General features: G+C 42.0%; 3 protein-coding genes and 1 long non-coding RNA gene across 8 annotated transcripts; 3 read left to right on the plus strand and 1 right to left on the minus strand.

The window, feature by feature from the left end:
• Positions 1-28,668: 28,668 nt before the first annotated feature.
• Positions 28,669-90,065, minus strand: LOC144718870 (dual specificity mitogen-activated protein kinase kinase 6-like). Of its 4 annotated transcripts, none has more exons than XM_078594447.1 (12): positions 68,829-69,111; positions 59,942-60,008; positions 49,425-49,473; positions 44,246-44,359; positions 42,741-42,860; positions 41,276-41,392; positions 40,556-40,607; positions 38,357-38,484; positions 37,220-37,297; positions 35,707-35,846; positions 34,282-34,327; positions 28,669-31,298 (listed from the first exon to the last, which is right to left on the minus strand). In XM_078594447.1, the coding sequence occupies exons 1-12, from the start codon at positions 68,848-68,850 to the stop codon at positions 31,212-31,214; spliced, it is 1,020 nt and encodes a 339-aa protein (XP_078450573.1). In that variant the 5' UTR covers positions 68,851-69,111; the 3' UTR covers positions 28,669-31,211. The 4 variants fall into 4 exon arrangements, with proteins under 4 accessions (XP_078450573.1, XP_078450574.1, XP_078450572.1 ...); XM_078594448.1 differs by lacking the exon at positions 68,829-69,111 and adding an exon at positions 89,573-90,065 and having other exon boundaries at positions 30,450-31,298; XM_078594446.1 differs by lacking the exon at positions 68,829-69,111 and adding an exon at positions 89,573-89,942 and having other exon boundaries at positions 30,450-31,298; positions 44,159-44,359.
• Positions 90,066-97,489: 7,424 nt separating this feature from the next.
• Positions 97,490-100,093, plus strand: LOC144719209 (uncharacterized). Its single transcript, XR_013585561.1, has 3 exons — positions 97,490-97,634; positions 97,742-97,851; positions 99,840-100,093. It is a non-coding gene; the product is annotated as an uncharacterized LOC144719209 (long non-coding RNA).
• A 2,374-nt stretch (positions 100,094-102,467) lies between these two features.
• DDX47 (DEAD-box helicase 47) lies at positions 102,468-113,948 on the plus strand. The gene is made up of 12 exons (XM_078594449.1): positions 102,468-102,608; positions 103,545-103,638; positions 104,020-104,208; positions 104,418-104,489; positions 104,903-105,021; positions 105,788-105,859; positions 105,978-106,094; positions 107,891-108,037; positions 109,812-109,949; positions 110,589-110,659; positions 111,385-111,514; positions 112,463-113,948. The coding sequence occupies exons 1-12, from the start codon at positions 102,504-102,506 to the stop codon at positions 112,574-112,576; spliced, it is 1,368 nt and encodes a 455-aa protein (XP_078450575.1). The 5' UTR covers positions 102,468-102,503; the 3' UTR covers positions 112,577-113,948.
• Positions 113,949-124,475: 10,527 nt separating this feature from the next.
• LOC144718872 (G-protein coupled receptor family C group 5 member C-like) lies at positions 124,476-132,095 on the plus strand. 2 transcript variants are annotated; one of them, XM_078594451.1, is made up of 5 exons: positions 124,476-124,888; positions 128,440-129,444; positions 129,777-129,865; positions 130,720-130,773; positions 131,039-132,095. In XM_078594451.1, exons 2-5 carry the CDS (start codon positions 128,448-128,450, stop codon positions 131,057-131,059), a joined length of 1,161 nt encoding a protein of 386 aa, XP_078450577.1. In that variant the 5' UTR covers positions 124,476-124,888; positions 128,440-128,447; the 3' UTR covers positions 131,060-132,095. The 2 variants fall into 2 exon arrangements, with proteins under 2 accessions (XP_078450577.1, XP_078450576.1); XM_078594450.1 differs by having other exon boundaries at positions 124,775-124,888; positions 130,720-132,095.
• Positions 132,096-144,179: the final 12,084 nt, after the last annotated feature.

Below are 144,179 nucleotides of genomic sequence, written 5' to 3' on the forward strand. Positions count from 1 at the left end.
TTGCAGAAGCTGGAGAAGTTTTTTATCCATTAACCCTGCTTGTCTGAGTGTCTGTCAAACGCAGCATTACATAACATTATGACATCATCAATTTGATAGATTTTCTTTAAAACATTTGTAAAAATGATGGTTACCCTCTCAATGCTGTCGGGGTGTTATATATAAATCGTGAGTCTACTAATTGCACAAAAATTAGAGTTCGTCATCTTCTTAGGTTTTTTCGGTAAAGTCACGTAGAAAGTAAAATAAAATAAAAACAAAAATCACGACGTTTCGGAGGCAACACAAGTCTCCGTCATCAGGTGGGACCGTCACAGCCAGATTAGCTGTATCAAGTGAGGCAATGATTCAAGATGTAATCCCTTAAAAGCGAGTTGAGGGGGGAGGGAGAGGGAGGGGGGAGCTCATCAGACTATGGTAGCCAATGAAAGGAACGTATCGGGAGGGAGGGGGGGCGAGGCCAAAAGGGTGGCCGATGGACGTGGAAGCGCTTGTGCGCAAGCGGCCAATTACTGCACACGCCAACACAATGGAGCGATTGTGCGCAAGCGGCCAGCCACTGCACCCGCCAACACAATGGGCAGAGAGGAGGAGGGGAGGTCTAATACACATGATAGACAAAAGAACGAAAATGATGATGGGTACAAACTTAGGGGGAGCTCATCAGACTATGGTAGCCAATGAATGGAACGTATCGGGAGGGAGGGGGGGGGCGGGGGGGGGGCGAAGCCAAAAGGGTGGGCGACGGACGTGGAAGCGCTTGTGCGCAAGCGGCCAATTACTGCACACGCCAACACAATGGAGAGAGAGGGGGAGGGGGGGTCTGATACACATGATAGACAAAAGAACGAAAATGCCCATGTTTATACCAATGCTGGCTGAACAATGAAGAGAGTACTGTTAAAATAACTGGGGATGTTAACACTATCTGTCTACAGAAAAGCCACCCACACAGACTCCTACTTGAAACCGGATTCCCACCACCACCCATCTCAAAAGAACTCTCTCATCAAAATGCTATACCACAGAGCACATGGCATTTCTGACAAACACCACCTGACCGGTGAATTAAGACATGTACATCGGGCCCTCAGGATGAACGGATACTCTGACCGTACTATCCGCCAAGCTGTCTCTCCCACCACACAGAAACAGCCACATGAAACTCCGACCAAAACCATCACGTTACCATACATAGCTGGCGTGACCAAAAAGATCTCCAAAATTCTAAAGAAACATAAGATCCAAGTCCGATTCAGTACAGTGCATAAAATCCGTGATCTGATTCCATCTGTGAAGGATGTCGTTCCTGACTTACAGTATCCTGGAGTCTACAAATTGAGTTGCATTTGTGGTGATTGCTACATTGGAGAAACGAAACGTCATGTTTCTGATCGTGTCCGCGAGCACAAGTCAGATCTGAAACACGGCAGAACTGATTCTTCTGCCGTGGCCGATCATTGCTACAACTCGGTGGGCTCTCATGAAATTGTCTTTTCCGAGACCAAGGTTCTCTGCAAACCTCCCGGCTACCATCAAAGGTTTGTACACGAAGCCATACAAATATACAAACACAGACATAATTTCAACCGTGATGATGGGTACAAACTTAGTAATCATTGGAAATATGTTATCAACCACGCAAAAAAGACTTAATCACAAAATTTTTTGGACCATCTTATCTGACAGGCACTATTTTACTGTACTTTACCGAGTGTTAACATCCCCAGTTATTTTAACAGTACTCTCTTCATTGTTCAGCCAGCATTGGTATAAACATGGGCATTTTCGTTCTTTTGTCTATCATGTGTATCAGACCCCCCCTCCCCCTCTCTCTCCATTGTGTTGGCGTGTGCAGTAATTGGCCGCTTGCGCACAAGCGCTTCCACGTCCGTCGCCCACCCTTTTGGCTTCGCCCCCCCCCCGCCCCCCCCCTCCCTCCCGATACGTTCCATTCATTGGCTACCATAGTCTGATGAGCTCCCCCTAAGTTTGTACCCATCATCATTTTCGTTCTTTTGTCTATCATGTGTATTAGACCTCCCCTCCTCCTCTCTGCCCATTGTGTTGGCGGGTGCAGTGGCTGGCCGCTTGCGCACAATCGCTCCATTGTGTTGGCGTGTGCAGTAATTGGCCGCTTGCGCACAAGCGCTTCCACGTCCATCGGCCACCCTTTTGGCCTCGCCCCCCCTCCCTCCCGATACGTTCCTTTCATTGGCTACCATAGTCTGATGAGCTCCCCCCTCCCTCTCCCTCCCCCCTCAACTCGCTTTTAAGGGATTACATCTTGAATCATTGCCTCACTTGATACAGCTAATCTGGCTGTGACGGTCCCACCTGATGACGGAGACTTGTGTTGCCTCCGAAACGTCGTGATTTTTGTTTTTATTTTATTTTACTTTCTACGTGACTTTACCGAAAAAACCTAAGAAGATGATTCCTTGCAGTCACGAAAGCTTCAAATCTAGAATTAGAGTTCGTCACTTCATGTGAAGTACAACAAGTGGACATTGCATTCGCGACTGAGGATTACAGCTTGTAATGAATTCCTAAAGGAGAAATTGTTAAATTTAGATACCCCATTTCAGCACATGCAATATGATTATGGGGTGATGACATTATATCTGCTTAAATTCTTGGCATATTTTCATAGAAATGATACGCCAGTGGTGAATTTTAACCACGTGACATTTGACATTCCCTTCACATGCATTCCACATCGCTTGTACTTTCTTATGTTAACACATTTAAATGAGCAATTTGCATATAATATATATAATGAACGAATGAGTGATTAGTATACACACGAATATATGCGTGTATATTTAGCATAAACATTAACTTTTTAAATCAATTCATTTAGATTTTTTCCTGCCGAGTTAAATCTTTTGTGTGGGCGATTTATAATGCGAAGGCATTGAAACTAACTCTAGCAGATGTTACTGAACGATTAAAAGCAGGGGTGGTTTCTTCATTAGGGCGATTGGGCGACGCACCACCAATGTCATTCAACCACAGAGTCACGCTAGCCGTCACTGTGCCTCTGGATATAGTCCAATCAGCGTCATGTCACGTTCTGTGGAGTACCGCCTCTTTTTGGGCGATTTCACTCCGGCTGAGAATCGCCCCGAGTGGCCCCATAGACTTACATTCAAAGATGTTTTTTTTCGAACGGGGGGCGCTGCAATGCATTCTCTATGGCTTCCGGGAGGGCTCGCACTAACGTGCTTACGTCATCATACGTGAGCACGTTTCATCCAACAATATAATTTGTCGCCACCTAGTGGAATCATTAATAAAATAAACTTTAGTGGATTGTATTAATAGTGAGTATAGAAACAAACAAGATGTATTGTAAGAGTCACTTTATTTTTCATTAATATTAAAGAAGTGAAGTTGCCTTTACATGCTTAAGCTGTTAATTTATCCATTGCATGGGTGGACCTTATCCTTATCAATCATCCAGACATTTGCCCCCCCTGAGAGATTTTGCAGGAGCCGCCACTGATTAAAAGTAAAAATGTGATCACTTACAGCCCCTTTGTCAGTCATCCACTGCAGGATAAAAGTCTCCCCACACCGCGTCGTCCATGGGGGTTGTCCGACCATACTTCACAATGCTGGTCGGCACGGGTTGGTAAAGGGGTGACCCAGGGCCAGTGAAGATACCACCTTACTCCTGATGTTAGCCGTGGCCAATAATGGACCTCAAGTGGCCAAGCTCATAGCGCAGTGCGACAACCAATGCACCACCACTCCCTCCACCTCTATATTTTAATCCATTAAGCTTGTTGCACATAGGGAAGTTTGTATACCTGGCCTTTACTTTATCGGGCTCTATAGTTATCGTTAAAAAGACTTACTCTATAAATGAACACATGAAGACACGTACACTTGGAAGAACTTTTTCACAAGACTCGTTAAATAAACTGCCTGCATAATGATGAACTGGCTTGAAAAACACCCTTCATTCCTTTTCTGGCTGTGTTAAATTACTTGTTATGTTGCTCAGGAAATAGCTCTCCTTTCCATTGTCTGAGAGTCACACCTGAACAAATAGAGACATTTCCACTCTTGTTAAAAGGTACTAAAAGGCAGCCTAACATCTGGCGGCGTTCATACAAAGGTCAGACATCACATGTGCAGTCCAACTTAACCGCGGTGCCCTAAAGCCTTTTGATGCCATTTGTCTGCGTGTTGGGCAACGTTGATTGGCTCTTATTGAATAACTCACTTGACATAGATAAAACGAGCCGAAGATCATTTATATAACTCTCAGGCATTCATCATATAAGAAAAACCACATGCGAAATTCATCAATTTGTGGAATAAATGCGCGCGTGTTTTAACCAACAGGCAGTTCAAGGAACTCGTATGTAAAAAAATATATAGTCATGTGCTTATAACGAATACAATTTGTCATCCTTCGTGTAAGTATTTTTGATCAAACGAGTATGCAGTGATGATGGCTAGCCGAAGAGACAAACAAACCAACTCATTAGCCCTATTCTCTCTTCACCTCTCCTTTCCCCAGTCCCTTGCCATTGTGAAGTGGTGCCGCTATAGGACTCATGCAGCACCACACGTATGTCGCGGTGGAAATTATCTCCTGGTGTCTGATGCTGACCTCGGTCACCTGTGCCCATCTCCAGCCTCATATCTATTTCTGCCCTCTGTGCGAACAATGCCACAGCCAGTGCTAATGTGTTTTCTAGCAGCCACATTTTTTTTTACGAAGGGATGTTGTACTTTAGTGCTGACCTGGTATTGCTTGTGCACCCACTTAATATTCGGAGATTATTTAACTTTCTGTCTTATTTTGGGAACACACTTCAAATCTAGAATGTAATTAGAAGTAAAGGACAAAGATTATGGAGGTCATAATGTACTCTCTCAACAATCGTATTCACCCCGATGTACTATCCAGATGAGGTCCTCGTAAATATAATATTTGTTTGCATAACTAAATAAAATAAAGTGATTGAAGGCCTACTCTCGTGTCGTGTTGGAGTGGTTTTGATAACACTTCACCATACTGGTGAGCGTGGGTTGGTGAAAGCGAGGTCCAAAATTGGTTCAAAGATCACTGGTCCCTGATGTTAGCCAAGGCCGGTAATTGAGCTCATGTTGTAGGGTTCGTAGCGTAATGCAGCGACACTGTGCCACCAATTCAGCCATCTTGACAGACAATAGTTCAACTAATAAATTCACGACAGTACCATTTGTACGGTACTATTTAATAAAACGAATCATGACTCTATGCGGTACTGCACATGCAGACACAAACTCGTGGTAGAAAAGTGCAATAGACACACATGCGCACGTACAATAATGTCCAGGCATTGTGTACATTTTTTGTACAAGTTTCTTAATATTTCCACGTGTAAATAAAAAAAAAGCTGCTCAACTATTTAACATTGTTGGATGTACATCCAAACAGGAGAGTGCATGGGGGATGTAGAACGTGGCAGCCAAGCGTGTAATTGAAGAGGCAGTCGAAGTGCTTCCCATACACATGTGGTGGACTCGGCGAATGAAGCGATCTCGAACTGACAGCAAATGACGAGTACGAGAAAATAGCCAGAGGCTGCGGTTTGCCAGAGGGGTTACGCTGGGTTGTGATCAAGGTAACAAGGTCAGCAAAAGGTGTCCATGGGGAGGGAATCCCATGGAGTGACTGCAATCCTGGCTGCAAGATTTCAAACACGGTGGATACGCTCCCACTTAAAGTGTCACCGTTATTCATTCGGGACCGAGCGCAATGTGCTCTCGTATTTTTGACTCGGAAGACCACGTGTGCCGTTGAGTTCGGTAACAGTCGTAGGTTTGGAGTCGGGAAAGACGTAAAAATACGAGAGAACGTTTCGGGCGCAGTTGTGAAGTGACTTTGCGAATGTTTTGCGCAATGAGTTGGATAGGTCGTGGCACAGCTGGACTTGTAAGCACACTGAGACTCATACGTCAAACAAACATAACATTGACAGCTAGGGGCGTCATGTAAAATAACACCACACCTTGTAGGCAAACGGCTTTGGAAAGAGTGAACCGTTGCTACATTTTAAATAGCTTTCGATGTCTTTTAGTAACTCTTCGGAAACAAACACTGTAAATTTTTGAAGTTGGAGAAAATTGAGCTGCTGCTGATGTCTTTGCTTCCGTGGACTCCTCCTAAGGTGGAGACTCATCCGGATGGATGTGAGCACTGACATATGAGGCCGTGGGCTGCCTGCAGTTGTTCGTGTGAAAATTTGGTTAATTTCGTTTCATTTCTGCATGCGTCCCTGGCCATCGTCCCATGAAAATACAGAATGACATCGCTTGCAAAATGTGGTGCACAAAGTACACGAGACACTCTATCATGCTGGATCTTGTTCCAGGAGATTAGCTCTTGGGAGAGATGCCTGGTCTGCAGAGCCATCCATTTTAGCACCTGGACCCGTTCCTTGGAGGTGTTGGGGTTGGGCGGGATCCATCGTATTTGTCTCGTTTCGCAGATGCTCCAAAGTGCTGATCCCTGTCTTTTTTTGCAGCTGCTTTACACATTGTTACAGTGGCCAACACATTTAGAAATGAGGGCCATTGTAAAGGAGACGGTGGGTGCTAATATAAAGGCAATGCATTGGCGTGCCATAGCAGGTGCAGTGACGCATTGTGCTGCCATTGGACTGCATCCACAAGTGAACGCATCCATAAGTAGGGGCCACCTGTGAGTTTCGTCTCGAGGCTTTTAAAGTTGAACTGGTTTTAATTTGCCATGTTTACAAATAGGAGTTTTTAGAGTCCACAAAGTTGCTGGGCTGAGAGGTTTCAAGAAAATAGCAGGACAGCGAGTGGGTTCATAAACCCAGGAACACGTCCGTCTAGAGTTTTGTGATCCTCTCCTGTACGTGTGTCATTTGAGTGCTCCCTCAAAAGAGTCAGGTGATTCAGTGATGTTTTCCTGGGTAATTGAAATATATACATAATGTTTTACTTTTAATATCACAGTTGCTGACTGCAGGCTCAAAGGCCTTAATTTACAAGCAGCCACCAACAAACAGCACTTCAATTTGTAATAGTTAAGAGTTAAAATTACTTTGGTAATGAGACAATGGGAAATCCAAAGTGGAGGTGTGAGAGGGAAGAGGCAACATTTTAATTGTTTTAACTTGCTGTGTGGTGCTTGAACACACAGTATGGGTTAGGTGAAATGGTCAGTTTGGTAGACCGAGTGGAGGAATCAATGAGTGAACTTCACAGGAACAGTAGCCGTGGAAGTAGCAACAACAAACAGTGACGAGGTTGTGACTGACTGCCAGTGAGTGAGTGATTGAAGCCAATCGGTGAGTGCTGGACCATCAATCAACCTGACGGGTTTATGTTGAGTTCAATCACACACAGATGGAACCAAGAGTCTCTTCAACGTGTTTCCTATAAAATATAAAGTTAATGGTGCCGCCCTGCAATGGCCTGCTCACTCCACTGCTGGCACAAAGGTCTCAAAAGGGTTTTTTGGTCTACTCTTCCACGCTGACTAAACCTCTTGCCCCACCACACGCAACATCATTACTGACGAGCTACTCTGCTGGGTGGACAGACGTGCGATGGAGGACATTTAAGAAACCTGCACATTGTTTCAACTGCCGCGCCAGGAGAAGGAATCGAACCGATGACCTCTGGATTGCCAGTCCATTCTCCTAACCATTACAGCTCGAACACATGCCCTGCTGGACCACGTGCACCTCCGGTGAGCACGGTTAGCTGCGTACGGTGTGAAAGACGTTATACATACATGCCATGCTTTTTAAAGTAATAATTAAGACTTTGGTGCAGAAAATAAAGCCAAGCTGTTTTGATGCCTCCTAATCCAAATAATAATGTAAGCCGTGCAATTCCTCTTCGTTCCAATTCTGTCAGCGGAGTTACCTGTGCCACTGTGTACCCAGTTCATACATTTGTGCCGGCTCCCAAATGACAACCACCGACTTCTGTGTCAGGATTGATGACCACCCTCGTCCCCTTGAGCTGGCTGGGAGCTTGCAGGAGTAGAACGGTCTGCTTTGTTCACATATTGCATGAAAACACAGACACTGCGCATATGTACAATGCTCCTGGTGTCTTATTTGTCCAAAAGGTTTTCATCTGGAAATAGTTGTGAGTTCAGTGGGTGTTTCTTTGGCCAATATTGTTATTTCCACCCCCCCCCCCCCTTCTCAGTTTGTGGAGGTGAGTTGCTTTTAATGAAATGAGACCAAATGGCACTTGCTGATAATAGTTTGTGCCATTTCCATAATTACCAAATCACTTGGAGCGGAGTCTTTACTAATTGCAAGATGGTCTTTAATACTATTGATGGTTCATTGGATCCAGTAAGTCTATTATTCAATATCAACCAAACACCAAACATCACATTCCAAGGCTAACTTTGCCTCGATAAAAAAAATATATAACAACACTTAATTTTATTCTTGGTTCTTTCGGTAAAGTCACGTAGAAGGGAAATAATAAAATAATATAATATTAAACAATAATATAATTTTACCAAAAGAACCAAGAATATGAATCCCTGTAGTCACGAAAGCTTTAAATCAAAATTTAACGCTTAATTATCTAAATATTAACCTTCATTCTTTCCTGAAGAAGGCCAGTCAGCCGAAACATCGCGATCTTCCTATAAGTGACGATAAAAAAATGGTGTTAATTGTAATGAACATGTTATCTGGGGATGTATTCACTCACTGAAGCAGCAGCTTGAGGAGTTGACACTATTAAAGACGTGTGGCTGTGACTAAATTAACCTGTTTTTTTATACTGTAACTGGTATTATTAATAGATGTACTTTGTCAGTTTCATTGCAATTGTGTTTACGTGTCGGGTCCAAAAACTACATCGATGTATTTATTTTTGATATGTGTATTCATGTCAGATATGTTGAGTGATGTGTTACGTTATTCTTTTAATGATGACCACTGCTGGAATAAAATATGTTGCGATGAAACTCTTTGAGAAAAATGTACTTCGTCATGCAGAATATTCGTTCAGTCGACCTCAACAAACACACCACCAGTGATTGCATATCACCACTATATGCCAATACGTCTCAAGCCACGATAACGAACAAATACATTGTAAAACTTTCCTTCGTAAGAACAAAAAGTAATGCGTGAAGATGAGGTTACATGTCAAGCAAAATAAAAATGTGAACAGGACATACTGTGAATGAGGGTGACAAAAATTGAAACAACCCCAGTGATAGGATGGCAGCGGAGAGAAGGAAAAAGCTTGGGGAGGGGGGGAGGCGACAGGGGGTTCGACTCAAGTGGAAGTAAAACTGGGACACGCGTCTGAGTGAAATTGATTTTATAACTGCACATGACTATGACGTAGTGTTAGCCGCATGGAATGGATTTCATCCAGCAGTGGATAAAGGATGTCGATGATGATGATGGCAACTGCTGGTGACTTTCAAAATGCCGTTGGTAATATTGCATGGAGTGCAGTCCGAGTCGGCGATGCTGCTTAACAGCTGCGCAATCGCCCCGTGAGAAAAAAAATCTCTATTTTCCGCTGACAGAACGTCTGCGTCATTGGCTTTGGCTTCAGAGTGTCCACTCAGTGTGATCGTTGCGGTACATTGTCTTCCTCTGGCACTGCATTTGCTTTACGCATCAGTGACTGCCCGCCGATACAGCAGGCGAATGTATGCTTATTTATATGCCAGTGTTTCCAGGAGACGTGGCCTCTTCCTCCTCTCGTCACAACGTCGCTGTAAGCTATATACTGGCGTGAGTTTTCGTAGTGAAACTTTAAGTACTTTTGACTTGTGTATGCTCCCATTAGGGTCATTTAATTGTTAAAAGAGTGGAATATACTTTTTGGGTCTTTGGGTAAAGTCACGTAGATAGGAATTTTTTTTTTTAAATCACGACGTTTCGATCGCAGCACAAGCAATCGTTTTCAGGTGAAAAAAATACAGCAGGCAAATTGCTGAGGCAGGAGAAATATATATTTTTTTAAATCATTTTTCTATCTACGTGACTTTACCGAAAGACCCAAAGAGTATTAATTCCTGCAGTCACGAAAGCTTTAAATCAAGAGTGGAATATATTATTTGTCGTCCCAGGTTTGGTTTGATTTAATGTGTCAACGAACAGTTTAAGTCTCGAGTCTCTAGGTTGCAATTAATTATTGGTGCAATATGTAATACACCAACTATGTGTACATGAGCATATAGTTTTATTAAACAATCTTTTACTTTTACATTTTATGGATATTACATCGAGCTGTTATTGTTTTAGTGATAAGGTTTTGACTTCACAGTACATTTTGTGATGTATCACTTGTATTACGTACATTTAGCTGTTTTTTATATTAAATTTTCATTAATAACAATTATTGTGGTGCTATTATTGCTATCAATGAGCTGGGAGTTTGATTTTTGTGTAAGAATTCGTTCATCCGAGGCCACTCGAGATAATCACAGCCAATGACATGATGTCACCATACCTTGCCAACACTTCCTTCAGCTAAATCCCTCGGCTCTTCTATCACCAATAGCACACCTCCCTGAGCTACTGAGCCAATTTTGATGACTAATAGCTCGTGAAAAAATCTTGTGCTGATTAAAAATATGCATCCATTTTTTAAACTTTTCATCTGCACTTGCTTGTTTCAATTTAAAATGAATGATTGGCAAGTAGAGTTGTTTTCCATAAGGCATTTTAAGGTTCTACAGTCATGTTATAAATATAGGAATGTACATGACACACCTTGGCTAAATGCTCTAGTAGACATACTTTGTGTTGGTGTTTTCAGTCAACTTGACACTATTATTATAGAAGCAGGATTTTAATAATAATTTCCATCCCTTTGTAAATCCGGTTTGATGCAGGCCTCCCGATGCCATGTTGGTCATGGGGGTTGATTTATGACAATTGGTGTGGATCAGGGAAGAAGAAGAGGATTAGGATCTGTTCGGAGATTAGTTACCACTGATTACCACTAGCCGTGGCTCCACCTCAGATGAAGTTGACTTTTCCATATTTTATTTACCAAATTTGGAGGTGAAAATGTATGGTGCCAAGATCGCTTTTAAATATTCTTCTTCTTCCACGCATTGGTCCCAGTCGTGTGGGGTCCACTGTCCTTACTAACCTTCTCCATGATGCCCTCTCCTGCACCGTCTCTCTTTAGGGTTTTACGGCCGGTTGCCACCAGACGCCAATAACCCTCTTCCCCTTCATCATGGCTTGGGACAGGCAGAAACTAATTTCTGGTAGTGTTTGCTCTTAAATATTAATCATTCTTACTAGAAAATTAATTAACTATTTTCTGCAGTGCTTTCGAGGCCTGCAGACTTCAGCATTGACATTTAGCTCTTGAACATATCATTATCATCACGATCCATGGGCAGATAGCCCATCGGTGTCCGCTGCACATATTACCATACACAATAAAAAATAACTGATCTTTTGTTCTTTTTCAGATATGCATGTATTTATATATCTAATTGATATGGCTCTTACAACATTTAAGTGGTAAAAAAAGCTTTTTTAAATGGAGATTCAGGGCTGTGAAATGTTAAACAGGAGAACTCGCCCACCACCATTCTTACTCATCAATCATTATCTGTGGCAGCTGTAAGGTCTACAAACTCCTATTATCCTCTTCTTAGTGTCATCCAGAGATTAAAGGAGTAACTTTGGATAACGTGGCTGATGAAAAGATCTCGAATTTCCACCCCCCACATCACCGTGGATAAGATAAATTTTTCTGTACAACAATTCAAAAACTATTCCACGTTACCATCACAGTCCTGTGAAAACTATTTAATTTTGAACCGGAATAAACACATTTCATGGAAGATATGGTAAACAGTGCGAACGTTTCGAAAAGGACATGACAAGAGAGTTGTAGTTGTGATCAAGAAGAGGAGGTTGCAGTGGGTGGACGTGTGGAATGGATTGGGGCACGTTTTAGGTGGCACTCGAAGATTGGCGACCAAGTAGAATGTCTAAAGCCACTGAGTAGCATACTAAACTATAAACTATTTTGATTGCAAACTCCAAATAATACAGGTTTCACGGTCGGCGATTGAACCCATGACCTTCTGTTACCAGATGAGGTAGATACGGTAAGAAGCGACATTGGGTGTCAACTTTTCATGACTTCACAATCTTAGCAGAAAGAAGGCAGAAATGGATGGTAACGTGAGGTGGCATGCATGACATTGGTCATGATGACCTCCCGACCATGAGCACTACAATTATGCAATTGAGTGACAGGAAAGCAGATGTACTTAGGACTTGCAGTTGTCTGCTTTGTGTCACTTTGTGGTGCCTTTTTAATTTATATATTTTAAATACTTTACAGCAGTGGTTCTTAACCTTTACCGCAGCCTGCATCCCTTTGGTTCTCAGTCTTGTTTTTTTTTATAAAGTTAATACGTACATAGTTTGTGAAGCAAAGTAGTTGTACTTACGTGCCCGTGCTTAATTTGTGTTTCGATGATTTACCTTCTAAAAATCTGGGATGTCTCACACGCCTAGAAAAGGCATCTCACCCCAGGTTAAGAACCACGGCTCTACAGTATCGAAACCGAATACTGTACATTTAGTGCAATTTTTACAGAGGTTTTTATAACAATGTTTGATGTTCAAATGCATATAATTTGTGTCTACAGAGCGAGTTGTTTTTTCTTACACAAGGCTCAAAGCCCATCTATTCCAATTTGTGAATTTATGTCTTTCGGTAACTTCAGTGGAAATATCATAAATGCAAACCACATTTTTCTCCGATATCTCACTTCCAGTTTAAAAAAAAAATTCCATAGACTTGGACATCCTTTACATGGCTCATTAGCACAAGATGTGAGAGCGGTGAATATGGGTGACTTTGCCAGGCTGGAGCATCTGGGCCATGTTGCGAATGAGGGCAATGCTTTTATTTACCGTGACATGGCTTGGTTTTCCGTAAAATCACTTTTGGTATTATTCATACAGATTTCCATTACGTAAAAGGGAGACATATCTACGCTTTATTTGCACACCCTTTTATATACCCCATGTCCTGCCATCTTTGGAATCACAATGACTTTTTGGCACCTTCTAGGTTCAAACTTGTACAATTATAAGAAAACCTTCATCGTCGACGGTCTGTGTCTGCCTCCTTTTATTGCAAACCCCATTAGGACTAAATTCCGAGAACGTTTAAGTAGTATTCAATTCACCACCAGTGCCAAAAAATAACAAAGTCTCCACGTCTGCCATTGCTCTTATTTTGTGTAAATGCAGATGTGCAACAACAGCACGTCTTCCTTCTTGTAACTCTTCCTTTGAACATTCATCAGAATATGCTTCCTAAACTAAGTGCTGTTTGTATTCGCCTTTTTGTTGATTGCTTATGTTAACATTTGGATAACATTTGAACCTTTATTATTCCAATATTGTACGTTTAAAAATGTTACTTAAAATGCATTAGAGTACTGTATTACCAATCATTTACTCAGGAAGGCCTCACTAAGTCAGGAGAGTAATACATTTCATATTTGGTTGGCTTCATGTAGCAGGTAACCAGAGTACCCTAGATTTTATCTCCCTCGCCTGGTATGCAGGAGGTTGTGGGTTCGATCCCAACCCTGACTCCTGGTATATTTAAAGTTTGCATGTACTCCTCATGGTCTTGTGGATATTTCTCCGGGTCCTCCAGATTTTCTCTCCAAATTTCGAAAAACATGCGTTTAGAGTATTTGGCTGCTATGAATGTCCACGTGCATTCCACTTCGTTGAGCTATGATTACGGCCTGGTCGCTTCTGAAGAAGAGCTATCAAGCTCAGTGGGCCTTACCTGGTAAAAAAATAGTTTAGTTTAAAAACCCATACACAAAAGGGTGAGAAATAAAGCACTGCTTTTTCCTGGTCACCTAAGCCCCTACACTATACGTTCACTTTTATAGTTAAAGGGATGTTTTATTGTTATATTTTAGAAGTTATTCATGTTGACAAATGTGCCCAAAATGCACAATTATGGAGTACCGAATACAGCTATCTACAGTTCTGGTATCGACATGGTAGGTGTAGATTCGATGTTTCAATAACAACAGCGCTGGGTATTTTAACACATTGCATTACTCATGCTGCCAAAGGGGACTTTCAGTATTAGGTCTGCAAATAAACAAGTTAACCAAATTATTAGCAAGCTGAGCCCCACTGTTTTACAATGTTTAAGACAGTACAGTTCACAATACTCTTGGAATTGGAAAAGGTTATTTTGTTACGCTAACTTAATATGTTAACATAATTTAGAATATAAAAAATAGCTTTGTATAATTTCCTTGTGAAGCTGTATATTCATTGTCATTGGACTCGTTATGTTGTGTACATAAGAATATTTGATGTTTTGACACTAGATATAATTAATATATACAAACCGATCCAAACTTTCACTTTAAATATGTATTATTATTATTATTCAGTAAGCATTTAAAATAAAATAAAAAGAAAGCATTTTAACTATTTAACGGATATACCTAGTCACAATGAAAAAAATCTGGAATTGTGACCAGTGCCAAGTTTTTAATCCTAAGTCTGGCATTGTTTTTTTATAATTAATCTTCCACTTTGTTTTCTAATACGAAATGATTTTCACACTATCAAAATGCACGGATATCAATTAAATAAGAGCCTGAACTCTTGGTACTTTTATTTTAGTATATTCTGAAGAGCAAAAAAAGGCGAAAAGCACAGACAGCCGTGAGGGATCCTCAGGTTTGCTTGGAGAATCCACCGCCCAATTGTGCTCATGGAAATATAAAAATACACTCACAAATAGATGCACACATTTAGGTGCCTGCTTTCATTCGAGCATATGAGAATGTTAATTTCACTGGTATACAGCATTATGTAAAACACATCGAAATGCTAAATGGAAAGTTGTATTTATTTATTTCCCATAAACTTTATAGATCCCAAAATGCATCATTCTAAGTGGTTTGGTAAGTTTCTGCGTGGGTGGTGTTTTTGAAAACATATTTATCTATTGCATTAAAACATGTGGAATTTGCCCTTATAGACAAGACAAAAATCCACTCATATAACCTTAACATACTTTTTGGGCAAGTGCTATTAACTAGCACGCAATTTAGGCCACCACGGTACACGAGGAGGTGGATGGCCAGCACCACGCCCGACCGCCTTTTCCTCTGTAGTGCCGATGTTTAAACACCACACCAGGTAGTAATTTGAGGCCGAGTCGACCTAGGCGAGGCCCATGACCGGTTGAGATCATCGTCACTGGTGTCGGTGGTGAGCAGTAATCGAACCCGTAATCGAACCGAGTAATCGAACCGTAATCGAACCGAGTTCATAGCGCAGCACGCTAACCGCTACACTACCACTCCCCTACATGGACAAGCACACACACACAGACATAATATCTCCTGGGTATATCAATAACAAAGCATACAGACTCCCTTGAAAGCCAGCAGAGACAAACCAATGACAACATCTCATAGAGAAGGTGAGCTTGAAAGCTAAATCCATAATCTTTTGTATAAAACACTTATAAAAACAGTGATATCGTGTGGACAAAAATATTCTGGTGTTAAACATCTGTTGAAAGTGACAGACGTTTCATATGAAATGTTTCATAGGTTGCTCTTACCACGTAAAATAACTATCATTGGAATGTTCTTACAGTAAATAAAGATTATCAAAGTTTGAATTGTCGTTTTTATTGATGAAGATTTTTAGCAAATGTAATTAATTTAATGAAATAAAAAAAGCCATGTTGGATTGTGCAGAATAGGGGGTTTTTTCAGTTCTTTTTTTTTATGCCAATTACCAAATAAGACATTTGCACATAGAGTAGACAAATTCTCTGCACAAAGCATCCCGTTGGTGCTTATTAATTTATACTCATTCTTCACAATGTTCCGTCTCATATATTTAATGACGTGCACACTGAGGCACATGGAAGCAATTTAATGGGACTCGATGAATTATCGTATGGTACTCATCATCATCATCAGCCGTTGTCTATCCACTGCTGCAGTAAGGTCTACACATGCTGTCATAGCTCTGTTTCCACAGTGGTTGTCCTCTCAGACATGTTCTCTGCTTTGGCTGCCTTTCTATCACCAATGTCATCTGTTATGGTCTCATCCCTTCCAGTAATGTGTCCTGCCCACTCTCCTTCACAGTCAATATGGTGTCTCCAATTTGCATGTGTTCCCTAATCCATGTACTTCTCTTTTCGTGTCTAGCTGTAATTTTAAACACACCCCCTTTTCATGCTTCTTTGTGCACTAAATCAACTTTTGTTCCATCTAATTTTTCTGAACCCATTTCTCAGATCCATACATCATAGCTGGAAATTACCACCTATTAAAATGCATCATCTTTATCTCTATTTTACACCGTTTGATTATTATCTCAAGACAGCCCGAATATATAATAGCCCTTGCTTTATTTCATTATAATGCCGAGCAAATATCTTGACCATTATGCCTTCCTCAAATTTCACGAAGGCATACCGGCTTGATATACAGCATGGGTATACACTGTATACACATATACACACACACGACTCTTTTAATGCTGCCTACAGGCACAGAGCACATTTTAGCTGCTCTCCAGGTCACTGCTCTTTCCAGTTAGATGCACACTTATCTGCCGGTCTCGTCACCTGCCTTGGAGCCTCTTATACCCTGATAGTGTGCTGTGGGCACTGCGTCAAAAAGCACACCATCTGTTTCCTTCCAGGCGCATAAGAGCCAACATTGAACAAGATAACGTCTGTTGCCATGGCAAAAATTAATCAGCCCACAATAAACTGGTAATTTTCCATGAAAAATTGAGTGGTTGTGTTTTGTGCCATTGAGAAGATACATTTTCAGAGTGATGTGATTTGTATTCTCATATGCGATTAACATTTTACAGTGGTATGGTGTCATCAATGAATGTGGAGCTGAGACATGACAACCACTGTCCCAGTGTGTCACTCCCATTGTGTCAAATATCACTTTCCTAGCAACGCCAGATGCGAATCATCTGTGTCAATACCAAGGACCTCCTCTACGTAAAATTAGCTGTATATAGGTAGCTAGAAATGAGATTGTCAATAACGATCAAAGACCAGTCTCCCATGTTAATAACTGACCATGTTAAAATATATATTACAAATGGTCATTAATAACCCTTTGCCATTCCACTACTAGATGAAGGCATCCCCATACCATGTCACAGTCATGGTGGTTGTTTGACCATACTTCACCACACTGACCAATGCAGTTCGATGAAGGGGGTGAGGGTTGTCAAGATTTCACTCGCCACTGGTTGTCCATCATCCCTCCATGGTTGATAAGTGGGTACCACTTTGTGGGGAATTAAACAGTGGTTGTCCTCTGTATAGAATTGCCTCTGCCATAAGAATGTGGAATATCTACCACTGGGTCAGAGCGCTAAATCGGATATGAGCACGACATCAATGCTCATGAGCAGGAAAGCACTTCGACTTTTTATGAGTGACAATTAAGATAGTTCAAAGCAATTGCTATTTATGGGCGGATGTGTTCACTAAAACTCAACATGGATTTTATGCTGCTAAGTTCAAAAGTATTTCTGTCAATTGAAAAATAATTGTCTCCTACACCTGGGGAAATCATCTGTCCTAATTGTAATTCATTTCCAGCTGAGAATCTATCATTTGCATTGTGAAGACTGCATATGCCATTTGGAAAAGTGAAATTATGAGGTCGTTCACAAGCACCTTTTACGGTTTGGATAAGTGTTGCCTTGTGTCCGAAAAGCTCCATGTGGTTTAAGAGTGTTTCTTGAGTGCATCAGGATGAGACATTAATGAGACATTGGGAGGCGCATCGTACATAAACCCTGGACCCATAATGTAGCCCATATCGGTTTTAGTTGGGCTTATGATTGGGACTTGTAAGTGAAAAATCTATTAATGATCCCCTTATGGAGAAGTGGTACAGAGCCCATTAGGTGTTTTATCAACGATGAAAGCCAGTGGACGAATGCAGTGACAGAATGATAATGAAGAGTGACCATGTGACATTATTGGTTCACCAAAAAATAAAATGCTGTCGAGTGATAAGGGGAGGATGCACGTAATGCCATTGAACAGCATCAGAAAAAGTTACACAAGCTCTCATCGCTGGCCCACTTTCATAGCTTTTGTAACACCATCTTTCAGCCCTCATAGCGCAGCAAATTACAATGGCATTCTTTGAGAACTCAATACGATACGTAGGTCATGTTATAATTATCAGTGGCTTGGAAAATACTATCTCTGTGGACAGTTTCCTACATTGATTGGCCTTAATGAAGTGCTGTATTGATGGATAGGGAATGGAAAACATTGTATATTTCAAACCATTTGCAAGCATATTTATTCTAAAGTAATATTGGAAATGTAATACTTTGAGGACCTTTAAAATATCTATATGACAGAAAAGCACAAAATATGATTTCATTTACTCTCCCTGACACAGTAAATCCATGCTGCAATTAAAGGGAAAAGCCAAGTTCAGAAAATGTTCTGCGGTTGTATTCAAATGAAGTATTCAGGCTGAAAGTATCGTCCTACTTTATTTTGCATCGTTACAAAGTAAAAAAGCCGATCCTGTTTTTGCGGTCCTTATTCCCACGGTGCATAGAAATGCTATTGTAGGTGAAGCACTGCTCAAACGATTCCGTTTGAATTTACAGCATAGTCGAATTGCTAATGAACAGTGGTAACACTTGTGCCTCACAGTGGGAGATTGTATGTTCTTCTCCTCTTCCTCCTCCTCCGGTTCCCTCCCATAGCTAAAACAAACCCCTTACAATGTAATTGGCGTTTAACTAAAAATCATCCCAATGCTAAAAAATAATACCTGCAAATTACTCAACATCGGGCCCCCTACTATGAAGACTTGGCAGGACCCTCGTGAAATAGTCTTGAGATTCGGTGAGGCTTTTATGGGTAAACGAGCGTAAATAAAGAAAATAATTAGTTCATCGTTTCTGCACAGTACAGATCTGGCTGTATGCTAAACAACGTTCGTGTTCCTACATGTTCCATGGTGATGCCCCACCAAGGTACCACAGACATATGGCCCTGTATTTGCATTTTGTTAATTGAGCATAATTGTTTAATATTTTTGCATTAAACCATTTAAATTGTCAACAAAATATATCTAATAATTCACTCACACTGTTGTTTGTAACACACATGATTATCATGTTTTTCTGCATCTTCTCCTTTCGTGTGGCTTGTGTAGATTCAGGGCAACAAGGACAATTTCACATTCAGGTGGTCAACCAAGACGACCACGTCAGGAGCAGCGGAGTGTATAGCTGTGATGTCTCCTTCATATTTATATATCGGGAATTGCTTTTTTACATGTTGTTTAGTCTGTTCTGAATGACCACAGTCGCACATTGGAGTTTTTAATTTTACATTTGTGCATTAGGTATCCTCATCTGCCATGGTTTGTGCAGCTACAGTTTACGATAGTCCGTGAGCTTCGTGGATAATCAAAAGCGGGGAACTTCTGCATACATTTTCTGCATCAATATTGGGTGATATCCATGTATACAATTTACACAAAAATTATATACACGTTTTAATTATGAGTTATCCTGTCAGTAAGGATTATCACGTTTTTGTCCCCTTCCCACCGCCTCCAATATATGTGTAGTGGGTTCCACGGAGACACACACTTGACTTTGGAGGCAACACGTGTATTGCTGCACTCTGACAGGGTAACTGCATAAACGTACGGGATAACAACATAGGTGGTGACTACCACGTTGTAACTAAGACCACAACGGTGTAACTACACTACAACGAGGTAACTACATAACCGGGTCAGTCAGTAGCGTACTGTCTGACCCACGAGACGAGCGTAACGATCGAAGAGACGGAACACGGCAAGTTGATTCCAGACAACAGCCCGGATCGGCTCTCGGGACCTCCCTTATATGCGCCTGAGCGTGGCCTGGCTACGCCCCCTTCTGGATCCAACCAGAAGGTTCTAGGCTGCATGTCACGTGTCCTGCTCGCCCCCCTCGGGCCCCCCTCGCTACCCTGTCCTGGTCACGTGCCCTCTCGGGTTCACCCAGAGTATCATGTCCTGGCGTGCCCTCTCTCTGCCCGTTACCGGAACCATGCCCCCTAGGGGCCCCTTCCATGGCATATACACCCTAGATATCACCCAAGGTTTAAGTGAATCAGTCACAAAATCGAACTTTTATAATTAGATATGTTTTCTTACACCGATGATTCGATGTGCGTATCATGAGCATAAGAATATATTTTGATCAATGAATCGATGCATCGTCACATACCTACTGTGATACAATTATTCATCATGACATACATTAGTACATGAAAGATATACCACTTTAATTTTTTTAATCTATTTACTGTTAAAGTAAAAACCAAATTACAATGAATGGATTTTGTTGAAGTGCTTCAGTCATTTAAATACTTTTGCAATCATTTGATGTAAATTTGTACAAATAAATCTGTTGAACATAAGAAACCGTTTGAGAGTATTTGCCATATGCCAAAAGTCACCATGGGGCTGATGAGCACCATCTGCCGGCCTTCTTGTAAGCTTTGTCTGCTGGATGAAAGCTGGGGGAAAGGGAACTCTTCCACTTTGCATCCAAAGCGTTCAAATATACAGACCCTGACATCTGCATATTTGGAGTTTGCATGTCCTCCCCGTGGTCGTGTGGATGTTTTCCCTGGGTTCTCTGGTTTTACCCTCCACATTGAGAAACTTGCAGTGAGATGATTTAGATTATTTAGCTGCTATACATTTCCACATGATAAGCCACTTTGCTGATCTATCATTTGTAGCCAGGTCATTTTTGAAAAATAAGTCAATGCCTCAGTGGGCTTTTCCTGGTAGGATGGGGAATGGTTTCGTTTTATTTGTATGTTTTTGGGTGATTTGTTTACCTTTTATTGTACTTTGCACTACTATCGTGTGTTTTGTATCGATTGTTGCTGTAAGTATCTTACCCACCCCTACTGGACATCTGTGAAAAAGAGCTTTATAGCTCATCGGATTTCTCCAGTTTCAATTAGCCACTGGGTTTTCCATTATCTCTAATAATTTAAGGAGAAAAGACCAGCGAGGTGGTTAATGAGCGCTGGAAGGGAGCTGGTCTGCAAATGATTTTCAATCTCCCCATGGGTGGCAAATCAAATTGTCGGGTAGAGAGGAGGTTGAATAACGATTCTTTTTTGTTCTTTTCAGTTCATGGAAAGCCGGTATGGAACAAAGTGTTTCGCCAAAAATATCATTCTACTCCTTTGATATATTTTTTAACACCTCTTTGGTTGCTATAATAGGTCATCTAGGCTCATATCAAAGGGAAGATTGATGATCTTTGGATCAGGTCAAGGGACAAAACGTCTAAAATTAGAACAAAGAAACAATTATGCAATGTTTGGAAATGTTATTTAAACATTTCTAATTGCAGCTTGCTTCTATCATTAGGTTTTTTGTAAATTCACTATTATTGTCGTGCAATATGCGCGTGTGCGTTCATCTTTGCATACGTGGACAATGTCAAGGGTCGAGAGTCTGCCTTCACTTGCAAAGAATAGAAAGGCTTCGCTTCGTTCACATACATTCGGTATTTTCATTCACGTGTTCAACCTTAGTTTGTTTGTAAGGTTTTGCGCAGGTTCGTGATTAAATTGATGGTATTGCCTGGCCGCGTGAGTCACGGAGGGAGGCGACGGTGCGTGGAGTCTCTCCGGCGTGCGCCATGCACCTGTGGCGGCGCTTTGGCGCCCCGACCGGGGACAGCGCCGCACGGCTTAAAGATTTTCTAGATGTGGAAACCTAAATGCTCGGACAGCTCCAGCTCGAGCATTAGTGGAAACATTTTGCTTTGGAAGAATTACGATGGTCTGTGGGTGCTGAGCTCGAGACATGTACAAGCAGATTAGTGAGAAATATTCAAACAGATGTTAACTTTGCCAGCGCTGAACAAACACCGTTTTTGGGTTCCGCACCTGTTCATCTGCTGACGCTAATGATCTGCAGTTAACTTCACGTAGAAAACAGCTCATTTCAAATCACAATTATGGATCGCGCTGGTAATTTCCCCCATAAATAAGTGAGACTGTACATTCCATTTTGATCAACTTCCTTTAGATATTCTAACATTTTACCTTTTAAATAATTTACGTTTTCTAGACCCCTTGCCTTTATCCACCCAGGAGTGCTGGCGTTAGTCGATGATAGATCACAGACTCTGAGATGAATCATATACATTGCTTTTGACAATGACATGGTATAAAAGCTGAAAAGTGCATAAAGAAACATGAAGAGATACATCCTGTGAATTCCATTGCGAGTCAGAAACATAAATACGTGGATCAGAGAACAACACAAATTGGAGACATCATATTCACTGTTTCAGTGGGCTTTGGCAGGATGCGTCGCAAGCAGAGATGATTGATGTATGTACGTCGAATTTTTTGCACCGCCACGTAGACAACCTTGCTAATCGGAGGTGCGGGATAGCACCTCTGATGATAGCAGAGAGACAAGGCGAGCGATGGAATAAAAGCCAAATGAGGGAACGCACCAGAGTGGACGACCATGGTGAAGATGGAGCAATGATGGCAGCGTGGGGAGGCCGATCATCCACCAATGGATCAAACATGGCCGATGATGATGATGATACCAATGCCATATTACATTTAAACTCTGCATTGCTGAATAGTGCTTGGATATTTAGTATATTGTTGAAAGCAATCATCAAAATTGAGTTTCAAGGTCAATTGTATTCCCTCACATAGGTGTTGAAATGTCACATCAATACATGACAAGTTATGCAACTTGGCCTATCCAACCATTTCAAATCAATATTACACTGGTGGCATTTTTTACATTTAGAAATTTGAGTGAAATTGCGGCCACATTTTGTATTATTATTATTCAGTGTGGCTTTCTGGAATAAAAATAACATTTTGTTCTAACATGCCAACAACAACATGTATTAAACAGTAAAAAAATCCAAAGGTATATAGGTCACCTTCAAAATACACTACATCGTTCTTCAAACACTAATTTGCATGCCAGTGGCCCATTCGTTGGCTCACCACACAATGAACTCAGTAACCGAGTTCAAGTCCCAGTCACGGCTAACATCAGCGGCGAGAGATATTTTAACGAATCCTGGGTCACTAACATTATGGTCAGTGGATATTGGTATGGTTAAACGAACCCAATATATATTAAAGGTATAGAGAGGTATTCATCCAGCAGTGGATTGAAAATTGGCTGTAAATTATTATTACTGTTAGTAAGGCATAGATAAAATGTAGTTCTTTCATGGCACCAATATTCTTTTAATTGAATGTGATAGCTGTACAATAGTTCCTTTTTCATATGGTATTTCTAATGAGTCAATTATGCGGAATATAATGGGCTGATTTCTTTGTAAGACAATATGAGACACTACATTGAGAAGAATAAACAGGTGAAAGCTGTCCATTCACTGAGGAAAGGTGAAGTAGAGTAGTCTTCTTCAAGCAAACAAGTGTTCTCTCTGCCATGGAGCAAATCACAGGGTTGGCTCGGCGTTTTGGAATCGTTGATTAAAACACATTCCTGCGGAGCGAGCTGGTAGGAACGTTGGGTTGCTCGGTCAATGGCCAGGGTCAACGGCGGCGTGGTGTATTCCGCGAATATGCCCCGACTGTGAGGGCGGGCAGAAGCCGGCGTGAGTAGGTTAAACGTTGAGTTTTTTAAGGGCACCACTGGGCGACCAGCCCCTCCCCACCCAGCCCCACCCAGCCCCTCCCCACCCTCCCCTCCTCACCCAGCCCCTCCCCACACTCCCCACCCAGCCCCTCCCCACCCTCCCCTCTCCACCCAGCCCCACCCCTCCCATTTTTGGATGCACGACGGACGGACGGATATAATAATCCCCTGTGGGCTGGTGTAACCAGGAGGTTTCTACCAGTATGAAGAGCATCGGTTGTCACTCGTAAAGTGATTTGAAGAATTTTCGGATTTTAGGTCACAATTAAACAATTAATAATTTGCCTTTTTTTAACTTAACTTTCATATCGTTTATTTGTTTTTCACATTTCGTTTGTTCTCTCCATGAGCTTAAATGCAACATTTCATTTTCATCTGGTCTAATTTTCAGAAATCGTAAATAATTGTTTTTCATATACAGTTATGTGCATATATGGTGAGCATAAGCATTGATTTTAATCGATAAATTGATGCATCATTACAGACCTGTAATGTATTACAGTTTATGGGGCTCTACCAGGAACCTATAATGGGGCTTGCAGCCATATAAAAAGACAGATCCTCCGTATAGCCTTTCACAGGTTATTGGTGTAAGTGCTGTAAGCAAGCACCTATTTAGGCTGATACTAGAAAACGAGGGGTGATGTGGCCAGCACTGCACTATGCCGAGTCAACTTTGTCTTCCCCGTGCTGATGTTCAGATAGCACACCAGGTACTCATGTGAGGCTGAGTTCACCTAGGGGAGTCCCAGAACCAGTTCAGATAGTTGCCACTGATGATAGCCGTGGCCGGGAATATAACTCAGATTGTAGTACAGTCTGCTAACAACAATGCCACTGTCTACCAAAAAACACATAGAATGGTATTTAATCTCTCCATTCGCTGATCCATATATGTGTACCACAACACGAGGCTCCCTCGAGCAGCAGGTTTTTCAGGTGGGTAACGGACGCCTGTCGGTGGCATACACAAAATAAACATTTGGTGTCCTCCAACAACGGTGTAATCTCCAGCATCATTTTCATAATATGCATGTTGACTCCTAAAAATATAATTTCCACAGAATGCAAGGACGTTGCCTTCACATTACTTATCAGTCATACACTACACTGCTGTCCAAATGTCTTTCTCCTAAGTGGTCAGGGTGTGAGAAATTCATTTCCTATTGAAACTATGGGTTTAATGTAAGCCACATTTGCTGTCACGCGTGCTGTGTATATGCGATCCCATGCTTCCCAGTATCCCAGAGTAGGAGAGAAACGTACAGCCTTTAGGTCGACCGCATATAGACAGCTGTCATTATCTGTTAAGGCTAATTGAGCCGAGAAATATTACAATTCATACTTGGACTTGTGTACATCCCCCGTTTGCACTCCCGGCACGGCAGTTGAAATGATGGACGAGTTAATTGAACCCCCCCCCCCCCACTCTACCAAGAGTATAAATGGGTACCCCATAGTTAGTTGATCGTCAGGTCCTGAGTGGTGGGGCAAAATGTGGGTAAAACCACGTTTTCCATGATGTCTGGCCACCGAGGAAGAGTAGGCAAAACACAACTGCTTAAGAGGCACTCGAGAGATTTCTCTAGTGGAGGCCCTTCTGCCAGCAATGGTGTGAGCACGCAATTGCAGGGCTGCACCTTCAAAAAATGTTATGTTTTCATTGTAATACAAATTGTATTCTATTTGACTTCCAAAGTTTTGTGGGATATTCACAACCTGTTCTGTTTCCTGGCCACATGATGCACATCTGAATGCGAATTATTAAAGCAAAAACAAATTTGGGTTATGTCATCAGAATCATGAGATGAATTTATTTTTTATTTGGATCACTGCAGCTTCTAGTTCATCACCCTGTTGGCAGTGAACAACCCCAGAAGACAATGTCGCAAATCTCCTCCTGAAATCACTCAGGGACACATTTGGCCACACTAGGGTCACATTTGAATGCCCTGTAAAGATTGTTCATCACTCTTGATTTGAAGCTTTCGTGACTGCAGGAATCCATACTCTTCGGTTCTTTCGGTAAAGTCACGTAGGTATAAAATAAAATAAAGCAAATCACGACGTTTCGATCGCAACACAAGCAATCTTCATCAGGTGGTCTAACAGATGTGTAGAAACCCTCCCCGTAGAGGTGGTTCAATCGACGTGACTTTATCGAAAGAACCAAAGAGTATTGTTCATCACATCACTGAAAGTGAAGTGTCCTAGAGATGGAATTACGTGAACGAACAAATGAATTGTGTTTTTTTTTGTGTGCTATCAGTGACCAGACTGAGACCGCCAACTCTCCACACACGAGAACCTGGTTTAATCATGGGTGGCTACCCGGATTTGAACTCGGTTATTCAGAGAAGTGACAGTTCAGTGCTCTGACCCCTGAACCATCTGGCCACTTCAATACAATTTTAATAATGGTGTCGTGGGCCTTTCACCCGCCCAGCCTACTCAACGTCACCTGAGCTTTCTCTGTCCTCACCGTGAGGCCTGCACCATTTGTCACCCGTATTTAAAATCAGTTTTGTACGTTGCATAACACCCCAGTGCAAGAAGGTTTATCCATTACTGTCGTCTTGTTTATTTTTAAAAAATATTTTTTTTTATGTTCCACTCGGTGACGTTGGCAGAAAACACGGGTTGGATGAAACCCACGTTGCCGTGAAAATGTCTAATGTAAACACGGTCAGATCGAGGGGACATTGCGCACACACGGTCACGTGACGCCACCTGGCAGGCCCAACGTGTCACGCCGCCACATCCCAGGTCCCAACAACCACAAGCACGGACAGCAGTTTGAGTAGATGCAGCTGCCCAGTGAATAGCAGCTTGGAACTACGGAATATATATTAGCAAGAAGATTAATTCCCAGCACTTGCATCCTTAAAATTTCTACGAATGTCAAAACGGTATCTGGCATTACAAGGCAAACTCCTATAGCAAACAATTTTGCACCATCGATACCCACCCAGTGTAGTTTGGCGTTATGGCACGTTTGACAAATTGATCATAACAGTTAGTGTGTGCGTCCAGGCCATAACATTTACACCACAGTATAAGAGCTTCCACAAGAGTATGATGGAAAAAACCTGGGGCCGTTATTTCCAAAGCAGGAATATCAGATAAAGCTCTCGGTCACGGTATGGACATATGTGTGCTAACCAATCTACCATGTTAACCTGTATTATGTCAAAACTTTTATATTGATATTGCTCAACAAATTTGGGCCAGTAATGTAGACTGATACAAACAAAAATACCAAGATATCCTGTGAGCCGACAAAAAGTTTGTGTACACCAATTTAGGTCTATATGGTACATGAGGGTGTAGTGTGACCAGCACCATGCCTCGCCAGTGCTAACGTTTTACATACCAAGTACTCATTTAAGCCCAATTCAACAAAGTTGCGGCTCAGGGCAAGTTCTGATATTACTCAGCACTAATATTCGTGGCCAGGAATTGAACACAGGTCACCAGGTTTGTAGTAGCGCATTAACCAATGCGCCACCACTTTTTCAAACAAGAACACAGAATCTAGGATATATTAAAAATAGTCCATCATCATCAACACTGCCCTATAACAAAAACATGGAGAATGACTGCTTCCTCTGAGGTGAGATTATTTTCGTCTATGCATGAACATATCAGCCAAGTTGACGTAAAATACAAGTGTGGTTAGATTGAGGCCAATAGTTACATAACAGGTTATGTGCCAGAGGCAAGACCTACGTCTCAAAACAGACAAGCTAATGACATTTTGAAATTGCTCAGACGTCTTTATTTTTGCTGTAAGGTCATCATCGTCACCACTCTCACCACAACAATTATTATATCCCATTAATTTCCACGTTTGCCGTAATGCTGCATTAAAAATATCTCAGCAAGATGCATACTTTGGGGACATCACAGCAGAACTTATTGTGAAGGTCATTATATCCGTTTTCTTCAGCATTATTAGTTGAAAATAAATGCATTGCTAGTATAATAATCATAATAATCACCACTGCTAACAATGCAAATAATTGTGCACATATTTGTATACTGCATATAGAACTCTCTTCATATAGAATATAATTGTTTTCATGTTGCTGAAATGTATTTTGCTGACAATGTACATTTTCTTCTGCAGTATATTTTGCAATGAGCCCATTTCATTACTTATTTTAACCTTATGACCGCAAAATACATGTATTTCTGTATGCAGCACCAAAGGTAACCAGAAGATTTCACCGTTTTCCTCATAAAATAAACACTCTTAATTTTTAGAGCTTTCGTGACTGCAGGAATTATTCTTTGGTTCTTTCGGTTAAGTCACGTCTAAAGATAAAATAATGAATTAAAATAATAGCGACGTTTCGATTGCAACACAAGCAATCATCATCAGGCATAAGAGAAATAGCAACAAAAATCTAACTAGAAAACTATAGACAGACATACAAGCAGACAGACATCACAAGGACACACAGAGAGAGGACACATATCGGCACAGAGAGAGAGGTCGTTTCTGTGACGGTCCCTTAAATATAGGGAGGGGGGGCGGGGACGGAGAGAGGGAGGGGGCAGAGAAAATTAGCATATCAATGAGTGGACGGCAACGTGTTGCTGCTGCGCAAGTAAGATGACGACGTGGCACGGCACGCAAGCTTGAAAATTAGGAGAAAGACACACTAAAATTAAATAACCTCGCAAAATATCGAAATGTGATGTAATGCAACACAGAGAGTCGGTCAACACACAATTAACGCATAGCCAGGTTGATTACGTATTTCAAAGATTGCTAAGTTAGAATTTAAGTGTGAAAATTCCAAAGAGAGGACACAGGCAGAGAGAAATTGTATCTTTAGACGTGACTTAACCGAAAGAACCAAAAAATAAACACTTTACACGAAAGATAAGTATACATCTTTGGAAAGAAATTTTATTCAAAGAAAAACTGCACGAAAAAAACAACAAAAACAAGGCCCTATAGTGTGCTGAAATCCTCTAAAACATGCACACGTAAGTAAAAGGTATGTTGTGGTTTATTGTTAACGCCCTTATATATATATGTTTACATACAATGTAGGCTTCAGATCTTAAGCAATGGTATGCATTTCCCCACATATGTCAGCTCAATAAAGCCTGGTACACCGTTCAAGTATTAAAATATCATATATCCAAGAAAAGCAACTGCATAGCTTTCACTACCATACATGGCTAAAATACAGTAAATTATAAAAATATTGACAATCAGACATGACGGTCAATTTTTCTAATTAAAGATATTTTCCTATACAGTAGAATAACAATACAACAGTGATATCATTGCAAGTTAAACAGCATTTCCATACATTTCCATTGTGTGGCATCTCAAAAAAACTCACGCAAACCCTTCTTAAACAGATTATCTGGATAAAACACGAACTTTCCGTATGAGATTCGTTTAATGTTTGTTTTAAATACAAAGTGTCGTAAAGCAAACACAGCATTTTATAAGCCTCACCACGCTGAATTTCACGCATATTTCACTTGTGGTCATGAGCTTCTTTTACATCATCACCGCTCAAAAAACCTGAACATGCATCTTTGGAAGAAAAGAAAAATCTCCAAATAGTGTTTTTATTTTCAAGACAATTTTTGTATTGAATGATTGTAATTATAATATGTACTCCATAACATGCTCGTCGTCACTGCTGCTACTCACTGTCGCCTTGATCTCTGAGGTGGATGTTGCTCTTGTGCCTCAGTAGTGAACTAGCGACACAAATTAGTTATGGGGTTTTTTTTGGCAGCCATTCACCGATTGTGAGAGATGAAAGCTCATATTAATAATGATGACAGATGCACAAGATTTTGCAGACAAGTCAACAACTCAGAGGTGCGGAGCCAAGTTCAGGGCTGCTCGAAAGCCTGACCAAACAGATAGGCCTTTAGTTCCACATCGAGGGGGCGATAGCAGAGAACCGACTTGAGGCTGTAACAGTTTGAGACCGTGGTGTCCAAATCTGATTTTGAGTGACACTGCGTAGGGTTCTACATTGAGCTTCAGTGCAAGGAGAAAATAGTGAGGCGAGGTATTGTGGGGGACCGGTGGTGAAGGCGCGATGACAAAGGCAGGCGATTTTAGAATTTGTCCTGGCTTGCGAAAGGGAGGCAATGAAGAGTACGGAGGGTGGTGGCTGCAGTGTTGGGCATGGAAGTGAATAGGCGAAGCTGATCTCAGTTGCCTATGCTTCTTCAGCACGAAGAACCCCAGTGTTGAGTGCTCATTTCAAGCCAAGAGAAACTCACCAAGACCTTAGCAGTTACAGTTTAAAAAAAAATATTTTGAGTGTAAAAAAGAAACGGCCTGTGGGAGATTAGGAACCCAGATCACTGGAAGTGGCACGTACCCTAATCACCACACCACTGCTTTCTGCAATGTCACTATTAGCTCATGCTGTGTCTATGATGTTTTAAATGTATATCTTTCCATTAAAGAATTCTGCTATCTTTAAACGACTTACAACTGAAGTCATATGAGGTACAGCTGTTAAACCTTTCCCAGGCCTACATAATTTCATCTCTATTTCAATCCGATACGTACATACACTTAGCAAGCTTTTTACATATTGGCTAAATAGATAGAGGGCACTTTGTGTTCCATTATAAAGAAATGTATTTGCAGATAAATGATTTAGGAAACGGCCAATTATATCATTATGGCAATTTTATTAACTTTCACCACAATAACCATTAAAGCATATCATATTTGGCAAAGCTCTAATACTTCTCACGTTTCCATTTTGTTTTCATAAAGATCGCACGTGTAGATTGACAGGCAAAGCCGGAACATTCACAGCTGAGCAATAACACCACAGGGTGTCTGCCACCAAAAATAGAGAACTTTGCATTATTGCCTCTGAAACAATCAAAATAGTGTGTCGACTCTGCACCATGGGACAGCAAAATGGCATTCATTGCTCTGCTTGTTGTAAATATTATTTACACAAACACATTGGGATAACATTAACTTATTTCGTTGATTACTTTTCCTGAAATTAAGGCCAGTGTTGAGATTGTACTAGTGAAAAATTGTTGAATCTTCATATTCAAAAACTTACTTTAAATAAAAATTGGGAAGGGAGAATATTATAATTAAGATGAATAAGTAATTTAAATAAAATGGGGGTGAGGGAGAATATTAAAATAACAAAAAATGTACGGCAAAAGCATGTGTGATATTCTCCACCGATTGAACCAACGCCATGCACACGTTACGCGCAGGAATGGCAACCAGGATTAATAACGCGTTGGTATCTCTGTGTGACCTATGTATATTTACTGCTGCAAATGTAGCAGCACCAGCATGCATTTGATCCTTCTGGGGCTGTCTACAATGTACCATGAAATGTCTGCTATATGCTTTAGTTCTGTCGCTTTACTTTGAGGATTTGCACCCCCAATTCACGAATACTCAGTTTGACTTGTCGCCTAGAATCAGTTTCACAAACGTAGCAACATCTGTATCCTTGGCGTTATGTATTCCAAAAAAAGTGTTGTCCTGCAAAAGAAAAAAATCAAAAGGACAGTTACCAATATGCTGCATATTTTCATACGTTATAACTGATGTCCATACAAACATATTGCTGGGTGGATCAGTGGAAATGGTTTGGTGCATTGCAGGATGATCCCCGCAATTGGTGAGTGGTGACATCTGCCTCTCTCTCTCTTCACAAACCCACACTGACGTTGCTGGGTTGTATAGCCAAATAGTCCTCATGGCCAAAACGATGTGGGGGATACCTTCATCCAGCAGTAGATTGCAAACCCCATTTCTATCACATCAACAATTTTGGCCATGATGACATCTCGATCTTGATTCTAACACAAGAGGAACTTGAACCATTTAGAAAATGTAATGATGGATAATGGCACGTCATTGCCTTACAGTTGTCTTCATGGAAAGCTGTGCATTAATTAATGCGTTTTCACACATCCCACACGTCCCTTTTAACGTATGTTACCTATGATTTTTTTTAAAGCACATGCATATATTCATAAGTCTAAACTCATTTATTTGCCTTATTCAACTGCCAACTTTCCAAAGCCAAATGTCCTCTGTAACCGTTGCCCTTTCCCATCTTAGCATTTGGCTTGAGCAAAAGCTGAGGATGTGAGTATTTGGTAGTAATAGGCCACCCAAAGCACAAATAGACTCACGTGCACACAACCAGAACCACCATTTTTGGGTGTTTAAAGCAGCAGTGGAGTCGTACCTTTTGTCCGTGGGAATAAGCACTATGACATTTTCTCACTCATTCGTATACTTGCCCAGTTCTAATTTTGGATGAATCTCAAGCTGTCACCACTCACTGTGTACATCTCGTAGCGTATTTGTTTACTTGCTCTTCATTCACACACAACTTTTTCGAAAGGGATAAAAAATAATCTGCATTTATTTACTTCTTATTTGGTTTAGTGATTGTAATCGCTTCTCATGACAGAGTTTGGAAGCCACTTCAGCCTGTGCATGTGTTTTTGTGGTGAATGATCCTACACTCATACCCATGAAAAGTGGCTAAAATATCAGAATTCATCCCAACACTCAGCTTCGAGCAGCAAATTACAGGTGTGTGTCGCTGTGCCCAATAAGAACATTAACCTTTGTGCCCCTTCAAGCTAGCTAACATCATCCATATCCCTTGCATTGCTCTGCCTTGCAGAGAAGTTACGTTAACCATCATCACACACGGCTGCTCCAAAACCCCTGAAATACTGATGGTGCTTATTTCATGTTGAGATGACCTGGAACAAGAGCTCAGTGGCTACAAAAGCCAATTATAAGACCGTGATAACAGACTAAAGCTTAGGGTGTCGGGTTGCTATCTCTGAGCTACAAAAAAACAAGGATATATCTTTGGCAGAATAATATCTCACTATAGGAAGAGGGGATAACCACATGTAAATGTGTTGCCTTGAGTGGTGTATTATTAATAGGCAACTGACAAAAACGGGGACTTTTAATGTTACAGGAAGATGTAAAGATTTCCCAGAACAGCAGCTATCTCAAAAAAGAGGACAATCCGGTGAAAAACAGGAGAGGTGGCAACCCTCATTGGCAACCCCAAAAGGGTGGGCGAGAGACTTGGAAACCCCTTTCCAGCATAACCATATTGCAACACACGAATGTCTTGTTCTGTGCCTGTGCATTGACGCCCCCTTCTGTGCAATAATATAATGCACTACTAGCTCCCCCCACCCCCGTGGCTATTTTCTGTTATGCTGCAGAGTCAATACATGTCGTAGGTTTGATTTGGAGGTTAAGCTGTATACGCGACTGTCCACCCGATTTTTGGCCCCCATCGCCTAATTAAAGCCCATTCGTGCCGGTGCCCTTGCTGTCGTAGAAATGTCTCACTTTGAATTAAATGAAAGAATGGTGTGTCCCCGCAATTTGTTCTTGGTGTGAAACACACACATTGTTTAAGTCTCTTATTTGTTTAGATTGAAAATAGGCTGACGTAACATTTAGTATAATATAGGTTGCTATTATTTTACTGGGTTGGAGATGGTCAATGTTGCAAGGGAGACTGGGTAAAATATGTCCCATGTAAAGCTTGTGATGCCACCAAATTTCTACAGTTCAGAGCTATAACTGTTACCCATTCTTGACTTAAAGCTTTCGTGACTGCAGGAATTCATATTCTTAGGGTCTTTCGATTGAGTCACGTAGATAATTTCAAAGACAATAACAAAAACTATCAACGTTTCGATCGCAACACAAGCTGTCGTCCTCAGGAAAAGGGGGTTAGTTTACTAAAGGCAAACTGTTTATAAAGGTTTAAAATGGGCGTAGCCCAAATGTTAGCAGCATGGGCGGGGCAGCTAATGTTAATGTAAGTGATGGGCAGCGGCCACGAAGGTGGTGGGTTTCCACCAATTAAAGAGCTGCCAGGTAAAAATTTGCATGTTAATGTAAGATCGGTGAGCGGCCTCCACGGCGAGCGCGCTAAGGTGGCTATGTTAATGTGAGAGATTAGCATGTTAATGTCAGATCGCAGAGCCAATGCACGTCGAGGTGGGCGTGCAAAGGTGGCTGTGTTAGTCTGAGAAATTTAACCTGTTGATGTAAAATCGGAGAGCCGAAAATAACAACTAACATCGGAAGGTGGCAGGATGGGAACATCACAGCCAGTTATGACTTAAACTGGTTGATAACGTCCTTCCAATGATTGCTAAGTTTGTACCCATCTTCTCGGTTGAAATTGTGTGTGAGTAATACAAAATAAAATGCATTATTTTTATTTATAAAGCAACTACGTACAATTATATCTCAATACGCTGTAAACAAAAAGTGGGAGAAAAGGGAGGTACACGTTTTTTTTTAAATACACAGCTGGTCATCAGCAAAAGAATGTCTTAAGGCTGGACATGAACAGAGGCAGAGAGTCAACAATGCAGTTGCCATTATTAGAATCACACGAAATATGGTTGTTGTTGTTGCTGTTTATTTAAATGGTTGTAACGAAATGCATCCTTCTTACCATTAGCTCGGCGTATGTTGGTCTCTCATTGGGATTCTTTTTTAGGCTGTAGAAAAAGAAACCATATTAATTGAAATGTCATGCAGCTGCAGTTATGTAACATAAATTCTCAATTCTAGTTGAGGATACATTTAATAATCTTTTCTGACCAATGTCAGACAAACTTGCTACGTCTTTTATAAGCAGAGGAAAGAGGCACGAAAGGAATACAATTTCACTTGATTGATTTGTTTATAATAACTAAATCATCGGCATGGGGAAAGCCTTCATCCAGTTTTAATGGCTGTAAATTACTCTAGTATTATTTAAATAATCGTAATTTGATTACATTCTGGTTAAAACACCATGATAACACATTGAACAGGCTCTGTAGAAGGAACATAATGGAACCTGATTTTACCTGTTGACATACTGATAAATAGTTTCATTATTCACAGGTGAAATTGAATTACAAGATACCTTTGGTCAATTTGTATAGACAATTAACATTCTCGTAAAATGTTTAACTTCTTTCACACTGTATGTAGCTGACCATGCTAATCGGAGGTGAAATAGATGTGACTTTTAAGTAGACAATTCATTATACTGGCTTCTGACATTCCTGTCCATTTAGAAATGTTAAAGTGTTGCTATTCTCACCTACCATTTTTTTGTATTATTATTACTGTTACAAGGTTAAAATGGCATTCATAGACCAGTAAAAATAGTCATATGAGAGCCACTTTGCCACTACAATATTTTCTACATATAATTTAATGGTCAAATGCGGGTTTATAGTACAAGTGTGAAAAGGCCACTTTTGAAACTTTTGTAAATTTTTAGAAAAACGAATGGCTACGTGTTGCTCAATTGAGAGGAAATAATTGTCACAATTCCAGCAGAAGTGACGAAAGAGATGGCACGAATGTTAAAGTGACCGGTAAGCAAACCAGAAAAAATCCACTCTTGTACTTAAACTTGTTTTCCTAGTTAATGGGCCTTTAAACTTTTACATTGTTGCAACTAACGCATATTTATTATCGAGTAATTATTTTGGGAGGAATCTCAATGCCCTGAAAGCCAACATATCATGGGCATTGTACATATGTCAACATTCTTGTTACATGATCCCTTCCCCCCCCCCACCTTTTGCTTATGTAATTTCCTTCCTGCTTCTTGTTTTGACCAATTCCCACAAATAAATTAAAGCCCATGACTTGTGCTTGAAGTTTATAGCCATATCGGTTTGAAAGTGAACGCATGATTGTTTAAGCGGAGGGAGCAATACTCCCAAGGGTACCTAGCTTTGAAAAAATAATCATTTTAAACATTTGTCCGGTTTGTCAGTCACAATGATGAAATACACAGTCCATGCATCCCTTAACTGCCCGTGGTAGGCACTATTTGCATGTGCCCCTCTGTCTACGAGTCCAGGGAGCCTCCTACCAGAGTGTGCTGAAGTCCACAAATTCCGGAGAGAAGTTCTCCGGCGGAAGCTGTGGTGAGGGCTCTTCCACGACCTGCTTGAGCTGCTGGAAGGGCGTCCCCCACGACTCGTACGGGAACTTGAGGATGGCGAGTTCAATCTGCAAATGGACGGCATTCCGCAATCGTCACTCGAACTGCAGACGAGATGCTACACCCCACCAGCCAAGTCGAAGACAGATTCCCAGAATAAGCCTTAACAGACATATGAAGGCCGCCACGGTACACAAGGTGGTGGGTGGCCAGCACCACGCCCCGAATGCCTTCTTCTTCTTCCCAGTGGCAATGTTTACCCACCACACCAAGTACTCGTTTGAGGCTGAGTCGACCTAGGGGAGGCCCAGGACCAGTTTAAATATTCGTCACTGATGTTAGCCGTGAGCGGGAATCAAACTCTGATTACTGGGTTCGTAGTGCAGTGCACTAACCGCTACACTACCGCTCCCCACAACACACATCACACACACACATATACGCCGTGCGCCAAGCAATATCACCTTACTCATGTAAATATGAATTATTTTCCTTATTAAAAACCACTTAGATTTACAACATCACAAGATATATATTTATTTAAATGCTATTTCATTATAAAATGTAACGCGATCAAGTCGCTGGCTGTTACATGGAGCTCTTGTCAAATGCTAAATAAAAGGGTTCTAATCTTACGATGCCCGAAGCCAAGAGAAAAGTGAAAGTGGAAATTATATTTCCACGTTTTAATTATAATTAGAGTCACTGTAGAATATAGTTGAGAATGCTATTAATAACTATAATCACAATTTAGGTATAATGAGGTCAGTTTCTTAAAGTTTATCAATCCACTGCTGGATGCAGGGGGTTCCTCTGCCATGTCAGTCATTGGTATTGTTTGACCATACTTCACCAAAATGGTCAGTGCAGAATGATACAGGTATTACTAGCCATGGTTGAGAATCAAATTCGGATTAACATATTAATGACCACCGTGCTACAACTCTACCTTAATCAGTTTAGGTCAGTGGTTCTTAACCTGGGGTGCACGCGTCCCCTGGAGATGCGAGATGCCCTTTCTGGGAGTGCTAGACATGGCCAGATTATATTTAGAAGGCAAATAATCGAAACACAAATTAAGCACGGGCACGTAGGTACAACTACTTTGTTTCATCAAACCTATGTATTTTTCTTCTTTGGTTCTTTTCGGTTAAGTCACGTCTAAAAATAAAATAATAAATTAAGATTCTATGTATTTTTGTTTTAAATGTTTACGATTGAGAACCAAAGAAGTTCAAGGCTGCAGTAAAGGTTAAGAACCACCACTGGTTTAAGTGCACATTAAATTTGCTAAACTTACACAAGAAGCAATATGTGGCAAATAAAGCAGAGCAATGTAATGGTAAATTTCAGCAACAGTGTTTTGTGCGGATAGCAGCGTTTAGAAGGCAATGTGCTACAGCAGCATTGCAGCAGTGTGTGCCTATCACAAGACCCTTACCATGGTAATGCCCAAACTCCAAATGTCGGACTTGACATTGTAACCCTTCTGATTGATCTCCGGGTTTATTCTCTCTGGCTGTAAAAGTGAAAGAGGGTGGGCGCACATGGGATAGGGTTTAGTCATTTCTTTTCTCACGGTTCCTGAACTCCCATGACCAAGTCAACTAATTCAAGTTTTTAATAAGAAATAGGCAAACAGTAAATGACAAAGTGTCATAAGGTAGGGGTGCAGCTCTGCAAATGCTTACTCATGCCACTGCTGGCAAAAGGACCTCCTCTAGAGAGAGCTCTGGAGGGCCCCTATAAAGGGCATTTGGCCTACTCTTCTACATTGGCCAAACATTTTAAACGTGATAGTACAGTACATACTTTATTCCACCACAGACAGCTTGCTGATTGACAAACTATTGTGTAGCGCTTGGAGATTGAGCCATGACATCTGGATTTCAAATTCAGCTTGCAAACCTTGGCACCATGGCAACATTCCAGTGTCATAATGGGGAGGTAAAAATGCTAAATTATCATGTTAGATTGTTAAAACTTGTGCCTGTACAAAACTGAGCCTCATTGCGAAAAATATTGAGAATCTACACATTAATCTATTTTATACTATTGGTAAACAGTTGTAGGCTTTGACAATGACAGACTCTACCCAGCTTTAGCATCACATTCCATGGGAGGTGATTGTCGTATTCACTGATGACAGAGATTATATATATGTAGGTGTTCAATGTAAAGCATTTTGCAAAGTTAGGCTAACCACGTTCTATATACATATGGGCTGTAATATGTAAGGGCCTAAATTATAATTTATCCCTTCTGGAGTATAAACATAATTGACATAAGTCAGTCATTATTATCAATGCACACTAGATATATCAACTATATATTTACAGCCATTTTTAGACAATCCACTGCTGAATGAGGGCCTCTCCACACCATGTAGGTCATGGGGATTTATTTGACAATACATGACCATACTGGTCAGTGCGTGTTCATTAAGGCAGAGAGCACTGATGTGTGAGCATAGAATTACAGGACACCAATGGGATTTGCTGTACTGCAATCTGCTGCCTTCAGAGGAGCCACGCCATAAGTCATGGGCCATAATATTCAAATGAATCGGAACACCTACGGCCATATATGGTTTGCAGCCTGCATCCAGGGTTTTGGCTACAGAGTCGACCAAATATCCACTGATGCCAAAATCGCACATCTTGACGTGTCCTTGTGTGTTGATCAGAACATTGGATGGCTTGACATCTGTATGGAAGCGAGCAGAGAAAAGGAAAAACAATGAAAATTGTAGCTTTCCTTCAAAATAAAAAAACATGAACATTGTTATACCATTTTAAGTTTTATGGGAGTATAACACTTGCACGGAAATAATACACATTTTATATATGTTTAAAGAATAGCTGGAATAAATATCTGACTGTATATATTTTTATATTTTTATGTTATTATATATACATTATTTTTTTCTAAGGGTGTGGATTTAAAAAAATAAATTAATGGATAAATAAAACCACATGTTCTGTTGGGTATGTCAAAATATTATTTTTCATGTTAAAAATTCCAATCTTGCAGATAAAAAGTTGTAGTTAAAATTTGACAAGATATTAATCTGTCTGCTTGTTTCTGCCATAAATGACATACCGTATTGTGGAATTACCATAATCATGAAAATGAGAACTCTCACAATCAAAACAATGCTTTTCAACTTTTCGTGCGGTACATATTAACCTTCAGGCTTGGATGGGCGATAACCACGAATAAAAATGTGTTTTTTAGACTACTGGGCTAAACTGTCAGCAGAGGGCCGGGCAGCAATCCATTGTCCTGTGCTGGCTGCTTTCAGCAACCGGCACTGACCAGCGTTAATGAAATATGAAATAACCCTGACGACACGCACGGCGCAGTGAAACCCTCATTCGGCAGTTGATTGCACGAAGAGCTGTATGTGTACTTTATAGTTTAATGGTCATTTCCACTGTGTTGTTGGCTGCGAGTGAAAAAGTAAATAATGAAAACTGATTCGTACTGTTCCCCCGCTCCAATGACATTGCACCCACACAAGCCTCTTGAGTATCCAGGTGCCATTAAAACGTTACACCTGCCAGATATTATCATGGACATGTGCCATTTGAGGTGAGTGGTGGCACAGTGGTAAGGACACACCACCTACGAACCCGATGACGTGAGTTCGATTGCCGTCGATTGTCAACATCCAGTGTCAAGTGATATCCGATTCAGTTGTCTCACCAACCCATAATGACCAGAATGATGAAGTATGGCCGAATAACCCGCATGATCGACACGGTGTAGGAAGGCCTTCAATGCCTTGAGAAATTGTAAAATATTTCGGCATTAGTATACGTGTACATTTTTATTATTAGAAAATTATCACAAGTTGTGAGGTTTCAAAATTGACCAATTACTTGTCATGCACCGGAGGGAAAACGAGTGATAATTTGATTCAATTTATAGCATCAATTCCCATGGGTATGGAATAAAATTATCCCTACAACTTCCTCTTTTTTCTGTATTACCTTACACATTCATCCTGCATACTGCACGTACTTTCAACTGTGAAATAATTAGCACGTTTTAAAATTACTTTGGCAACGTTTTCAGTTACTATTTTTTATAATGATAAAATACAATAGTGATCATTTACAAGTCTAAAGTAGCTTAAATCCCCCCCCCCCACCCTCTGTCCACCGAGCAGTATCAGAATCTGTATTTATACTGGAGGAGGAATCCGATGAGCAATAAAGCTCTTTTTCACAGATTTCCAGTAGGAGCGGGTTAAGAACGTTACAACAACAATACAAAAACACGAAAGCAGTGCAAAGTATAAGAAAGGTAAACAAATCACTTAAAATATGCAAATGAAACTAAATGATTTGTTTTATCTTACCAGTTAAAGCCCATTGAGGTATTAACTTCTTTATCAGAAGTGACTTGGCCACAATTGATAGTATAAATGGGTACACCACCGTTTTTGTCTACAAGATTTTATCGACAAGATTGTACACCAACTTAGCAGGTTGCATGGAGTGGGGTCAAGTTTGGTTACTCCCATTTCTTCCATGACGACTGTCTAATGCTAATGTGGAAGAGTAGGCCAAATACCACCTAAAGGGGATCTCTAGAGCTCCCTCTAATCAAGGCCCTTCAGCCAGCAGTGGCATATACAAGGCATTGCAGGGCTGCACCTCTGCAGGGACCTAAACCAACGTTTGGAAACGTTTAATACCTCCCGATGGACTTTGGATTGAGCTAAAAGGAGAGCGATACAGTGTGTTATGGTGCACGTCTGTATCCTTACCCCTGTGAATCACAGATAGTTTACTGTGCAAATGTTCCAAAGCTTTCACAATCTGAAAAAAGGTCGCTGATGTTAGTTTTTAGACATCAATACGATCAAATCTGTGCAACGAAATTAATATATCCACTTTCCACGTGTTGTGGTCATGTTCAGTTATATTTTAAAGAGTGCTTGAAAAAAACATCAAATAACGCTTGGTTACAAATCACAATCTCCTCAGGAGAGGGCGCACCAGTCTCTGTTAACCTTTTTAGTGTGGCCGACGACAATACAAGGTGATCCGTTTATAGACACCCCACTGATGTCGAATGGGCCCCCCTTATTTCTCAACAGGCGAATTAAGTTGTGAAAGCTATGTTGGACAAAGTGTATCACGAGAGTGTTATAAGATACAATACGCCTATTGAGATTGTGTGGGGTACATGTAGTGGCTTTGAATTGAAATGTTGTTTTTGCTGCAATGTCGACCTGCTATTTTAGAGGGGTCTCTATATATGGATCACAATAACGCAGAATTGCCAAATAATGCTTAATTTTGGTAGAGTAACAAAGAAACAGTGTAATTTTGTAGAAATGCAATAAACATCATTACGTCTGCAATAATAAACATAGACCTTTACGTAAAAAAAATACCGACACAGTAGTTCAGACTTTCGAAAAACTATATCGTAAGGGCACTTGGCTCCGCTACGATATGGAGAGATCCCGGGATGTGCTTACAGCGACGGAAATCTTTCCGAGGATGTCCTCAGGGATGTTGAGGCCCTTCTCGATGACCTTCTTGTAGAACTTGTCCAGTGACGTGTCCATCAGTTCCATGCATATCCACACATCGCCCTGGCAAGGGCGGGCAACAAAACACAACGATCTCGTCAAATTTCGAAAATAAACGCCGTACTCGGCGTTCGTCCGCATCTAGAGGTATAATCATTAATGTTATCACTTAAAAACAGGCAAAATTCCCACATTTCATTTTGTGCAGCTGATGCCTACTTGCATCTTTTATGATGGAACGTAAAGTTTTACAGTCGTGGAGATGAAAAAACAGTGATAAGCGATATTGTATTTTTACAGTTTTTTTTTATTGTGAGACAAAGTGGTGTTAAAATATTCAGGTTTGCAGTGTGAACAACATGTTTTCTTCTCAGCATCCAGAACAAAGCTTTCGTGTGACAAGGTAGAGTGGTGGGAAAAATATCACTGGAAGCTTTTGAATGACTGCCTAATGGATGCCGTATGCAAAAACTATAAACAGATGTTAAACTTGAATGAAACGATATGGCCATTTAATTGAGGAATCGATTTGTAATTACAATGGGGAGGCAGACCCAGGTTCTAGGCAGATAACTATTCACCCTCAATGTGCTTCCATCAATCGCCATCATTCGAGTTCGCATCACGATTGTACTCAATAAACTTTTTCAATCTCATTTTTACTATCTGGTTCATATTCATTCTCACTATTTCTATCTCTTTGGTACAGTTTTGTTCGTCCCATTACCATAAATGCATCGTACCACGATCACACAACTTGAATAACATTTCCATAAATCATAATAGATGCATAGATGCATAATTTGATGCAATGTCCCCAAGCATGAAATGTGATTGCTGAATCGGTACATTGTTACACGCCGATCAGATACCAATGGTTCATATTTGAAATGAACAAGAGACTGTGCAAATTATCTTCTTAAACACTTTTGGATTTTCTTTGGGGAAAAACATAGATTATTAAATTAAGGCCTACCCACTCATGGCAGACGTGTTATTAAGATCCGGAGCAAACTATCAGCAAGCAGATACAACTGTGACGAATGTACACGCACAGCCAGTGTTTATCAATCCGCTATTGAATGAAGGAATCCACAAACCTTGCAGACCATGAGGGATAGTTGACCGTATTTCACCATGCTGGTCAGTGCAGGTTGAAGGTGGGGTTGGAGGGATGCAGAACAATGGATTTTGCTGCACTGCCCTCTACTGAGCACAACAGCTATACCACCTGTTGTTTGTTTTGCGCATGGTTGTCACCCATCCAAGCACTATCCAGGCTGAACTCTGCTTATCTTTCGACATCTGAGGAGAACGGGTGCATCCCGGGTGACTTGGTCAGAGGCTCTTGGCTAATACACCAACATAAGATGCAAAGCAGCTCAGCGTTTCTAAGGGCTTTGCAGCTCACCTCGCGGAAGAGGGCTCCGTAAAAGGTGACCGTGTAAGGACAGTCGACAGTGCGCATCGAGATGTCCAGGTCCATCAGAAGCCTCTTCTGCTCCTGGCTGTTTACTGTAGCTCGGATCCGCTAAAAAAAATATTTGGACAATTGCACTCAATTACATGAAACACATCTGACTTCATCTGCACAGGAAGTGATGAACGTGAAACTAGTACATATTGTAACACTCGTCATATATCACTCTGTTGTGTTTTCAGGTCGTGCCGTGCGTTATTCGGCATGATGTCCGATGTTTCTTCAAGGACTGAAACTTCAGGAAATTCAGAATCTTCAGAAATTCAGTTCCTAAAGAAGCTCTCGGCACGTGGAGTGAAATGACAACCATGCCGAAAAACACGCGGCTCACCTCGAATAGTAATCAGAGAGTTATACAGCGACAACAATAACACGTGCCATTCACCACTAAGTAGCGGTGACGTCACCATGACGCCTGTGCCAGGCCACGTGCACTTTGAGGCCACGTGAAGTGTCGAAGGCTCGCTGACAGGTCACAGGGCAGACCCAGGTGCCATGGGTTGACTGGCTGAGATGGCTGGCAGATGCACCAGCTGTGCCCCCTACTGTGCCAAGTGAGTTATACAGCACAACCTCAAACACCTATGCAATAGTAACAGTCGAGGACATGATGCATCTTTCACACTGGATATGCCTATGGGAATATGCAACAAGATAAGCATATTCTGCAGCATCAGTAAGCATGTGTTGCCACATTCAACATTCCGCATATATAATTTCATACAAATGAATGCCGTTTTCATATTTTGGCCAAAGTAGAAGCCATCCGATTCGGACCATGATACTCAAGAAGTGTGAACACATGGACATTGACGAGGAAAATAGAACTCAAGCAGAAAAGTGTGCAGAGAAACATGGAGAAGTACATGGTTGGAATTACACTGAGAAAGAAAGGCAACGCGTGCAAGTTAGAGATAACATATTGGCCATTACAAAAGAAGTAAGTGGGCTCGGCACGATATGTCACTGGAAGGGATGATGGCCGGGTGCCAAGACTACGAGTGGTACCCAATGGAAGGAACACCGCCAAAAGTTCGACCATTGTGGAGGTGGAGCAACTAAATCAGCTCGTGTGCAGGCACTCGATGGATTGCATCATCACGTCACCGTGAGAGATGGAGAGACAGGCTTGAGGAGTCCTTAATCCAGCAGTGGATAATAATGTAATTTTAGAAAGCGTCATTCATGCAATTGCATCCCACAACACTGCACATTAATTAGCCAGTCCCTTACGCAGACAATAGAAAAACAATACCCACTACTTAGCAAATAAAAAAAACAATAAGATGAATGCAGAAATATCGAGAGCAAAAGAATCATGTATGATGATGATTATTGTGAAGGCTTACACACTGGCTTATAACTGTGAATGAAGCCACAGCAGAAGATGCACTCCAAATAACAGTCAACGGAGAGACGAGCAATGGTGGCCTCACCTTGACGGCCATGATGGTGCCACTGGGCGTGTGCCGCACCCTCTCGACCACGCCATACGCGCCGCGGCCCAGCTCGCATATCGATTCCAGGTCATCAGCTTTCACCTCAAAGTTCTACGGGGTTCAAAATAGCAAAGGAGAGCAGAGGACATGTACAGCTGCATGAACGTAAGTTGAACTTCTATTGCACCATACGTAGCCAACCGTGCTAATCAGAGGTGTGCAGTTGGTGCTAAGCATCAGCACTAATGAGGCACACAGCCATGCATCGATTCATCGATTTTAAATCAACTCTGACACGATACATGCATCGTATTGTGCACGTGTTAATTAATTAGTTACAAAAACTGAACGGATATATGAAGAAAACAGGAAGAAATTTAAAAAAATGGTAAGGTGGTGAGAAGCAACTGATTCTAGAATGGAATTATGACCCTGAATCGTGACAAATATAATTACTAGGATCATTACATCCCTAACACCTACAACTCAAATGGTTGCAGTAAAGATGCCTGCCAACAATCGGTAAGTCACGAGTTCAAATCCTTATCAACGGTTGAGTCGGCCTATAATAAATTATCTTGTCTTTTGAATTGACCTGTTAACGTGGTATTTCCACTGTTGGTTCAGAACCACCAGCAGAGACGTTTTATGCATTGGAGAACTTTGACTTTGTACGCGTTCCATCACAACACACACAACACAAATGGACAACGCTGGCAGACATTGGACCTCTATGCTGGTAGTGGGCAGTCTCAGTAAAGCATAGTCTAAACAGGAACACGGGCACCGTGGAACAGAGACGTGGGTGGGTTCGTTGATAAAGGAAGACTTCCAGCCAGTAAACATATGAATAAACTCAAATGCAAGCGGTAATATCTTATAGCCAGAATAATTTTTTGTCCAAATGCTGCTCTTAATCAAATGGTGTCGTGATCATTCAATGGCCTGTACAAAAAAATATAAGTTACTTTTATCTCAAGGGTACGCTCTTTGACGATAAAGATTCAAATGTTTGAAGTTCATTCAGTGTGTCCACCCTTGGATCTATGAATATTGTGATTTAAACACTTTAAAACATCCTCTTCAAGCAAGCCGCTGATCACAACGAGGCAAGCCGCTGATCACATCGAAGGAAGCCGCTGACATCTAAGAAGAGCTTTAAATAGCCAGAACACCACCATAAAAGATAAAACTTCACTATTTTCATCCACACGATAAGCGTCGATAATAAATCGCTCGTCGCGCACGCAGGGAGAGACGGGAGGCGCCACGTTCTCTTTGGCAGGTCGCCGTGAAATGTCACGTGACAGGTGCACGAATTCTCACCGACGTCTAACGGTGATATTTTAATCGGCGACGTTTTGTCTATGCCCCGGTGTAGTTTATCTGGGTGATCTTGTACTACCGCCGAATTCCCTCACTTGTAGCACTCGCGTTTATAGCTAAGCACGTACGTGTTTTATTTGGACAAGCAGAGAAGCGTGGCAGCATGTTATTTCAAGACTCTGTGCAATTGCAGACACCGGTGAACTTATTATGCCCGCTGGGTTTAAATACACAAATTATCCTGATCAGGACCGTTGCACACAGAGTTGGCATCTTTTTAAGCGACCACAGGGACAACGCTCTATGGAAGTTATGTTTCACTTTCACAGCGAACATGTTAGCGTGAGGATAATGGATCGTGTTAGCAATAAGCAATGACAATACAACTGGTTTCAGGTCATCGTTCCAATGCGTGAAAGTATTTTTTGGCACTGTGCATTAGCCGTGCTCAATAATTGACGTTCTAGTGTCAGCAATGAGCTATCCCTTTCGATTGGTGCAACATTTAGATTTGGCTTCATTGCAATGTGTGAACGTTAACATTTATTTTTTTTAATTTTGGTAATACCTGTAAAAATAAAAAGGTTATCCTTGTGCATTCACCGGTGTAAGGGAGTGGAGCAGTGGTACTATGATTATTGCCCTATGAACAACAAGGTGACTCCTGTTGGATTACCGACCGCGGCTGTTAACATCAGTTGGCGAGATATACCTGAACTGGTCCTGCCCTCCCCCCCACCTTCACAAACCCGCACTGATCAGCATGGTGAAGTATGGTTAGGCAACCCCCAAGACCTACACGTACGCTTTGTGAAGGCCTTCATCTATCAGTAAATTGACAAAGCGTGGTAAATCATTATACATCAGTATACCAATTACCTGCATAGGATAATGCAGGTCCCCGTTGCATATTATTTAAGAACATCTGTTGTGCGATGCTGTCCTTGTGGTCACATGGCAAATAAACAGCACACAAAGGCTTGTGCTGAACAGCCCGGGTGCATCGTTCACATCTATACACACGTGCTATGCATGTGCACGCATGTGTACATACACGCATACCTGCTTGAACATGTCTTAACGATTCTAGTTGTAACTGCAAAAGTGCACGCACAATGAGGAAGGCATTGTCTCCTGGGTGTGTGCCATATCCTTGTTTTAAGTTTGCTCTCAACTGTACACAATGGTGAAAATTCATGACCTGCAATGTAAAATATTTTCTACAACGAGTGGAGGATTTCTTTTTAGTAATGGGTGATTTATGATGCAGTAATATCACACGTTGTCAGTCCACTCCCGGATGAAGGCCTCCCCCTTAGCTGTGTCAGTTGTGGGGATTTGACCATACTTCACCATGCTGGTCAGTGCGGGTTGGTGAAAGGGGAAGGTGGTGGGCGGAGGGGGGTTGCAAGTCCGGTTCAAATATCACTCGCCACTGACTGGGAATTGAACTCAGGTTGTCATGTCATCACACATTGTGTTAACCTCTGTGCCACCATTCCTACCAATGTATGACACACTGTAGTAGGTAACCTATCATTTGCCAGCAGTTGGAACCAGAGATTATCCTTCATCCACGTGGTTGAATGTTTGCATAATGGTCGCAATTACAATATACCACTCTTGCACTATGTGTAACAAAGCAGAAACGTGTATTAATTTTTTGATTATACAGGGACACTTTTGGTGTTGGTGCATTTATAATTGTGAAGCTAATCACTTCAAACATGTACACATAAAACATATATAATGTGCACGGTACATAAGGATTCCTCAACATTACCCAATACTCAAACTGTGCATTTACCAGAAAAATAAGTTGAGATAATTTACAGGAAAGCCACGAATTTAATCTGGAAGGCTTGACATTTGCAAAGAGTTACTCAGAGGCATTGGATAAAGCTGAGTAATGGTGCATGTGTTGTGACTTGTGGAAAACATGGTTTATATTTAGTTCTCCGCCACCACTGGCTTGCCACACAGGCCTCACTCCCCCAAATCCCACCCTCTTCCTTAACTCCCACCAATCAAGCTGCAAGTACAGCCCTTAAAACAAATGTTAGCTTTGCAAGATATCCAGGCAGTTTTTCTAAGTTTGGCTTGCAATGGTACTTGCCAGGAAACACCCATGCTTGCAGAGCCGATAACACTGCACACATGGGCACTGGGCTGGTCGATTTCACACTTTCTCTTTTTAAATACCTGAGGGTTAAAATAAATGACTGAAAAAATAAACTCGAGCTCAATTACAACCTGGTCCATGTGCCGTTCCACCAGACCTCTAACCTGAACATTGTTTATGCTGAGTGTGTGTGCCGCCCCGAAATCACCAGTGCCAATGATGAACGTTGAAAGGTTGGAATTTTTGCGTGAAAACAAAAATGGGGACTACGGCTGAAATGACCGTTTAGAAAATGAGCCGGAGAAGGCAGGAGTCGGGTGAGGAGGGAAAAGGGGAGGCTGGGAGTCGGGTGACAGAGGGTGGTGGTCTAGAGAGCTTGGTAAGGTGGGGTTGGTTGGTGCTGCAATTACAGCCGGTGTTCGGTACATAGAGGCGAGTAGTGTTTGTGTTGCGTACAAGTTACGAGTGCGTGCATGCATTGCACGCAAGTGCTGAAATAGGATACATAATCCGTGGCTTTAAAACTGGTGTAAAAACAGAGACCTGTAACCACTGCCTATTACATGCATGCACCTGGTAATAGACTTGGGGATTTTTTTGTTTGCAGAATTATTTTATGTTTTCATGCCCCAGAAAGGCATATGAGACAAATTAAAATATATTGCCTTTCATACTATGAGTACCATACATTAAGTACAAAATATAAACAAACCGAATTTGTTGCATTTTTTCGAAATGACAATCTCCCAATTTTCGTAGTGAATGCATACGGCTAATAATCCTGCAGTAATGTAATACACACCCAACATATATTATCACACGACCATCGGTGGTGTATAGCTCACCATCGGCTAAAGTTACCAACAATAACACTTCATGTTCACAACTATCATATTGCCATTGCGTGGTGAAAAAGAAAACAAACAAAAGTGCTTAGACAAATATAAATTATAAAGTGGTGGAAGCGGGAATGTAAACCGTTGACTTGGACAATTTGGACTTAAATTAAGGGCCGTTGCAAAACATTACAAAAACATTCACGCACATGCCCCACCTGCAAATTTGCACGCCACAACACAAAACACAAAACAGCAGTCCACTGGTGCTCTCCAGCCATGCGAAAACGCACAATCAATGCGTTAACAGCTGTGCCATCCAAAAAAAAACACTCCACGTACAAATGTTTAAGCTCGGATTGGAAACGCAGGTTTCCTGGACGGGGAAGTTGGGGTTGAATGGAATCCAACATTTTTTGCAATAACATTGCTATGCCTACTGGCTCTGCTATCACTGCTGAGACAGGGGGGGGCAGCGGTGGGGGAGGGAGGACATGGTGCAAAACACTTTCATGAGGCTCAGTGAAATCACTGCACAGGATGTTATTGATACTTCAAGAAAAATAACTGCCCAGGTATTTATAGGTACCGCTGTGTATGATTGTGTGAATGTGAATATCGTAGGACGTTTGATTTCTTGCAATGCCAGCAATAACACGCGTAACATATACACATGTTTTACTGCTTTCTAGTTTGCACATAAAAAGCCAATGTCCTTTCATTAAATTACAAAAATGTGCCTATATTGATAAAAGGGCATATTGTTTGACGGTGGTAGTAGCATGCAATATCCAGGGTTTGGCTGTTTTTGTAGATGTGACGGTAATAAATATTGGGTGGAAACTAAAGCTGTGTTGTATGTAGGGCGCTGTCGGCAAGGGTTGGTGCGTACCTTGTCATCAATAGTTATACACGCCTTTGAGTCAAGATCTCTGGGTGGCCTGAAAAACAGAGATAAGAACGTGTGACCTTTAGCATAAATGCAAAATGCGGTCACAGTAAACATATGTACATGTGTTAGCTTCTAAGTTGCATTTTATTATATTAAAACAGAGTACATTGAAATAACTAAATAATATTAACTATCAATATTATTGCAATTATTACAAAAAAATGGTGCAAGCTACATGATGCAAATTACTTATATACTGTGCATTGAAATGCTTATGACAATATTAAAAGAGTTACCCCAAAATAGTTTATTTATTAATTTAAAGTATTGTTTGCATGAGCCAATATTCCTCACTTAAATGAAACAAAGTTGACCAGGATTACTAAAACATTTCGCATTACCTGCCATTAAGACAGAGTACTGTTAAACTGAATTTGCAATGATTATGCAACCCAGTCTGTTCCCCTATAACGCGTGTAACGTGAATTGGATATAACGCGATGAATGTATTAGGGAACACCTTTTTTTATATCGCAGATGCAAATTTGGATATAACACGATCGAGTGAACAAAACGATGTCGCGCGAGTAGGAATAAGCGGTTGTACAACTGCCTCGGCATACAATCACACAAGGTGGGATGCTACTGGATTCTTCCAGATGCTACCCACGCGCCTCAGTCTTTGTTCAGCCTGCATATACATCTCATGTGTTATCGCGAAGTCTGCTTTACCCTGGATGTATATTATTTATTATAACGCGGTTTTTCCATAACGCGGTGTTCTTCAGGAACGCAACTACTGCATTATAGAACAGACTGTACGTCTTTTTTTAAAAACTTATATAAATAATATACTATTAATATATTTTAAAAATGGTAGTGTTGAATGACACAGCACTGCCCACGTTGTTATTTTTTTCTTTCGAAGAATTAAGTAAATTTACATGACTGCCCTTGCCTTAGCTGGTTTTCCAGCTCTGCATTGTCAATACTGTGGATGTTGAGGGCTCTTTCCTTTAGCCTTGGATATGTTATCTGAAGCTGAGCCTTGGGTAAAAAATACAAAAAAACTACTTTGTTTCCCCACTTTAGGATATAACCACTGACCACAGTTGCCTTGTTAAAACATGTATATGGTTTAAAATGATCACATTTCAGTGCTGAACGCTAGGTTTCTCGCCTTGAAACTGCTGATCAGTTCCAAACGTTTATTGGCAAATAAAAACATAACAAGTACAACTCTAAGCACAATGTGGCTTGGCCGTTGCACGTTATATGCCTGGCGTGTGTATGATATTAATGAGTTAATCCACACGATGCTTGCGAACCTCTGAAACATATGCCGTGAAGCACTTTGCAATATCAAGCACCATTATTCTGTAAAAACGTCTTGCTGTTGAATTGCATCAGGCCCCATTGCATTCAGGCTGCGGCTGTCATTCTCGCTCTGTCCGTTGCTATGCAGGCAGTAGAAGCACATCAGATAACATTTGCTCGTTTGCACAATTGAAAGCATTATTAAGACCTTAAGTTAACACATTTCACTACGATAATTGTAAAACCCATTAGCATTACTGAGTCACTTTCCAATTGCAGTAACGGTTGTTAGCAACATCTATTCCGACTAAGTTGCTCATAAATTAACCAGTAAGCCATTCTATAATGTAATTCAATGTAATTATGACGATGCTGTGTTTCAACACAAGCACTCACTCAAAATCTCTACAAATTTTTATTTTGGAAATTTCTGCCTCGAGTGTTGCCGGGTTGCAATGTTTTGACCAGAGAATCTTGCCTTGAGCACAAACTTGCGTCAATAGCGTGACCTGGGAGTCTATTTATTTTCCCACTTGCAAAGTCACCCGGAAGGAATGTCCCCCAAACTCATTCATGAACACAATCCCCGACACGCAGCTCAGCACAGAAACCCCTGCTCCCACCCACGTGCGCAAATTATAAGCGTCTTCAGATTGCAAACTCCGTAACAACAACCCTGCACATGCAAATCTTCCTAAAAATGTGTTATCCATGGGTCGCGATATAAAAAAAAATGTATTTATGCATTATTACTTTATTGCCGAGAAAAGTATCATTAGTTTCCCAAAAACAATGGACAGGGGGTTAATACTCGTCTCTTGCTTACAGTTCTCAGCCAGTTGTGAAAATCCATCATTGGTTGCAGTGGCATCACTTCATAATGCAACCACTGTAATTTCCATAAAGTGGTACTTGGTTTTTCAACCCATGTGGGATGAAGGATTTTACGTGAAAAAATTAATGGTTGAGGTTGTTTTATGTTCGGAAGGGGACATTTTCTAAAAAGGAAAAATAATGTACAGGACCAGCCAATGCTGAAGGCCTCCAATTGCCATATCAGCCGTGGTGGTTGTTTGACCACTCTTCATCATTCTGGTAAATTCATGTTGGCAAAAGGGTGGGGGAATGTGGTGAAGAAATGGTTCATATCGGACTCGCCACTGATGTCAGCCGTAGCTGTAAATGAAATCCAGGCCACTGGGTTTGCAGTGCAGTGTGCTAACCACTGCACCATCACTCCACTCGTTTTTTTTTACCATCCACCAACGACCTTAAAGTCCACATTATACCAATAATATTGTATAACACCTGTATCATAATCTTCCAGCCGGGTTGGATTTCTTGTTGAGTAAATAGACCATTTTACTTACCACAAATATCACACTATCAAGACAAAAAAGTAATATTTTCATGACTATCATGCACATTACACTGCACATGAAAAGTATTCAAATTGCACATGAGAGTCAAGACACCAAAACACAATTACAATACCTACTCTTACAAATAACACATACGTCTTTAGCAACTACTTGACATGCACTGTTGAACTTTGACAATGTTCTGCCCAGAGGCGTAGCTAGGATATTTTGCGCCCGGGGACGAACTATAAAATTGGCGCCCCCCCCCCCCCTTTAATCACATTTTCCTATTACATCGAATAAGGAATAACAATTTAAATTGTAATGAAACATTGTATTTAAAGAAGCAAATTTATATAAATTATATTACATGGCTCACTCAGTCACTGTCGTAGACAGGTTGACAGTCTACAAAAGATTCATTTTTCTTGATTTCACTGTCGCAAACTGGTCAATCACGTAATCAAAATCTGTTTTTTCCAATGTTTATCTTTCAACGCTAAGAAGAGCAAGATCGCTGAGACGATCTTGTCCCATTGAAGCACGCAAATACGACAAAATAAGTTTCAATTTGCTGAACGACCGCTCACAGCTTGCAATTGAAACTGTTATTGTTAAGTTTAACACGTAGGCTTTCGCGACCAATATTATTCATAATCAACGTTTTTTTGGGTTTAGATCGCGTTATTTATAAATGTGTCGTAACCCTCCACCACCAGACACGGCCAATCAGTAAAAAAGTGTCACGTTGACAAAAGACAAATTAGTTCACTGCTTTAGCCCACCGGTGTGTTGAAGCGCGAAACCACAACATTTACAATTTGAGTACGACGTTTCGCTGGTAATTGCATCCAGCATCATCGGGAGACACAGCAGAGCCTCACCATTCTGGCGAATTGCCCGATGATGCTGGATGCAATTACCAGCGAAACGTCGTACTCAAATTGTAAATGTTGTGGTTTCGCGCTTCAACACACCGGTGGGCTAAAGCAGTGAACTAATTTGTCTTTTGTCAACGTGACACTTTTTTACTGATTGGCCGTGTCGGGTGGTGGAGGGTTACGACACATTTATAAATAACGCGATCTAAACCCAAAAAACGTTGATTATGTTATTGTTAATAAAAATTTGCAGTGAAATTCGCAAATTCGGAAATATGTCGTCTCCATAAAACACAATAAAACTAAGAAGATCCAAAGGAGTTTCTGGTAGAACTTCATTCCGGTTACTGAGCAGCATTTTGCAATCACCAATTTCTGTGAAAAGTTCGTGGCCATTGATGTCGGTGTCATGGAAATTTCCAAAATCTGTGCAATTTCGACGAATTGCATCGACATCTGTGTCGGATAGAAGAGTTTTGACGTCCAGCAAAAATCCAAATTTTGTGTTCAGGTTTTTTAGTCGTAAAAACCATGTTGACATCTCCTGTTGAAGTCGATAAAATATGCTCTTCATAACGCGCACAATTTTTTCTTCTGCTGAAAGTCCTGCATTTATTGCCAGTTCTCCTGGCATCTTCCGACGTCGCCTAATTCTTCTGTCCACATCGATCCCCCAGGCTGTGCATCTTGTTTTTGAGTTTTCTACAGCAACTTGGCTCAAATCATCACGAAGCTTGACAAATTCATGCTCCAAAGATGTAAGATCAGTTGCTGCTTCCTTGAAATTCATAGTAGGATCCTGTAAGCGCTTCTGAACACGATAAATTTTTCCAAGAATGACATTCCAGAAATGTAATAAAACTATGAAGTTAAAATTTAATACGCATGCCTGTAACTGTTCTGCATCACTTCTGGTTTCAGGCGTCATAGTTATATCATCCGATAATTTGTCTAGCAGCCCTACTAGTTCATCCAGTCCTTCATAGATAGCTTTAACAGCTTCTGATCGTGCACTCCAGCGTGTTTCAGGCCGTCGTAGTTTCTGCCACCAAAAAACAGGCCAGTGACTAAGGCTGAAAGACTGCGCCTGTCTGTTGTTTGGGACGTTCTTCCATGTAAGTTCTTAATAGGCACGCGTACCAAAATGTAATTACATGACATGTAGGCTGTGTGTGGCGGGATATATAAACTTTTAGGTTGAGGTGTAGATTTGTGCAGTAGTTTCAGGCTGCCGCGCCCGCCGCAATAAGTTATAATGTAACGTTGTAAGCCTCATTTTGGCGCCCCTTTACCTTGGCGTCCGGGGACATATGTACCCCACTGCCCCCCCCCCTAGCTACGCCTCTGGTTCTGCCTCATTGTGATGCTTCCTCTATAGCCACAGTGCTACCTAAACATGAATGATTCCTGCCCGCCTTTAACCTTTAATAAACCCCAGCAAAGTTGCCAATGCATATATAGTGCCGCATTATTCATAATTAACAGCGCATAGTGCATACTGTTGTCATGGCAAATGCAAGTGCCCCAAGCCCTCTCTCATAAATTGAACAATTTTCTTGTTGCACCTCATACGCAGGTGCGTCATATGCTCTGTGCATACAAATAATGCAGGTACATTGGCAGTGCAGTGTATAATGCAGGTACAGTACATAGGCTAATCACATCTTCCCGCTGAGTAAGCAGCTACACCAGCATAAATGATTGTGCAGAAAAATAAATCCATAAACAATCCCCTGTAAACGCTGCACATTTGAACTACGGCTACAGCTATTCCCAAATGCAAACACCCAAACAGAACTTGTCCCGACGAGTTACAGCAGCCGACGAGTAGCTCGTGGCACAGCCCCACTCAGCGTCAATGTGAGGCTTTTGTGCACCGGTATCCTGGGCAAACGCACCGCCACCTGCTCTGAGTCATATATCACCCTCTTACTTAAAAGGGGCTGCTCTTAACATTAGTGCTGTTAATGAGCTTGCGGCAAATAAACACGGCTCGGCATGACTGCGCCGGCAACTTGGGCTGGGCCACATCAAGCAGGGCCCCCCCGGTGCCGTCCCAGGGGGCTGTCGGGAACCCCTCGAGGGGCGCACGGTGTGGCCCAAACGCATTGTCGACACGCAGAGCATTCCGCAAGCGCAGCAGTGTGAACTGGTGCATTTCGGTACTCTTCGGTGAACGGCGCTCAGTCGCAGTGTTATCTCATCACACCGAGCCACGGCGTGGCCACACCGCGGCCGCTCAGTCTATTCATTTGTTATCTGCGAAGGAGACAGTACGGCGGCAGCGGCTGTGGGTGACAAGTGGCGGCGACGGCTTGCGGGAGGTCATTGTCCGTGCTAGAAAAGAATGCTTTATTCTGTTTTGTTTTAAATTCGCAAAACTTGGATTATTTTTCTGGAGGAGTGTAAGATTGCCTCAATTATTTTTTTTATTTTAACGTAACCACTCTGACAACTTTTTGAGGTCAAAAGCGTATGTACGTAAATATGACAACAATTTTATAACATGCACCAGTGTGACAGACTTGATACCATTGCACATGGAATTTGCAGGCATGCATGCATAACAAAAACGTAAACCACAAAACAGTGCAAACGATCGTATTTCTCAATTTGCAGAGCCAACAATCATTCTTGCAGACATGCAGTACTACTGCTGCACGAGATTTTGATAAAAATAGATCATTTGCACGCCTTTACTGATCCACTGCCAGATGAAGGCCTTCCCACGCCACGTTGGTCATGGGAGTAGTTCTTGATTATTATTCACCGTACGAGTTTACTGGTTGGTGGGTGAAGGGGCAGGAGAGGGGGTAGAGCGGAGCAGGACCGGTTCTGATATCACTCGCCCGTGGCCGAGAATCAAACTCGGGATGCAAGGATCATAGCGCAGCACACTGCTCCACCTTGCCATAAAAGATGCATCGCATTGAATGTGTGGCTGGGCTTAACGCCAAGGCGGTAGGAAACGAGGCAACAACAGCATTGGCTTCTTTGCTGGTACATTGAGGTTACAGTTGCACGATGAGACACCACAAAAGTCTTCAGTAGTCAATTTGTTAGGAGACTAACAGAGAGTGCAGCCACTCGTGGAGATAGCCGATGGGTTTTGATCAGGGGATGTCAAACTCAATCGGACAGCAGGCCGGTTTGGATTCAAATGCACCTCACGCGGGCCACACAGTTGGACCTATAAAAAAGTAAAGCATAATAAGACGGTATTAATTTACCGGTAGCTACATTCACTTCAACAACCCACGTAATGTCAAAATAATTTAATAAATGAAATTATATGTATAGCCACTCACTGTTGCCGCTGTTATCTTCCTGATGCCCGACACCTTTGTTTGGACCACTTCATATAAGTTCGGAACAAGTGACTGGGCTGTTGCTACCTTTATTTGCTGTGCACAGATCAAGCATGTTGGCTTTCCATTAACCTCCACAAAGAAATACGAATTCCTCCACTTTTCTTGGACAATTCTACATACCATCTCGACGTTCCCTTTCTTTAATAACACAATTAGGCTATACGACTCATATTACACTTAAAAATATATATTTTCCCATGCATTCGAATTTTGAATTTGAACCATAAGTTGACACGGGAGGATTTGCTGCTGGAGTGATCATGATAGTCGTGTATCGGTCGGGGGTTGCGTGTATAGAATGAGCGCGAGGAACTTCCTCGGATTTCTCGGGTCACACAGAGGTGGTGGTGGTGGGGGGGCAGTGGACTTACGCGGATGTCTATCGCCCAGATAAAGTGGCCGTGGGGAGGACGCGTCTCTGTGTGCGCACATTGCAGTGGGTGAACCGGGTGGGGGCGGCGGCGAGAGAGGAAGGGGTGGGGGTGGATGCCCAGCGAGGGCATCGAGAAGCGAGAAGGGGAGGGGGGTTAGAATGCACGGAAAAATATGTTTTTTTTGCAGCAGGGCCCACCAAATCCCCCGTTTCAATTTCCGGTTTTTAATTCAGGTTGAATTTAGGCAGAATTTATAATTTTAAAAATATATTGCTGTGTATATAACTAAATCGTACAAAAAAATGCAACACGTGGCGGACCGGAGGAAGGGGCTTTAGGGTTGCCGAATGTTGACACCCCTGATGTTGATCATTGCCCTTCCACGATTTAGTAAAAATTACAATTGGGGAAAAAGGCCTACGCATTGTATATACAAAGTTTTTGCATTTATTGTGTCAGCTGTACCTGGCATACAAAACGAGTAGAACCTGTTTCTGGTCACAGCGAGTGCATCTTTGGAGCCCCTTGAACTATACCTAATCTGGGAAATAACGCAGGAGGGTTTGCGTACAAACAGCACTTCCGCTTGCCAGTTATTTTGTGAGAACTGAAAGGAAGGGAACGTAACTGTTTTTCACGTTTCTGTTGCCAGCAATGTGAAACAAAAGCTCCTAATTTTGCTGGGTCATCTTCATTACTTCCTGCCAGTAATGTATATTTAGTGTACATTCGTTCCCGCTTCATGTTGGTGTATATAGGCAGGTTTGCTTATGAGGCAAGTCTCATGTGTGTCAAAATGCTAAATTATGACTCATTTTACAGTTACCAGGACCGGTTTCGGCAAGCTGACCTGCTCCACCAGTTCTCATGCGAACACCGCGTCGTAGATGCATCCATTTCATGAGATGTCTCACTCGCTGATTGACACGAAATTTGGTCAACATCATTCTCATCAGCCATGGTCAACCTACTGCTGAATGAAGGTCTCCCACAAGCCTGCACAGTAATAATCCACCTAGCACCCACACATTAACTAATATTATCACTCCATCTCCTTTTGTATTCGTCCACCCATGTGTTCCATTCCTTGGCCGCAACGCTCTTATTACTGTACTGTATTCTTGACCATCGTGCATTATCCCTTCTAGCATATGGATGAGGACACCATGGTGAATCAACGCGAATAATATCAAGGGTACCGAGGTAAACATACCACGATGGCATTAACCTGCGGATTTTCTCGAATCCGTGTGGTCCTCCTTCCATCTACTTATTTGTGGACTTTTCAGTATTTGTTCAATATTATCGTTAAATACCAAGCTTATAAGGTAGCAGGTAATACACAACGATTAACACTTTCATCTTCAGACACATTGGTACAGTGTCACTTGTAATTATCAATTTCATGTTTTTGTAGCATTGCAAAAACAGATTAGCTCATCAAACTCCAAAATGACACCATGGGATCTGGAAAGCCAGTCTGCATGTCTCCATCCTCTTTGTTAACCATAAATAAAGATTTGTTTAACACGTAGGCTTTCGCGACCAATATCATCCATAATAAAGGTTATTAGGTTAGATCACGTAAATATATGTACTAGTGACGAATTGGCATGTTCTGTTTACGTGACAACCCTTACTAGTTGGCTGTGTCGGGTGGTGGTGGGTTTTAACGACACATTTATATATTTACGAGATCTTGACAGTGTTTCCCAACATGGCAAGATACTTCTGCACATATAACTTTTGTATGAATGTATTTCGAACTTCTTTCGCACCGTACGTAGCAAACCATTCTCATCAGAGGTGAGACGGATAGCATCATATGGAAGTAATTTGCTCTGAAATTACATTGAGGGTCTACCCCACCAACACGAGCTATAAGCCATTTGTATTTAACCAGAGGCATTTTGTCTTTGTATATATGCTTTGCTGTCTTTTATATTAACAGAGATTTGATCAATACACCACGAATTTCAAATGGCATTTCAGTAAAGTGGAATCATACCATACCACCCATAAACATTTATCACTGTCTTCCAGAATGCACATTCAACTTAAATAGATTGGATATTAGCCAAAGTCGTGCACTAGAAAGTTGCATTTATAACTTTTCTGGCACGTGGTTATAGTGGAAACGTGGGCCGATTCTTTTTAACAAAACAATAAATCTGTTTTGTAAGTAAATGCATACATGGTGAATGACATGCCCGTTATTTTTCAGTTAAATATAATTACACAGACATTTATTGGGCCTCTCAGGATTAAGAAAACTTAATCACTGTCATCACTCATAATTATATTACAGTTTTCTCAACCTTTGGCTAAGACAATTGTTTTAAATTAACAAATTCATCCCGAATTCACACCATCCTGTCAGTTCTTAGAGACTAAGCAGAAATGTACGTGTGTGTGTGTGGTTTGTCGTTATATTTAACTATTGCTGTCCTGTCATCTCCTGGCCACCTTGTAGTTCAAACCAATAATAATTGGTAATCTCAAAAAGAGTGTTACCCCTTCGTATACATGCGTTGTCCCCAGGTACTCCTGAAGAATATTTAGACTTATTGCACCTTTCATAGGTAAAGGGCATTATATTATTAGTTTATCTTGACAAAGTGCTCAGAAAATGCACAAAAACTACGACGGCAATGTTTACAAAAGTGAATTGTGTGAACACTGGTGTTACAAAAAACGTTAAAACCTCAATTTCTAGCCAGTTGTCCCATTCCCACGAAGTAATATTGCTAAAATGTATAAGATGTCAGCATTATTTAAAGGCATGCAACAATTCCCCTCGCACGACACCCTTACTTAATGCATCACTCATCGTTACAGGCCTAACTGTGAACAATGCTGTGTATGACAAAATTAGATTGGGCAGGATACATCACTTGAAGGGATGAGGACTGATAGACAAGGCTGGTGACAGATTTTTGGCCAAAAGAGGGAATGCGCCCGAAAGGATGGCCACTGCGGAGATGGAGCAGTGATATCAGCTCATGAACAGGAGCGAGATGGATTGTGACATTGCGGTATTGTGGGATGGCAATGACTTGGAGAAGTAGTGAATATATCATCACTGATGAACATGATAATGATATAAAACCAGTATATTATTTGCTCCCTGATGTAGAACTGTACATTAACGCCTTCCTCTAGCCATGTGTTCATCTGTCTCCCTAGTCCTCGCTGTGATGTACTCATACTCACGTTGGACTCGGAGGAGTTTGCTTGAAAACGTCCTCCGAAATCTTTAATCCGGGTTTTTTCCCCCGGCCTGTAGATAAAAAAAGGCAACACCCATCATTGCTGAACGGTAGTGAATTTAACAAGTGTTTAAGTGCCTCCAAGAAAAATATGTACAAGTGGGTTACAGTTTCTGCTGACGTACATAAAAAGTTATCATGACGGTCACATGGCCAAAATAATGAAAATTTGTCCTTGTTGTTCTTCTCAGAATATGTAACATTTTTTATGGCTGCTGCTGTGCCGTATGGCTCTTCTCGTGGGTGTTTTGAGATGTACTGTGCACGGTTCAACATGCCGTCCATTGTCTCGCTCCAAGGGCTCAGAGCTTCATCAGAAACTGGTATATTTCTCATAAAATGAAACTTTAACGGAATTACTCACTTCCTCAATAAGCACCCAGCACATAGAGTGAAACGTCAGACGGCATGTCGCACCGCACAAGGTACATCCCGAAAACACATCGGACGGCTATGCGTTAATTCGTTTCGTATTTTTAAGTAAAATTTACAAATTAATTTGATTCACCAAATGTTCCTCATGAAGTTGCATCAGACTTTCCAAAAGGATGAAGTATTTCTGCTCATGAGTCATGTTTGTGAATGAGCAGGATCTTTTTATATTGTAAGTTAAATATTTATGTGTGTTAGACCAGTTCTGTATGGGTTTTTTTTTTCAGTGTATAGATTTACACTTTGCAGTGTAAGACCCCCAGCAAGTGGATGCACCTGCCCTGCCTGGCCAGTCAAGTCTCACTTGCAGATTGCATGCAAATTAGTAACAAATGCGAACATTATTACGACTACAAGGAAAATTCAGGCTGAGAAATGTCAGTTCCACTCTGCACAATCCTATTATTCGCCTCGTATGGTTCATTTACTGGTAATTGTAACCCAAAAAAGCCACTCGCACATCCGATTAGCACGGTTAGCTACATACGATGCGAAAGAAATTCAACATACATACATATGTATCTGCTGAACACATTAAGCCTCTAACGTTGAGTACATCCCTTAAAATATCTATTCATTTTCTCAACATATCTTTACTGTATACATAAACCATATACTTCACATTACTTGTCAGTCTGAAAAACTATTTGCACAGTCACGAGGAAGATTACACGATAAAGTTGGGAATTAAATGTACGTGTACAAAATAAGGAGTTTAATTTCCAAATGGTCATCAATTAGATCCTGAGCTTTCATTCACACGCCACATCTTCCAAGTCTATAAACCGCCAACTGCGTAACACTACCCACATGCGGCATTTTCTGGCTCCACCGGCTGCTGACACCGACATCCATGCCTTCATTACCTATCGCCTGGACTACTGCAACTCGCCATTTCTACAATCTCCCAAACGCCCCGATGTTAAGGTTACAGTTGATTCAGAATGCCGCTGCAAATGCCTCTCGCCCGTACATGAAAACGTGATCACATCACTCTAATCCTGCTCCAGTCCCTTGATTAGCTTCCTGTTAAGTCTCGGATTCACTTTAAGATTGCAAGCAATTGTCTTTACGATTCTTCATAGACTTGCTGCTTCCTACCCCACCTCTCTCATCTCACTTTTACTCTCCGGAAGGCTGTCTGCTCCAGCAATAAAGGCCTACTTATAAAGCCCACAATCAATCTTCATTCCATAGGAAATCACTCCTTGGCTTATGGAATTCTCTTCCTGTTGAAATTTGGACAGTTGAGACTGCCCTTGTTCAAGGCAAGACTTAAGCTCGATTGGTTTTCATGTGCATATACATTTTCATCTGAAGAGCCTCAAAGATGTAGTTGCATTTCGATGATGTATAAATATAAATGCTGTTTTGTAAAAATTTAATTACATACCGAATTTGTGCTTCTTTTTTAACTGCATTTTCTACACTTTATTTAGCAATTATGTAAATCGATTAAGTTAATTAAATATAATTTTGTCGATGTATTTCATTTCATTTGCTACATGTCTGTACAAAATATAAAAAATATATAAAAATATGTAAATTGAAAGTTCCATTCTTGTGCTTATTCTGTTATTAAAGGTTCATTTCAGATACAGCAGTTGTTTTTCATATAACATTTCCAGGACACATCCCAACCTATGCTGAACTACATTAACATTTCCTTTGCCATCATGCAATCATGCTTTTCTGTATGGAATTGATGATCCTGTGTATTAACATCACTGGAACGTCTGTACCCTCTGAAGAGGGTCAGCCTATAGTTAAATTTTAGCCAGGTGAGAACTCAAGAGATATAAGGGTGGTCTCATTTGCAAGGGTGACCTGGAGCATGATTCTGCCATTAGGGGGCGATGACTGCTGTGCACAGTATAATTAATCCACCAACTGGAGAAAAAAGTGGACTTTACTTACAATTCTGCCAGTTTTATAACTTTACGTAGATAATATTAATAAGAGCAAACAATTATACCCACTGGAATTTAATTGAAGCGTACACACACAGTTATCATTCACAGGCTCGTTAAATAAAACACATGGCTCACTTTTATATCCTTGTTTGTCTGGCACGCGTTGCACGTATTCTACTTTTGTAGTTACACTGCGACTTCTGTTTCGCTTTCCGCCTTATGGATTCTTTCGCCTAAAAAAAGACTAAGTTACAAAAAACGAAAACTTCCCAACCTCTTCTGCCACTGGAACACAGTGCGGAATCCCACAAGTCAAAACTGTGCTGTGTGAATGGCACGTATGGGACAGCTGCATGCCATCACGAATGAGTTGCCGAATGAGTAATGGTTATACATAAGTACATTATCCTTTCAAATGTGCTATCCCTTGGCAATTATAAACGACGCTCAGCTATTCACCCCGCGGTTCAAGATCGGAGACTATTAGTAGCTGGCTCACATTATTAATTTCCAATCGCAGCTACGTAAAAAGGCTGTGCTGGAACAGAGATGTCTTTTCATAATAACTCAAGTGTTATTACTGTTAATAGCAGCTTCTCGACCAGCTTCAAACAAGCACTCCATCCGTTTAAGTTGGCAACAGCAAAATGAATGATAATACGTCAAACGTGTTCTTTCTGACACAAAGGACCATCCAAACTCACACAAACACATATAGCGCTGTTTGGTGTGCAGGGCTGATCGATACACTTTGTAACTGTGGTATTGTGGGTACAAATTACACAACCTTTGCGCTAACGTTCTGCTGGTGTTGAAAGCCAATATCCACATTTCCAAGTTAAAAGCCCTTCTATTTCCTTTTAATACCGGCTGCACTCCTTTTTTTCTCTCTGACCAGACCATTCGAAATCCATTAGGTTAATGTACAAAAAACAAACATTGCAACATCATCTCTGGCTCCCAGTGCGTTCCCAACCAAATTACACATCTCGCTTCAACGAAGGGCTCGGGTGGCCAGAAGAGTGAAAAGCGCCCTTGATTGGCTCAATGAACTTCGGCATCTATAGCCGAGAGAGAGAGAGACGGGGGGTGGGGTGGGGTGGGAGAATGCGACCCGGAGGGTCACAGCCACATCCTGTCCCAGACAGGAGACGCTGCAGACGCCAGTCCCGACTGTGAGGCACGGGACAGGTCTGATGGTTGGTGGCAGGCAGCTTTGTGTACACACCCACTGCTGCTGCCGCCGCCGGCCGGCTGACTCCCACGCACCACAGTCAGTGTGTGTGTGCGTGCAGTGTGTGTGCACAGTGTGTGTGTAGTGTGTGTGCATGCAGTGTGTGTGCGTGCAGTGTGTGTGCACAGTGTGTGTGTAGTGTGTGTGCATGCAGTGTGCGTGTCCACAATGTGTGTAGTGTGTGTGTGCATGCAGTGTGTGTATGTGTGCATGCAGTGTGTGTGTGTGCATGCAGTGTGTGTATGTGTGTGCATGCAGTGTGTGTGTGCATGCAGTGTGTGTAGTGTGTGTGTGCATGCAGTGTGTGTAGTGTGTGTGCATGCAGTGTGTGTAGTGTGTGTGTGTATGCAGTGTGCGTGTGCACAGTGTGTGTAGTGTGTGTGTGCATGCAGTGTGTGTGTGTGTGCATGCAGTGTGTGTGTGCATGTAGTGTGTGTGTGCATGCAGTGTGCAGTGTGTTTGCAGTGTGTGTGCGCATGCAGTGTGTGTGTGTGTGCATGCAGTGTGTGAACACAGTGTGTGTGTGTGCATGCAGTGTGTGTAGTGTGTGTGTGCATGCAGTGTGTGTGTGCATGCAGTGTGCGTGTGCACAGTGTGTGTAATGTGTGTGTGCATGCAGTGCGTGCATGCAGTATGCAGTGTGTTTGCAGTGTGTGTGCGCATGCAGTGTGTGTGTGCATGCAGTGTGTGTGAACACAGTGTGTGTATGTGCATGCAGTGTGTGTGCATGCAGTGTGTGTGTGAACACAGTGTGTGTGTGCATGCAGTGTGTGTGTGTGTGTGCATGCAGTGTGTGTGTGTGTGTGCATGCACTGTGTGTGAACACGGTGTGTGTATGTGTGTGCAAGCAGTGTGTGTGCATGCACTATGTGTGAACACAGTGTGTGTGAACACAGTGTGTATATGTGTGTGCATGCAGTGTGTGTGAACACAGTGTGTATGCAAGGAGTGTGTGTGAACACAGTGTGTGCGTGCACTGTGTGTGAATGTGTGTGCAAGCAGTGTGTGCATGCACTGTGTGTGAACAGTGTGTGTGCATGCACTGTGTGTGAACACAGTGTGTGTGTGTGTGCATGCACTGTGTGAACAGTGTGTGTGTGCGCATGCAGTGTGTGTGCATGCACTGTGTGAATACAGTGTGTGTGTGTGCATGCACTGTGTGAACAGTGTGTGTGCATGCACTGTGTGTGAACACAGTGTGTGTGTGTGCATGCACTGTGTGTGAACAGTGTGTGTGTGCGCATGCAGTGTGTGTGCATGCACTGCGTGAACACAGTGTGTGTGTGTGCATGCAGTGTGTGTGAACACAGTGTGTGTGTGCATGCAGTGTGTGTGTGAACACAGTGTGTGTGTGTGTGTGCATGCAGTGTGTGTGAACACAGTGTGTGTGTGTGTGTTCATGCAGTGTGTGTGAACACGGTGTGTGTGCATGCAGTGTGTGTGAACACAGTGTGTGTGTGTGAGAACACAGTGTGTGTGTGCATGCAGTGTGTGTGTGCATGCAGTGTGTGTGAACACGGTGTGTGTGAACACAGTGTGTGTGCATGCAGTGTGTGTGAACACGGTGTGTGTGAACACAGTGTGTGTGTGTGCATGCAGTGCGTGTGAGTGCACAGTGTGTGTGAACACAGTGTGTGTGCATGCAGTGTGTGTGAACGCAGTGTGTGTGTGCATGCAGTGTGTGTGTGAACACAGTGTGTGTGTGTGTGTTCATGCAGTGTGTGTGAACACGGTGTGTGTGCATGCAGTGTGTGTGAACACAGTGTGTGTGTGTGTGTGTGAGAACACAGTGTGTGTGTGCATGCAGTGTGTGTGTGCATGCAGTGTGTGTGAACACAGTGTGTGTGTGCATGCAGTGTGTGTGTGCATGCAGTGTGTGTGAACGCAGTGTGTGTGCATGCAGTGTGTGTGTGTGTGCATGCAGTGTGTGTGAACACAGTGTGTGTGTGCATGCAGTGTGTGTGAACACGGTGTGTGTGAACACAGTGTGTGTGTGTGCATGCAGTGTGTGTGAATGTGTGTGCATGCAGTGTGTGGGGAGCGGTAGTGGAGCGCTGCGTTACGAAACCCGTCAACCCGAGTTTCGATTCCCGCTTACGGACAAAACACCAGTGAAGATTATCTGAACAGGTCCTGGGCCTCCCCTAGGTCGACTCAGCCTCAAATGAGTACTGTAAACATCGCCACTGTGGGGGAACAAAGAGCGGGCGTGGTGCTGCTGGCCATCCATCGCCACGTGTGCCGTGCCGTCCTTCATAGGTGCTCACAAACAGCGCTTGCCCTCAAAGCCTGTGAAGGTTATAAGGGGCACTTTTGTCCTCGCTCATAGCATTTGCTCCTACAGCCTGTTAAGGCTATACAGGGGGTCCGTGTCCTCGTTGTCAGTGTGTGTGTGAAGTCTATGTACGGTATGTATATGTAGTGTGTGTGTGTGCACGTGAGTTCGGTCAAGAACAGCCTTTACCCCAACAGTACGCACACCAACATGCAAGCTCATGCATACGAACAATGAGCCTGTATGCATGCACTTGTATGTGTGTGCACATTCACACATTTGCTTTACACATCTATGTATCTAAATGGCCAACCCTACTCGAGGATTCCTCCCTTACCCACGCCCCCTCTAGGAACAGGCGCTGCACGAAGCAGCGTAGAGGCTCCAATGCAGCCTCTTCCTCACTTTACTGATCTTTCCTGCTCCCATTACTGTATTCCCATTCCATTTCCATCCTTTTCCTCTTATTCCCCATCCTTTCCCTTCACTTTTACCTTCCCCGTTCCCACTGATTTTCTTCCTTGGCTATACTTCCCTTCCCCGTGGTGTGCCACGGATAAAACAAACAAGTTGCAAGTGTGTATTCATGTAAACACACACACACGGAAACACGTGGAAATGCACTCGTTGGCACGCACGTGCAAAACAAAGGCCCTGGTTTAGCCGTGTTGGAGCTATTGGAACAAGTGCTGTGAGCATCAACGTGCGTCTCTCACATTGAAACACACGCACACGCCACATGAAAACGCACACAGTCGTAGCGTGCATTGCTTGCACAAACACAACAATCCCAAACACTAGACATGCATTCCCACAACTGCTGAGGAACGTGTTAGCAAGCACCTATTTTATGTATGTACACACAAAGTCTATTGTAATTCCTATCCACGTGCCTTCCTGGCTACACACACACAAATATGTGCATGCACATTCTTCACTCATGCCTACATATCACAAACAGGCTTTCTGGAAAACGAGCAGCCTAAATACACATTTCAATGTAACTCTCTGTGCAATAGCCTTTGCAACAATGATTGGAACTGTATCGCCACAATCCAGCAAGTTTGTACTCGAAAGATAATTATCTTAGCACACATTGACATTGCACCAACAGAACATGTTAATCATCCCAGCACTAAGAGCCTTTCATGATGCTCTGCTAATGATGCAAATTAAAACACTGTATAGCCATTTTTAGTAATTATGCAGTCACATTAAGAAAAAAATTCGTGTGCGTCTGCATTTTAGCTGCTTCGGTACATTGCATTTGAAGGCATTTAGATGTAACATATTCGTAAATGGCAGCTTAAAAATGCTCTGTAATGCTGTATGTATGCTGTAAGAGATCAGGACAATTTAAAACAACATTAGCGCTGTACGGCATGCAGTTGGTGGCCTTTCAATTGCACAATATGCATATTACAAGTTTACTAACTTCAGGTTAAACTCTGTTCACGCAAGCAAAAACTGTTTAGAATAATGTACTTGGGGGGAAAATGCCACCAAAAGTGCATGCCTTGAGAAACTACACGAATTATAATGAAGGTGACACCGTCGTCATCAGCTGCAGCAGTATCATCAGCCACGATCAAGCCACTGCTTGGAGAATACCTCGCCAAGCCGTTACATAAGATATTAACGATGCATATCATCCCCGATGCTATGCCAATAATTGAGCTTCGCTTATTGGATATGAGACTTTCAGAAGTTTCCTTGCGTATAAAACTCTCACACACCCAAGACTCAAAACTTACCAGTGACAGCAAAACCCACCGAACAAAAAAACCTATTGTTCCCATTTTGGAAACACCCGTTTATTTATTTTTGTATCGCAAGTTTTGCAATTTTAATAGCACGATTCAACCAAAGCGGCCACGTACGTTGGATCCGATCAAAATGTTTGTTGTTGTTTCAAAATAACGCCTTCCACCTGGATTCCATTCCAAAAAAGGAAGACGCGTTGAACACAAAAAAAACTTCGGAGAAACTGAAAATTCAGCTGGCTAACAACCTGCAACGTGATCAATACGGCTCATCTCCGTCTCTCCTGTGGCTTGCACCCCAAATGCCACCACCACCACCACTCCACTCCACAGAATTCACCGCTTGGCACTGCCCCATCTCTTTGTGCACGCAGTTTCCTCTGCTGCCCAACTGGACGCCCTTAGGGCCCCCCTTAGCACGTCGGCGCATGCAACGCTCATGTGTGCATTCCCAACATTATTGTACCTTCGGCTCCCCACCACCCTGCACACACGCACCCCTTTCTCCTCCGCTGTCTGTCGCCGTCCCCTGGTGCATTTTCTTTCTCTCTCTTCATAAGCTGTGCAAACACGGAACTTTTTTTTTTGCAAAGCCTCACTTTTTTCCTCTTCTTAGCCTCTCTCTTCTCTTACCACCGAATAATCTCCCCCCTCCTCCTCCCTCTCCCCATGTGACTCCTCTGTGGTTGCGTAACAAAGCTCAAGTTTATACCCTTTAGGAAAATCAGACAAATGCAATTATTACATCTTTTGCCTCTTGTGCGCAATGCATCAAAGGCTCGCAAACTTGTTGTAGTGGTTTTTTTTGTTGTGGAGGGAGGGAATGGGAATTTGTTCGAGATAGCTGTTGTCTGCAAGGCCGACCCGTGCCAGAAATAGTGCTGCGTGGATTTGCATCAGCTGTGCGCAAGCTGCCCGCTACCACCACCACCGCCACTGCTGCTGCATCCCCACGAGCGATTATTCCACCTCTCACCATCACGCAGCAGCACAGCGCTCTCCTTGCAAGGGCAGCAGCCGTGCAACTCAATGGCCTCAAGCTGTGCAGCATCAGCAGCAGCAGCGACAACACAACAGCGCATCAATGCACGCAAGTGCATCAACTCCGGGCTTCGCAGCCCCAAGTCCTCTGAAAGGGAACAACACCAACAACCATCATTCGCGTAACCGAAGCAGCAACAAAGAAGCCAGTGCCTCCACCGACCCTTTCTTACCTTTGCCCTTGCCCTTGTCCATGCTTAGCAATTTTCAGAATTGCATTTAGCAGAAACGGGAAATGACGTCTCTGCTGCTGCTTGCTGCTGCTGCACCCGCAATCGGCCGACAGCTGTAACTCGAGCAGGGCATTCAGACAGAGATGCAGTCTGTCCGTCCTTCTCTCTCTCTATCCCCTCCCTCTCTCTCTCCCTCCCCGATTTACACGCCCTAACCGGCTGCCAGAGCGCACCGGCTTTTGCACAGACCAAAGTGATTCATCAGCAGGGCCGATCCCCAACTGCCCCCCTCCACCACCTCCTCCTCTACCCCCAAGTCAGAGCCCAGCCCACTTTTATTCATGCGACCTTTCATACCCTGTTACGCTGCGCCCTCTCCATTTGCATGCAAAAGGGGCCCCGTGGCTTAGAGATTATGCAAGCGGCTTGCAAGGGTGGGGCTTTAAAGAAGCCAGTGGTAGTGGTGGTAGTGGTGGTGGAAGGGGTTTGTGGTTGATGGTGGTGGTGATGGGTGGGAGCAAAAGCGTTGGGAGCTCAGGGGGAGGGGAGGAATTGCAGGACTCAGCTTTGCGAAATGTATGAAGTAACTTTTTTTTTTAAAGGGGAGGCTTGCAATGCAATGCGATTTTCAGCCAGCGTCATGCTGTGTTAAACAAGGCGGAGAAGCCGAAAAAAATACACAACACCACTGAAAGTTAGCTAATGTAATGTACTGTAATACTATTTGCATCTGTCAAGATAAAATGTGTTGGTTTGTTCTTATATTACTGCACAGCCACTGTCAGACTCGTAATGTGGAAATTCAGTTTCCTAACATAAATAGTAAGGGAGGGCGTTTTGCAGTGGCTAAATTAATAGTGTAAAACATCTCGTTTAATATGGCTCGTGGTGGGGGACAATGCATTCTAGACGACAGCTCGTTGGTTTTACACGCAGCTGGCTATTGAAACGATGATCATATGACAACAAGGCTTGGCACCTCGCATGGTTTAATGCATCATACAGTATTGCCAACCTTGCTTCGTGCGAAGCATTCTGCAGATACCCAAGGCAGCAAGCACAGTGCGGTGCGCACAGGGCTCGCTTGAACACACCACACACACATCATCAGTGTTTCCTTTCAAAATGCCGCGACGACGTTGCAGTTTCACAAGAGGTGCATCCACTTCCTTGTTAACGTTTTGCAAGCTGTAACGTTTCGTCACACGGCGACTGTGACGCGGCAGATGTTGCCCGTGCGAACGTCAGCAACAACCACACTTTCAACAGTCGAACGAGATGGGACGCATTCGTTTTGTTGACACGTTCCTCCAGCATCACAATGTTAAGTAGCGCCCAGGCCCCAAATGCCATTGGCATCTTTCTCATGCAAAATACTTTTTTTTAATTGACTTTTGGGCACAATTAATTGCACATGCAAAAAAAATCGTGGTTGGTGTTTGGCCAGTGTGGTGTACAGGAATAATTGCCCTCTTGAGTAATGTTTGCAGCAATGAGACAATGCAATGTGCTGAATGGTTTTTTGTTTTAGTCTGCAGTGCATTTATTGAAGCTGCCACAATGACCCCCGATTGGTAACGTTACAGTGCACGACTAAACGTTGCGTTAATGTCACGCTAACACCCCTCGCACCAGCAGTTACGTGCAGAGTGCCAATTTTCATTGCAAATACTGCACGTAGTGTTTAACTGAAAACTATAACAGTTATTGAGAAGCAGTTGGGTATCTTTTTATCAGATTGACTCAGTTCCAAGGCTTGGGGGCGTGATTTTGAGATACTAAAGCAAGCGAAACCAACCAAACCTTTAAGCGTGCACACACATACACATTTAACTATATTTTTTTATATTTTAATAGTTGAAGCCCACTGAGCTATATCGCTGTTTTTTTCAGAAGCGGCCTGGCCATAGCTGATAGCTCAACGAAATGGCTTATCACGTGGTAATGTATAGCAGGCACACATTATAAACTCTAAATGTGGGCCTTACCTGGTAAAATAAAAGAAGTTAATAGGTAGGTAATACAGTATCTGTAACAAATCTGCAGTCGCTAACAGTTGGTGAGTTGGCAAATACCTTGAAACTGTGTTCAGTCGGAGTACTCAAATTAACAGTGGTTGGCCAATACGTGGATTCCAAAATATATTTTGTGGATCTCAGGACAAATGAGAACAAACACTGATGGCAAATACAAATCCCCGACTATGAATTGATACATTTAAAAAACTTCTACCAATAGATGGCGTTAGCACTGTCTACTGAATAGTATATTCCAGAGTTAACTCCAGTTAATTGTTGGTCAGAGCAGTGCTTGGCATATTGGCAACCGCTCGATTAATATTTTAAAGTATTTTTTTTTTTATATCTAAAGTACTCTAGTTCACGTTTTATTTGCTTAATTGCTCACATGTGTAAAACATGTTTTTATTATTAACTTGAGGCCCCTGCGTATTTTTACTACTTATAGTCATGCCAGATTGTGAGCTAATGGCATTGGCATCTAAGTCAGCTTGTGGCAAGCTTCGGAGGCTTCAACGCACAGTCATTCGTGGCCTGCCTCTCCTCAAATATCCTTTGCACATGTCTAATGTGATCTACCGACCAACCGATACAGTTGTAATTTTAGAACCTGAGTTTAAGTTTTAAGCATTCGAGCTCTTAATCAGCAGTGCCAATGTGTTCTGCGCACACAGAGTGCCAGAGTCGTGTCCAGGGCACACGAGTGACTGGTATTATTTGCAAGCAGATTGGGCCTGTGTTTTGTAAGAATTTGCTATGCCTTTCCAGCAATGACAAATGATGTGGTGCTGAAGAAATAAAACAAAATAAAAACGTTAAAGCATTGCTGTAAATATGGCTTTGTTAAAAAGTTGAATACTGTAATCCAGTATTGTACTGTACTGCATAATAAACTGGTCGCAATATATGCACTTTGCAGGAAAACTACAAAGTACACGATGTGGGTTTTGTCGATTCTATTGATTGTATATCACAGATAAAACAAACATGACATTGTTTTGTGATGTTTTGTAGGTACTATATACAAGTGTTATATTTGTAAACGGTGTATTTCACAATTCGGTATGAATATATATGGTTTGCCAATACAACATTCTAAAATTAATAGGAAATAACTGCTGTCGCCTGATGAAGCAAGTTGTAATTACTGGCGAAACGTCGTACTCAGATTGTAAATGTTGTGGCTTGGCTCTCCAACACAATTTGGCATGTTCTGTTTACGTGACTTTACCGAAAGAACCAAGAAGATTAACCCTTAATAGTTTTGGCTGTGTCGGGTGGCGGCGCGCTTTAACGACATGTATGTACGCGATCTAACCCAAAAAAAACTCTATCAATGATGTGCTTTTGAATCATCTTGTTAATACGTGTATGTCTAACCTTGGCAGCACGATCGATCAGAAAAGCAATGGGCATTTAAGTTTGCCGTTAACACATTAAGGATAGCCCTATGACCAGGAGTTTATGACCATTCACATTAATGTTCATAATCAACGATTTTTGGGTTTAGATCGCGTTATTTATAAATGTGTCGTAACCCTCCACCACCCGACACGGCCAATCAGTAAAAAAAGTGTCACGTTGACAAAAGACAAATAGTTCACTGCTTTAGCCCACCGGTGTGTTGAAGCGTGAAACCACAACATTTACAATTTGAGTACGACGTTTCGCTGGTAATTGCATCCAGCATCATCGGGCAATTCGCCAGAACATTAATGTGTTAAATATTGTAAATGGGTTTTTAAATTGTTCACAGTTAATTGTACCCTGCGCCAAACTAACCCCAACACGTGACTGGCTCTACGCAAGTCCGGATATGACTGCAGGTGGAGTGTGGGTCATGTGGAATGCACAAATTCCATTTTATTTCCGAAGACAAGGAGTACAATAACACAACCCCTGTGCGTTCATGGTATGAACTGCGGTACTTACTGATAAGATCTTCAAGGGCATGTGATTTTTCCCTCCCCCCATATATTCATACCCAGAGTTACACAGAGTTTGATGATTGAAACCTCCCATTATTACAGGAAATGAACTTTCTACCTAAGTGGTGCAGAGTTAAAATGTAAAATGGTTCACCACATGGGGGGTGGTGGATTAGGGCGCCACAGTGGCGAGATGTTAACTACCTCATCTGGTATGGAGGACGTCGTGGTGTTCAATCCCAATCCTGACTCCTGTATATTTGTAAATTGCATGTTGTCCCCATGATCGGTTGGATTTATCTCCAAGTCCTTTGACTTTTCCCTCCACATTTAGAAACATGCGTTTCGAGTATTTGGCTGCATACAATTTTTACATTATAAGCCACTTCTTTGAGCTTTCATTTTTGGCTAGGTCGCTTCTGAAAAAGAGCTATATAGCTCAGTGGGCCATACCTGAGAAAATAGAAAAAATGTGACCAGAGAAGAGTCCTCACTACAGGGCAGCAATATGTTCCATGCGGCATTAACCACCATAAAGGCACTACAAGGCGGTTACTCTCATATTGTCCATCCATCTTCACCAGCTATGATCAATTCACTTCTGGATAAATGCATCCCCAATCTACCACCATCTTTCACGAGCTTGCAATATTATAATCCATCTAGCACTTTCACACGATCTGCTTTGATTACTCCCATCTCGTCGGTGCACATCCTCGCAGATGCGTTCTGTCCCCTGGACACCACTCCGTCATTATTCCTGACGATCTTCTTTCGTCCCTTCTAGCGACGTGTCCTTCCCAAGACCATTTCTTTTTCTTCACAGCTTTACTTACATCGACAATCTGTATATATTCTCTCATCCACATGTTCTTCTTTTTGTCTCTCAATGTAATTCAAAGAAAGCATTTATCCATGTTTCTTTATGCACTTGTTTTTGTTCACATTGTGTTAATGGATATTAATATCATCCAATACATGGTTCTTATTTCCCAGTGTGGTTTCCAAACCTGTTTGACAAGATAACAACAGGGCTATCTTATCATTACACTTTAGCTGGAAACTGACAATTCAATTTTTTAAATGTCTACTGCCAAACAATATAATTATGCCCTAGAGTTCTCTTAGTGGCTTTCCTAAGCAGAATTTGAGTTGCCATCATGTTGGTTGTTTCATATGAAATATAGATGAACATAATACTCGTATAAAAAGTCAGTGAGAAAATAATTGTTGGAGCTTTATTAAATATCATATTTTGCAATCTTTTGTCAGTCCACTGTTGGATGTAGGCATACACACACACACACCGTGTCTATCATGGGTGCTAATATATACTTGTACAATGCTTTCACTCATTAAAACATTTGTTTCTGTGAGGTGCATGCTTGGAACAACATGGAGAGACAGAAAGAAAAACGCAAATAGCTATCAGAAAACAAACACAAATGAAATACGTGATTTTGACTCGAGAAAATTGACAAGGCTTGAGCAATACACATTGCTAAATAGGATTATGGCGGTCCATGGTTGAAACTGGTGGCAGCATAGCAGCTAAAGCAGGGAACACGGCCAAGTAGATGTCCACGGTGGAGAATAAATGATGAGATCAGCGAATGCGCCAGCGACAAATGGATTGTTTTTTCACAATACCGTGAGGGTTGCCGACAACTTTTGGAGGTTTTCACCTGAGAGTGGATATATCATAGCTGTTGATAATTATTCTGATTACTTTCTCTGAATCTCGTCATATGCATTATGCTGCAATATGCCTCTCCTTACCTATCCGTACAGGTTATTCTTCAAAACAATTGTTTCAATTGTCATTAAAATAAATGCTGCCAAACTGCTCCCTTTAAATAACAATCGGCCGTGTAGTGTTTATAGCTTTGTGTTTCAACTTGCCAAGCTTTTCTAATTCATACCACAGACACGATTTATCTTTACAATGATGTTGCAGCTCTACAATAATTTTTATCTCTGCTCGGACACTCAGGAAGCCATGGCCTGTAAAATAAAAACTTCCACCTGCTAATTAATTCGCCAAAAGTACTAGTTTAAAGAGATATGGTTGTATATATTTAATAAACATTTATAAAGTAGATTTAACAAGTATTTCCACTATTGCTTAATGTGACTAAACATCTGTGGATTGGAAAACATAAAATAAAGCCACTTTTTACGTTTAAATCGAATAGAAATAATAAACATGCAGTTTGCTACTGTATAAAGCGCCAGGCACAACAGTTTACAATTACAGTACTGTATTCAAAGCATGCAAAAGTATAACACTAGTGCCAATTAATCCCTTGTTTAATGTTCACCTCTACAAGCACATTTGTAATACATTTGTGATTTGTTCATGATATAAAGACGAAGCTTGAGCAACATTAATGGCTATCCTTTGGAAAGTCTGGTGACCATCATGGAAATGTGGAATTTCCATCACAAGCTTAGGGCTACCAAATTAAATGAGTCACCAAAGGGCTCGTTTGAGCAGAAAGATATTTTGCCTGAAAAACAATGATATTCGATAACTTGTTCTTAAAACTTTGACATCCACTGTCTTAAACATTATACGAGCAACATTTATATAGTCACTCATCAGTCATGATCTATCCACCGCTGAATGAAGGCCTGTCCAAGCAGTTGCTATCCCTCACGGTCACACAATGCAACATGAACCATTCTCATCACTCCATCTCCTTGGTGGAAATCCTATTGGAAATGTACTCTCCTTTGCCTGGCACTCCTTCGCTAGTCTTGACCACCAGACATCATCCCTTCTGGTGATGTGTCCTGCCCGTGCCTACTCTTCTTTCACTTAGAGTTAATAACCTGAGTTTGATCCTACTGGGCCATAGCAGATCAACAATGCAGCAATTCGAACACGAGTGAGCCTGCTAACAACGCCCGCAGCTCTCTCAGCCTATCCCATCCGGACGTTCGCCAACACACGATGCCATGCTTAAGCTTCCAAACTGAATCCCACGAGGCTTGCACGTAACAAAACAGGTCACATCACTACATTTTTACACCCCAGTACATGTCTCCAAACGAGATATTGTGTTTAAATTGAATGACACACGGTTACCAATACAGGAAACTATTTATAGTTCGAGTCTTGCAAAATAGACACGGACATTCAACTTAAACTGGGAGAACCCGATAAGCTATGGAGCTTCTTTCTCACAGGTGTCCAGCCCAAGCTGGAGTCAGCAACGGCGTCAAGTTGCAAAAATAATGGATGTGAATTGCAAAAGATAACTTCATTCAACCTGATAATTGTTTTTTTACCCTTCTATCTGGCAAACAAAACTGACACCTTTTTACAAGGAGTCATGTTTGCATAGACCACAATACCTGCAGTCATAATGCAAACAAAAAACACAACTCTGATAATGTAAGCACTGTCCTTGAAGTTGATTGGTCCACACCCGAGACAGCTTTCCTTAGAGCCTAGTCTCACATGGGTTGGACCAGATGACGCCAAAAGGCGCACAACCCAAAGACAATGCACCATCAACCTGTGTGCCTTTACGGGCTGGTGTCACAACAACTTAAATGACGATTGGCTGATAAATCTAGGCACTATTACAGTACAGTAATCTGTTTGTATTTTTTAAATATATTATTCTGCTCGTATTGGTCTGTAGTGTGCACCCTGATGTTGACTAAATCTTGTCTAGGATGAGTTTTGAACTTTTTCTATCAGGAAGGAGTGTGGGTTATACCAGGAAAGAGTATATTGTATTCTGTATCAGAAAGTAGTGTGTTTCCTCTTTATTCGTAATCAGGCAACAGCGTATGTGCGGTTTATCAGGATATTCATTCACCTGGATGAGGCCAACCTATTCACCTATACGGTGACTTGTTAAAGCTGTTCACATGTTCATATGTGCTCATGTAATAGCTTTCTCCAAGGGAACAAAATAAGATAAATAAAACGTATTTTTTTATTTTTACATGCCAAACGGTACAACAGTGTGCTTTCATCACAAAATAACATTTATGCCAATCACACATGGCTGCGCATAGTGCAGGTATCAGTCAGGAATCTTAGATTTGCATGGAACACACGTTATTTGTGCCCAGGTGCTGACTTGCCTTTGCACAAAGGCGCTCTGCCCCCAGGCTACATTCTGAGGGTTCAAATAGCCGAGAAAGATATCTTACTTACAATCTTACATGAATGATGCCCCCAGGCTTTATGCTGGTCAGTTGTGCACAGACACCTCTCTTCACAAGCCCTTTTGAATCATACGTTCCCAATGATTGTAAAGTGGTTTGAGTTATGTATGCATTTAAATGCTTTATAAGAAGAAATACAACAACAATAATCTACAGCCCTTTGGAAATCCCCTACTCGATGTAAGCCTTGCCATGCCGTGAGTCGTGGGGATTGAGCATACTTCACCACACTGTCCAGTGCCATGTTAACCCAGGTCGCCTTTGCAAAAGAAACAATCGTATCATGTGTCTCGATGGACCCATATTTCACCTGCTGGTTCAATAAAGGACATTACTAGGTTGGTGAAGAGGAAACCCACAACCGGTTAATATAACAAATACAAATCAAATGTTAATATTGTACCTCTGATGTCACTACATTATAACAAAGGGGATTTTTATTTTACTGAATCATGACAAAACCTGCTGTGTTGTTATGATATATGTGCCTTCATATTAATGTAGGCTCTTTCTCATGAAATCAACTCAGGTAGTGAGCGCTGTACAATAATTAGCACTGTGCTAAACACTGAACTACCTCTCAATTACAAAATATATATGCGCACATTTTTTGTACTGTTTTTGCATATGTAGAACTTAAATATAAAGATCAAAATAATTTAACAAAAATTCCAGTTTAGCAACGAAATAAGTAAATTATAAATGGCGTACTTTCCATTTAGAAAAAAATCACTTTAAAATATTTACTCTAGTAATGCATTGATTTATTGAGCACAGTTGAGTGTGTTAAAATCTATTTATACCGTAATTATATTAAGATTTTTTTTAAATATACGGCACATAAAGTCATGTAAGAAAAAAAATCGCCATTGAATTCCTGAACAAATGTAGAAATAAATTACAGGAGGTAAATGAAAGTGCGGGATATGGCCAATGTTGATTAAAATAAATCATGCAAGCACTGAATTCCGTTAAGATAAATGTACAGTAATGCAGTACCTCGATATACAAAGTATCCGCGAAACCTATTATCCGTGATTTTTTTTACCCCAAAGATATGAAGATAAATGTTGCAGAAAACAGGATCCGTGACATGCGTTCCCGTATCACCACGGATAAAGGTTCTGTAATAGTGCATTATTATGGCTGAATGTAAATGTTACACATATGCTGTGCCTTTAGGATTTTAAAAAAATGTTTTTCCTTTTTGCTTGTAGTGGTTATAAACTATACTGCGTATATGATGATATTGTAATGTTAATTATTTCATTGGATATAGTTATTTTTGGTAAAAATTTCATTTTGCCATACTTGCTTTATCTGCAACTTCTTTGATCCTCTTGTGAATGATATCGCAAACAAGATGATAACATTTGTATTCATGCCATGAGATATACATTCACCAGTCTGTTACTGTTACCTATTAGAAAGCAAATCTTTACAATATTGTACCTCTGATAACACTACATTGTAACAAATGGGGGTTGAAACGTTACTGCCTCATGATAAGACTTGCTGTTATAATACTGTATGTCACATATTAATGCAGGCTCTTTCTCCCTACAAAACTTAATAAGCACTGGCAGTCATGATAAAACATAATCGACAGCTTCAAGGCAAAGATAATACAGATGAGTGTCAATTATATGAAGATGTTACATATGACTCATCTGTTTTATAACATCACCAGACTGTTGGTAAAGTGTTGAGAACTCATGAAACAGCAAGGGATGTAAATTTGTTTTACACTCACATAACGTAAAGACACTACAGTCACTTATTCATTAACTTCCCTTTGCAAACTGGCAAGGCTCAATACATTTTCAATGGATGCATTTTTTGCTGGGTTCAATTAATAATGTCCAGTACTTATGCCGCCTATGAAGGTATAATGAGGATGCAGCATTTCTCGTTGCCGTGATAACATTGAGAACTTTGTTGCCCGACAGCACATCATTTCCGGTAGTTGCGTTCGAGAAATTATTTTAAATGTAATTCATTGTGCGGACCACTCTCTTGCACGGTGTCTTTGTTGTACAATGGACAGATTCACATCCTTGGAACTACATCGAGAGACAGAAAATGGGGAACGCATAGATCAGAGAGCAGTGGTTCTCAACCTTTTTTGGCTACTGTACCACTTGGTTGAATTTTGTTTCAACCGAGTAACCCCTTGCCTGGCCCAACGTGGTATGAATAATGAATATTGATATTTTTAAAAATTGTCCATTTTTTGAGGCATCCTAACGAGCTGGTGACTGCGAGCGATTAAAAACAAATTCAACAAACGCTCTACATGCATAACGTAATGTGTTCGTGCTCGCTGGTTACTCTTGGAAACCAGATTGTTTACAATCAATTAATTTAGAAAGGTCTATTAAATCGTTCTAGGTTGCCATATGGATTCAAATTTCATCGTTGGTATTTTATATTAGCAGATGCATACATTATAATTCACCAAAATAATTGAACCTATCTACGTGACTTTACCAAAAGACCCAAATAATATAACTTCACACATTTATAAATCACCTCACGTACCCCCTGGGACATTGCCAGGGGTCTGCGTTGAGAACCACTGGATTTTAGAATAAATGCAGGTATCAAGACATCACTGTAACTGTGAGTAAAAGTAAGTTGCCTTGGGTAGGATATGTCAGTGGAACGAATGATGGCCAGTGATCGATAATAATAATAATGGAATGGCGTTCAAGGGATGGAACACCATAAGAGGACGTCTTCTGAGGAGATGTAGGTGCTAGGAAGATTCTCACAGCGTGGCATCGTAGAAGATGTGACAGATTTGGGATGTGTTTGTCCAGTAGTGGTGGTGAGAAGGGTTTAGTGGTAGCGAGATGTTAACTCCCTCGCCTGGTATGCAGGATGTCGTAGGTTCGATCCTGAAAATGACTCCTATATATTTGGAGTTTGCATGTTCACCCGTGGTCATATGGATTTTTATCCGGGTGCTCAGGTTTTTCTCTCAATGTATAGAACCATGCGTTTATTGTATTTGGCTGTCATAAATGTCCACATGATAAACCACTTAATTGAGCTATAATTTGTGGCCAGGCTGCTTCTGAAAAAAGCTTAGTGGGCCTTACCTCCTAAAATAAAAAAACAGTAAAGTTTTAGCAGTGGATTAATTATGCATGATAATGCATAGATACTACATTTATATGAAAAAAACACCCCTAATTAATGAGTTAATGAAGCGAGGTACATGTTGTGTATTTAAATACACTGTCATGTATTTTTCTTAATGTCTATAATTGTATGTCTATAATTGTATGTTAAACTTATTTCTTATCGTACGTAGCCAACCGTGCTAATTCTAGTTGAAACATATCAGGTTTGTTCGGCATTATTTCGTATAAGCGTGTTTTCTAACATTTCACTGTAAGCCTATTACAGAACAGTATTCGAGCAGTTTGAATATGACAATTTACAAAAAAATCCACTAAGATGAAAACAATTACAGTACTTTCTCAATTAACTACTATACTGCTATATTCAACAAAAACGTTGCATAATTAAACAACACATATTTGTTTGCAGCTGTTGCCAATTTTAGGTCACTTTTGGAAAATAATTACGTCTGTCTGCACTATGCTCGAATGTGTTGGGCAAAACACAACCCTTTTGTTCGAGCCCTGAAAGTCACTGCACGTGCATTGGCTGCCCCAGTACAGAGCAATAAAAATGGATTGTTGGCCTCCAAAAATATGGTTCATTCAGTCATCATCAGCCTTCATTAATCCACTGCTGGATGAAGGCCTCCGCAATCCGTAACACCTGCACGCGAGCTGTTTTCAGTGCTCCCATCTCTTCGGTCGACGACCTCTTGGACGTGTTCTCTTCCTTGGTTGCCACGCTGGCATTATGCTTGACCATTTGCCATCAATCCCTTCAAGTGACCTGCTTGAATGATGTAAACAACTTGTGTGTTGTAAGTTATCTTATCCATGAGTCCCTCTTTCCGTCTCAATGTGATTGCGATCGTGCATCTCTCTATACTTCTTGTGCATGTTTCCGTTTTTGTTCCATTTTTATTATTGGAATTTACATGTTTTAAAGCAAAAGCGTCCATCAGCAATCAACCCCATATGATGGATCACGTGGGTTTGATTGATATATAACTTACTGTGTTGTTAATTTACAGCTCTGTCAACCCACTGCTGAATGATGGCCTCTCCTCGTGTGTTGCATGCAGTCTCAGTATTTTCGTTGTTCTACATTGTGTATGGCACATGCATACACTCCAGTTATTGTAAGGTAAATAAAAGTAATGTCAGCACATCTTTACACGTGAAATGCATTTGGCATTTGCGTAACTCTAAACAAAGAAGGGTAATCTAATTCAATGCATTCACCATTTAATTCTAGAACCATTAAAAACGAATGTACACTTGTTGATGTACAAGTCACTTTAATTTAGACAAAATCTCACGTACATATGAGGTTAGATATAATAACGTGACGCACCTCCCGATTTGCAGTCTGTAGTTAATGCCATGCATCTATAAAAGCCACCACAGCCATATTGCCTCAATCCTACTTCCTACAAAGATGACACAAGTTGTAAAGTTCCCAAAAATAATCATGCCATTGTGTATGAAAAAGTATGTACGTGTACCTGGTAAAAATAAAAACATTATTACACGCTTTCTTTTAACTCACTCTGTTGTTGTCGTTGTCGTATCCTCAAATCTTGATCCTCAATTTTAATCCACTTCCCAATGTGGTATCGACTGCAAACTTGGTATACTTATGTCATACTGATGACAATATTATATTCTATCATAAAAAATAAAAATCATATATATTTTTTAACATTCTTTTTATATGTTATGTTTCGGCTTGGGTCTAATTGTCCAAGGTCAACTGACGTTGGCTGTAAATGACCACGGTCCCTTACGTTATGGCAAGCTTTGGGCCACTTCCTGGAGTCGTGGAGTTCTTGCATTACTAGTACGGTACATTTCATAAAAGCGTGTTTTTTTTAAAGTTTTTTTTTTATTACTTATTGTATGAACGGTGTCACCAGCCACTGGACTCTCCTGGTATTACCAACTTCAGCAATATTCCCGGAATTTTTTTGCATTACGTCCTACTTCTCCGTTAAGTCCACAAGTCTATCTTGCTTATTATTGGGGTCTTTATTCAATACCATATTGTTTTCCAACAGGAAATAACAGCCTATTTGAAACGTAAACAAAAACACATGGTTTCAGTGTTTCGCAAGATATGCAGAACATCTACACAGAACAGTATTTGGACTGGACCACCAGCTTAAACCACCCACTCTCGGCAGAAGTTGTTTTTAATTAACGTGGTTTGGTCAGTTTATGCTCAATTAACTGCCGTGATACATTGTCAAGATTGTTTTATACTGTGCTGCAATGTAGTTTAACAGATGCATAATAACATGTCTCATACAGAGTGCCATGGTGGAAAGATCTGAACTACCTCGCCAAGTTTCCATGTTTCTCTCCCCATAATCGCGTGGATTGTTCTCCGGGTGCTCAGGGTTTACCCTCCGCGTGAAGAACTATGCGTTTATATTATTTGCCTGCCATAAATGTCTACGTGATAAGCCACTTCATTGAACTATTATTTGTTGCCAGATTGCTTCTGAAAAATAGCTTTATAGCTCGGTGGGCCTGACCTGGTAAAATAAAAAAATAGTTTAGTGTCTTCAGTGGTAAAGAAAAAACTATTCGATGATTGTTTTGGTCTGGTAGCATGGTAAAAACGTAACAGGTAAAGGTTGCATTATTACAATTGCTTGTCTGCCTGCTCACGCCACTGCTGACAGAAGGGCCTATGGGTAGTATTTGGCATACTCTTCTACACTGACCAGATGTGTTGTAAGAGTCCTGAAAGTATGGTATGGTAACTAATGAATCTGATTATGAGTAGGGGTAGATGGAAAGACTCCCTGTTCCCTCTTCCGGCATCTCATTTTCTCCTGTGACCTATGCTGCCTCTTCAATCAGATGTAATTTCCATGTACACAGTCTACAAATTATTGCAGAAATTTCCATGCAACAATATGGCATGATATATACAGTATATTATTTATTTCATATAGCATATAACAATATTAATACATGCAAAAAGTACTACCTGCCATGACATGTATCAAAATCGTGGCCATTAACAAGAAAATGGAACAGTTCACTATAATTATAACCGTAGCAAGTGTGGTATAAGTCCCACAATAGATTAAATTGCTGGTGAGTGGTTTATGCGTAGAAACAGTGACACCTCAATAATGAACCAAATTAGAACAACAAAATACAAAGAAGCATGCATGAGAGAAGCTTGCTTTAAAATATGTTGAGAAAGAATGAGGAACCCATGGATTCGAGAACATGCACAAGTAAATACATCATTTAAACCATTAAGAAAAGTACGGTAAGCAGGCCTGGGCAGGACACGTCATTGGAAGGGATGAATGTTGATAGTCAATTATACCGGTAATAATAACAGAGTTGCAGCCTAGGATATAATGCATTCAATTGGGACGTCCGCCAGGTAGATGGAGCCGTGAAATTAGCTCGTGTGCAAATAATACTAGGTAGAGTATAACATAGTGGGATCGTGAGAGATAGTGGTGGCTTGAGGCATTCGTCCAGCAGTGACAATGAGGATGCTAGTGATGGTGTAGATGATCGATTCTCACTGGATCCTACGGAAGTTTCTTTGAAATGTTTCAGGACTGAGAAAAACTTGTAAATGTCCCCGACCACCAAAACCTTCACCGGAATAAGCATTCAGTAACCACAGCTATTAATGAATAACGAGCACATCTTGCACAGTACAGTACTGTTATGCATTGTTATGCATTCATACCCGCGCACACACACACACTGTTTATGCAATTTTGGACGAAAGAATTCAAATAAAATGTGCTAATGATGTTTTATTTTTTTCAATATTTAGAGCAAAAGTATTCAAAACATTGCTTACATTTCCAAAAAGTTTACTATTTCCTTTCTACCTTTTACAAGAAAAACGCATTTTCTTACGTTTCGCGCTCACGTGTTTCAAACTCGGTAGGTTCGTGCAAGTTATTGTACAATCTGAGCAAATTGTTGCCATTCTTTTTAAAAGCACTTTACTTTGGGATGCAAATCAAAGAAAACTGCACAAATGCTAAATATTCACGTAACTTTTTGACGCCACAAGGCTGCTTTCGCAAAACCATATATCACGAATGCATGGCTTCTGCATGAATCAGCAACGGAATGTTTGGAACTGGCATCTAGCAACACATTGTCATTTAAGTAACTGGCTTTGATTATTCACATTCCACTTTCAGTTTCATTAGCATTCCCACACAAGCGTCCCATGGCTACCGAGTAGGCTACACGATGGCCAGTAGTTATGACTGCTGGTATACATTTACTAAATTCATATACTTTACTGCACATGTCCATCCGTGTGGTCCACCGATCCACACATTCTATCTTATGCTTGCCCCGTTGTAATCTGACACCGTTGTACTCATAATAAGCGGTTGGAATTTTTTAAAGACAAACTATTAGTCCAGTACACGTACAAAATAAAAAAAATATTACATGAACAATTCCATCTTCATGGTTTTGCTCTGCCAACAATGACATTTAGGAACACAGTACCAAGTGTTTTAATGATATTCCTCAGAGTGTTTGCAAATACAGAGGAGGCATATATCGAGACAACTGGTATGTAATTTCCTCAATATTAGTTTGCAGTTTATCACATTGCAATGGTCACAAGTTTGTGCAGATATCTGTCAGTGCATAAATGGCAGCCAAAGGTTTTGAGAATAACGCTTATTTTGGACACTTTTCAGTGTGCTAATGGATGCTAAGTGACAATTACAAACTTAAATCACAGTACTAATATCCTAATCTCGATTAGCCATCATATACGATACTATACAGAACTTACATAATTTCCGCCAGAATGAAACAGTGTGTGTGTGTTAATTGGTTGCATCTTATCAACACTCAGTTATTGTGGTTGCGATTGCAGAATGCCAAAGTGTATGACCACGAGAAGACCAATCAGCTTATATAGGTGTGAGATGAAATGTGACATTTTGCAGGGCTGTAGCGGATAGGGACAACATCCAGCAGCAGAGAGATAGTGTCTGATGATGCAATAGTAAATGCAAGCGTGCATCCAAAAGGTGTTCTACCTGGCAGTGTACATTCATCTCAATGTACACATAATGGAAATTCTGTACTATGAACGAATTAGAATGTTGTTTTGGTGAGAGCATTTAAACTCCAATTGTTTGGTGCCCAGTGTTACTCAAAACAAACCTGATTCAAAGCCCCTACAAGCATCCCCCACTCTGACTAAGTAATAATTTAACAAATATATAGTCTCTTTTCATGTTCTCATTCTATTAGCCCCCGTCCACCCCCTTATTTACAAATCTATGGATGCATATGTACTGGGACACTTTGTATATACCATTGATTGCATTGGCAACGCCGACTCACCAAGCGAGTCAGAGCCTCCTGGCATTACCAACGGCACCATGGGGCCAAATGACTATTCTCTTGCAGGAATGGCTTTCATTACTGATTTTCACAACAACAGCTGACAGGCTTGATTATCGGCTTGGGTGGGGCTTGCCAGCAAGTTGCTCAGCACCCACCCCAACTTATTTTAAAAAATCACCTTAATTTCAGTACTTGGATGTTGAAGCCAAAAAAGCATTATGACCTCAATACCACAGAGTATGCAATCCAAGCTTATAACTGCTGAAATCTTACCTGAATATGACCAATTCAGCACTCACATTTAAGTTAGCTGCGCACAGTTTTGTGTGTGTGTGAGAGTGAGTCACTTATAGACGTTAACAAAAGAAATGCCAATTTGGTGAGTACTGTGTTTGCACGCTATGAGCAGAAGTGCCTTGCAATATGCCATCACTTGTGTGAGGCCAGAGCAATTCAGGTACAAACAAGTAAAATGAAACTGCCACACGAGTGAGTCACCATCAGCCAGATCTCTCAAGTCTGAAGCCAGCATGTGGCCCCCTAAGTTAAACAACAGCCACACACACACAGCTTCCTTGCCTTCAACCGCTTTGCTTTGTCATTCAAGTACAGAAAACTCTGAAAAAATGATAGCTGATCGCACCAGCATGATACTCTGAAAATCGTCTGGAATAAAGTTACAAAGTACTGTACTGATCTTTTTTGCCTTCTAGTTATTTTTTGTAATGGTCAAAAACTGAACCGAACACTTTTTGTTTTACTAGTGCAGCAATTATTGTTATTGTTAAAGCTTTCATGTTGGGTGAACTCGGTTGACACGTGTTCATAATTGCGTAGGTGGGTTGTTATTAAGAAAATGTCAACTTTGGAGATACGCTATTTACAAATGTTAGATTTAAGTGGTGTTTAAGTAAATGCACGCGTTATATAGGTCGGGATGTCACGCGACTCCTCACTCCTGGCACGTGTTCATGACACGAGTCACTTTGTTGTAGCACTGGCGAAACAGTGGGCACAATTCGACTTCCTCGTGTGCTCTGCCTTCCTCAAAGGCCACATGCTAAGTACCCGCTAATGCACCTCGTGTTCACTGTTAGGCAACGTTGGGATTGACACATCCCTTGGAAGATTACTGTAAATGTAGTTCATGTTATGTAAAAGGCATGCTGCTATATTAGAGTGGCTGGGTGTTCATTCAGGACAGACTTTGTGCAACGGCAGAGCTCACGTGAAGTTAGAATAACTTATTTTTAAACTCACCACCGATTTCACTTAACAGCCTTATAATGTCAACATACAAAAAGGCTGACGTTTTAGGAAAGGACCCTTTTTCAGAGGCAGTTTATCAGCCACGTACTGTATTTGTAAAATCACTACATTATCTTGAAAAAAATATTTACATATAGTAGGAAAGAAAGGATTATGTACTAATCACGGATATGGTGTTGGTTAAGTAGACATCTAAAAATAGTTAAAGATTTAGAGCGAAGTTTATTACAATCGGTAAAGTCCGTGTCCTGCTGCAGCCTATGGCAGGCGTTCTCTTCCAAGTCACTGTTTCTTGACTTGATATGCATAATAAACATAATTGATATGAGCAGCAAAGCTAATCATTGCCTTCCCACACTTTCACCAACGTCACAAACATCTGCGTTTTTATGAACGTCCACGCTCTTAAGAGGATGCTCATTCATTCACTCATCCGGGATGCTGCTGCGTTTAGCAGGGACAGCCTTGCATCCATTGTACAATGAATCATTATTATAATTTATATATCTAAATGTGTGCCGCACGTAATCTCGAAGCGCGTTCAAAATAGTTTAACTTGCACCAAATTCGCACAAATCTATCAACACAAATACATGACTGCGCTAAAGGCGTGCAAATAAATATTGTGCTATAATAACACACGTTCAATTATCCGCTTGTTTCCTAATACAGTTGACGAGTAATAGCTCTTTTTTTTTAAACAAGCCTTAAATTTGTTCTCGAATTCAATTACCGGCTGCCCAATCTTAATTCGGTGTTCTGCAGATGAACCGCATGATGCTTTGTTTGCACAGTTTTAGTGCCATCGCTTCTGTTCGTTACCACCGCAGTACATTTTATTGTTGCTATGCACCATATCCTGTATTATGTTGTGTACTGTAGTTGTGTTGGTTATCATTACGTACATTTCTCTGATATGATCCCCAGTATATATTTTAGGATATCCGAATTTGCCTGATTGGAACCAATGTCCTTCCTACCTTTCCAAGATATGTTTCTAGGGCGTTCTTCTTCTTCTCCTCCTCGGCCGGTCAAACACAACGGACATGCACGCTTACAGCACGGACACTTGCACGCCAATATAAACAGGGATTATGAGACAATGCGATCTGCGATCGCTCCATGCAGAATGTCTTTGTGTGCGTGTGTACGCGCACAATAGGGTGGGGGGGGGCAGTGCAGCGGTTACCGCACGGAGCTACAAACCTGGCGCACCTGAGTTCGACTAGCGATGCGGGACGCGACATCAATGGGAATCTGGACGGTGTCAACAATTCGTCGCATCAGATCTGAATGGCAACCATCAGCGGAACAACATTCTGCCTCTTCGCGTATAGATGAGATGTGTTTAGTCCATCAGCCCATTGTCTTTCTCGGCCAAATATCATCAAGCAGTAAACCGAGACTGGTTTCGATCTCCTCCTGGGTCCCATCAGCAGAGTCAGGATTATTAATCAAATGTTGCTGGATTTCCATTTGCTATGTGGCAAGAGCACTCCGTATATCAAATACAGCCATGATTTTCCACCGCGACGCGGAGTTTTGTGAACGTTTTATATACATTGCCTTGCATTCGTCGAATATACTTGTTTTCATCAATGTCACATACCTTTATTAGCTACATTCAGGTAATGGTCAGTTATTTTCGTACTTTTTTACGCGAACACTTTTTTGTTGTATTCCCACTCCAGGTCAGCACCAGTGACGATTGTCTAAACCGGTCCTCACCTAGGTCGACTCAGCCACAAAATAAGTACCTGGTGTGGTGTGTAAATATCGCCACTCGGGAGACAAAGGCATCCGGGCGTCGTGTTGGCCACCCACCCCTCGTGTGCCACGTGCCGGCCTTCATAAGGTGCTCACAAACAGCACTTGCCCCAACAGTCTGTTAAGGTTTAACGGGGGATCTTTGTAATTGCACGCGCAATGCACCCCGCGGATTGTCTGCCTCTCCACGCTGCTCTCTCCGTGTTTACCAACTCGCTCCAGTCAAATGCAAATCGCGTGCGGTGCACGACCCGCAGTGCCTGCAACAGTAACCAAGAGCGCAGAAGACACAACGACGAGTACCGGGGTGTGTGTGTGTTCTCCCCTCTGTATTGGGATTGAATGGCTGTGTGTGGGGTGGGGGAGTCATTATAGTGGATTATGGCAGGGGGCTTATGGAGTCGGTTCAAAGGGTAGGCAGGTGTAGAGAATCATTCGGCGAGTCTTTGTTTGTGTATGAACACATTATCTGGTGATGGTGCACAAGCACAAATAACAGCGCGTAGGTCTTATGAGCAAATATGCATATAATAGGCGACGGTTCGGGCAATGAACCCCTCTTCATAGCACATGAAGCTACGGCCTTTGCGAGTAAGAGCAATGCAAAAGAGCCATCGTCCGAAACATCGCCTATCATATACGCTTCCTTATAAGGCCACACAGTCTTAGTGACGAGTGCTGTCGGGTTTCTCGCGCTCTGTTGTCGATCAGCGAATGAGAACGGCATGGCCAACAAAGCCATCAATTAAAGGCATCGCTGGTTTGTCATTACGCGCTGGTCACAAAATAGTTAAGTACGGGGAGCTTGCAGCCTGTGTCACACATGAGTAGCGACCAACTTTGCGGGCCCGATAACGCGTGTCAAGCGCAACGCGTTAGAGCCGTCACCGCACATCAATCAACAAAGCTGCACGGGTTGCGAGCCGCGCCTGTGTGAGTGTACATTCGTGCGTTGCGCATAATGTTTGCATTCGTAGCCGAACGGAGAAGAGGTGTGTGTGTCTGTGCCGTAGTGTTGTCGAAGAAGAAAGTGGACGATAGCCCGGCAGTAAGCGTGTTGAGTGCGTTACCTTTGCCTGTCAGCGACATCTCGAGACGGTCACGGGCAGCTCAAGCGAAGCGCGCGTCGTAACGCACCACCCCGACGGACCCCTTTCGCGTCGCTCCTCGTGTTCTCGTCGCTGCTGTTGTGTGTGTGCCGGTTGCGGCTGGCTGGCTGCCTGTTGGCTCACGACAACACTCGCCCCCCCCCCCGACTCTTGCCACCGCCGCTTGCTCGGAGTCGGAATGCACTGCCGGCGAGAAATTCCTCGATGTGGAACGTGGGGGGACGCGTGCGCGTAGCCGAGCGGGAGCGTTCGACGGCACAAAAAAGAACCCCCCAAACCCACCTCGCCCACACGAAACCTGTTGCAGCGCGCGTCTCGGCGTACAAAAGACGAGACAAGCCGGGGAGGGAGGAACAAGGCTCTGTGACCTACACGCGCCGGTGGTTGGTGCGAGGCGAAGGAGGAGGTGGGGTGGGGTGGAGGCTACGGCCGAGGAGTGGTCCCGACGTCCCCTGCTTCGTGCCGTGCGTGGTGCGTTGTGGGGGGAGGAGCGGTGGTGCAGCGGTCAGCGCTACGCCGCGCCACGAAACCCCGGCGACACGAGTTCGAGACACGCTCACGGCCAACGCCGGTGACGATTATCAGAACCGGTCCTGGGCATCCCCTAGGTCGACTCAGCCTTGAATGAATACCTGGCGCGGTGTGTAAACGTCGCCACTAGGGCGTGGTGGTGGTGCTGGCCACCCACACCCCCCGCTCACAGGTGCTCGCTAACAGCACTTGCCCCAATAGTCTGTGAAGGCTACACGGGGTGGGGTGGGGATCTTTGTCTTTGTGTGTGTCCCCTCTCCGTCCCGCGTGCGTGAGCAGCCTCCGGCTGGCTCGAGGCGACGGGGCGCGCCTCCACGTAAACCGAGACGACGCGCGGGTTGGGCACCGAGTGGAGTGAGTGGGGGTCAGCGCGCTGCACCGCGGACCTGGCGGTGTCCTGGGCGTCCCCTAGGTCGACTCGGCATCAAATGAGCACTTCTGGCGCGGCGTGTGCCCGCATGCAGCACTTGCCCCAACAGCCCGTCGAGGCTACCCGGGGGATCTTTGTCTATGTTGCGCGGTGTTGCTGGAGAGCGGAGGAAGAAGGAAGCGGCGCGGCTGATGCGAGGGGCCAATAGCGCGCGGATCTAGCGCCGCGTGTGGACACGCGCGCCGCACGTGGATACAGGTGCACGCACACACGTGTGTGGACACGCACGTGGATGCAGGTGCACGCACACACGTGTGTGGACACGCACACGTGTGTGGACACGCACGTGCATTCAGGTGCACGCACACGTGCGTGTCCACACACGTGTGTGGACACGCACGTGGATGCAGGTGCACGCACACACGTGTGTGGACACGCACGTGGATGCATGTGCACGCACACACGTGTGGACACGCACGTGGATACGGGTGCACGCACACACGTGTGGACACGCACACACGTGTGAACACGCGCGCCGCACGTGGATACAGGTGCACGCACACACGTGTGTGGACACGCACGTGGATGCAGGTGCACGCACACACGTGTGGACACACACGTGTGAACACGCGCGCCGCACGTGGATACAGGTGCACGCACGCACGTGTGGACACGCACGCACGTGTGGACACGCACGCACGTGTGGACACGCACGCACGTGTGGACACGCACGCACGTGTGGACACGCACGCACGTGTGGACACGCACGCAAGTCTGAATATAGGTACAGTGCACGCGCGTGTGAGCACACACACCTGCGAACACAAGCCACGCGTATCAATGCTCGCGTGAATGCGGACACTTGTGAACCGACCATACCTGTCAACCCCTTATCAGTGCCCCTACCTTATTACAGACCAATTCAGACCTTATTGGTCACCCCGTGCCGTTATAAATCTCAACGTTCATCCCACAAAGTCCCATCACAAAGGAGAAACACAAATAGACAAAAACATAATTTTGGCCGTATTGAAACGGCTGTACGCCGTATCGACCTGGAAACTCAATTTCGTTGTACAAGAATACGGGTAACCCGTATGGGTCCACAGGTATTGGTACCTAATTACTGACGAGGTAGAAAAACTACTCGGAGGAGCCCTCTTATAGCCTCCTCCAGTGCTGTTAGCGAGCACACCTTAAGGCCGACACGTGACTTAAAATACGTGACATTACGTGTTCGTCCCATTAACTGCGTTCTCATGAAAATTGCTGTGTCATGGTTATGAGTGGAATACATTATTTCATGAAACGCAGGTAAAAGTTTAAAAGGAAATAGCGGAACTCCAAACTGTCTGAATAAAAATAGGCCATGAGCATATTGGCCTTCCAGATCAATGCCGTCAAGTTGCATTCATATAACGGTTAAATCAGTGCTATCGATTTCACGAACCCCGTTTACACGAAAAAATGGCATTTATTCGAGAAAACATTGTCGATTGGAATGCAAAGATTGTGTGCGTGGCTACGAACACCCACGCAAAACCTGCTGTAACTTGTACGTGAAGTGCGTTCTTCTGTAACAGGACACAGAGACTCTAGGATTGGAAAACAAATGCAGTCTCGCCATGCGAGATGCAACTCTGACTGGTCGGTATCAATAATTCGTCACATCACATCTGCATGACAACTATCTTCAGAACTCCATTCTGCCTCTTCACATATAATCAGCCCATTATCTTTCTCGGTCAAATATTATCAAGCAGTAAACTGAGACCGGTTTTCGTTCTCCTGGGTCTCATCAGCACAGTCAGGCTTCTTCATCAAACGTTGCTGAATTTCCAAAAACTATTTGGCAAGAGCACTCCATATTAACAATACTTCCATGATTATCCACGGCGATACGCAACGCTGAGTTTGTGAACGGTTTCATCCATTGCCTTGCAGTCATCGAATGAAACTTGTTTTTTGTTTATCTCACATACCTACCTTTATTAGGTGCATTCAGTTACTGGTCAGTTCTTTTCGTACTTCTTTTGTTTTATGTTATGCTGTATTGTGTTGTCAAATATTTAAATGTTTAGGCAATTTTCAGTTTTAGTTAGACCTGTGTAGAGCTAACTTACGATGGTTAATAACGTGTGTAGTAGTTGTTCATAAACTGGCCCCACCACTATCTCAGGGCAGAGATGGGCAGTGTATAAATTGCATGTACTTTACTACATTAGTAGTTGGTATCTAAATTACACACCTCAAAGTAATTGGTAATTTGTATCCACATTATATTGTATCGAAACTAATTTTCTTCACGTAACTTGTCGTTTGAATGTATTTTGCACAACTCTGCCTCAGGGCCACCACAGATCTAAGCATTATCCCATTGCTCATTCAAACATCAGGATATTTTAATTTTTTATCTAATGTATTGACAATGAGTTATGTACAACCTATCACTTTTGACCTCGTTCAAAAACAGCAAAATATTTAACTCCATTCTTATAAGGATTTTATGTAAACATTCCTTTACAATTACTTTTAAAATGTTTAGATGAGAATGTGTGGAAAAAATTGTCTCTGGGCGCGGGGGGTGGGTATTAAACTATGAAATTCCACAGGTATTTTCGAGTACGCTATATCCAGTCTGCACAATGAGATCTACGAACCATTGTGCAAAGCTCACGGATGCCATGTGTGTGCATCTGCAAAACATATTTACTGGGTCACGCTTTGTGAAGGGGCATTGCTACAGACGTCAAACCGAGCTGTTTAAATAAGAGCCACGAAGAGAAGTGAATTGCCTTGGTTGTGTTGAGTTATAGAGAGAGAGTGCTCTACCTTACACCACCGGCACCTGTGCCTGTGTGAAATCGCAACCCTATTGTTGGGGCACGGCATGCTTGGCAGCTTGGTGCTTCACAACCCGCAGTCCCACGTGCATTTTCACCCCCTCCGTGTCCATTGCTATTGTGACTGACGTATAATTGTTTCATATCCAGGTGTAAACGTGTTCCTTTTGACCTCTGTAGCAAGTTAGAGATTAACTTCCATGTGCTTCACAAAAATCAGTGAGTACACGGTTGCTACTTGGTTTGTGCATCACATCAACGATGGAAGCTGTCACTCTTGTCATGGAAATTGGATTTTCCACTTGTTCTGTGCAGCAATGTTTACGCATTGGCTAGTTTCAAAGAGGACGTATGTGTGAGCTTGGACACGTGCTTGAACTGACGTTTCTGGAGCATATCACACCTGCTCTCTTGTCTTTGCACTGGCTACCAGTCAAGTACCGAGTGCATTACTGTATATGATCCTGCTCCTGACCTACAAGGCTCTCATGGGTTAGACACGCAATATTCCAGGGTTTTTTTCTGCTTTCCATACACGATCTACGGATGAAATGCACCTGACAAATGTAAACTATTATTGTAGATACTCCCTTAGCTGCTTTCCTTTCTTTTACTTTTTTGCATTGGGCATCATGGACACGCGTGAAGCTGTAGTTAATTGGCATGAACAGCGTAAAATGGCAATACAACACTCATTTACGCATACAACTATTGTCAAGTGGCTATTCAATTAGCACATTTCAAATAGCGTTCAGTTGCACGTTATTATTAAAAACATGCAGTTCCAAAAATGTAACCATTATGGCAGAATTTTCACGTATCTGTCTGTGTTGAATTACGCATAGATTTGTGGAAACCAAATAAAAGTACATAGTGAATGGCAGATTTGGCGTTGTTTGCTTTGAAATGCCATATCACACTGAAGCTGAGAATTCTGGAAATATACGTTACAGGAAAAAAGTGTCATTCTTTGCGTCATTTGGCAAGTGGTTTCCTTGGCATAGACCATGAGCAGTCTTAAAACAGATTATGTTCACAATGCAACAAAATGAACAGTACCGTTTTTTGTATCAACTAATTTGTACTTTTGGTGGTTAATTAAGTGACATTGGTGAAGACTAACATAGGTCTAGGCATCTAATTCAGATGCATATATATATCTGGAATAGCACATACATTGATTACGCAATAAATGGAGCTGGGACAAATAGTTGATTAAATCACTTAATGGCCTAATATTTGTCATTGACTACTTTTTCGTCGTCAATTATTCGGGCCCATTTAAAATGGTACATGCCCCCACATCCTGCCTCCTGAAGGCAGGAAACCCTTACAAGCCACGCCCAGCATGACGCAAATGGCGATTCCGATTATGTCATTCAAACCTGCCTATCGCCTTCTATCCAGCGGCATACATGGAACAGAAGTGAGACTTTTTTAATCAACTATTTTCGTGTTATCCAATTAGGCAAGTAAACAGATCATCGGTAAAGTAATTGATTACTGTACTTAAATATTTGGATAGCCCAGATCTACAGCATTTATCATCTGCAATAGCTTTATGGGTGGCTGGGTGATCTAGGAGTGTATTATACTCGGTTCCAAAGTTTGCCAGTTTACAACATCATTTACCAACCAAAGAAGATTGTTATCAAATGAGTGCAAAAAACCTTTCTGACGCAAAACAAACCAACCATACGACATAAGATTAGGCGTAAATGATGATGGCGATATTTCCATATTTCGCACGCACATTACAATTCTTGTAAGTCCCCACCACTGTAACAGTACTTTAGATACGATCGCCAAATGCACAGTTGAGCGTACAATTGGGCATTCCTGTGCCACAGTGAACACTCGAGTTATATACCTCTGTGCCACTGAAGTAGAACATAACATTTCTAGCGTCCTGAAAATGCGAGTTGCTAGTCCGTGGCATAGCAATATTGGCATGGGTCCTAGTGCAAGACATACGATACGAACGCCTAACCAATTTCCCCTCCCATCTGTAACCTGACACCTGTGCCCCTTTGGCCCATGGGCCTCGGTGCAGTTGCACCGCCTGCACATTCGATAGGCACATCACTGTTCATAGTATAGTAAGATGTAAGGAGTTTATGGAAATCCCAGCACAGAATACCTGAAAACGTGGCCCTGGACAGCTGCATATGCCTCAAAGCCAAGCTGTGCAATCATATCATTCTTCTGTTGCTCAATTTAATGTTAACACCAGCAGGACCCTGTGCCAACTAATCAGTTGTTTATTGTTGAATGTAAAGTCTTCTTCAACAAAAGCACACCAATAAAGCTATACCATGAATCTATTCACATTTTGAGTTGACCCAGAATATACAATGTGTAGCACAAGTAAAAATATTAATCTCCGTCACCAAAATGTCAACAACACACGAAATATTGCGAGACAACGAATGGCTGTCTTTGTTATTTCGGTTACATTGGTTTCTTGTTCATTTTCTAAACATAATATACTATGGGTACACATATACATTTACAGAGTAGTGTAAAGAGGGCCACAAACTAAAACGTATTTGGGATCCGTATGGTTCAAGGCTAATGCCCTGAGCTCATAGAACCAGACTGAGGTATTATTAGGATCATAAAAGTTTAGTGTTATTGCCCAAGGCTCACAGAGACCGTTTCAAAAGTGGCTATGCTGTAAAAAAAACACTTAGCTTATAAAGTCATGAATAATATTTTTTGGCTAAGTTTCCAATCTCCTTCACCTGTAAGAACAAAAAGGCTTGAATCAAATGCTTGTAAGCAGATGTGAATAAATGTATAATGCTCAACCAAAATAATTTTTAATGGTCTGAAGTCCAGGTTCTTGGCAAACTAATACAACATTCCCAACTCTCCCCCAGCCATTAAAATGAATTACTACTATAATGAGCCAAGAATGTCTGTGTGTAACGTGCGTGACGTCACTCCACATGCCGCACCCCCCCCCCTTCATTAATATTCATGAGCGGGTGGATTTTTACACTCACAGAGTGGAGGTCGAGCGGAAATACTTTTTTTCGCAAATTCGCTTTAAGTTTGACGTTTATTTATTGACAGTGAATCTAATAAATAATTATATGCAGCAACAAAGTGGATTTGGTGTCTTTATTTATTACTTCAGCACTTGAGACAAAAGGTAAGTCTAATGTATGCTTCTAAATTATGGTAAAATAGACATTTCTCGGTGATTTTCCAGATATTGTATCGAATTCACATTTATTTCAACCCCAGCGACCGAAAACAAAAGAGAATAAAGTGTCAGAGCAGTGAATTTTAAAAAAATTGGTCAGTTATATACAGTGCTACAGTGATATGAAGTGAGGTGTTTTATGACGTAGTTTTGTGCCAGATTCACTGCCATTCAATTTACACAAGATACAATTATACTCTGCTCAAGTTTTTCGTAAATATTACAGCTTCCGTCCTAAGACGGGCAAACAAGCTAGTACAGTATTAACAATTTTGTTGTTATTCCATTTAAGAATGTTGCGGTGAATACTGTAGTATGACCTCCATTGGCTGCATGGGTGACGTGAACCTATTAGATATAACATATACAATACTGTAACAGTGATCCTTTTGATGTACGTGCTTTGAGCTGAATAATTGATACTGATGAAAAACCAGCACGTATTTACAACCCTGTAACTCATGAGCTGCCACGTTAAATATATATTTATTTTTAATGTACGTTGCATTTGCCGGCCAATGTGTGCCTCAGGGACCGTCCATAAATGACGTCACGCGATTTTGGACGATTTTTGACCCCCCCCCATCGTCACACGGTGTCACAAAAAGTCAGACCCTCCCTCATATGACGTCACAAAGCTCTGCCCCCCCCCCAAAAAAATAAACATGCTTCAAATGGCTTTAAACTATTGTCATTGTAGTGAGTATTTAATGTGCCTCTGCACTCTGATGTTGTAGGAGAAAATATTTATTAAAAAGTCTATTTAATTAAGTAGAACGTGTTGTCTATATTATTTAAAGTTGCGCATTTTGATGTGACGTCACATTTCTCAAACCCCACCCCCCTCGTCACACATCATCACAAATGTCTGAACCCCCCCCCCCCCCTAGGTGCGTGAAGTCATTTATGGACGGCCCCTCGGTCAGAATGCTACTCATGGAAGGAAGTCTCATGTTTAACTTTGATTCATTGCTTGAAAGCGATGTGGCTTGAAACGTGTTCATCTTACAATACCAATCATTCACTAAGCCAGTATGAAAGCTTAACATCAAGGTATACTGTATTGAGGTAAGTGTGGGGTGGAGTAGTGGCGCATCAGTTAGTGCACCATGCTAAGTCACAGTTCAGTGGTGATATCCGAATTGTTCATGTCTGCCTCCCCCTCCTGCCCCCAGCTTCACCAACCCGCACTAATCAACATGGTGGAATATGGTCAAACAACAGCCCATCGCGGTGGGGGTATGCCTTCATCCAGCAGTGGATTGGCAAGCCGATATTAAATGAAGTATGTACAATAGGTAATGTGTTCAGACAATGTCCTCACTTGATTTAACGTGATTGCGTACTTAAGAGCATTTGTACTCTCAAGCTATGCCATATTAAACTGTCAAACACAAGTAGATTGGCAGATACTGAAGTTTGATGAATTTTGTTGAATCCGTGAAGCATCATACTGTGAGAAAAATCTTTAAAGCTCATAAGGAGATGGGACATCCAGATTAGCAGCCCAGAGATGGAACACTTGTGCAACATTCAGCCGCACTCACTTTTTCGTTTTCCTGACAGCCGAGCTAATCCCCTGCACACGTGTGAAGAAGGGAAGCCCGTGAACAAACACGACTTCCCATTCACACCCCCAGTGCAGACCCAGGGATTAAGCACGTGTCTTTATTAATTAATTTATAACTCCATATTTCCCAGAACGCTCATAGCGTTGGCTACCATACGTTGCTACCATACGTAGCCAACCGTGCTAATCGGAGGTGCGGGATAAAATACATATGCTTATGCCAACCCGCTTTAACCAGTCTGAAGTATATAGTCAAATAAAATAACCCTCTTCACACACCACGCACGGTGTGGGCATGTTGTCAACCAGCAGTGGGTTGACAAAAAGGTCAGTGGATTGACAAGAGGTCAACTATAGATTGACGTTCACAGCTCAGTGTCTGGCCCAAGATATTCCGACACCACAAGTCTTGACCGCCTCTCAAAAATCATCTCTTCTACTGCGCTTCGAAGGGAATGAATCTCGTTCTACGTTACATTATCGGAAAGTGCAACGAATCCATGGAACATATTAGACTTATTTGTAACTGCCACCAGTGCGTTATGGGTTTACATGTTTGAATAACCTAGCGATTGATGCTTTTGTCACTGAGCCACTTTGAACTGGCTCAGCATTGATTCCTAGTCACTTGGAAGTGATGTCATCATCAGCCATCATCAGTCCCCTGCTGGATGGAGACTTCCCCAAGCTGTTGATATCTGTGACAGTTTTCTGTGATGGACACTAATGGATAATGATGTAGGACAATTCCAAAGCTTGTCAATGTATACATGGAGATTAAAGCATTTGTAATATAATTTGAAAGAGTACGCTTCTTTACATATGTGAAGGTCTTAAATTCCAAAGAAAATATTTATCTGATCATAAATCACAAAAGAGGGTATTTTTACCACTATGCGAATGCTGATGGGGTTTTTTTCGAAATGCATATATTCGATCAATTAAGTTTCGGTATAATAAAATTTAGATTTCTTTCCCATTATTTTATACAGCTAAAAATAAAGGAAAATAACAAATAAATCCACTGAAAAAAATAATGCAATCATGTTTTTTTCACGAGGTTATTTTATTTATCAATTTTAATACTGGGCAGTATAAAATATCATTTTCAATATAGAATGTCTTTGTTTACAATATGAATGGTAAGTTATACAGTGTTTATAGAATGACATGGTAAGCTACGAAAGCTGGGAATGCATCCTCATAGTACTGTTATAAGTTATTCAAGAAACGAAATTCCAATATACGAACGAAGCTCCAGAAACGCATCTACTTCGTATATCGAGGTATTACAGTATGCAACTTTACATTTCATGATCTCAAAGTGATGTGTTTACACAGCCTCTATGTAAAATTTAAACATGTGGCGCTGGCATTTGGGAATGCTCAATCTGGCCTTTAAAAATGTGGAGGGCACATTTTAAATGTAATTAAACTTTCGAGGAGCATTCATTAGATATGAACATGACCTTCCTTTAAAAATGCAATTTAATGAATAAATATATTGGCTTTGTAAATCTTGGATATAATTACGTCCGTTTACTAACGGTTTGTTAACGTTAAATAGAGTAACAAAAAAGAATATGCAAACACGATGTATGTGGTACTGCATGTCTGTAGCAATTTGAAGGAAAAGGTTGGTTGCGGTCGACCATGTAAATTTGTGAAACTCTGAAACCCACTAACTTGCTTGATGTGACCAGGTGACAGTACAGCAAATGGGTTGTGAACCTGTGTGCACAGTTGAGTGCTGTGTTCTCGTGTCCATTGGGTTTTTTCTCGGTAAAGTATGAATACAGCATTTCATTACACACACACACAATCCCATAATGGAATTGGCTAATTACCCCACTTCACGGCCCAACTCACATTGTTGTGAGACTTAGCAACATTATTATGACTGTAAAATACGTTTAACAATAAACCATTTGGACTCGGCGGCGAGAATGAAATGAACCACTGCACGAGCTAACTGCAGCTTTTCACATGCGGTATATTAATATTTTCCCTGCTCATGGGTTTAAATACATTATCTTGCACTGGCATCCTCTGAGAGTTTTGTTAAACAATGGAAAGCGTATCTGTCGATGTTATCTTTTTCTTTTAAGATTTGAAATTTTTGGGGGGTTGTTCAAAGCTCTCTTTGTTCCAATGTAATAATAAAATAAAAACTACCGGCTAGAAAAACTCACGTCACATATACTGTATTCGACGTTTTTTCCTGCCACATAACTTTAAATCATTGACGTTATCAAGCGAGCCTTTCCGATTATGAGCATTTTTAGTGACTCACATGTCTTTCAAGTGGTTACATTTTTGGGGAATTATTTGTAAGGTTGCCGTTATCGTTTTATGACAAATGATGTTTGAGGTGCGTTTCAAAGATTGAAGCCCTGATTATTGCTGTGCTCTTAGCCGTGCGAGTTGGAGGGAGCCTCATATTAGATATCGCATACGCAAATTAACGGAAAACAAGTAATATAAAAAATCTTTTTAAATACGCTTTAATGAAATGTACCGTACTAGTAATGGAAGGAAGTGGCCCCGAAGCTTGCCATAACGTAAGGGGCCGAAGTCAATTACAGCCGTCAGTTGAGCGTGGACAATTAGACCCAAGCCGAAGCATAACATAGAAAATAATATTTAAAAATATTTCTTCTTTATTTTTAATGATAGAATATAGTATTGTCATCAGTATGACATAAGTATACCAAGTTTGCTGTCGATACCACATTGGGAAGTGGGTAAAAATTGAGTTACAATATTTGAGGATGCAACAACAGAGTGAGTTAATAAAAAGCGTGTAATAATAAAAACAACCAAATTATCTTCGTGAGTCAACCGTATTATATTCATATTTATTCATGTTTATTTATCTTCCATCTTCACTACCAGGCTGAAGTATTACCTAGGCTACATGGATCCACCCTGTGGAATTTGCAGGTTTGGAGAGAGTCCCAATCTATTTCGGTGGCCATCACCAACCATGATCAGCTTCCACGAATTTCGCTCCTTGACTCCTCCAACCCAATTGATGCCTCGGTCTGCAATGCTGTGTCGTCTCAACACCGTGGTCAACAACCACGACACAACAAACGCACACAACTCGCCCACCTACTTTCCCACCGCACTCACTGCAAGTCACAAGCAACTCACCAACTCATTCACTCGCTCACTCCTTTGCAAGGTGACGTCACTCAACCACTTACCCACACACTCAATCGATACACTGCACTGCGCTTCACTTTCTGCTTCGGGGTCGTCCATAAATGACGTCACGCGATTTTGGACGATTTTTTTACCCCCCCCCTCCCTCGTCACACGGCGTAATTAATGTGGCGCTGCACTCTGATGTTGTAGGAGAAAACACTTATTAAAAAGTATATTTAATTAAGTAAAAGTGTTGCCTATATTTATTTAAAGTTGCGCATTTTGATGGGACGTCACATTTCTCACCCCACCTCGTCACAAATGCTTGACCCCCCCCCCTAGGTGCGTGACGTCATTTATGGACGGCCCCTTCTTCCCTCGCATGTGTCCACTTTGGAACTCCCTCCCATCATCGTCCCCCCCACAAGTTCCTCTTAACCGTGCCCAATTCACAGAAACGTATTGAGCCCATGCCATTCAAACGTTCAATCGGGCTGTTTGTAGCTGGCCGCTTGGCGTATTGGTCTTGCTCCACCAGAGCCATCTCCAACAACCCTCCACGGTGGCTAGAGGAGATGTTCACCACCTCGCCCGGTACGCAGGAGGTCGTGGGTTCGACCACGACCCTGACGCCTGCTTTACATGTTCGGATTCTAGATTTGAAGCTTTCGTGACTGCAAGGATTCATACTCTTAGGTTTTTTTCGGTAAAGTCGCGTATGTAAAAATTTTTTTTATAAAAAAAAATAGTTAATATTATTATTCTTTTTATTTTTTACCTACATGTTTGGAGTTTGACTGTCTCTCTCCCCCGTTCAGGAATAGAAACATCGTGCGTTTAGGAGTACAGTATTTGGTTGCATGATCAGTCATTTGTGGCAGTGTAGCTTCTGAAGAAGAGCTATATAGCTCGGTGGGATTAAGATGTTATTTTTAAAAAATGTGAAGGTTTATAGATAAAAAAAACACTCGGAGCATGACGTCAATAACCCGTGCGGTTAAGTCTCCTAAATCGAATCCGATGCGTGTCGATGAAAAAAACACGCGACATCAACGAATAATTATCGATTCCTTTGCGACCGACTCAAAATCGATTCCGTGGGATATGAACTCGCCTCTCAGCAAAGCCCCAGGGCGGCGGTGACGTCATCCCCCTCGGAATTTACGTGAGGGGTGAGATGAGGTCATGTCACTCTAGCGGGTGACGTCACGAGAAGCATGGCGGCGCCCGTTGAGGAGAGCGTGGAGGCGGTGGCGAGCGAGGAGGAGGAGGAGGCGGTAGAGGAGGAGGTCGCCGAGCAGGCGAAGACCTTCAAGGAGCTGGTGAGTGGCCTCTTATCCTCACTTTGTCGCTGTGGTTTTGTTGTTCAAGGCGCCCATTCGGGCCTCGTGCCTAGGCGGTGTGCGCGCAGCATGGTTGGTGATCGCGTTGCGGGCCGCTGCGTTTATTGCTCTGTAACGCTCTGCTGGTCGCCACCGTCCCCGTGGCAGAGTTTGAGTGATGTTCTGGACGTTTAAGAAGGCGTTATTGTTGGTGGTTTGCGCGATTGTTGAGTAGGTTCGTTGCTTTCGCTGTGGTATCACATCTTGGCGGCCTAGGCATAGGCTGCGAGGTGGCCACGAGATGGCAGTACTGTAAAGTACAGTAAGTGGATGCTATTCCATCAGAATCTTTATTTGTATGTGTGTTCAACTTATTTCGCACGCTACGTGAGCAACCGTGCTCATCGGAGGTGTTGAAGGACAACAAACTAAACACAAAGCAGTTCTAAGCAAATTAGTTTTCAATTTTGAATTCGGAATGAAGAGCGTTCCAGACGGCTGAAGAAGAAACCCGATAAATCCGATGAGCTATAAAGCTCTTTTTCACAGGCGTCCACTCGGGACGGGTCAGAAAGTTACAACAACAAACAATACAAACAGCGATACATCTCTTTGGCAATCTACAAGATGAATGCATTACTTAACCGCTTTGGTCAGTGCGGGTTGATGAGAGACTGAGATAAAAACATTTACTGCAATAAGGTACACATCACCGACACCATAAAATATCAGCGTTAAACTCATACACGTTAATTGTAAGCAAACATATCAATACAACTAATGGAATAAATCGGCTAATTTTGTATCATCTTGAATGGTTTTGTAATGCCGTATATTTATAATAATGACATCAAATGTATGTAACTCAACAATACTGTATTATAAAAGTGTGAGAAATACTGCACAGTTAATGTAACTGTCGGTTTGTTTCCCTAGGGCGTCACAGAGGTGTTGTGTGAGGCGTGCGAGCAGTTAGGATGGAAGCAGCCCACGAAGATTCAAGTGGAAGCCATTCCCGTGGCCCTCCAGGGTAGGGCATCGTTTTGAAGTTTGGGAATTCATTTTGTGTTATTAAACGGTGCATAACACGCACTCGACACTTTTAGTTGGCAACTTTTTTATGCTGCAATAAAAAAAGCGTAACTGCATGTATAGTTTCCTTTGCTGGCTCTACAACCAGATAAATAATTGTCCAAATACATTCCTGCTTAAATAGTGTGTTTTAAATGTGGAGCAGCGGATAAGTGGTTTGGTCAGTTGCAAAAAGCGAGGGTTTCATAATGTACTGGTTTATTCTGCACTGCAAATATAAAAAGTATGGTATGTCATAGTGACCTTTGCGTTTTCAACCTCTCATGAATCTTTGAACATATTATCGATGCAGCGGTGTGCACTGTGTCACTTATTTCAGGGAAAGACATAATCGGTCTCGCGGAGACAGGCTCTGGGAAGACGGGGGCCTTCGCGCTGCCTATTCTACAGGCCTTGCTGGACGCGCCACAAAGGCTGTTTGCGCTTGTCCTCACACCCACGCGAGAACTTGCCTTCCAAATTTCTGAGCAGTTTGAGGCCCTGGGCTCCTCCATCGGCATAAAATCAGGTTGGTAACTTTATCAACAAAAAATCAATAATACCTTCATATTTATCAACTGTTGGCAAACACCAATATGCTGTGGTTGTTTATACGTGTATATATGAGTTAAATAATGTTTATTTTAAGTCAAACTAAAATTGCTCGAACTTAAATTGGTGGCATATTCCACCAAATGATAATATCTGTATCTCACCAATGCATGTTTTTTTTCACAGCTGTGGTGGTTGGAGGTATTGATATGATGTCACAGTCCCTAGCCCTGGCCAAGAAACCTCATGTAATTATCGGTAAGTGTTTAATACTGTGCTATTAAAAGCTTTGTCGTATTGATAAAGAAAAATAAGCAACGTCATTGTTCACATTATATGGTTCATATGAAGCTTTATCAACTAGTTATTTTAATTGCCATATGTTTTCCACTTGGACATTTTTTCTTCTAATTTGTTGCTTACCCGAGTGTTACATTTAAGCCATGGTAAGTATTTTATTCAGTGTGAAAAATGTGAAAAATTCCTTGTTGATACCTTGTAAAGAGCTTTTACATGAAAATTATCATGATGTGCTAAGCGTCAAACAGCTGCAAGTCAATATTTGGTATACCTGATAATACACCAAATCTCCAATTGACAAAAATTATGCGAAATAAGTCAACTTGTCCCAGTAATATTTTAATATTGACTGATTGACTCGTGCTTTCCAGCAACTCCTGGTCGGTTGGTGGACCACCTGGAAAATACCAAGGGCTTCAACATCCGTGCCCTTAAATACTTGGTGATGGATGAGGCTGATCGCATCCTTAATATGGATTTTGAGACTGAGGTTGGTTTATTGTTTTACACAATTTTTACTTCTTTGTTTCATGCCAGAAGCCACAGATCAATCATTGCCTTTTTGGTTCTACTTTCATATCAAGTTTCTAGAACAACTAACAACGATGCTCAGCAGCCCAGGTATAGTCCTGGGACCATTAATTCCCTCACTTCATGAGCCACATGGCTTTTGTGGGTTCAGCCACTCCCAACTTCATTCCACTTGTCTCTTCTCCCTCCCTAGCTTTCATGGCCAGGAGAAATCATTAAAAAGAAACTTGCTTTAAACAATGTTTCATGCTAGAGTGGGTACAATTAGATTATCCCGAGAAAATTTATTTTGAACTAAGAGAGGGAAGCAATGGGCCACGCGGTCTCGCTTCTGCACTGTGTGGTCACAATTGGTTTCGAGGGTGGCCTGGGTGAAAGCTTGGAGCTTGCTTCTCAAAGAGAGCCAGCGGTTCACTTGAAGAGCCTGCTTTTGTTGCCAGGCTAGCCTGATGAGGCTGCCAGGGGGAACTTGTGCCAAGCCTGCAAACAAAAAACAATAAGTGAGTTTCCTCGCTGTTTTGAAATAATAGCTAAACAGTGATTTCAGATATAGTTTGGTAATTGCCATTCGTATCATGACACAAAATAAATATAGAGCTGTTAATAATTATCTGAAATGTTGTGTAGTGTTTTGCATTTACATATTACCCCTGGGTGTATTTCGCCTTGGTGAACAACTGTGCACAGTCAATGCTTATGATTCACTTATATCTTTCATTCCATAGGTAGACAAAATTTTGAAGGTGATTCCAAAGGAGAGAAAAACATACCTGTTTTCAGCGACAATGACTAAAAAAGTAAGTAATTATCAGTACATGCAGCATATGCCTTCAGATTATAACAAAAAATATATAAACGTATATTTTTTTCAATATGAAATCCGTCATTACTTTTGTGTTTGTCCCTGGTCTCTAGGTTCAGAAGTTGCAGCGGGCAGCACTCAAAGAGCCAGTGAAGTGTTCTGTCTCTACCAAATACCAGACTGTAGAAAAGTTGCAGCAATACTACGTCTTCATTCCAGCCAAATTTAAGGTACATTTCAATTGCAGGCAGACCTCTCTGAATGCAGGGGTTACGCTCCTGGAAAATGCTGTGTTGGGAAAAATCGCATTTGACAAATAATAGACCTCATGAAAAACAGGGTTGCATTCCTGGGTCTAAATTCATCACCCCTTCCTCTTTGTTTACTTAATTCTACACGATTTCCACCCTTGTCATTGTACTAAAGGATGTTGAGTAGCTTTCCATTTCTTGTGTGTGCTTTTTATTTTTCAAGATCACCTCAACATTAATCCCCCGTCTCCATTACTGTTCCCGCACAGCAGCACTCGCACCCAACGCTCACCCCGACACTGAATTCCCAGCCTGACACTCGCTCCTGAGATCGTCACTTGAACGTTATTCATTTGCAATCTAGGCATCCGTGTGACTAATGTCCTCCGACTGGACGGCTAGATGCATGCGGCAATGTATGTTGAGTGTTACATTATCACGTGAAAAAAACACGCAAAAACATGCTAAATACATATTTCTCACAGTCAATTAATTCTCACCTTACAATGGATGCTAGCTCTCTCACGGCACTACTTTTTGACGCGGGGATGAGATTCTTAGCAACGTCAAACCATGCATAGCCAAAACATCGCCCCGTGTTCTGGAAAACAAACCTCCATTAGGTAAACCGTGTAAAGCCAAAATAACGCAATCGATAAAGCTTTGTTGGGCAAGGTTTTCCTGTATTTAATATATTTACAGTGACTAACATTATTATGCTATATCGCATGTTGGGTGGACATTTGCTTGGTTGTGTAAAAAGCGTCTGCCAACAGGAAGTTTTTAAGCCTATTTGATACTTTTAACACTCATTTGTGAAACACCATGCTTAACATGACAGGCTTGAGTACACCAAGGTGTTTTCATCCAGTATGTGAAAATAGTGTAATTGTGTTGGAACAAGACTTGGTGTTCATATCAGATTTATTTAATCATCGCAGTAAGCCACCGGCTGACTAGACCAATATATGGGTCGGGGAAAATATAAAATTCTGCAATCTAAAAATTTACCCTGCATATAGGCAATTTCATATGCCTATGAGGCCAATTCTTTTATCAGGTATGCACGCAACACAGGTCTTATGATGAGAATAATGACCAATTATATTCAGTGTAATGTGATGTACAGTTGTGTAATCTTAAGTAGTAAACTTTAAGGTTAGTGTTTAATTTAGTTTTTTTTTACTTTTAAGTGTTATACAGTGACACTAACCTCAGTGATTAATTGGTTTTGCCAAGGGCATGAACACAGCTGCGTTGTATCAGTGATGAGTACATAACTCAACATTATACAATAGTGTGTATTGTAGTTATCTAGTTTAAATAAAAATATTTCATTTGAAATGTTATGAAATTTTTTTTTTTTAAATGTAGATGTGAGGTAGGCTCACGGGTATGTTTCTTTTTATATTAATGTGTGAACACATATCCAGAAAATCCATTTAGCCAGATCAGATCTCCCCCTGCCCCCTCCTCTATTCTCTGTTAGTCCAGTGAGCCAGAAGCTTACTGTATATTCCAATGTTGGAAGGACGTCTTTTCAATTATTGAACACTACAATGTCAGGCTGAATTTGAATTAACTGTTACACATGCATATTGGTATGTCTGATGCAATTAAATGAGCAATATCAAATTCCCTTTCTGCAATAGAAATGCATGTTTAGTGTTTATCATGCTGAGCATTGATGCTGACCTGAAACCAGTGTGATATTTGTATGAACGTAATGCTTTGTGTTTTAATGAATGCTGTGGAACCCTCATATTACTTGGCAGGATTCTTACCTGGTCTACATCCTCAATGAGCTGGCGGGAAACTCGTTCATCATCTTCTGCAGCACGTGTAACAACACTCAGCGCATAGCTCTGCTCCTGCGAAACCTGGGCTTCACAGCCATCCCACTGCACGGGCAGATGAGCCAGGTATGAGATGTTACTCTCTTTCCACGGCAGAGGTGACTGCTGCATATTGCAGACTGCCTAGATTGGGCGGGTTACTTCCTGGCCGTCGCATTAACCAATTTTGACAAATGTATATCACCACTGGAAGATGTTATTCTGTTTTAGTATATGGCACATTTTTTGGTTTGGCCATGTTTGTTTGTTGTAGTACGGAATGATGGCTTTAATCTAAGTTGTCTTGTGGTTGTTGTTGTTGTTTGACTTGCATCCCACTGGGATTTTTGCACAGCGTTGGTGTACGGTGCTTTTTTTCTGGAAGACTTTGCAGTTTTTTCCTGGATTTTTCTGTTTGCGCATAGTCACTTTAAGATGTTTTCTTGTTCATGTTTTTGTTTTTTGTTTGTTGCGGTTGCATCCGATTCAAGAGCCGAATGGCTCGCAGGGCTATACCAAATAAATGAAACTGAAACTGAAAACTTTAAACTTGCATATCAGTGGCGTTTAAAATGTCACTTATAAATATAGATATTTTTGACGTGCACCTGAACAGGCTCTTACCTATGTCAAAAATGGAAATGTTTACATTTAAACCATTGCTGAAAGAAAATCTGTAATATAATGCAGGGGTGGCCAATCACAACTCCCGTACCACATGCAGAACCATGCAGCAAATAGTTTCACTTTTAAAAAAATATTTTACTTGAAACAGGAAATATCTGTGGTAGCTGCCTGGGCCACTCGCTTCTAACAGCCGAGCCAGACATCAACACTCCCAGGCCATTTCTGAACTTCGTAGCCAACCAGCATGAGCAAACTGGCCACGTGACCACCCCATATGATCGTCCCACATGTCTTATATGAAGATTTTGTTATCCAGCTGGCAGGGTCAGGAAGTTGGGCCAGCCCTTGTATAATCTATCCAAAGTACCAACCCACACGCACAAGACGTTTTCTATTTGAGATCATTGTTTGTTCAGTGAAATGCTATTGGTACCTTGATTGATGAAGATGTTTTTTCAGCACTTTCAAAGTAAATATCAAGCTTTGTCCCACTTCCCAGGCTACCTATTATTCTGTAGTGACAGGCCCATACAAGTGCCGACTGTGTGTTTTTTTCCAAGCAGTATTCGCTCTGCTAAAATAAAATTCCCAGTGCATGTATTATAAGGTAATTTTGATGAACATATTACTAAACGTAAATATACAAAGTATAACATTGCAGTAATATACGATATTAGAAAAACATTTGCTGGTTGGCTGGCTTCCGGCCTGGCTGGCTGGCACGTGGGGTGGGGAAGATCGCATGAGCGGTGACCACGTCAAACGCATCCCACGGCGTTTCCCCCGTGCTCACCCTTGACCTCAGCCGTGTATTCCGCACAAATGCATGGGATACCTTACCATACTATAATACTATATTAGAAAAAAAGCCTGGGTAGCTTGGTGGCTGTCAGGAAGGCAGGACAGAGGGACAGACATTTCCATCAGACTTATTGATGTCGCTTTTAGTATTATATCCTAAACTCTGGCATTCAGTAACTTTTTTTCAAAATGGATGGATTGCTCGTGATGAATGGAAATTGTTCTCTTTACATTTGATCTTACCATTGATTTTATTATAATATACATTGTTCAATGCATTTGTAGTGGAACAGTAATGCAGATGTCAAATGTTTGATTTGTATTCATTATACCTTCACCATTTCACATTAACTTGCTTCTTGTAAAAAACAAATCTAACCAGGTATCTGTTTTGACTTTAACTAAAGGAATGATTGAATGGAAATGTGTTTAGAACAAGCGCTTGGGCTCCCTCAACAAATTCAAGGGCAAGGCTCGCTCCATTCTGTTAGCGACGGACGTTGCAAGCCGAGGGCTGGACATCCCGCATGTGGACGTGGTCATCAACTTTGACATCCCAACTCACTCCAAGGTGGGGTCCCACCTGCGCACACCGCTCACCACTTTGCCATTTCAAGCGCCAAGCCCTAAGCCTGCGTGGAAATTCAGTTACACTCCACCACTTGCCTTGGTCTCTTCTCAGTTTTCAACAAAAGGCCATAGAGTGTTTTGGCAGATGTCATCACTACTAGATAATATTTCTTCCTGGGCTTCGTCTTTCTTTACTGTCATAGCAAGGGTGTTTTCAGCATGCACTTCCAAAGTAGACTAATTACACGTAGCCGTTGAACATTGATTTTAATTCCCATAGATTGGTCTCCCTCTGGCGACTTTGTACGATACATTTTTTCATTAAAAGTGTACAGTACTACAAAAATAATTTTACATGACAAATATTTTGCATTGACACCTACATATAGAACCCACTGTTGTGCACAATAAAGTTACAAGAATTCTGCTCATTAGAAATAGCATAACGTGGTTGTATTTGCATTTCGGAAATAAACCATTGTGCTGTTACGTTAGTTGAAGGAGCTAAGGCAATTCCATCAGACATTGTATGTATGTTGAACTTATTCCACCACACACGTAGCCAACCGTGCTAATCAGAGGTGTCTTTTTTAACATTATATCCTAAGCTGTGGCATTGGACACCTGTGTTTTCTTTCAGGACTACATTCACAGGGTGGGTCGAACTGCAAGGGCAGGCCGGTCTGGAAAATCCATCACATTCGTGTCACAGTAAGTTGCTGCTCCCAAGAATCAAAAGCCTTTTTCAATGTTCAACAATTGAGAGTAAGTGTTTGTGAACCTTGACGCAGCTGCAGTGCAAATGCATTTTGGCAGAGTGCCAATGCCACTCCTGTCTGGTTTCTTGTGCAGATAAAATAGTAAGACTTGTACCAAGAGGCTTTTAAATGCCTATAACTGCACACCTGTTGGTATGTAATTGTTTGATATGAGCTATAGAAATTAATGTTAGATTTCATAAGTTATAAAGTTTTGGTTGCTAAAAAAGTTTTTATGGCTTCTCCTTTGTGTTGCTGGTAGTTGAGGTGTTTAAATTAACGGTTTTAAATGTTCACCTGTAACATAATTTGTCAAGAGGCCTGAGCAGGAATAATTATAACTTTACTCAAATAATTGGTGTGGGTGTAGACAAGGATGTGCAATCAGTACTAACGAGTGCAACATGTAAGGATTGAACATTTAGTCATTATGAACTTAAATTACCCCATCGAACATTCTCAATGGCCGCTTCAAAGCATCCAAAATTGCCTCTATACAGAATGAGGCAGTTACAACTTTCTACAGTAGATGGCACTTGGAACCTGAACATGTGATTTATTCGAAAAGCTTCAAATATGGGTTTGGCCTATGCTAGTTATACATTTATTAATACCCTCTGTTGCATTGTTAATTGCACTTTTTTCTTGTTCTGGTGATGCATTTGTCGTTTGGTGAAGGTACGATGTGGAGCTGTTTCAGCGTATCGAGCATCTCATTGGAAAGAAGCTTCCTGCCTTCCCCACCAACGAGGAGGAGGTGATGATGCTGACAGAGCGGGTATCCGAAGCCCAGAGATTTGCTCGTATGGTACGTCGTGTACTGCCTTGTTTGTTTTTTTATCGCAAAAAAATATTGGCGTTTGTACAATTGTGTTGTTGAAAACTGCTCATTGTTAAAAGACAAATTCAATGTTGAAGAGATGGTTGCATTTTTTTACAGGTGTTGAAGGCCTATGTTAAGTGATATCCAAAATGGTTTGTGTTTAGACAGTTTTGGTCAGTGTTAAATCTACCCAGTACGTTTATAATATGGTTATTATGATTAGTTTTATACCAAGAATGGTAACTATAGCTACCTATCCAACGTTATGACTTGCGGTGTCCTGTAACACTGCCATATACTTAAATGAACACATGATACAGGTGATTGTCGTTGTTTAAATGTTATTAAAATAGGCCCAGTTAATGATATGGTCATTTGCTTTCAGTGATATTTGTAGAGATGTGGTTTATACACTCTGTAATTTATTTTCCATCAATTGTGCAACATGTAAAACAGCAGTCGGCCTTTAGTGCATTTGATAAAAATGCTATTGTTGTCAGTTCATTGTGTTCACGTGCCTTATTGTAACCTAAAACATTTTCAGTTTTGTCAACTTTTGTTTAGGACTGAAGGACATATTGGGGTTTTTTTCTCAGGTATGCTACTCTTATGTAAGAGGCGGCACTTTGGACTTGATTTCCACAGGTCACCAGTTCGATCTGATGTGTCTGTATAAACAATGGGCAAGTTTCTCTAATCCTACGTATCCGTCCATACTACACCACAGTTAGTTGATGATTGACAAGATGGTGATTTAAGTGTGGTTACACACCCCCCTCTTTCAAAACATCTGGCCCAGCATGAAAGCCTAGGTCAAATAGGTCAAAGGATAAGTCACATACCCTCTAGATGGCCTCTGCAGGAACTTCCTTTAGTTCTGTAGTGAGCAAGCAATTACAGGACTGCACCTTTACCATTTGTTTCTTTTTGCAGGAAATGAAGGAAACCGATGGGAAAAAGAAGAGGCCGAGGGAACAGGTTTTGGATGATGCGGAGGACGCCTCCGGTGTCCGCAAGCACGTTAAAGGAGGAAAAAGAAGGAAATAGAAACATGCAATAAAAAGACTCTTACTCTTCAGGGTCACAAGTAAATTATGGAGAAGTCCCCAAGTCGATAGCATAAATCCCCAAATTCATTACGGCAGTCAAGTTGAGGTGTTCATCCTTCTTTAATTAAACATTGAGTGCACACAACTGCGTCGAACCTGGCGGAATTGGTGAACAGATGGCTTACGGCCCCCAGTGCGCTCATCTTTGAGAGCTGTCGTGCCCACACATCCACATCTTTTGCCGAGTCGTGATGGGTTTGATTTCATTATTTTCGAGCTAACTTGGAGCATTGCTTTATCATTTTACGTGTCTATGGATCAAGTTGCCATCTTTATGTGAGAATGTAATGGGGATATGTTTGCATATAAAGAGTGATACACTTAATAATGGTCTTGACATTAGTGGCTTATTTGGTTTCGGTGCTCATTTTTCAAGTGAAATTCCTGGTGTGCTACATCGCATTTAAATTACCAGCCTCGCTTCATTCCTGTGAATTGCTTTTTCCCGTTGCTGTTGCAGATTACTTATTAACTGTAATAAATGGCTGTATATCATCTGCGCTTTTCCAGTACTGTACGTGTAAAATATCGCAGTTACTGTTTAACCAGGTGATTTGTATTATTACGCCGTGCAGTCCACACCACAGTTGTAGTTGTCAGCAGTTGATGTCACCTACTTGTAGTGTGAACTGACGAATGTGTAGCAAAAAATATACACCTCGGCACATTCATAAATAAAACTCTTCAAATATGAAATCATTTGTAAAAATGTATAATGTAAAATATATATTTAACAGGCAATGTCATGGGGCAGTGGCCCTGAACGTGCTATGAAGAAGGGCCCTTCCCCAAGACGTCGCCTATTGTATTTCCTTTTCAGGCAGTGCTATATTGATGAATTTGTTGAGTTTTAGTTTTTTGTGCTTGTGTACAACTGCCAAACGCAGCTTCTCCAAATAGTTTTGTTTACCGATACTATACACTATAACAGACCAAACAGTGAATTTACCTCCCTGTGTATATTACAAGGATGGAGCGACGTGTGCATGAATTTTTAAGGTTAATTGTTTTAATGCTAACATGATCATTGTTGGAACAATATATGAAAAATGCTTTTTAGTCACTGTAAATCTCAAATAATACATGCAGTTTCAAAGTAGTTTTTCCTTAGAGGGCAATGAATGAAATTGCCTCCAAACCATTTAAGTTATATCATTATGTGAAGTGTATTGGTCAAACGTGATTTGACTCTGGTGTGTCACTTGCTGAACCATGCAGGGAGAAACCAACTTGAATGAGCAGTGTCCTAACAAACATACATGAAACTTTGTGTCCCAGTGATATAATAAACTACAGATGCTTTTGTATAACATGATGCCCATAGAGTACATATTTTATATGTTGGACAATTGTGTGGTTTATGTTTTCAATGTTATTGATAAAGTTCAATCTAAAAAAAAGTGTGTAAAGAGTACAGTATCTGCCAGTATCTACGTGGGATAAGCAAAGGTCCAAGGCCAGACTGTCTTTCTGTTCAAATCAGCAATTGTCGCTCCTTTTCATAAGCAGTTGGTAGTCGGGAGGCAGACATGCTTGGTTCTGACGCAAATGGTTGGGTTATGCTTGGACGGCCCCAAAGAAAGGTGAAAAGTATTACGTCCCTTTTGCTAAGCCACTACTGGATGAGGCCCATTTGTGCCGGTTATTTTACCATATTTTGCGATGGTGGTCAGTGCGGGTTAATGAAGGGCGTGGAGCAGGTGTTGGCACATACTACAGTATATGAATGGATGTTGCGTCATTGCCGTGTTGTGCTCACCATGACACCGTGTTTGTGCATTGTGATCACCCATCCAAACATTTGACTCAAGCCTGCTTAGCTTTTGAGATCTAATGAGATTGGGAATATTCTGCATGATTTGGTTGCGGACAAAGTATTGTTATTCACAATTACTGCGCAGGTAGTTTTATGCACCACAAAGGAGGAGGTGGTGGAGTGGACTTGCAGCCAACAAATCTTTGTACAATAGATAATTTTTTAATCATGGTTGTCCACAAGCCCAAAACGCTGAAAAGGTCAGCAACAAACAGCACACTTGAAGGTAAAATCGATATATAACAGTTGATGTGTTTCTCGGGGTTCTCAACCAAGGAGACGAGAGGTCGGTCAAATATGAAGGGCTCCATAGTGAAGGTTGTCCCTTGATGACTAAACGCCGGGAGGGCTGTGATCATGTCTGCAGTCGGCTGTGGATGCGTTGTCATAAGCTGTCCTATGCATGGCAGTTTAACACCGGTCAGCAAAGTAATATGTTAGATGTATGTGAAAAAAATACTGGGGTGTCGCGTATATGCAACACATTGGTGTTCTTTCGTGTTTGTGTTTATGCATGGGCTTGTTTATAGCCAGGCGTGTTTGTTACCAAAACTCAAACCACCCAAACCCAGTCAGTTGTCGGTAGTCCTTGCAGAACATTTTTGTCATGCGTGACCCTGCCAGTGACGTTTGAGACAAATAAATAAACTATTGAGATGTGAAATATGTTATAATTAGATTTGAGACTTTAATTGTTTATTGATGTGTGTTTTCTGACTTAATGGCAACTTGCAAAATATGTATGAGCAAAACAGTGTAGTGCGTTACAATATAGCATATCCGACTCGCTGAGAATTGGGAGTAGAGTCGGCGGATATTGGAAACGGTTGGATTTGTGAACGTCTATAGAAAAAGAAGTGTACCCAAGCACTAATGCATACTGCCCTGGGTGTGGCTGGATAATTGTCAAGACAGTCGGATATTTGACGTACAGTGCTTTGTGCTAAAGTTTAATGTAAATGGCAGTAAGAATACAATATACTTGGCCAGGTTTGCTTTGTTAGGTATCTTTCGCTGTTTATTTTAAAACGCGACGTATTGACCTTAGTGATGTCTGGAAGTTCCAGCTGTGCTTTTGTCAGTATACTGTAGTTCTACGGGTCTGTTTAGCGTGACCTGATTTTGCCAAAATCAGACGGCACTAAATTCACGTTTTACTGTGCTGTCATTCTCAGTGATGATAACCGTATAGGCAGTAAATTGTTATTGAAATTTAACAGGGCGATGCAGCGTAGGAGGGAGTGGTGATGCCATGGGCTTAGTGCACTGCACATTGAACCCCCTCGAGTGATATTTGAACGAGTCCTGGGTTCCCCACTGACCATAATTTCGCTTCGCGTTCGGGGTTATTTTTTTATGGAAATGCGGAAGCACTGTGCTGCCAGCCAGCCCAATTCCCCCACCTCCCCAAAAAATCTCAAATCCCAACGGGGCATGATGAATGTTTCTAGCCTTGGTCAAAGTCACGCGAACTGGAGCCATCGGCAAAATGAAAAAAAAACTAATGCGGAAAGTGTATTTGTTTCAAAGTTGGAACTGCAAATTGGCAACCCATTAACTTTACACGAACTTTTAGATTAATAATCGTGTTGGAAGTACAACATCCTTTACTAGTCATACGTACACATCGGTAGTCGGTGTAGTAGAGTGAGTGTGGGTGGTGATCGTACAGCCCTCTCGACAATCTATTGCCTCACGGCATGCGGGTCGCAGGGGTTATTTTAGCCACCACCAGTGCGGGTTTATGTCACTGGGGGAGCATAGATGTGGGAGCATAGTTGTGGGTACAACAACTGATTGTATCATCTGCCGAGCCCCGTGACGCACACACGCAACGTAGTGGTTCTCAACCGGGGGGTTCGTGATGTGATTTATAAAAATGCGTGAAATTATTTCATACGTGAGAGTCAATGGTGAATAATCGTGCATGAGTCTGCCAATATAAATTAACTACGATAACATTTAAATCAGTATGGTAATCTAGAACGATATAAAAGGAATTTCTAAACTAATTGATCGTAAACAAAGTGGGTTTTCAAGAGTAACCAGCGAGCTGAACAAATTACGCCGTGCATTGTAGAGCGTCCGTTGAATTTTATTTTTTTTATCTGCTCACAGTTACCAGATAGGGTACCTAACAAAATGGACAATTGGTTAAAATATTGATGTTCATTCATACATTTATTTCTCAGAACCATGTTGGGCCAGGCAAGGGTCTACTCGGTTGAAACAAAATTCAACGAGGGGTACAGTATAGCCAAAACAAGTTGAGAACCATTGACGTGTAACGTATCTTGGGCACACCATCTCACATCTCTCTCATCATCACGGTGGCTAGGAGATGTTAACCACCTCGCCTGGTGTGCAGGAGGTCGTCGGTTCGATCCCGACCCTGACGCCTGCTGCTGTATATTTGGAGTTTGCGGTGTCTCTCTCCTACGTGGTCGCGTGGATTTTTCTTCGGGTCCTCCGGGGTTTCCCTCCACATTGAGATTATTTGACTGCTATAATTATCCACATGAGCCAACTTCATTGAGCAATCATTTGTGGCCAGGTCGCTTCTGCTAAATAGCTGTATAGCTCAGTGGGCTTTACCTGGTAAATTAAAAAAACTAAAGTTTTAGTTTAGTAATTGTCGTAAACATACAATGTCATACAAAATAAACACCAAGCGTTTAGTCACAACGTATGCAAATATGTATTGTTATGCAAATCCATAATAGCGTTTTTTTTTGTTAGATCGCGTAAATATATAAACGTGTCGTTAAAACCCGCCACCACCCGACACAGCCAACTAGTAAGGGTTGTCACATAAACAGAACGTGGCCAATTCGTCACTAGTACAGCACAACGGTATGTTGGAGAGCCAAGCCACAACATTTACAATCTGAGTACGACGTTTCGCCAGTAATTACAACTAGCTTCATGGCATGTTCCGTTTACGTGACAACCCTGACGAGTTGGCTGTGTCGGGTGGTGACGGGTTTTAACGACACGTTTAAATATTTACGCGATCTAACCCCAAAAAAACTCTTATGGATAGATATTGGTCGCGAAAGACCTACGTGTTAAATCTATATTTGAAGTTTTCGTGACTGCAGGGATCCATACTCTTTGGTTCTTTCGGTAAAGTCACGTAGGTAGAAAAAATAAAATAAATTAAACTGTTGCGCAAATGCAACCACGGCTCTAATGACCTCTTTGACATTACGCACTCAGCCCCGGAGGATCGCAAGTTTGTCTCGACGCGCGTTCTCGTTGGCGACCGTGGAAGCAGCGTGCCCCTTGGCGCAGCGCCGATGGCCTCCGCTTGGCCCGTGCGCGTCACGATTCGTCATTGGAATGCCGCTCCCTTGAACCACACCTGGGTTGGAGCACCCCGCCCCAAACGATGAGCGGGGAAATTTAGACTTAGAACTTTCGTGACTGTGCAGGAATTAATATTGGTTGGTTCTTTCGGTAAAGTCACGTAGATAGAAAATAAAATAAAAACTACGACGTTTCGATCACAACACAAGCGATCGTCATAAGGATCGAAACGTAGTTTTTATTTTATTTACTTTTATTTTGTTCTATCTACGTGACTTTAACCGAAAGAACCAAAAAATATGGGTGGGGAACACAAACCCCTGCTTGACGACAAGGGGGTGGGGGAAGAAGCCAAGATGCGACCTGTCAACTTTCATTTCGTACGCACACGGTGGGCCACGCTGTGGCTCCCGCTTTGAAACAAACCCGCAAATGAGATTTGCCGTCGCTGCTGCAAGGCTCTAAGCCGCCACTGGCTGCCTCCTCGGAGGGGAGTATTTTTGACCTGACAAAACTATGTTTTTTTAATTAGTAATACCCGGTCACTTTTGTCGCTGCAAGGGCCTTTTTTATTACTCGGTTGACGTGCACGTACTGTGACGTTACCCGTTATTGGGTAACGACGAGCTGTGTGTGTGTGTGTGTTAATGTTTAGCCCTCCAAACGTGATTAAAGGTCCTACTCGGACCCTCGGTAAGGAAAAGGTTCCCCATGCTTGGTCTTGAGGAATGTTTCAAAGCGGCTAGAAATTATCCAACCACTAAATTATGACTTCAAATGTAGAATTACATGTCCGTTGATGATCCTGAGCCAGTGGTTTAAATTCCACATTCCAACAGCTGTCGTTCTATTCATAAAATGAACATGACTCTGTCTCTTCAGGGACTTCGAGACAATGTTAGCCAACAGCATAAAAAAAGTATGCAAATGACCAGTTTAGACCTTCTTGGTCTCATCAGCAGAGACAGGCTTGCTCAACCAACACTGTTGTATTGACATGCTTTTGACAAGACCATTCCATGTAAACAATGGGACCCTGTTAATAGCAATAAAACATCGTGCAAGGACAACCAAAGTTAACTTCCAACTCAGTTTGACTCACGAGGTGCCGCGCAGTGGCAAGTTGTCATCTCCCTCGCCCGGTATACAGGAGGTCGTGTGTTTGATCCCAACCCTAACGCCTCTATTTTTGGAGTTTGCGTGTTCTCCGTGGCTGCGTGGATTTTTCTTCGGGTCCTCCGGGTTTTCTCTCCACATTTAGAAAGATGCATTTCGAGCATTTGGCTGCTATACATTTACACATGATAAGCCACTTCGTTGAGCTATCATATGTGGCCAGGAGCATCTGAAAAAGAGCTATATAGCTCATTGGGTCTTACCTGGTAAAAACATTTTTTATCAACCTGGATTTACACTCGTGAACTTTACTTTGAGTTGAGTACTCTTGCACAGCACTACCCAGCCAGAGTGGTAAAGAGGCTAGGATATGGCAGTACAGCAATTGATTCTTAAATCCATCTTTGTGGAGCTTTGAATGTGAGACCTTCACGTGAATGGCGGGTTTTCTGCAGACGGTGATTTCTTCCCCGGATGAAAGCCAGGTACTCAATAATGAAATTGACCAAACATCGTTATCTAAGACCTTCCTTCAAAGTCTTGAGATTTAGTGAGACTTTCTTGAGTAAGTGGAATGGGGTTATCCTTTAATCACTACTTTATTACATTTGTAATGATGTGTAATGCATGCTGGCCCTATTATTCGTGTGTGTGTGTGTTGACAATTCGTTACCTCCGCTACATTTGGTGATCAAACATCGTGAGCAAGGTACGCAAGCCGGGACCTCATTACGTCACACGTGTGTCTGCTTAACTCGCGAGCTTCATTTAGTTGCATAATATTTGTCAGTTTGACGTCTGCGAGTTAATCATCGTTTGTACTATTTTTATCCAATACTTTGGTAATAGCTCGAGTTAGTCACCGAGTAGTATGAGTGACACGGCGTCGGGGAGGCTTGCGACGAGAAGTGAATGTCAACGGCTGTGAGCTAACAAAGTTGGCTTAAATATTATTCAAGCTAAATTTTAGTCGAACGTTAAGTTAACGCGACATTAAAACTGTAAAGAGCTGTGGACTCGTTATACAGACACCTCGATGGCTGTTCGTGTGGATGCGTGTGTGTGGTTTACAGCAGCCTGTGTTTACTCAGGTCTCTGCTGTAAATTACACGCTGTTTACAAGGCATAGCGCTACCATTGGACCATAAAAACATCCCATATTGAGAGGCGTTGACAGGACCTAAAGCAAACTAGGGCCCGCCTATTTTTTTAGTCATTCGCGTCCCTATATTTAACTTCTCGATGGGTCTTGGCCTGAGGTTTACGAGCTTTACACATCTGGCATATAAACTACCTGAACAAGTATACTCGTACCTGGTAAAAAAACAACGGTGAGTTAAAATAAATTTCACATTTGGGTATTTGAATATCGTGCCCTTAAAAAACTTCAGGTTGATAATTCGAATATCCCTAGCAATTAAGTAAATCATGACCCCACCCACCTACATTTTGGAGGACCCATTTTCGAACGATTATAGTTTTAAACAGAGCATGTACTATGTGCAAGATTTCATATTTTAAGCTCATCTAGAACATATATTTATAATGTATATCACTGACCACGGGCTATATATTTAATGGATAACATTGTCATGTGTCCAGGATTGACAGACGTTGCTACGGGCAGTACCTGTAAGAGGGGGTTGAGAGCAACGACAAGGCATATAAAGAGCCAGGAATTTTCTCATGAGCTGTAGATCCAGTAATAAAACGAATCTGGCAGCGGTTAAACCAAGTAAGCCCCAATTAGATACGGTGCAATGAACTTGCAAGCTGCCGTCCATATGTCAGTGTAAAGCGTTCTGGTGGGCTTGTGGGGTTATTTAAACTCCGCACCTATCATATAGCGTGTCAACGTAAGCGTAATATCAAGCGGTTACAAAGACATGATTATGTTTTTTGCAACTGGGTTCGTGCCAAAGGTAATGATGACTATCGTGATGGACTTGACTACACATTTCACCTTCACGCCATGTGCCGTTTTAGTTTTTTTCATTTGTTACTGCGAGTATATGGGGTGTTCACACAATATATATGAGACCTGTGTACACTTGAACCCATGTATGTAGCGTTCCTGTAAATCAGCACGTTTGAGGGAGGCAATGTTGCTCGGATGGCAAACCATGATGTGGCAACTCCCCAACTGCTGGGCTAGAAGGTGGCCAAGAGATGGCAGCACAGCAAATAATCACGTGACCTGTCTGTGTGGTTTTTCAGTGATCTCACCTCGTATGTGTTGGGGGTTTTGTTCCAAATTAGAGACCCTCACTAAAATATTAATTTGCCACGTCCCAATGTACGACCATCAATAAATATATACACTAAGTGAAGATTTTCTGGATAACTTACGCTCAATATTTCTATGACATCGATTGTTCGTGATCTTAGGGAATCACTGAATAAAAAATAAGTTGTAGCCAACGAAGGGGAACGCGTCCGAGAGGACGCTCACCTAGGAGATGGAGATGCGCTCGTGTGCAGGTGCTTAGGGTGGATTTTAAAATTGCAAGAACGCAAGAGATGGTGGTGGCCTGGGGAGGTCTTCATCCAGCAGTGGATTGATCACGTCTGATGACGATGACAAATCATTGATCGGCGTTGCGAGGTTCCGCAGCAGTTATCGCATTGTCCGTGGGTTCGATTCCCGACCACGGTTAGCGTCAGTGGCGAGTGGCACATCTGAACCGGCCCCACGCTTCTCGCTCACCCTACCCGCGCTGACCAGAATCGTGAAGTATGGTCAAACAACCACCCGTGACGGACACGGCGCGAGAGGACTTCATTCAGCAGCGGATTTGACAAAAGGAAATGTAAATCAGAGGTCCGGTGCGTTTCTGTACGAAAAACAATTCTCGTTGCCAACATCACGTTTCACTCGTGACTGCGAACGACTGTTCATTCAGGAATAGTTCTACGTGAACTTTCAAGCATATGTAGTGTAGCTTGTGTTTGTTTACAACCGCCGTGCAACTCTGGGGGAAAATATTGATTCGGACGAGATGTGAGCGCTTTAGCTACTCAAAGGGAGCTCAGACTCGTATGACTTTATTTCAGCTGGTAAGACCTATTGGGCATAACTCTTTTTTTACAAAACCAGCTTGCTATGCCCATACAAAGATCTCCCAGCGTCGTACACCCGACCCACACTGATAAAGTTCTCGTGATATTTTTTTTGTTTTCACAACACGAATACCAGGATCGTATGATTGATACAGCGTATAAATGTGTGGCTAGCTATACACCTGTATTATACTACATATGCTGTTTGTTGGCAGCACACGTGTATTGTGGCTGCTGGCATTTAACACAAACAATATTAGACAATGGTGTATCGACCAAAACAGTGCTACATCTATTTCTCTACGACTTTAACATCACTGAATGTCTTACAATATCGTCAAATCTCAAAAGCTACGTAGGTTGTAGCTTAGTACTTGAATGGGTGACCACCGGTGCTTGCCAGATGTTGTAGGCGTGGATCTGCAAGGTGTGACCAGAAGATGTCAGTGTTGACTGTTAGCCCCTCAAATGCGTGGTGGGTTCCGTGTACTCGAGTTGGTAATTGCCAAACATCCAAATCCAGGACCTGACTGAAAAGAGCGTTGGGACTGCGTTACTTTCCTGGATAAATAATTATCTTTATTTAATTTATGCTGTTAACATTTTCAATTGAAACTGTAACCTTTGTATATTCAGTACATGTAAGGTGTTTTAACTTCACACTATTTTAAACGGGTTGTTATGGTGCTGTGCTTTTGAGCGGTTCGATTCGCAGTCCAAATGTTGTGAGTTTACAACCTCGACTCCTTCACTTTGCGGAAATTCACTTGTGTTGTGGATGAATTGGCTCCCGCCATAGGACCGTGGAATAGACACCACTGAATCAAGATGCCCCAAAGTTTGCAGAAACAGAGGCATTGTAGAGACGGTCACCCAATCAGCCGATCCAAACTGCTTGCAACAAATGACTGGAACCGATTTTCATTGAATCGCAACAGATACTGAAATTACTGCTGATGGGACATCCACGTTTAATGTAATCGTTTATTTGAAGAAGTCATGCATAGCATAATAGTGGAATATAAATCTTAGAACAAAACACATTTGTAGCGTTATTCTAAACGCTTTTAGTTGATTTGTGGAAGTAGCTTTTTTCCATTTTACACTTGCTTCTGCGGCCATCTGGAACGCTCTTTCTTCCGATGTTAGGAAGCCACTGGACCTATATACACTTCTAAATATAGATTTAAAACTAATTTCTTGAAAACACCTCCGATTAGCACGGTTGGCTACGTACGGTGCGAAAAAAATTCAACATACATATCCGTCCACCAATGTGCTATTTATAGGCATGTAACAACACGTCGGTTCATCTATGAACATCGATTATGACGCTGGACATACGTGCGACGCATAGTGTGTGCGATAATCTCTTGTAACGATTTCCGTGAACGCACTGCGCTTTGAAGTTAGACTCCCGGCCACGGGTTACGGCCCCTCCCCCGTTTATCAACCCGCACTGACCATCGTGGTGAAGTATGGTCAAAAAACCGCCAACACTGACACGGCGTGGGGAGGCCTTCATCCAACAGTGGATTGACAAACAGCTGTAAATGTATTATGAAACGTTCCGCCAATGTTACATGTAAGATAATGAAGAGGACAGCCCCTTACAAATGAAAGCGAACATATTGGAGTAATACATATCAGACATTTAGGGGACAGAAAATATAATCTCTTTTTTAATTCTAACCAAGGCCGTAATTATAATATATATTGGGGGGGACACATCCCCCCTCAATATTCAAATATGATCAAAATGTCCCCCCCAATATATTGCTATAAAATAGATTTTTGTTTATGTGGTTGTGGTTATGGTTGTACTTTATAAATCCCTAATCTCTGCCATTACATACAATGAAACAAGAAAAGGTAAAAAAACAGAGCAATGTAATACAATACACTATTAGACATTGTTGTTAAAAATGAATAAAAAGGCAATCTTATGTGTTAGTGAATTTTTTTATATTTTAGGCAGGAAATGGCAGGAAATTCGTTTTCAAATTTAGATTTTTTTGGGGGGGGGGGACCCCAGACCCCGTGGAAGATGTAGTCCCCCTCAATTTTGACTCCGTGGCTACGGCCTTGATTCTAACTACAGGACAGTAACGCATTGATCCTTCTTCAAATCGCCGGGACAGCCCCCGGGGAGAGGGGTGGGTGGATGGCCGGACCTGGGTATCCGAGCTAAGGGTCGGGTGAATATTTTGAAGCTTTACCGTTCGTAAGTTGCAACACATTTTCGTGGCAGCCCGTCATCACTGGATTGTGCCAATACGGCATTCATGGCGTGTGTCGCACGCACAACGCAAGCGAGCGAGAGACACCCACCCCCCGCGCGGTGCCGGTGGCGTCACTCGCCATGTGAAACAGAAGCGGAGGGGGTGGCCTGGCCAATGGGCTGAGCCAGATCGGGGTAACACCTGCGGCTATAATAAGGGAGGGATCGGCAGCTCCAACGCACCAGATCGTGCAGAGAGAGAGAGCGAGCGCAAGTAGCGAGGTTACAGCAAGCGAACGAGTGTCCGTCCGCGTGAGACGAGCTGCAGACAGTGACGTGCTCGTGTGTTGAGCGGTGGTTGCGCGCGGTTCCCGTCCGAACAAAAGAGCGAGAGAAGAGGTCCTTGGCTCCGGCGCAAGTGATCCTCCTCCTCCTTACTCGTTGACCATCGCCTTTTGTTTATAAAATCACCGAAACAACAACCCACGCGCCGGCGCCGAAGCGACTCGTGCAAACTGCGCCCGCTCGGAGTGAACCTCCCGGGCGAACGAAGAAGAAGAAGGAGTAGGAGGAGGAGGAGAAGAAGAAGGAATAGGGGTGGTGGTGGTGGTGCTGGTGCAGTGAAAGTGAATTCGCTCAGCCGGGGAACGACTGCGCGCGCGTGATTCCCGGAGCGCACGGCCACTGCGGGGGCGGGGAGAGGGCGCAGAGTTTGACGAGCACCATCGGTAAGTCACCTCCACGCAGTGTGTGACCGCCGTGCGTGTGTGTGTGTCCCTGTGTGTCCCTGTGTCTGTCCGTGTGTCCTCCTTGCGTGGTGCACGTCTGGGGAGCGGCAGAGTGCGTCGCGGGCAGCGCGTTGCGCTGCAAACCCGGCCGCCACCCGAGTTCGATTCCTGGTCACGGGCAACAGCAGCTGATATATTATCTGAACCGGTTCTGGGTCTCTTCCCTCTTACGTTGACACGGCCTCAAATGAGTTACCTCGCGTGGTGTGCGTGTGTGATCGTCGCCGCTGGGGAGACAAAGGCGGCCGGGCGTGGTTGCTGGCCACCCACCCACCTCGTGTGCCGTGCCGGCCTTCATAGGTGCTCGCTAACAGCACTTGGCCCAACAGTTTGCTAAAGCTGCACGGGGAATCGTTGTCTCACTCGATAACAGCATTTGCCACGACATTGTACACGGCTATACGGAGGATCTTACGTTTCTCCTTTGTGTGTCGTGATCAAGATCATGTGTGTGTTGTGGGGGTACGGTGACGCTGTGATTAGCGCACTGCGATACGAACCCGGATACCCACGACGTTCCATGCTCAACCTCGGCTGACATCGGTGCTAATCGATGATATCAGAACCGGTGCTGCCCTTCCCCTTGCACCCGCTCTAGTCGATCGGTCGACTTAGCCTCATGCGAGTGCCTGATGCGGTGCGTGAACGTCAGTACTTGGGAGACAAAGGCCACCGGGCATCATGCTTGCCACACAACCTCAGTGTCCACCGTGTTGGCCTTATTGGTTGTTCGTTGACCGCACGTGCCCCAATAGTCTACTGAAAAGGCTCTCTGTACACTGGGGATCTGTTCGATTGTGGGCTGTGTGGTGTGTACAGCCCTTGCGCGCTGGTGGATGCATGATCCGCTTGAGTTTGTGTATGAATATTTTGTGGGGTTTTTTTTATTTGCTAGGATTGTGAGCGGTTTTATTCCGGGGTGGTAAGATCTGGGAAAGATCAATACTGAGCTGTAGATAAACGGATTCAACGCAGCAAGCCGTCCGAACGCTCACAGCATCGAGCGCTTTCAGATGCGCTTCTGCGACCGTCTGGAACGCTCTTCCGATATTTTGAAGCCACTGAAGCTATGCACTTTTAAATCGAGATTGAAAACTCATCCTTTAGAACTGCTTTTCGCGTTTAGTTTGTTGTCCTTCCTCCGCACCTCTGATTAGCACAGTTGGTAACATACGGTGCGAAAGAAGTTCAACATACATACAGTACATAGGTTCAGGCACAACAGCGAGCAATTGAGAATTCGGTGTAATTGGGAAACGTGATTAACATAGAGTCGACCTTCATTCCAAACCAGGTGAGAAACAAGACCGAGGACCTCTCTGTCTAGAGACACATATTAGCCAACTTTTTTTTTAAGTCGGAGAGATCTTCTGTCATCCAGGTCTCCCTTGATAAAGACTCGTCACCTGACGGCGTTAACTAACGTACATTGCCAGCTCGGGGTGCGGCAATCGATTAGGTTTGGCCGTAATATTTGATTTGTTTCGCGCTGCCACACCCAGGCTATAATATGACGTCTCCTCTTGCCTAATTACATTATTACATACGTTTTTGTGCTTTTACACTGTTGTTAACAACATATCTAATGATGGTTGTCAAGGGGGCCCCATCTCGTACCTTTGGCCAGTTACGCGACTGTCAGCTGATTTCAAGGCTTCAACAAGAGTAGTACTCTACCGTAGTTACATACTCAGGAGGAGGTTTAATTGTTTCTGTTATTCGAGCCAGAGGTTCACTTTCAGATGGCACGCTACCTTGCACTCGATTTAGGTGTGGAGTGGTGGTGCTGTGATTAGTGCATTACGGCTAAAAACCGGCCTCCCCCAGTTTCATTCCCGGCCACGGCGAACGGACATTGCGAGTGGTATTTTGGGAGCCCCCTTCGCCAACCCACAGTGACCAGCGTGGTCAAGTATGGTCAAACAACTCTCATTATAACCGACACTGAATGGAGAGAGACCTTTAGTGGATATACAATTATGTTTATTTGGAAATCTTAAAAAAGTGCGTGAGAACCATGGGAGGTAGTAGAAATTAATTACTGTGGATGCTGCCAGGTTCTGAAGCAAGACAAGACTGCCAAATGATCCCTGCCTAGTAGTGAGGGATGCAGTTAGTATGTAGTGTGGGTGCTTGGGCAATACAGTGGAGTATTGCTGGAATCCAATTATTATTTTTCTTAAGCCTTCAAAATGTTTGGGTTTTTTGACGAACGTGCCCGGTTTTGATTATCGTCCAGTGCACAATGCTCAGGGGTCCTGAGCAGGCCAGGCAGTGATAATAATTATGGATTGTAAAAAAAAATGTACTGTATCTACTGTGCTGTACATGTTTAACTTGTGTTGACGTTTCAAGCAAAATTAATGTTAAGAATATGTAGCACGTGCTGAATTTAACAAAATAAAGTCTCTAGTAATAATTGTACACCCTTTTTTTATAAATCCACTGCTAAATGGGGGACTCCGCGTGCTCTGCGAGTTATGGGGGGATATTTGACCATACGTCATCACGATGGTCAGTGAGGGTTTGTTATGGCAATAGGCGGAGGGGGGGGGGCTAGGTCAAGTTCAGATTGTACCCACCACTGATTTTTCTCGTGGCTGGGAAGCAAACTCAGTTTGGCAAGTACTTACCGTCGAGTACTCGCTCCAAGTTCACAATAACGGCATGGGCTGTACACTGTGAAGTTTTGAAACCACCTATGACCAAAGTACCCTGGATAGGCCAAATCCCTTCTACCTCTAAAGCCAAGCAGAATTGAGCCTGGTTAGCACTTGAATGTTGACTCTTTGGAAATATCAGGTTTTGAAGGTGGCTTGAACATGGCAGTACAGCAGTGGATTATAACCACCTTCGTGGAGCTTTTGAGCGTTATCCCATCAACCATGGTGGGGTTTCTCCAGGGAATTCTGGTTTATTTCCATATGACGTTATGGATTGGCCAAACATCCCAATTCAGGCTCGATGGGGAGCAATAAACTACCTCACCTGTTATACAGGAGGTCGTGGGTTCGATACTGACCCTGACGCATGTATACTTTGAGTTTTCATGTTCTCCCCGTGATCGCGTGGATTTTTCTCCGAATCCTTCGGTTTTTCCCTCCACATTTATATTATTTAGCTGCTCGAATTTTCAATGATAGGCCACTTCATTGAACTATCATTTGTGGCCAGGTCGCTTCTGAAAAATAGCTATATAGCTCAGTGGGCCTTAACTGGTAAAATAAAAAATAGTTTTAGTTTAGTTTAAGGTATTGTGAGCAGTGGGGAATCTTGTTGCAGTTGGCATACGACTTGATTAAATTCTATGTCACTGCATGGCCTTGTCAACTTGGCATCATTATCACCTTCATCAATCGCTACTATCACCATTTCCATAGCCATTAATCATCATTCAAAACCATTTTGCTTATGCGTCATAGTGCATAAATAATAATAATTCTTATGAATGTGTGTTGTGCTTAATCTGCTGTCCCATTTTTGTGTTGCAGCGGGTAAAATGGCCGGACTCGGGCACGCCATGCCAGCGGTCGTCGGGCTGCTGCTGTGCACGCTGGCGGAGCAGTGCGGCGCGCAGGCTGTGGGCTGCGGCAGCGAGGTCCAGTGGCCCTTCACGAGGCTGTGCGACCAGACTCTCGCGTGGGGCATCGTTCTGGAGTCGATCGCCGCCGCCGGAATCGTCATCTGCTTCATCCTGGCGTTTGTGCTGCTCGGCAGTATCCCCTTCATCAAGCAGAACGGGAAGAAGGACTTCGTCCCTGTGCAGGTGGTCTTCACGGTGGCCACGATGGGGCTGTACGGCCTCACGTTTGCATTCATCGTCTTAAATACACCGCAGACCTGCCCGACACGACGCTTTCTCTTCGGTGTGCTCTTCGCCATCTGCTTCTCTTGCCTCATCACGCACGCGTACGCGATTATCAGCCTCAACCGCGGCGCAGAAGGGCACTCCCCCTGGAAGCTGCTGGGAATCGTGGCGCTCCTCTCCCTCGTGCAGGTCATCATCAACGTGGAGTGGCTCATCACGACCATGGTGAGGCCCTTCCAGCAGCCGTGCCTCTATATGCCAATGGACTTTGTCATGGCCCTCATCTACGTGATGGTGCTAATTTTCGTCGGCTTCGCCATGTCCATCTTGGTGGTTGCCGGAAAAAATCGCAACTGGAGGAAGCACGGGGTTTTCATGCTGATCACCCTGATATTCTCCGTCTCCATCTGGATCGTTTGGATCGTCATTTATGTGCGTGGCATCGACGACCTGGAACAGCGGGGCAACTGGGATGACCCCGTGCTGGGCATTGCCCTGCTGTCCAATGCCACCGCTTTCCTGTTCTTCTACATCATCCCCGAAGTAAGCCAGCTCAACAAGACGACGAGCCACGGGGACATGGAGAACCACTTCCTCCCCGCGCGCCCTGCGCAGAACCCACCTGCCACCCTGCCAAAGCCGTACGTCGTCGAGAATAGAGCCTTTGCCTTGGATGAGCCCAACTCTGGTACGTGCCTTGCATGCGAATAACTTTCCCTTTGTCTTAACACTGTCCTTGACCAAATCTGCCAAACGGGGATTGGATTGTACATGTTTCAGTTAAGTCACGGTTAAATGTGAATTTTTCTCGGCGAGTGTTTCATCTGTGATATGGCGCTTGTGAACATTTTTTCGCGTCGCTATTAAATAATGAAAAGATAATGGACATGCAACTTCAAAGGCATCGTAAAGATTACATGTCAATATTTGACGTATAACCAGATGGAGAAAAACAATTGCTTAAGCTGTAACTTAATGGGACCTATTGTCTTACGGATTTGCCATGAATTTATTTTTCAGGATACAAGTCTGACTCACCGCTGAATGGTCATCATTCCAACCCGGTGTACCAGCCAACGCCGATGAGTTTAATGATGAATGGCAGGAATGTAAGTTAATGTAGCTTTTTATTTGCTTCATGGTGCTGTATATCGAATGAAGGGTGTACATCATCATGCTGATTGTGTATAATTAAACATTATTTACAGCCCTTTGTCAATCTACTGCGAGATGAAGGCCTTGCCACACTGTGTCGATCATGAGAGTTATTTGACCATCCTGAGAGAGTGGGCCCAGAGCTGAATCGGATATCACTTGCTGTCGATGTTAGCTCTGGCCAGGATCAAACTCACCAGGTGACTGGGTTCAGAGGGTAGAGCACAAACTGCTGTGCCAATGCTGATTTTACTGCTCAAGAATTCTAAATGTGACAACATTAAATATTCCAGTCATGCTACTAAAGAGAAATGTCATGCTTTTGAAAAAATAATTGTTCATTATCTGCTTGATGAGGGCTTCCCGTGCCATGTCAGTCTTCGGGGCTGTTTGGTCATACTTCCCCACCGCTAAAATATAACTCGCCACTGATACCCTAGCCAGTCGTTTGCTGAAATCAACGTCATCGCCAGGTTCATAGCACAGGGCATTTACTACTGTGTTCCCATGCCACCTATTGAATTACAGTATTGAAAATATTCCAGGTGAAGTTTCTAAAATTTAAATGTGCAACCGGTAATCGTTACATGTTGGGAGGTGGCACACGAGTTATATTATTGTTTAGTTTTGCACTGTACTTCTATCATGTACGTGCCATGTTACAGACGACAGATTGCATGAAATGACTCGCGTAATGATTGATGCGTGTAGCGGCAGTATTTTATTAAAGGGAGTCGTTTGTTGGCTACTCCGGTCACGGTTCTGACGTCTGTTGTTTTGTCGCATTGCGTGTTGCCCTTTCTCGCAGGATCACATGATTCCACGGGCGACCTACAACAAGGACGCGCACAATGCCCCCACGGTACGTATAGAGGACACCGACCGAGTGCCGCCTCGGAAGGCCTTTCTTCCCGCCAACAACCAAGGCCTGAACCACTTTCAAAGTGGGGAAGACTGGCGCACACCACTGTAGTAGACATTTGTTGCTGTAAGCCCACCCGCTTTTAAACAGTGCAGCAATTTCAAATGTGCAGTAGCTTCTTGAAGTGAAATAGAGAGTAACTCGTTTTCAAATGAAAGATTAAACACCAGTAATTTATGCCTATTAAAGTATTCTTGTTTCATAGGTCCCAACTGCTGGCTGGTAAAGGTGCAGCAGGTGACCTGATGTGGAGGGGCTTGTGTCGTACGGAGCAATGCCTGTGTACTGCTGGTTAGTAGCCACTTCCTAGCAATTTGGACTTAATGTGTCTACCATCAAGCACCGGAAATGATTCTTTATTTGTGTGTTTTTACCAATAGTGCTTTATGTTAAGAAAGGTTTTGGCTAAGAAAGACTTTACATTTTAGTACGTGCTGTGGATTGATGTCCATGAGCGTAATACTTGCACAAATGTACGTTATTATTTGTAGCTTGAAAAAAAATAAGTGATGTATATTTACGCATTTTTAACCTTTCGAAGGTTTGATGTATGTAAAATAGTAGCAACTGTTTGGAAAGAATGGCCAAAGACGTGAACAAAATGTCAAACTGAGATACGTTGGTTTGTGTAAAACATGCTTTGTGTGTGAGTGTATATATATATGTGTGCACATATACATGTGAAACATGTTTATATGTAAAGAGTGTAGGCACATTTATGTATATGTATTTAATGTAGTAAATTGTGTGTAAATACTAATAATGCTGGTAAACCAAGCTCATACAGTGCAACCAAAGGTAAAGTTGATATTTCATTTGGTCACCGGTTGAAGTGAATTGTCCAGTTCCCGACAGATGAATGGCAAATCAACACCCATAGTAAATTCATAATGGAAGGCATTTCTTAGAAATAAACACGCATATATGCCATGCCCAAAATTTTCAGAATCTGTTGAATGGTGTGACATTGTTATGCTATTAGCACAGGAGGGCTTCATAATCTGAATAAATACTTTCCTTTTGGTTATCCTGTTGCTTGGACTTTTGTATTATTCACAAGTACAGATGCACATAATGTTTGCTATCTTTTCACAGCTTTTGTATGTCTTGGCAGGTATTTATGCTGTAGTATGCCTTTGTATGATAAAAAAAAATACATTGTCATGTATAGAGTGACTCTGACAGGCGCAGAATTACACTGCACGCTGTTGTGCATGTTTTATTTATACGTTGTTGTCTAAAATAAAGATATCACAACAAAACCCCCGTGTGTGTGTTTGTGTTTTATGTTGGTGTGCCAGCGTGGGGTGTGTGATCGGGCACTTTACCCCGTGACCTCAATTTGTTTTAATCTTAATTTTAGAACTTTCGTGACTGCAGGAAATATTATTTGGTTCTTTCGGTTAAGTCACGTCTAAAGATAAAATAATAAATTAAATTAAATAATAGAATACGACGTTTCGATTGCAACACAAGCAATCATCATCAGGTATAATGAAATAGCGACATAAAATCTGACCAGAAAACTATAGACAGACATATTAGCAGACAGATATCACCAAGATACATAGAGAGAGCAACACAGGTAACAGAGAGAGGTGATCGTCTCTGTGGGGTGGCCTTAAATAGACAGAGGAGGGCGGACGCAGAGAGAGGGAGGGGGGTTAGAGAAAAAATTAGCATATCAATGAATGGACAACAAAACGTGGTGCTGCAAGTGCGATGACACGGCAAGCAAGCCTGAAAATCAGGAGAAGGACACACTAAAATTAAATAACCTCGTAAAATATCGAAATGTAAAGTAATACAACACAGAGGGTCGGTCAACACACAATTAACGCATAGCCTGGTTGATTACGTATTTCAAAGATTGCTAAGTTAGAATTTAAGTGTGAACATTCCAAAGAGAGGACACAGGCAGAGAGAACAAGTAGTCAGAGAGAGAGAAAAAAGAAGATAAGTTTAAAACTTCCCCGTAGAAGTGGTTCAATCTTAATTTTAGAACTTTCGTGACTGCAGGAATTAGTATTTGGTTCTTTCGGTTAAGTCACGTCTAAAGATAAAATAATAAATTAAATTTCGATATTTTACTAGGTTATTTAATTTTAGTGTGTCCTCCTGATTTTCAGGCTTGCTTGCCGTGTCATCGCACTTGCAGCACCACGTTTTGTTGTCCACTCATTGATATGCTAATTTTTTCTCTAACCCCCCTCCCTTTCTCTGCGTCCGCCCTCCTCTGTCTATTTAAGGCCACCCCACAGAGACGATCACCTCTCTCTGTTACCTGTGTTGCTCTCTCTATGTATCTTGGTGATATCTGTCTGCTAATATGTCTGTCTATAGTTTTCTGGTTAGATTTTATGTCGCTATTTCATTATACCTGATGATGATTGCTTGTGTTGCAATAGAAACGTCGTATTCTATTATTTAATTTAATTTATTATTTTATCTTTAGACGTGACTTAACCGAAAGAACCAAATAATAATCAATTTGTTTTCTTTTTATGCACATCATCCATCAACTCTTTCTTTTTGAGCCCACAGATATTTGTATTCATCGCTGTTTACATTTGCAAGTTTTGCATTGGGGTTTTATTTGACTTGCTCAGAATGCCGCTATTATATATTACAGTGCTTGCTTGTCGAATATTGCTTCAACAAATGTGCAAATATTGTTGATGAGAATTTGTGAATTCTATGCGATATTAAAGTCACATACAAGCTCGCTGAAAAGAAAATAGTAATCAAAAGGACGCACGCAGCTGTAAATACATATCTTTGCCAACTGTTGGAGGTGTATCTTGATCACCTTTTGAAATAAGATGGCAAGTGAGAGCAGGATGGAGTGTTTTTTTTGTAAAACTAAAATTTGTGAATGAAAAGCGACGTACTAATGTGCTGCGTATTAACTGGCACATGCAGTGGAAACATGAGCACGGACAAGGACAATGGAGTGAAAGCTGCAAAGCGTGAAGAGTTACATATGGGGAAATGCGTGTAGAGAAAGAAAAACATGAACCAAAGAACAAATGCAAATTGCGAGACATTGACTGTTAAGAAAAGTGTACTTGGATATAATGCATACCTATAAGGGATGATTGTCAGTGAATAAGACTTGTGAAGGAATGGCAGCCAAAGCAGTGAATAAAGACAAATAATACCCCACTTTAGCATTAACAAGACTCCCGTGGCAAGTGCTGTTGACAAGCACCTATAAAGGTCGGCATGGCGCACAAGGGGGCGAGTGGAGCGAGAATTGAAGCTTTCGTGACTGCAGGAATCCATACTCTTTGGTTCTTTCAGTAAAGTCACGTAGTTTCACCTGAAGACGGACGCTCGTGTTGCGATCGAAACGTCGTGATTTATTTGATTTTATTTCTACCTACGTGACTTTACCGAAAGAACCAAAGATCGATTTTGGCACCACAAAACGTCGGGGAGGCTGTTGGCATGGGAAGGCCTTCGTACAGCAGTGGATAGATCACTGATGTCTGTCTACAATTCTTAAGTGTTGTATATCAGATGCCATTGAATGTGCGTAGTTAGTAAGATTAAATTATTGTTTCCATGTCATGGTATTAGTGCAACTCCATTGACAGTAGCAGAATGTTGAAATTTACTACGCTAATCCCATGTGATGAATGCTATAAGAATATTAAATCATTAGTGGTGGGTAACACGCCACTAACATTGAATGGGTGTTTTATTCTGCCACACAGCTAGGGTTCTTACTGAGTAATGTTTTTTTAATGGAAAACAGTAAAAGCTATAGTTTGTTAAGCTACTTTTTTGTTGTAAAATTTAATGACTCATACTACGGTGTCATTACAAGATGAATTGCGTTAATTATATTTTTCTAATAAAATATTAAATGCGTATTTTATGCTTTGTCTGTAAATGTTAATTTTTGTATACCACTCTATCAACCATCGATAATAACAACAAGGTTTGATTATGTGCACATCTATATTCATTTATTTTTCATGTATGCATGCCAGTACCCCGATATATGTACATGCATACTATACAATTATGATATTGAATAGTGTCCTTTTACCAAATTTGGATTTATGCAAATAAATACTGTAAATAAACTGCATTAAATGCTATATTGTGGTGTACTGCATAAGAGTTGAAGTTTCTGGCAAGGCATGCTATGCAGTGGTGAGATAGTGGTTTGGGCATGCACGGGAGTGATGAAAATGTGATTTTCTGCTTCTAAACCATCGATGTTAATGTGTTTGTGCTGGATGTAATACAATCACTGCCACTGTAATGCAGTGCGTGATGGGAGAAAATATACAACTTTGTGCAACTGAGTTTAATATTTTTTAACACTATCAAATTTAATATAAATCTTGCCAGCTTCACAAAGACTTATTCTTGTGAGTGTAACCAGAGCTTTCAGTATTTACCAAGATTGGCAGGTAGTTGCACGCCAAAGGAATGTCCAGACAAGCTTAGTGAATAATTTTTACTGCTGGCCCAAGTCTCCTGTTGCGGCAGAGGTGTGTGCTTTGGGTTTTTTTTTACATTCGTGCACAGAAGCATGAAGTGTACATTTTTTATTGACTTCTGTAATATTAATACAAATGTTGTTTGGCATGATTTTTGTTCAATTAAACACTATTCCATTTCTCGCTAAGCCTTGACGCATAATCGCTTGGCATACTGAAAAACGAAAAGGTAAAGGTGCAGCCCTGCAATTGCTTGCTCACGCCACTGCTGGCAGAAGGCCCTCTGCTAGAGGGAGCTCTAGAGAGCCCCTCTAGAGGGTACTGAATCTACTCTTCCACGCTGTTTATAATGTTTGGAAAACGTGGGAGTACCCATATTTTGCCCGTACCACACGTGACCTGCCGATGGAATCAGTGTGTTTACACATTTACACTGCGGGTGCGTATCGATATATCCTATTTTTATTATTATTTTACACGCTTTTATTTAACTCACTCCGTCTGTTGTCGTATCCTCAAAAAATATTGTAACTAAATTTTTACCCACTTCCCAATGTGCTATCGACTGCAAACTCGGTATACTAATGTCATACTGATGACAAGACTATATTATATCATTAAAAATTAAAAATATATATTTTTAAACAATCTTTTTTACGGGTCTAATTGTCCACGCTCAACTCACGTTGGCTGTAAATCACCACGGTTCCTTACGTTATGGCAAGCTTCGGGGCCACTTCCTGGAGTCGTGGAGTTCTGCCATTACTCGTACGGTACATTTCATTAAAGCGTGTTTAAAAAAAAGTATTTTTTAATATTACTTATTAAGTTAAATTTACAGTATTTAGAGGGTCCAGTATGAAACGCTTGACAACGTTCCTGATGTGCATGTGCGTGAGTAATGGTTTGTTTGTGGTTGCACATTACTCGAGGCATGTTTGAATATAATTGCTTGAGTTGCACCACCGTCTTTGTCATTGGCCAGTGCTGTAACCGGATATGAACCTAACACAAGTCAGAACATAACCATGAATGGTATTCACCAGTTGAAATAGAGCCGACACGGCTTTTAAAAAAAATCTGAGACTATAGAAGCAACATTGGTAAATAAGACTGTCTCGTTATTTACGAAAACATTTTTCTTTTACCAGGTAAGGCCCACTGAGCTATACAGCTCTTTTTCAGAAGCAACCTGGACACACATCATAACTCAACGAAATGGCTTATCACGTGGAAATGAAGAGCAACCAAATACTCGAAACGCATATTTCTAAATGTGGAGAGAAAACCGGACCCTGAGAAAAATACACGCGACCACAGGGAGAACAATGCGAACTCAAAATATACAGGCGTCAGGATCAAACCCACGACTTCCTGTATACCAGGCAAGGTAGATAACATCTCTCCACCGCAGCACCACACGAACACATTCCTGCGGAGGGAGCTGGTAGGAACGTTGGGTTGCTCGGTCAATGGCCAGGGCCCGACTGTGAGGGCGGGCACAAGCCGGCGTGAGTAGGTTAAACGTTGAGTTTTATAAGGGCACCACGGGGTGACCAGCCCCTCCCCACCCAGCCCAACCCCTCCCACCAGCCCCACCCAGCCCCACCCTCCCCACCCAGCCCCTCCCCACCCAGCCCCTCCCCACCCTCCCCTCCCCACCCAGCCCCTCCCCGCACGACGGACGGGCGGACACAATAATCCCCTGTGGGCTGGTGTAACCAGGAGGTTCCTACCAGTATTAACATTCTCCACGATGAACATTCTGAAATGTAACAATGGTGCTCAGGATAATTATATACCTGGTAGTGAGCTTTGTCAACTTTCTATCAGTTTTAGCATCACCCTCTCCTGAAGTGGCAGTGCTTAGTCAACGTATGATGATCATATACATTTAAATACAAAGCATGACACTTGAAGGGATTTAGAACCTTGGGATGACACTGCCCAATGAGTAAAACTCAGCAACTTCCGGGCCATGATGTTTGGGTACCCCAAATACAACAGTTTGGTTTCAAGATTCTTATAGTTATATGCAAATACCAAAGTATCTTTGTCCCAAATTCCAGCTTTCTTAACCCGGCCGAAACACCATTAGAATGGACATCAGTTAAGTCAGAATGATCTCTATGCACAGCATAGAACACCTTTCCATGGAGGGACGAGCCTTCCACCATGGGAATGTGGAATTTCCTCAACTGTCTTAGAGCCACCAATGCAGTGGAAGGTCACCCCGGTGCTACTTCGAGGGTGAAGACACTTGATTGGTTAATGGAAATAACATGCAAATCACGACGCAAACCACCATGGTGCAATATCATCCAATAACCCCCATGACCCACACGGCAGTTTGAGGCCCTCATGCAGCAGTGGGTTCATAAAACGGGCTGTCCACACGGAACCAGGTGTTTGGTGAAATGCTTCTCCCAGGTCCCTGTGCCACTTACCCATTTAGTAGCTTCTCTTTGGACCAATGTTAACAGTCGTGATCGTTGGCCATTTTCAAATTGAAATATTTCTTCACTGCTTCACCTCATCACCACGTGCTAAAGACCACGAACTCCTTATTTCGTGTATGTTGAACTTCTTTCGCACCGTACGTACATTGCCATCACTTTAACAGAGAAGAACTGGAATTATCTTAAGTGCGTGTCGGAGAGTCTTAACCTTTAACACCATTAAAGTACAGTACTATAGAGTGTGGATTTAACACTGCAAAGGTCGCTTCGTGGGCCTAATAAAGCCGTTTGTCAAGTGCAACTTGGCTTTGTCATGGGAGAATTGTGAGGCCTTTATGCCGATTGTATTCCACATACAGTATTTTCTGCACATAAAACTTTCCCCCGTTTTGCTTAACCTCACGGCGATATTATGAAACGCAGTTGCAGGTTCTCGTAGAGTCGTGAGCGAGAATGTTCTGCCAGGTAACGCTGCTTTTATATGATGATGATGAACGGGGTGAGCATTTCACTCTGTGGCCAAGCTACACTCACTCTGGGTACTCAGGTGAGTTAAACAGACTGTGACTGAAAATATTAAGCCGCACGGTCCTCTGTTTGCACTTCCCTTTTCATATGCTTTGTTCGTGATTGCCACACGTGCTATTTGAGAGTGGGTTGGCAGCAATAGCAGAAGGAAGGAATGGTCTATTGTCAATGTGAAAGGGTCTCTTGTCACAGCTCTAATATGGCCAAAATGTTGGCTCTTTTTGAAGTGTGTGGTGTAATGGTGAGGATGTGCGCATTATACACGCAGTATGGTGATATTATGGGACATACAAGGAATCATTGGAACATAATCTTCTGGTCACGTGTCTGTTTCTGTCTAGATATCAACTTTTGTCTGTACTGTGCCTCTCATTTGATTATTGCCTTTTAAGCAATTTTCTGCTTGTTGGATTTCTCGTCATCATTTATATAAAGTGTTATAATTGTATTACAGGCCGAGTCCTCTGTTTTGTTTATGATTGTCACACATGCTATCTGGAGTCTCGGTTGGCAGTAATGAGGGAAGGAAGGGGTTATTATCACAGTGTGGAAAGATCTATTATCACAGCATGGCCCATTTTCACGGCATGGACACTGAGTGCTGCTTGACACATTTTGGACAATTATTACCGTACACCTAATAATTATTACATCCCTAATTTTACGGTTTGATTCAAACTTTGGTCACCCCTAGATCTTGCTGTCTCTTGGTTGCCAATTTAATGCTGGTTTTGTAATCATGTTATATTCTCTTCCGTTGTCGTGATGTACAAAGCTCAAGGTTGGTTGTCTCCAATTGTGAGTGTTGCGATTTAGTCACAGTTTACTCGACAAATCAGTGTCCACGACAACAAAATAAACTAACGATATTTAATTAACAATGACAATTTTGTACAACTCTGTGTCATTCTAAAACTATTTCAGACACACGTAAGCGGTCGTGCTTTCGCTACGTTGTCCCCACCTGAAGACGGACGCTTGTGTTGCGCCCGAAACGTCGTGATTTAATTTAGTTGTTTTCATTTATTTAATTTTTTACCTACGTGACTTTACCGAAAAAACTAAAGAGTATCTTTCCATCACACCCATCACAGCCACCCATCCTGGTTTTGCAAACCCCATCTTGCCAGTGTTCTCACCCCACTCTACGGAACTACCTCCTACAACGGCCCACCTCTCCACGTGCTCTCATCAGTTCTGTCTCCCTCACAGGCACGAACAGGTCTCCCTCCGGCTCTGCCCCCCTCCAGCACGAAAACGAGACCATTTGATGCTTTTTTGTTTAGTTTCTTATCATTCTCTCGCACCTCCGATTAACACGGTTGGCTTTGTATGGTGCGAAGTTCAACATACAACATGTATACAACAGCTTCTCCTAACTAAATAAACCATTCCTGAGTTATACACCAATTCATCAGATGTTTGATTTATATAAATCGACCATTGTCTCCTTGGTGGTTCTGTTTACTTGACTACTTACAGTCTCGTGTATGTCTTTGTGATTACTCCAATAATTTTGAGCAACACCAAGGTGTTTGGAGCCTGCTCAAAGGTTGTCAACCATACTGATGAGCCAACTTAACATTAATCTGCATCTTTAAGTGCGTGTGTTTATATTTCTGAACAATTAATATTAGTAAATTAATCCACTATGGTACTTTGAAAACAGAGTGTGACACGTTACAATTTTGATTTTTTTTAAGTTTCTAAATGTGATGTCTCACATACTTTGGTTTCCCCAAACACATGCATTTGTGGCCACCGTATTTATAATGGCCAGTTGGACAAAGCATGGCATTGTCTCCAGACCCATGGTTAAGGTAGTATGGTGTTCAAGCCCATTACCAAAACTAGCTGGGAAAGCAAGTCTGAGGTGGGAATACATTTTGTTTCGATAGCACCCAGAAGCACACGGATTTAGCTACTTTTATTATAGGTAGTTATGGTGTATTCACTAATGTCATTGCTCAAGGCCTAAACGTTAACGTCAATGTTTTCCTTGCAAAAGAGGCAATGTTTAATGTGTTATAATGGTGTATTTCATCTCTTAGTTAAGTAGAGGATACAGACAGTATTCCCCGCAGAAGAGCGGGTGGATCATACTTTCTTTTATAATGTTAAGAGAACTGGCAGATGCCAGATAATGTGACCAGGTTGATGTTCCAAATGAGATGTATTCATCCAGACAATGTGTTATTGCTTCAATTTATCATGTTAATTCACATATTTTGCGATTCGTAAAGTCTTACTGCATCCATGAATGGGGATGAATGACTGTGCACTGTCACTCAACATCTGTTGTTTTCTAACAACGACTATATGTCAGTTTAATGGTTCAGGCAAACTTAGGCATTGAAAACAACAAATTGGTCACATTATTGCTCTCAGAGTCTACGACATACGAAACTTAATTTGTCAATCTGTGAATCAGTCTGTCAGTTCCAGCACCTACGTGCATATTTTTCATCATAGAGAGTTGAGTAATGATTCTTTCCGACTGGAAAAAGCCAGAGAGCTGTGGTGTTGTTGTTGATGAGCTATGTATGACATATAAACCTTTGCATTAGGTAAAAGATTTTCAGAAATGTAATGTTACGACTCTGTTTTTTTTTATACATTTCACTTTTACATTTTCAGTAGAGATTTGGGAATAGTTCGTGAAGTTGAGAAAAATCTGATTCACATGCAAGGAGCGAATACAACCTTGGGCTCTAAACCGTGAAATGCAATGGTCAATTCCTAGTCGTTTGACAAACAAAACTCAATCCAATCATCTGCTTATAAAACGTATAAACAACAATTATTTCGTGACAAACAAAAAATGCATGGACACAATTATTTTATGTTAATAAGTGGAAATATAATGTTTGAATTCTTAACTTTAGAATGTACCAATTGTTCTCTTGTTTTGCACTTTGATTGATTGTCTCTCCCAGATGTTATTTTTACTTATACGTTCCATAGGGCAGTAGTATGGCATTCAGACAGATACTTTGTCTTTTCAAGGCCTCCATGTAAAATATATGACAGGTCTGCGGCACGTACAGCTTGCCCCGATGAGATGCAGTCGTTCTTCCATTGAACAAGCCTGGTAAACTACATTGTGACACGCACAGATGTGCAAGCAGTCGTTTAAGTGTGGAAGCCAGGGCATACCTTTATTTCTTTAATGCTTTTCTCACCTCTGCTTTCCTTCTGGATCCTGCATACAACATAGTGGCATCTGGTTCGTGTTATGAAACAGACCATAAAAAAAGATCAAAGTATAAACTAAAAACCAAAGTTATTTGCATATATGTGTGTGTGTGCATGTTAATGTATGTTTGTATGTAGCGTACATGTGTATGTGTAAATTGAGCGTAGAATTTGATAAGACGAAATACAACACGGTACATGCTAAGTCTTTGAAATGGTAGTGTCCAATTCAATGCTATCTCCTATGCTATACATTGATATTTAACGATTATATTCTACAACCATTTGTCAATCCTTTGGTGGATGAAGGTCTCTCTGTGCCGTGCGCGTCGTGGGGTTTGTTTATTTTTTTTTATATTCTTCACGTTAGTCAGCATGAAAGCCATGAAGTCTTGCTGCAGTTCTGGTTTCGATATACTTGCCAATGGTGTTAACCGTGGCTGGGACTCAAACTCAGGTATCAGGGGATTCATAGTGGATTGACTCACCACTTCACCACTGGTCTTTCGGATGCTGACAATAGCCGCACAAAAATTACGCTTAAAGAAGGTCATTGTTTTATTTTGACAGCGAAATCTTGAAACGACATTTGCATCAGTGTAGAGATAATGACATAGTGTTGAGCCCCAAGCCATCCCACAATAGAGCAGCACATCCTCCATATGGCTGGTGCGCCTGCTCACGTCTACATTAGTATGATTAGTGGTGCCGCCCCGTTCTTTGTTACTGGCCTCAGCAGGAGGTGAGTGCAGTTTAAGCTCCTCTGCTGTATTATTTGGGCTCACGGCTACACTCTACGGTGACGAAAAAAAATGCAAGGGATTGAATTGGCAGTGGTTGCACAAGCACAATTCAAAATAAAATTTGCCACATTTGTCACGAATAATGTCACGTAAAATAGCATAATAAGGTAATGGTTCCAGCATAAAACAAATGTTTATGGTAATGGTACCTGAGAGAAGAAGAGCCAATGGCCAATATGTTATCAAATAATATACTGTTCTGTTATAAGCCTGTGTGAATTGTGAAAGCAGCACCGCAGCCCTTGGCCCACTGAACCCATCCACTTGAGGTCGATTCCAGGCCACGGTTAACATGAATGGTGGGGTCTATATTTGAAGTTTTCGTGACTGCAGGGATCCATACTCGTTGGTTCTTTCGGTAAGAGTATGAATGGTGGGGTGCTATCTAAACCGGTCCCGGACTCATACTTCACTAACCCGCACTGTCCAGCGAGATTAAGTATAGGAAAACAATCCCCAAGACCAACATGACATGAGGCCTTCATCCAGCAGTGGATTGGCAAACGGTTGTACAGGTATAGCAAGTAAGATAATGACAAACTTACGTGTTGAGTGGTGCAGGAATATTCTCAGTGCTGTTCATTGTATACTCACCATTCCATTTATGTTGGCAAAATGTTTGTGCCACCATAAGAGAATTAATCAGGAAATATAATGGGGTAAGAGTTGACAATGTCTTCTCTGTAAACTCTGCATGTTACTCATTAGTTCATGTTACCACATTTATACAGCACAAGATGTCATAAAACCTTCATCCCAAAACTCTGCCAACTACACGATAAGAAATTCTTGTAAATATTTTCACCATATTTTATGGTCTTTCTTCATGGGGAGTTACCATTTATTATTGGAGGCATAAATGTGTTTCAGTACGATATGTGTGTTACCTATTTAGCTGTTCTGTTTAAATAGCTGGACTTGGGGGGTATTGAAATAATGGGTTCAATGAAATACTACTGTATGTACAGTAATATTTCATGCGTCATATTAATGAGGAATACTGCTCTCGTGTCATGGTTAGAACCCTGCCGTAGTAGTTCAAACAATGGGAACGCTTCTTTAATAACCATCAGCATTTCAGTTTTTTTCCAGCCATTCGGCTCTTGAATCAGGTGCAACCGCAAAAAACAAAAAACAAAAACATGAACAAGAAAACATCTTAAAGTGACTATGCGCAAACAGAAAAATCCAGGTAAAAACTGCAAAGTCTTCCAGAAAAAAAAGCATCATTTACACACCACAGCTAGTCGATCAGCAGGATACATCTGGTAATGTAAAGTGTGGGTACTCCTATTTCTTCTAAGGGATCTGGTCAGCGTAGAAGAGCAGGCCTATTACCCTTCAGGGTGGGGGGAATCTCCAGAGCTCCCTCTCGTTGAGGCATTTCCGCCAGCATTGCTGTGGGCAAGCAATTGCAGGGCTGCGCCTTCACCGTTTCTTTACGTTCGTGCACATCACGAAGGCGAATCGTCCCAGCGCAAACAAACTCTCATACAATTTGTGCGCTGGAGGCTGCGTGGAGGGGGCATCACACGACCGCTGCTCTTGTGGTTCACACATGGGCGGCGGACCACAGCCACGGCTAATTAAGCGCTCCAGAAGAAACCGCTGAAGCTGCCCTAAATTCATGCTGACGAGCTTCTTCGGGGCTTGGCCACTCTTGCCAAAGGCAGCCCAGCCGCTGCTTACCCGAAGGTGTGACACGGCTTACGCCTGCCCAGTCGGGGCATGACATTTCTCACGGGATGCTGGCAGACTGTAGAAGACGTGGCCATTGGCCACGGCTATGGCAAGAAGGTGGTATACTGGACGTGGTGAGCCACAGACCTGGCTGCAAGTAATCCCTGCCCACAGCCATAGCCAGTTTTCCCTTTCAAGCACACACTTACAACATCTCACCACCG

Source organism: Lampetra planeri, chromosome 5, assembly GCF_965212315.1.
Source record: "Lampetra planeri chromosome 5, kcLamPlan1.2.h2, whole genome shotgun sequence".
Classification (NCBI taxonomy): Eukaryota; Metazoa; Chordata; class Hyperoartia; order Petromyzontiformes; family Petromyzontidae; genus Lampetra; species Lampetra planeri.

What these genes read in the sequence shown, in the direction of transcription:
- LOC144718870 (XM_078594444.1), bottom strand. Translation starts at nt 68,850, where the DNA reads ATGGACAAGGGCAAGGGCAAAG. An exon ending in GTATAACTATTGATGACAAG is followed by an intron (nt 44,360 to 49,424) that starts GTACGCACCAAC and finishes TGAACCCCGTAG; the next exon opens with AACTTTGAGGTGAAAGCTGA. An exon ending in ACTATCTGTGATTCACAGGG is followed by an intron (nt 38,485 to 40,555) that starts GTAAGGATACAG and finishes GCTTCCATACAG; the next exon opens with ATGTCAAGCCATCCAATGTT.
- DDX47 (XM_078594449.1), top strand. Translation starts at nt 102,504, where the DNA reads ATGGCGGCGCCCGTTGAGGAGAGCGTGGAGGCGGTGGCGAGCGAGGAG. An exon ending in ATATGGATTTTGAGACTGAG is followed by an intron (nt 105,022 to 105,787) that starts GTTGGTTTATTG and finishes TTCATTCCATAG; the next exon opens with GTAGACAAAATTTTGAAGGT. An exon ending in TGCACGGGCAGATGAGCCAG is followed by an intron (nt 108,038 to 109,811) that starts GTATGAGATGTT and finishes AAATGTGTTTAG; the next exon opens with AACAAGCGCTTGGGCTCCCT.
- LOC144718872 (XM_078594450.1), top strand. Translation starts at nt 128,448, where the DNA reads ATGGCCGGACTCGGGCACGCCATGCCAGCGGTCGTCGGGCTGCTGCTG. An exon ending in CTTGGATGAGCCCAACTCTG is followed by an intron (nt 129,445 to 129,776) that starts GTACGTGCCTTG and finishes TTTATTTTTCAG; the next exon opens with GATACAAGTCTGACTCACCG. An exon ending in TAATGATGAATGGCAGGAAT is followed by an intron (nt 129,866 to 130,719) that starts GTAAGTTAATGT and finishes CCTTTCTCGCAG; the next exon opens with GATCACATGATTCCACGGGC.